Genomic DNA, 144,179 nt, shown 5'->3' on the forward strand with positions numbered 1-144,179 from the left:
ACAAGAAGACCAACTAACTGAATACCACTGGGGCTCACAGAGACTAAACCACCAACCAAGAGCATGCATCAACCTGACCTAGGTCCCCTACACATAGGCAGCAGATAGGCAGCTGATCTTCATGAGGATCCCCTATCAATTAGAGTGGAGGCTGTAACCGGCAGGGCCCCTCTTGTTTTAGATCACTTTTCCCAAGCTGGGTTGCCTCATTTGCCTCAGTGGAGGAGGACATGCGTAGTCCTGATGTGACTTGATGGGGGGCAGGGGTGTCCCCTTTTCTGAGGAGAAGGGGAGGGTAGGAAAAGATGAGGGAGCTGACAGAGATGTAAAGTGAATTTTTTTAAAACCCTGAAAATATCCCCAACATGGTTTAAAATTTCTTTGAATTCAGTTTGAATTTACAGTCACACAAGAAACCTATTCAGGCAGCAGGTGTGAAAGTCCAGGGTGTGAAGCAAGCAACGTCGGAGGGTCATCAGAAGGTGGGAGGCTGAAGAAGTTGGGGATAGGCAAATGAGACATATTTTATTCGTGGACACAGGTTCTAGTCAAGCAGATGCTGGCAAGCACCCAGGCACACACTTGTAAATGTGAACCTCACATTGGTACATATGTAGTCTAGCACGCAGCTTGTGCGTAGTCTCGCAGGCTTCTACAGTCTAGCTGGCAAAGGCAAGAGGTGAGGGCACTGGCCTCTGCTCTCAAGGGCATATTTCTGCAGAACACAAAAGTGGCATTCTGCCAGCAATATTACACATTACATCATTGTTTACTTTAGGTTCCACAATGTCCACTGTCAGCCATCATTAGGTCATAGTCCCCTGAATGTCTGGTGTCAGCTGTTTTAACTGACTCAAACCAGATACCTATATTAGTACCATTTTGTCCAAATCCTAATTGCCCCGAGAGTCTTCTGTTCTCTACTGTAGGGTTAGATTGCCTACGTTCTTGAGATAGTGAAATTATTATAACATTTGAAGAACTTTAAAAATGAAAAGAGTAGCTATAAAGCAATAGAATAATATATTTAATGTTTATCAGCATCAAGAGAATCATTTGCACAAATGCAGCCTTCATGATCCATTCTACTCTTGTGGAGCAATACAGAGTTTCAACTTAGATGGTCCTTTAATCATTGATTGTGAGATCATCTCTGGACTATTTTATAATAATCTTTGGGAAACACCAGAATGTTATCAGTCTACACCTTAGGACTTCCCAAAGCTGTTTTTGAAGCAGCGGGAACCACCGTATACTACACTGACAGTGAGTAGATGCTTGATAGCAACCTCCTGCTGCTGGCTCCCAGTGCCTCCTCAGCCACCCCATCCCAGAGGTGTGAACTCCAACAAGTGACCCACAATCCATGTATCTCATCATCACTATGGGGACAGCAGGTGAGAATTCTAACCAATCCAGTGAGTAAGCCAAGACGCGGTTCTGAAATGTAGCATCATGTAATGGCTTTAGAGTTTATAGGGCAGCACTTTGAGACCTAGGAATGGTCCTGAGGATGTGCGGGGCATAGTGAGAAACAGCAATGCTTTTGAGATGCTGCCTCTGTGGAGCTAAAGGTGGACAGCCTGTCTCAGAAATGCCTCACTTTAGGAGTTAGGCTGAGCCTTAACTAAGCAGATGCAAAGATAGAACTCAACTTTTCTCTACCACCTGAAACCTGAAATGATGCAAGAGGCCGGTGTACTTGCTGGAGGAAGTTTCCTGGCTGCACGGGCTTCTGGTTGCATCCTGGTTTTTTCTAACTTCTGCTGTGAGATAATTTGACCTGGTTTGGTTAAAACGTGAAGACCCAGTAGTCACGTCTGAGTAGATTATTGCTTTTAAAGAGCTGCAGTCTAGACAGCACTCATTTCTGAATTACTTCCATTCTTCCTTAGTGTCCAAAGCTGTCACTTCCATAAGCTAGTGTGTACCCTCAGTCATCTTTTATCCTATCCCTAGGAATTCCCTTCAGGTGTCTCCAAAGGCCAGGGTAATTGTTCCCTTTCTCACACCTTTTACTTCTACTCCATCTTTACTCATTTTGGAAAGATCTTCTTGCTCCTATGGTTTTAACTGTACAATTGAGCCTTAGATCTTTATGTAAGTGGAAAACAACAACCAGCCCAACCAGAGTTCTTGATCAGGAGAGAAGATGGCTGGGAAGCTGTGTGTTTCCGTGTCTATGGGAATTGTGCCTGTCTGTGGATACATTTTTCACTTTCTGCCCGCCGATTTCTCTAGTTCAGTCTACCTAACTGCTAGCCCCAGCCACCATCATCAGATCTCATTGTTCTCTTCACAAACAATGGATGCAGAGAATGGGAAGGCTCCCAGAAGACCAAGCTCTCTTGCCCCTTTCTGCTTCCCACACCCCACACTCCTCCTCCAGTCTCTCCAAGAGGCTCCTCCCTGAGCATCTCACTAGGTACTTGCTTCATCCTCCTACCTTTGGTCAGGAAGCAGATGATGCTCCCATAGTAACTCACCTGGACTTATGTCTTCCAATTCATCACATTAAAATTCAATTTGCAGCTTCATGAAGGAAGTTTTTCTTTTAAAGGCAATCAAAAATTTATTATATTTATTCTATAAGTATCATTTTTCAAACTGTAATGCACTACACTTGAGACTTCCTCATTGTTCCACAGGTCTGGCTATTACACCAAATATGCACTATTGACCTAGGAAAAATTTAATATGTGTGCCAGTGGGTACCAATACAAATCTAAAGGTAGATTTATTACTAGACTATAGCCCCATCCAAATTACTGAATATATGGTCCAATCTTTCTAGCCAGCCAGCCCCAGAAATATAATCAACTTTTATCTCTGGAATGAATACTTAGCAGAGTCTAATTCATCATTCAAATGAACATTTCTAAAGATCCCCATGCATTTGTTTTCTACATGGATACAAGGCACTACATTTCAGTTTTTACCTCCTCCCTAATTCTTTGCTCTAGCCTTTCCCTGAATTCTCTGTGCTTCAGTCTTGATCTTTTATTTCCTCCTCCTCCTCCACTTCCTCTTCCTCCTCCTCTTTCTTCCCATGTCAGTTTTATACACAACTCAGTCTTTTCTGCTAGGTGCCTTTTCATCTTTTCTTCTATTTTTTCCCCCTGATTCAGTTGCTCTAAATATGAATGGTAAGGTCTGGAAGAGAAAAGGAAAAACCAAAACCAAAACAAAACAGCAGCAATGAGTATTCCATAATGAGGACTAGACCTTTCAGATGAAGTGTCATTCCTGTCACCTTGCAATGAAGGAGTAATAGGTTTCAAAGATGCTGCTGTTGCACTGTGCACTGGGGTTTTGCTTACAATTGCCAAACTTCCCCCTCTCTCTGTCTGCCTCTCTGTCTCCATCTCTCTCTGTCTCTGTATCTCTGACTTGTGTCTGTCTGTCTGTCTGTCTGTCTGTCTGTCTGTCTCTCTCTCTCTCTCTCTCTCTCTCTGTGTGTGTGTGTGTGTGTGTGTGTGTGTGTGTGCGCGCGCGCGCGTGTGCGCGTGCACACGTGCCTATGTGTGGGCATGTATATGTGTGTTGGATGAACACATATGTATGGTATCTTCCTCTATTGCTCTCCACCTTATTTTTAGAGACAGAGTCTCTCTTTGAACTTGGAGCTCACCAGTTTCTCTATACTAGGTGGCCAGAGAGCCTTGCCTCTTGTCTCCACTTCCCTACTGCTGGAATAATAGGCACATGGTACCTTTCCTCCCCCCCCCCTTTTTTTTTCCAGTCAGGTCCTTCTGTTTATGTGACAAGGATATTACTGATAGAACCATATCCTCAGATATCAATCTTGACTCTTTTAAATATTTATTTACTTACTTATTTGTGTATGTGCACGTGGCAGGTATGCAGCTGATGGATATGTGGAGGCCAGAGGACAATTTGTAGGAGTCAGTTCTCTCTTTTACCCTATGGGTTCCAGGGACTGAATTCAGTTCAGCAGTCTTGATGGCAAGTGTGTTTAATCGCCCACATGGATGCTTTCTGTGCAGGACCATTCAGTAGGGATTTGTGCAGCCTAGTACAGGAAACTTCTTTGGAGGCTGCTGCCTTCCCAGAAGAGTGTCAATGAAGGGATATGGGGAAAGGCAACAGACATGCATCTCATCAGTAGAACTTGCGTTCCAGGTACCCTTCTATTTGTCTGATTCCAAACATTTTGAGAAGCCAGATTCCTTAACCGAAATTACTTAATATTATTAAATGTTGGGGTTTTTTTCCACTTGTAATGCTGACTTCTGACTGGAAGAATTATAAAAGTACATTTTCTTTCTGGTTAAAATAAATAACAGGACCATGACTTTTAACTCCATCATTTTTACATTTTTTACACTGTTGAGCCTGCCTCTTCATTGAGAAATTGCTTCCTGCATGTGGAAAATGATGCCATCTCCTTTCTGGAAAATGTGGGTATCTATCAATACCGAAATCACATTAACAGACATTTTTCTGTTGCTAAGAGCAGACAGACCAGACTAATTTGTATGATCCTTATCTGTATGACTTCTGGAAAATCCTATTAAGATGAAAGTACTCGGAGCTGTGAGCTGGCCAGTTTCCCAATGTTTAACTGTTGGGCTCTGAGCAGATGAATATGGGGCCTAGGAGGGTAATAAGAAGTAGATGCACATGCAGGCATCCTGAGGACTTAGGAGGAACAAGAGGCGATGCATTGGTTACTGCTTACCATAAGAGTATGTCATAAGTGACATAAGAGACGGAAGGGACAGTTATCATGCATATCACTTGAAAGTCTCCTGGTGTTGATGATATTAATATAATTTTCCCAGCTGTTTTCTGTGGGAAATTTATCATTTTCCCCTAACATGCCAACCTTATCTTTTTTTGTACAACAGGATTCTTGAGCCCCTGTGAATCTTCATTGCAGGAGTGACTCCCTGTGGGGGGCAGAGTTCTGCTTTGAAAAGAGCACAGTTTCATTGGAATGTTGTTTCACACTAACCTGGAAAGCCAGCAACTAAACATCTATTATTTTTCTTTTCACAAAAATGTTTGCTCATCTCTGAAGCTTTAGAGGAAAAAAAAAAAAAAAACAAAATAAAGCAAAACAAAACACAAGAAACAACTCAAAACATTTCTGTTTTGTAGTTCACAGTGAACTGACAGGCCTCACTTGGGGAAATGAAGCCTTCGTTTCCTGATTATAATGACGCTGTAGGCATGAGATAATTTTATAATGACCATTAGAACCCTGGAAAGATTCTGTTGCTTTTTTCTTCCTTCAGAAGGGAGTGCTGAAACAGTGATGGTCTAATTTACTAGACTCAAAGTGTCTTTCCTAGCACTTGACAGACATTAGATCAAATCACATTAGCGCTGCCCTGCCACTCTGTAGGTTAAGGCCTGGCAGCAAAGCTGGTGTCTGGCTCAGAATGTTTCTCTTGTATCCAGATAGTTAAGCAGAACAGAAACTTTCTTCTGTTGGAAATTTAAAAATGACAGTGACCTCAATTGTGATGAGCTATGTCTTTTATCTATTCCCAATCATAGAAACTATGTGGGATTGAGGTCTTCCTTTCTGACTGACTGGTTTTCATATTAGTTTTTGTGTGTGGTGCCCAGGTTTAAAGCTAGGGCCTCGTGCATGCTCTGGCGACACCTGCAGCTTTCGGCATGTAATGTGGAAATGGAATGTTACAAGATGATTTGAGAGGGATTCCATGTTCTACTCTCATGACTGTTAACTTTGGTTAAGCAGCTATTTGGCCTCATTTATGTGTCTTTAGTGATGCTTATATTACAAATTTTAAATTGCGAAAAATCAACACACTATCCTCAATTTTTATTTTTTCTATTAATGCTGAGTGTCAGTCACAGAATACACACACACACACACACACACACACACACACACACACACACACACCTTCCATATATACATTCATACACATGCACACATATGCATACAAACACATACACACATACACATACTCACATGCACACACACTATTACTCATCCCAATATATTTCAGGAAGAATCACCATTTTAAGGGGCCCTAGGATTTTACTTAGTGGGGCTTCCTGTTACCATGTAGGATTTAGATAGCTTTCATTCTCTCTGCTAATGGAAGAGCTCAAAGGCAGGAAAACTTCTTAGAGACAGCAGGCAGCAATAAGGAGCATATTTTATAACAGATTATGAAGCATGTCTAGACACAGACACACATGCATACAAAGACATGCATACACACAGGCACAGAGAGAGAGAGAGAGAGAGAGAGAGAGAGAGAGAGAGAGAGAGAGAGAGAGAGTTAGAGTTCCCTATTCCCTTATTTCTGATTGATACGATTAGACAAATAAAAGGAAGGTCTACAGCTTCCACTGAACATGTTCAGGACTAGCCTTGAACATGCTTGGACATACCAAGCTGAACCAGTAAGCAAGAGGGAGGCCCTGATAGCAGGAGAAAAAAAAATCCCTACAGGTCATCAGGGTAAGAATGAAGGTGGGAGGTTTGCCACCTTTATTATTAATCAGTGTGCCCTTTCCCGATCTGTCTAGCTCCTGGCCCTCACTCCTGTCCCTGGTGCTGTAGATGCTCTGTTATATGATATACTCACCTGACACCTCATTAGCCGGGACTTCCAGCTCATCTGCTTGAGGGTACCTACAATTTCCCATAGAACAGAGCAGCATGGCAGCATGGCAGCAGTGAAGAAAGGAGGTTGTCCTCATTTCTGATTCTGTCACTTCTTATGCCATTTGGATAAAGTGTGGCCACCACAGAAAGTGGCATTTCCAGGTAATGATGTCTTTCATTTTATCCTTAGTCTAACGTGTGTCTGGTTTTGGTTTGTTGAGCTTACAAGTTGAGTTTACATTTCACAGTAATGCCAAATTATATATTAGTAATGATGCATGCTATAGGACAAGGGCACATACAATACACTTGGTGCATGTGCTTATAATGGGAAACTGTGTGTGCTGCAGTTCCCAGGTTGGGCCTGATGGATGGTGATGGACGCTTCCATACTGCTCTATAGTTTGTGTGCCCATGTCCACTGGAAAACCATGTGACATAAACAGAGGATCCCAGCAAAATGGCAGAACCTCAGAACATGGTGGTGGCTGCTTTCTAGGTCTACATAGAAGTTCCCTCAGGTGCTGGCAGGCCTGGCACCTCTCCACAGTGACAGTGGGAAAGTCGGCTACCCCAGAGCTTGTATAAACTTCACAGTGATCCAAAGGCTTTATTTAAAGAAAAAAAGCTTGCTGCTGTGCAACAAAAATAGATCTGTACTCGATGCTGGACTCCAGAGTCTGTTTCCTGGGTGGGTGACTCCATCTCGCACCCCCTCCTGGACCCCAGTTCCCTCAGGAAACAGAGCACTGTCACTGTATAAAGTATTTGCACATTTATCCAGCATTGGGAAGTGCATACAACATTGGGTGATGCACAAGTGAATTTCATTAAAAATTATAAAAAGTATATAAAAGTTCACATAAGTAACACATGCTGAAGTCTCATCCTGAATAATTCAGCACTCATCAAAATGCAGATAAGAACCACAAATTGTGCCTCCCCTCAGTCTTTCAGTAGTAAGTGAAAATGAACAATTTAGCTTTTTAAAATATACTTTGCTTTGTGACGGGCAATCACCTGGGTTACCAGAAAAGATATTTGCGTGAAAATCATTTTACCGATTGTTATAGGGTAGGTTGGATGTTTATTCATCTTGAGCCCTTTCCCAAATCCATTTGCTTTTAATAAAATTGCCTAGTTCCAATACACTTTTTATGTAAAAGTATCCTTTTTAAATTCCCAAGATATTAGAGTTCCAACAATTTCCCAGTTTTCAAGTACATTAAACTTTTTGCTAATTTTTATTTAATCTTTGAAATTTTCACACACACGTACAGTGTATTTTGATCATATCCATCTCCCCCTCTCCCAGGAAGCCGCTATTTCATCTCCCTTGCAACTTTTTTGTTCTCCTTTTGCAATGAACTACTTCCATATTAGTTATTTTAGCTCGTTGTGCCCAATTAGTGCTGCCTACATGCTCAGCAACATGGAGCATCCATTTGGACATGAGACCTACAGGGGCCATTCCCAAGGAAAAGCATGCTGTTGACTCCAGCAACAGGGTCCTACCAAGTTCTGGTGGGCAAACAAGAGCAGCAATAGCCTATACTTTTTGAGGTGCCTCTGGGGCCTCACTGACCAATATAACTTCTGGGAGAGTAACCATGCCCAGCACTGAGACTTTCATTTAATAACATGTCTTCTGAGATCTGCATGGTTCACTAATGTAAGTTTGCTGCCTGAACAGTCACCTAACATTCTCTATAATGTTGGAGCATCATCTTCAGCCTTCTGGCTCAGTATATCTGACAGACATATTTGTGAGGCAGGAAGTATTGAGTATTTGCTTACCCTGTCTTGGCAGAGTTTTGTCATCAACTTTGCCTGTATCCAAGCTTGCCCACTTTTAGGCAGAATTCTGTCTGTGGCAGAAATGAGGACATTTTTGCCCAGTGGCTTGTTTTCCACATTTGAAGCCATCTCCATAAGGAGGTTCTTTGATGCTCATCATCTTCTTTGAGGTAAGCTGGGTGTTGCCCGGAGTTAGCCTGTCTAGAAGGAGGGATTTAGAAATATGTAGGGATGATAGAACAAAAAGTAGGTTATTAAATCTACTCCTCAACTTAAGACCTGAATTGTTACTCACAAATAAGATTATTTTGAATGCATTGGTATAGAATTTTGTATAGATGCAAAATAAGTTTAATTTAGAAACATCAGTATAGGGTTCAAATTTAAGATTATTCTTCATATATATATATAGTATTGTACCCACACTACTCAGTTGTAATACAAGGTTTATTTCCAATACCTTGAAATTGGTATTTCAGGCTATTTAGGATAACTAAGTAACACAATCTAATTGTTAGTTGATCAAATCATGGTCATGTCAATTACTAGTCTATTTTTATCACAAGAATATATGTCCTAGGTTTAACAGATAGATAAGATTCTATAGATATATAAGGTAAAATAGATATGGTCTTCAAAAGCTTCAGAGACCTACAGAATATAGCATTTAAAGATATTTTTATTATTTTAAAGATTCTTGTTTTTCTTAACAGCTGAAAAATATTCCATTTTGTAAATGCACCATATATTCACTGTCTGTTCACCCACTGATGGACATCTTGGCTGTCTCCATTTTCTGTCTATTAGGAATAGAGTAACAGTGAACATGGATGAGCAAGTGTCTCATAGTAAGATGTAAAGTCCTTTGGGTACATGTCCAAGAGTGGTTTAGCTGGATCTTGAAAGAAATTGATTTCTAGTGTCCTGAGGAGCCACCATACTGATTTCCATAGTGGCTGTCTGTCCAAGTTTGTACTCTTACTAATAATGGGTGAGAATTCGTTTCATTCTTTACCCTCACCAACATGAGCTGCCATTTGTTGATTTTGGCCGTTTGACTGGTATAAGACAAAATTTCAAAGTCGTTTTAGTTTGCATCTCCCTAACAGCTCTGGATGTTGAACATTTCTTTGGTCTTTCTCAGTGTTTCATCTTTTGAGAACTCTCTTCTACTGCTTAGTTTTGTTCCCCATTTTTATTGAGTCATCTTGATATTCAAGTGTTTTTTTGCTGTTGGTTTTGGTTTTAGTTCTTTATATATTGTAGCTACTAACCCTCTATCACATGCATAACTGATAAGTATCTTTTCCCATTCTGTAGCCTTTTCCTTTGCCATGCAGAAGATTTTCTGTTTTGAGCTTCCATTTGCTAATTGATGGTCATTGTGGGTGGTTCCACTCCTAAGCCAGTGGTACTAGAGTCGATAAAAAGGCAGGCTGAGCAAGCTGTGAAAAGCAAACCAGGAAGCAGCTCCCCTCCATTGCCTTTGTATCAGCTTCTGCTTCCAAGTTCCTTCCCTGTTTGAGTTCCTGTCCTAACTTCCTTCAGTGATGAACAGTGCTATGGAAGTGTAAGCCAGATAAACTATTTTCTTTCCAAGTTGCTTTGGCCATAGTGTTTTTGCAGCAGTCAGAACCAAAGGTAGGACAGAGAGCATTAATATTAAGAGTTATATTGAAATGTGTGTTGATTTTGTTGTATTTTAGGGAGATGTCTTTTGCATAACTGTCCTTGGAGTGTTTATTTATTCCTCGTGTTTGCTGTCCAGTTTCCACTTCCCTGTCTGGGTAGCCTGGCCCATTGCACACCCAACTGGATGTAGTGCAGGAGCGAAGGGGGAAATGAATAGACCTGGGAACAGCGCCTTGGAGAGGGTCTCTGGGTCAAGGTCTGTGTGGCTGTGTACCATTGGCCGTTTGCCAGAGCAGGGGTGTTAGAAGATGCTTTATCTTCATACTCAGAGACTGCAAGGGCAGGGGAGCGGGGAACAATCTTATAAGGTCAGACAAGGAGTGATGCCTTATAACTGTCAGGGCAGTAAATTCTTACAAGGGTTGATGATCGGGGTTGGGGGGGTGGGGTGGGAGGGCAGCTTTGTAGTGCCCGGTTGGGAGGGGGGAGGTAACCAACTCTTCCTGTCATCATATGAATTTGAAGTGTCTGAGATTGAAGTTCCCTTGACCCTTGACCCATAAAACTCTCTCACCTCTCTCCTCTCTCTCTCCTCTCTCTCTCCTCTGTCTCTCTCTGTCTCTCTCTGTCTCTCTCTCTCTCTCTCTTCCTGTTGTTTCATTCAAGTTGCTTTTCTTTTCTTTTTTTTTCAGTAGAGCTCTTTACCAGGTTCAGGAGAGGACTAAGTCTTAGGGTTGAGATGTGATTTTCTTTATAGCTCTGGTGCAAGAAGCTCCAGATGGTGCAGATGAGTCTAACAGGGAAAGCTGTTAGACCTCTGCCGGATGCAGGAGGCTGCTTGGGCTTTTTTTGTGAATCAAAATTCCCAGGAGCTGTGTGGAGGTGAGCTATAGGAGCCCCAGTGGCCTGGTGCCGGGACTGAGCTCACTGAGCAGTGCTGAGACAGGGAACCAGGGGTTGTGGACTTGATTCAGGAGTCATTGAACATCTGCCATGTGGTATGGATCTTAGTCACTTGGCTGCTACTTCCTGAGAATATGTAAGAGATATGCCATTGATAGTCACTTCTGTCATTGAGAAGAGAACCAGTGCTAGATAATCCCCGCTGAAAGACTGTCCGAACCCACACCTCTCCCTGTAACAGGAGAGACTTGCAGGAGACTCCGTCCTGTGATGCACATGCATGTGAGGTGATTAACTTTTCCATTCTCCTTTGGTGGAGCTCTCTTTCCTATCTAAATCTGGATAATCTTCCTGAAAGAATGAAGTTCTCATTGACATGTATAGAGTCTTTCCTGCTCTCAGAAGATTATAATTTAAACAACACCTTGCAGCTGAAGGCCTCTTGCTTCCGAGTCTGTGAGAATGACATCTTCACTGTCCATCCGCTCTGCCTCTGACTCCAAGAGCCACTCCGCACCAAGATTAGTGTCCTTTAGAGGTTTCTCTCTGATTGTGCTGTAGGGCACTTACAGAGAACATTCCATCTACCGTCTGCTCTCTGTCATCTGTCATTGCCACCTGGGTAATATCTTTGCCTACAAGTAGGAAATATTATCACATAAACTTAAGAGGGTTACTGTGGACTAAATGAGAGGATTATGTACATAAAATGAAATGTTATTTAATGAGGGAAGAAAGATAAGCTACTTAAGAGAGTGATTGTCAGGCAACTAGTTATTTGCTTGTAAAAGTAATTGGATTCCTTTTCTATGCCTTCTGTTGGGAAGACTGCAGTGCACTGTGTGGTTTGGAATGGCAGCTCTGTAGTTGCATTCATATTATGTCTCAGGCCTCTTTGCTGGGGACCATTAACATCAGGCAGGCAAAACAGCCACCGTTAGGACAAAGCTGCAGGCTCTACCAATGAAAAGAGAGATAGGAAAGGTACTGTCTTAGCATTGTTGTGCTCTAGCCCAGTTTAGCACATGCACTAGTAGCTCATAGTCCAGAATTGTTTGTATGGCCCAGAACCAGCTTTGTCTCAACTACAAGAGAGCCAGACATTATTATTTTCTTGAGACTTGAAGGGAGGAGCTGAGCAGATTTGGAGAATCAAATGTTTAGCCCACTTTGTTTACTGAAGCAAAATCGTGACAAGTGCAGTCTGTAGAGGGCAGTCCCAGATGACTGGAAACATGGGCGAATGGCTTTAGGACCTCTGCGGTAGGGTGGTTATTAAAGAGATATTCATTATATTGATGTGTGTATGTGTGTGAGGTCAGAAAAAGGGCTTCAGATCCCTGGGGCTGGAGTTATAAGGCCCTAGTAAGCTGTTCAGTTTGGTTGCTGGAAACCAAACTCAGGTCCTCTATAAGAGAAACGAGTACTCTTAACTGCTGAGCCAACTCTCCAGTCCCATCTCTGGAGGATTATGAAAGTAAGATCAAAGGGCTCAACACATTAGCAATAGGATAGCTTTATTTGAGAATATTAAAAACTAATTACCTTAATTAATTACCCTTAATTACCTGGACTAACCTGACTAAAAAGCCTCTTACTAAACACTTACATATGTGAAATACAATATTGTAAGAATACTTTACAATGTTTTTCTGCAGTAGCAAAAAATTATATATATATTGGCTATTTTTACAAACCAAAGCAGAAACAACAAACTTAAAAGATAGAGGAAAAGCTTCCAGGCAGGTAAATCCCTGAAGAGTCTTCCGTGTGTCTGCTGAGCGCTGAGCAGAAAGCAGGTTGATGTGTGCAGCCCGACAAGTGGGGAGGCAGCATGGAAAATGCCATATGAAGACTGGAGGCCAGAGGACAATGTCTTCAATGAAAGGAAAGTATGTCTTGGGAAACTGCCATGCTCAAATACTGGATGATGGGCCGAGGGAAGGCAAAGCAAAACATTAAGGCCAAAGGCAGGCAAACTCATCCATTTAGGCACCTAAAAAATAATAAGAGCAGGAGAAAAATCTTCCCCAGAGAAGAGCACTCACATCAGTTATCCATTACCAAATGGTCATCCCTGAAAACACTCATAGGAGTAACATTATCCAGACTGAGCAGGACCTATTTATGTATTTCATATATGTATGTATCTATATGTATATATATATATGTAAATAACAACAGCCACTGAAAAGGAAGTCATGGATTTGAAAGGGATCAAGAAGGAGTTTAAGAGAAGGGGCTGGAGAGAGAAGGGGAAATGGAGAAATTATGAAATTATACAAAAATAAAATGATTAAATATATGTTACATGAATGTATGCTCATTGTAAGGAGCCATTTTTTGTATCTTACTTTGAGGATGTGTATAAATATAGATATATATATATATAAAATAAAATGGATAATTTAAAAACAATTTTTAAAAAACCCACACTACCAGAGTGGCCACAACCTAGAACTCAGAAGTTGAACTTCAAGCTCTGTCCTGACCTGTACACACACATCCTCTTTCTCTAGCCCAATTCCCTAGGACAGTTGATGGCTTTTGAAAATTTTTAGTGACATTTTTCAGTCCCAGATTTTTGACCAGTAGTCTCTTTCTTGTATATTTATAAATATATAATGTTTCTGTGAAAATATGTTATCAAATAAAACAGGAAGAAGCACAGAAGAACCAAAAAGAAAAGAAGCCACACCACTCTCTGCAATGACAAAGGTGAACACTCAGTGGTTTCCTCTCAGTGTAGAGCAAGCTCAGGTCAACCGAGCCTCTGTACCCTCCCCCAGGAAACGGCCTACCAAGTCCTGTTGTGGCAGAGGACAAGAGAGAAAACTTTCCCCAGAAGCCTGTAAACATTTGCATGCCCTTTTACCTCAGCCAGGAGTCAGCACCTCATAGGAAAGCAAGGACCTCTTGCTAAAACTTTACCCTAAGACCTTTAAAGGTACAGAAAGTGTGCTACACTGATAGAGGCAAAGTGCCTGTCTATGGTTGGTTGTGACTGAAGATGGGGGCAGCAGAGAGGGAAACTAAAAGAAAGAGAATTAGATGGAGGAGGAGAGGGGAAAGAAAAAAAACTAATATAGAAGGAAGGGAAAGCTGAAAGCAAGGAGGTGGACAGAAATAAAGAAACAATGGATGGAAGAAAAGAAGAGAGGAGGGAAGGGACAGGAGGAAGGGAAGGAATGGGGGCAAAGGGAATGAGGGGGAATGGGCAGCCATGAGCCTGAGCATCGTGAGTTCTCTATTAGGAACATTTGAAGCTGACTTAAGCAGAATTAGGGTGTGAAGGCAAATCGTGAATTTTGTGAAGGGTTGGGGGGTTTCTGCACAACACTCAAGTTCAGTTTCTAGCACTCAGGTCCAGCGGCTGCTCGCTGTAACTCCAGCTCTAGGAGCCAGGCCTTGCCTCTTCTTATGTCTCTAGACACTGTACACGCATATACTCATGCATAAGCACTAACGAATGTGTGTGCGCGCAAACAGTTAAAAGTAATAAAATTTCTTAAGAAACTACAAAAAGAATTTAATGAAAATATACTTCATACATAACAGAAAATGTTCTATATTTTAAAAATGTATAAAGAAAGCCTGTTAGTCAAGTGCAAAAATAATCTTTTATGAAAAATGGCCAAAAGAATTCACGAAGATAGAGAATGAAAAGACAAACACACATAGAAAGAAATGCCGAAGTCATGAGTAGACGCGGAAATGTACTCTGTACCTGTAGTGGACTCGGCCTTCTGCCATCCACAGTGCCTGCCTCAGCTGCCCATAAATGCACCCACGTGAGGAACACCCGAACGCCTAAACTTTCCTTGCCCACGCTCTTTTTTTGGGGGAGGGCGGGGGAGGTTTGAGACAGAGTTTCTCTGTGTAGTGTTGGCTGTTCTAGACTCGCTTTATAGAGCAGGCTGGCCTCGAACTCACATCAATCTGCCTGCCTCTGCCTCCTGAGTGCTGGAACTAAAGTGTGTGCCACCATGCCCGACTCACCCATGCTCTTCTTAAGCACCCTGTTGTGCAGTGCCTCCAGGGAAGTTTACAATCTCTATTGTCTCTGAAAGAGTGTAAAATATTTCCACAGTGTGATAGTCATGAATTAGCAAAAGCCATTTAACTACAATCCCTTTTATTCCTGTCTGTCAAGGGACTGATGCGTAAGGACTACGCATTTCACATTTTACTTTCTAAGACAGCACTCCAAATCCACCAGTGGCCTGCAACAACATTAAAGGAGTGTGGACAGTTTGTTGGTCACTTGGTTTTAAAATTCAAGCCTCCTCTTTTATTCGCTTTCTTTACAAATCTGTGGTTCTCAAGTAGTATTTTGAGTCACAGTCACCACCATGGCTTGGTTCAGCCCAGTTGACTAAAGTGTCTTGTGAGGGGAGGAGTCTGAGGATGCACATGTGTATTTGCCATTCTGGTTCCATAGGCTGCTCCGATTTTGATTCAGGATCATATTTTGAAAATCTCTGGTTCTTACTTCCCATCTTTAGTGTCACTTGGATTTTAACCGCTTAAAGTTTATTAAACAGCACTAAACTGCCTCACCATACTAATTCTGTAAGTTGCAAGGTACAACTAATAATTTTTAACAATTGTTGCAAAGAGTGGGCTATATAAAGAAAAGGTAAGTTGGCCATGGTGGCACAAGGCTGTGATCCCTGCACTTGGGGAGGCAGAGTCAGTCATATCTCTGTGAGTTCAAGGCCAGCCTGGTCTACAAAGTGAATCAGGACAGCCAAGGCTACACAGAGAAACCCATTTAAACAAACAAACAAACAAACAAACAAGAAAGAAAAAAAGAAAGAAACGTGGTTTTGAATCTGTACTGGGAAGTAGCTAAGACTTGCAAAATGATTCTGTTAACTGTCAAACTGGGGCAGTTAAGACTCCTTTGATAACTTTCATAACAATCTTACTGTCAAACTGGGAAAGTTGTCACATTCTTATAGTGATTTTAAAAGGCTGTGATCATATGATGGGGGAGGGGTTCCCCTTCTGTCACAGACCTAGGGGAGAGAAATAGGGTGAAAGAGGGAGGGAGGAAAGAATGAGAAGTGAATACAAGTGAGGGGATTACAATTGAGATGTAATCTGAATAAATTACTTGAATGAAAAATAAAATAAATTAATTAAAAAATAAATTCAACGAATTCCCAAAATTTGTGGATAAATGGATTGAGCTAGAAATGATCATAATGAGTGAGTTAACCCGGAAACAGAAAGACTCAAATGGTATATACTCACTTATATCTGCATATTAGCCCAAGGGGCATGTCCCACGAAAGCCTTCACTTACCAGGAAACTGAGACAGAGAGGAGGACATCCTACTGGGACTCTAGATGAGAGAAGCATGGGAGAACAGCAAAGTAGAAGGATCCAGAGGGTCCTAGAAACCTACAAGTAGAACATTAGGATAGGCAGATTTGGGCCCAGGGGTCCCGCTCAAACTAAGGCACCAGCCAAGGACAATACAGGCCGTAAAACTTTAAACCCCTACCCAGATCTAGCCAATGGTCAGAACATTCTCCACAGTAGAGTGGAGAGTGGGATATGACTTTCTCACATACTCTGGTGCCTCACCTTTGACCATGTCCCCTGGAGGGGGAGACCTAGTGGCACTCAGAGGAAGGACAGCAGGTTACCAAGAAGAGACTTGATACCCTATGAGCATATACAGGGGGAGGTAATCCCCTTCAGGAACAGTCATAGGGGAGGGGAATAAGGGGAAAATGGGAGGGAGGGAAAAATGGGAGGATACAAGGAATGGGATAACCATTGAGATGTAACAAGAATAAATTAATAAAAAAAGAAAAAAAAATTTTAAAATTAAAAAAAAAATTCAACAATTTAAAGTTTTCATGTTGTTTTTATTTTTTGGTGGGGTCATTGCTGGAGACTGAAACCTGCAATCACAGTTTTCATGTTTTGCTTGAACCTCTGGGCAGCATTGGAATATGCCTATGATTAGCTCAGTATCAACCCAAACAGTATGTCATTGATAAACCAAACAAACCTCTTTTGACTCAATCAAAACTCTTTTCCCAAAACAGATTCAAGCTCATATTCATTACTGGTTTCATTTCCATTTTTCTCAGTGTGTCACCATGGAGACATTCTTATGGGCTGCTAGTAGCTTTGTCAGGAGTAGAAGTGGGTGTATCCTCACTGTCTCCTGCTTCTCTTGGAGACCAATATTGTGGAGACTTTTCATGACCACTGACAAGGCTTCGTGTGTCTCCTGTGGTTTCACGTCCAAACTAAGCCATAGATTACACATGAGGTTCTATTAATACATTTTCCCCTTGGATTCTTTCCTGTCTATAAAATATAATTTCTAGGTTCTTTGCCCAGTGTGAACTATTTCGATTCCATATCCCATTCATTCATTGGAGCTTTGTAAAGCATGAGCTAAGGCATTTCTCCAAACAACATGGCTACATAGATCATTGCTGGATGGCGATCCTCAGGAGGAAGTAGAAAATAACTTGAATAAGCAAAGAACTATTCAAAAGGATTGACATGTATACGGAACAGCAACAGCCTCATAGAAGCCAGGGAATCTCATGCACTTTTTTGCACTTTAGATATTCATGTTGATATAATTGAGATTAAGAAATCATCTTTTACAAAACCCCGCTGGTGAAGTAGGAGAAGAGTGTGTATTCAGTACCTACTGTGTTGCTTTCTCATTGCTGTAAAAAGAGCTGATGACACTAACATCTCAAAAGGAGAAGTTGTTTATTCTGCTCCATGGTTTCTTTGCCTCATGCATTTGGGCAGGACATCACAATGACACGTGACAGAGGAGAGCTAATCCCCGTAGGCCGACAGTAAGTAGAGAAGAGAGGACAGATACAAGATACTACCAAGGACCTTTCCTCTATGATTTACCTCTTCCAGTTAGGCCCCTCCTCCTACCATTTCTAAAACCTCCTATACGATCAGCCGGGGAACATTCAACATACAAATACCTCATATTCAAAATTAACTCCATCTGTGTGCTTTATTTTCACCAGTGATACATCCTTTTCATCTCCCCATAGATTTGATATTAGTAAGTCTTAGTTTGGGTTTTGTCAAAAGTGCACTGCCATTCAACAGTTCAGTGGGCATGGATTGCTGGAAAACCCAGCCTGATGTAGCTCTGAGCCAGTGGTGGCTTCAGGCCATTCCCTTAACTTGTGACTCATTGCCTTGTTCCTTCAGTGTGACTGACCCTACTGATTTTTGCTACCTCCCCAGCACTAACTGCGTGTTTCAGGTACATTTGGTGGCTAATCAGCAAAGGAAATGTCAAAGTCTAGGCATACAATGCTTGTTTACTTGATGTAAGCAAGAGAGAATTAAATATGAACTTTGGCAAATGTCTATTAATAATTGACAAATAACAGAATTACCTGGGCATAGAAAGCAATCCATGAAAAATTTCCCGAATATCTAAAGTTGTGTTACCCTGCCACAATGTTGCCCCGGCTGGTCTGCATCAACGATTATGAACAACATGCCCGATCAGTGCTTCAGAAGTCAGTGTATGACTATTACAAGTCTGGGGCAAATGATGAAGAGACCTTGGCTGATAATATTAGAGCATTTTCTAGGTAAGAAACTTTGTTATTTAAAGTTATGTTTTAATACCCCACAGTGATATTGCATAAGAATGAGATGTAGTTTTATGCGGTGGTGTGAAAATGACTGCCTGGATTTGAATTTAGTGAGGAGTAGAAAATTGCTGGCATGTGAGAAATCTTGAGGTCTTAAAATGTTGAAGTATTATAAGTCTGGGGATTGATGGCAAAAGCGAGCCCTACCGTTACCGGAACTATGTTGGTAATAAATTTAACTATGCCTACAAGTTGTCATAAACGCTGATGACTCCATTTACTTTTTATTAGAGTGTGACAGAAAAGGCTTGTGTGGATAGACTAGGGGACAGCTTCACATGTTAAGACAGTCGAACCCGAAAGGATTGTGGCTTCACAGGTTTTCTCTCACCCTGCTGGCTTCCTTGGTTATCGTTCATCATTATCAATGGTTTGTCTACACTGTCACTTTAAATTTCAATTTGCCTGTGTGGCAGTCGTCTTTTCCCCCTTGTTGTCTCACACCTCCTGCAAAGCGCTTCATCTTTCTTCCCAAATTACTTTCCACAGGATGTTATATTTCAGATACAAGATGGCTTATGCTTCCTTTTCAGGGCAAAACCAAAAAACAAAATAGTTTTAAGTGGGTTCTTCTCAGCCTAGTAGCTGGGAGAGGCTTTTCCACAGCTCACGTTCTCTGTGCCATTCTTCTTCCACTGTAGTCCTTAGTGGACCTCAGGGTTCCCCTTTTATGATGCTTCCTTAAAAAGAAAGGGCTAAAAAAAAATATCCAGAGACAGAAAAATCTGCCTTCTTTCTTATTTTTTTATGTGATATAGAGTGAATTTACTAGAACCGCCTTTGTGTTTCTAACTAGGAGAACTTAAGTCATTGTAATCAAGGTAGTCTGTTGTTGGCAGCAGGTATTTTACATGCAAGTTGCTGGAACCTGGCATGTGATGAGACATCTCCGTAACCTCCAATGTCCTTGATAAGGCTTTCTCTGACACCATCCTGAACACACAAATGCTGGGGGAATTCTGGATGGGGAGTTGTTAACAGTGTAGGAGCTCAAAGTTCTGAGGTTAGTCAACTTATTATTTCTTAAAATATTTGAGACTGATTCAACATTTCTTGTCCTTGTAAAATGTCCTTTCTTGGGATCATGCCGTTGTGCTTAACTGGTAAAAGGCTCTCGTGAGTGGTCTCTTCAAATGTCAGCTTAGACTCACTGGGCTGTTATAGCCAAAGATATTTCAGGCCCCTGGCTGATATAGAGGGCTGGTGTACGTGTGCTGTTGCTGCTGCTGCTGCTGCTGCTGCTGCTGCTGCTGCTGCTGCTGCTGCTGCTCACTCATGTCCTTTCTATGCAGCTTTCTCTACCCTATTAAACAGCCCAGCATGTGCAGCCTATTAAATAGCTCTGTGTCATGTCAAACTGTCCATGCATACCAGGCTAGCCTGGGACTTGCAGTCACCTCCCTATCTCTGCTTCCTGAGTGCTACAGAAGTGTGGCAACATGCCTAGACAATTGACTGAAGTGTACTTTGAACTGTTTTCACAGACAAGAGCGCTACAAGTTGAGGACCTAACACTGAAACAAATAGAAAGGAACCTGCATTGCAGCAACTCCACACTGACTGAATTTCCATAATCTAGTGGTTGACAATGAGGTAAAATGTCCCCCAAAGGCTACTTGAGGGAAGGAGTAACAGAGCACAGTGAAGCAGACCACCTTGCTAATCTTAGAAATTCTAGAAACTTTTTGTGCCATAGAGTACTGGTGACTTCCAAGCTATAACCAACCAGAAGAGTCTCTTGGCTTCTGTGAATTCCATAGCACTCTGTCTAGAAATACCGTCCTAAGTATGGACTTATTTATCCCCACGACACAAATAACGCAGCAGTGCTTGCAGTGCCATGTCTTTCATGAAACTTGATAATTCTCTCGCTTCTTTAAAGAAAAGGGTATTGAGGAAATTTTTCAGGAGAACAGCTGATTCTTAGTATTTGTACTACAACAAAAGTCTGTCCTGACCAGCCATCTGACATCTCTAGGCCTCCTTTGCTTTGTGGCTCCCTGCATGACCCACAATCCCTTGGTTTGTGCCACTGAGCAGGAAATAAGAGAATTTCTGCTGGCTTTGGTAGCATTGCCTTGACAGCAGGAAGGAAGTCACCCCTGAGTTTCTTATTCTGTTTCAACTAAAGGCTACAAAATAATTACCCCTCAGATAACTGTGAGCTAAGGCCCAAGTATTCCAAGGGCCTTTGTGGAGTTCATCCTGTCTCTTTCTCACAAGTACAGGGAGCATCCTCACTGGCTCTGTCCATCAGCACTCACATCTGACAAGCACATTTTAGAGTTCTGGAGACCTGGGCCACCTGTGTGACCCAGCAGCCGCTTGGAGATGGTCTTGGTGTGGCCGAGGACCGTCATTATCATGGCCAGAAATCACGTGAAATGATATATAACTTGAACCACCTAGAAGAATGAAATCCCCTGTTGCAAATATATAGGAACAAGGCAAAGGCCAGAATGCCAGGCGGCTTCATTTTGAATAGCCTGAGCGGACTGGGGCTAATCTGAAAAAAGTGTACTTCACTACTTCTTTCACACACGGACATAAAGGAGCCCGCTCACCCAGCATTGTCACACACTCTGTGGCTTTTCCTGAAGGTGTTCCTGATGGAAACTGTTGGCTCTGTTTCTTAACAAACTTTATTATACAACCCAACTAGCTTACACAAAAGGGAAAAAAAGTTAAAGGGAAACAAGAGTGAACCTTGCGGTATCCGTTCCATGTGACGGGTCCCTAGGTGTCTCTGGCCTGCGTGCTGGTCCGGCCTGTTCACTGATCCTTTTCCTTTTTTTTTTTTTTAAATACATTTTTATTAATTTATACATATTACATCTCAGTTGTTAGCCCATCCCATGTATCCTCCCATTCCTCCCTTCCTCCCACTTCCCCCCTACTCCCCTCCCCTCCCCTAAGTCTGTGTCTGAGGGGGACCTCCTCCCCCTGAATATGCTCATACGGTATCAAGTCTCTCCTTGGTGACCTATTATCTTTCCTCTGAGTGCCACCAGGCATCTCCATCCAAGGGACATGTTCAAATATGGGGCACCAGAGTTTGTGTGAAAGTTAGATCTCCTTCTCCACTCAACAGTGGAGAATGTCCATCGGCTAGTCCGGGTAGGGGTTCAAGGTTTTTACTGCCTATTTTTTCCTTGGCTGTTGCCACAGTTTGCGGAGGGCCCCAGGGCCCAGACTCGCCTGTAGTTTTCCAGGACCCTCTGGATCCTTCCATTTCCTCTTTCTCCCAGGCTTCTCACACCTAAAGTTTCAATAGGATGTCCTCCCCTCTTACCCACTATTCTGGTAGGTACAGTTTTTCATGGGGACGTACACCTTGGACTAGTGTCTCGATATAAGTGAGTATATACCATTTAGCTCTTTTTGCTTCTGTGTGAACTCACTCATTATGACAATTTCTAGTTCAATCCATTTGTCCACAAATTTTGGAAATTCCTTGTTTTTAATAGCTGAGTAGTATTCCATAGTGTAAATGTACCACAGTTTCTTTATCCATTCTTCTATAGAGGGACACGTAGGTTGTTTCCAAGTTCTGGCTATTATGAATAAGGCAGCTATGAACATGGTTGAGCATATGTCCCTGTTGTGTAGTAGTACATCCTCTGGGTATATTCCAAGGAGTGGAATAGCTGGGTCTTGAGGAAGCCCTATTCCCATTTTTCTGAGAAAGCACCAGATAGCTTTCCAAAGTGGTTGTACTAGTTTGCATTCCCACCAGCAATGCAGGAGTGTTCCTCTTTCTCCACACCCTCGCCAGCATGAGGTGTCGGTCTAATATCCAAAATATATAAAGAACTTAAGAAATTAAACACCACCAAACCAAATAACCCAATAGAGAAATGGGGTGCAGAGCTAAACAGAGAATTCTCAACAGAGGAATATCAAATGGCTGAGAAACACTTAAAGAAATGCTCGACCTCCTTAGTCATCAGAGAAATGCAAATCAAAACGACACTGAGATTCCATCTTACACTGATCCTTTTCCTGATCCACGTGCGCTCAAGCCTGATCTCCACCTGCTGATGCTCTCTCTCCTTTTGGCTAGCCTGTCTGTCATGTGCAAGAGGTGGTCTCCCTCTCCGGTTGAGGGTCAATTAGAAACACAATAGTCCAGGTGGAGTCCCCAGGTGCACTTCCTGAATTCCAGGCCCAGGATGGCTCCACCCAGTCTATCTCAAGGTTAATCTCAGGGAGTATCCATGGTGTGTCCGAGGGCAAAGCCCGCCAAGATTGCTTTCACCTGTGACAAAGCTTACACCCCCCCTCCCCCCTTCCCACAGGAAACTAACTCCACAGTTTGAGTAGAAAGCAGGATTGTGACATCAGAAGTAGAAGCCGCCTCCCTCCTGCTGTATCCCCATTGGTTGGCGGATCGCTGTGAGTTCAAGGCCAGTCTGGTTTACAAAGTGAGTCCAGGACAGCCAAGGCTACACAGAGAAACCCTGTCTTGAAAAGCCAAAACAAAACAAAACAAGACACTGAGAAGTGGGAGGCTTACTTCAAACTGTCTAGCAAACAAAAGCAACACCAGCCTCACTCACTATTTAAGAAACATCACAAACTCTCTAGTGACGTTTGCTTTCAGTGTTACATAAGTAGAAATGTCACAGCCTCTCTCGGCTAATCCATGAAAGAAGTGAGGAAGGAGCTTTGCCAATCATTTGTCTTAAACTTGTAGAGTGGAAAGTTCAGCTAAAGCCATTGGAATGGCATGTGCTGGTATTTTTGGACTCCAGGAAAGTCAATTCCAGGTGCTTAGTCCTAGATAAGTGGGTGCAAGGTTTCAGTGCAATGGAATTTGTGGATACTTTTAGGGAGTGTGTGTCTCTCTTGAGTTTTTGCTTAGTTAGAGCCTAGGCTTTTGTTCTATGTGAAGTGTAGGCTGAAAGTCTTGTTGTAATGTCTTTTGTTCATTTTGGCCTTAAGTTTTTCCAGCTGTGCTAGCCATCCTCACAGAGACTTCCTAATGTGGATGGAATGGGAATGCAACATAAGGTTATGTAGAGGCATTATTTGTTGTATAATTAGCGTGATAGCCATTTAAATGTGGGGTCAAAGGTCCACTGAAACTATCTGGCGAAGTTATTGTAATTTGGAAAACACTAAAATTTGGAGGACACTTTGGAGATTGTGCCCTTTCCTATTTCCCCGACTTTATTTAATGTTGCCCGGAACTGTAGGTCTTGAAGAGTTCTGTAATACTGTAATATGTGAAAACAGATAATATAGTTAGGGAACACGGGAGCCTGTGATTGTTAGGATGACTGCGCCACCAAGTGGACGAATGTAAGGCTGCTGCTTGTGGAAGAATGAGCCATAATGGTGACACTTTAAAAGGCACCTTTTGCACATGTATCCACTTGCATAGTTTTGTGGGTTCTTCTCATAAAGATTTCCACTCTTCCCTTAGTCACAAGTAAATATTAGTATTAATGCCTTTAAAAGATGGTGCACCTGTCACCACTATTAAAGTCTCTTCTTCTCATTTTAACAGCTTAGAGATGATCCGTAATAAATACTCCCTCCAGGGCTTCTGCCTCTCCCCCTTCAAAATGGAGTCAAATCATCATGATTTAAGTGTGGTGCTGAGGAAAAGATTTCCAGGAACAGACATGTGAGCTAATGGAAAATGATGTCCATTATGACGTTCAAAGAACAGCTCCGGAATCACACACTAAAGCCCCTTTATTACACTGTCCAGGGATGGGATGTTTTTAGTTCACTGTGTGAGAAAGGTTAGACTACAGACCTCTAACTAGTCCTCAAAGGCAAAGCTGCTGCTGCTACTCCTCCTGGGGAAATGAGTTTTACTCAGTTATGGGCTTTCCCCTCACTTCTCCAATATAAAGTCATTCTTTGCTATATTTACAAGAGCAACCTCAACCTCGTTAGAAGTAGAGGAGATAAACCTAGAAAAATACCTGGGACTGTTGGTTAGGTCTGTATGTGTATCTGAACAAGACGTTTATTATAATAACATTCAGACTTAGTTTGCCTGCAACAAGGAGGACAATCAACATAAATCGGAAATGTGCATTCAGCTGATAGAAAAGATAATTTATTCTCGGTAAGATTTATAGATAAAACTTTTGATGGTTGGCTTCATAGTGACTTCTGTTGGCATGTAGAGGAATCGCAGGAAAATCATTTACAACAATTTTCAAGAATTAAAACTTTTCTTTTCTATGAACTATTCTGGGAAAAAGGCTTAACTAACAAAACAATTAACCCCCAAATTTAACTTTTCCCTTATCATTATTCTTGTGGATATGGATTTAGTTAGTAACTTTGAAGAGGATAATATAAATCTAGAAGCAACTGCCATGATCTGATCTTCCTTACAGAAAGAAGATCCAAACCTTCTGAAACCCGAATGTAACCTCTAGGACTTTGCATATCATTATCTAGGTCTGGGCAGAGTACAATAAAAATTCCATTCACCCAAATGCCTGTAAGTGGATGTTCATAGTGATGTTGTTGATCATCAATACAAATGGGAATTTTCTTTTTTCTTTTTTTATGTTTTATTAATTTATTCATATTACATCTCAATGGTTATCCCATCCGTTGTATCCTCCCATTCCTCCCTTCCTCCCATTTTCCCCTTACTCTCCTCCCCTATGACTGTGACTGAGGAGGACTTCCTCCCCCTGTATATGCTCATAGGGTATCAAGTCTGTTCTTGGTAGCCTGCTATCTAAGTGTCCTCCAAGAGTGAATAAACTACTATGGTAGTGTCCATGATGTGAAATGGGGTTCCTCAGCACAAAGGTACAAACTGGTTATGCACACAGCAGCACAAAGGGTTATTAAGGGTTATTAAGTACACTATGTCTGCTGCATGAGTCCACATGTATGCTTTTCTTTAGTGCTCTTTTTTTTTTTTCTTTTTCCGAGACACAGTTTCTCTGTGTAGCCCTGGCTGTCCTGGAATTCTCCTTGTAGACCAGGCTGGCCTCAATCTCACAGAGATCTGCCTGCCTCTGCCTTCCAAGTGTTGAGACTAAAGGCATGTGCCACCACGCCCGGCACTATTCTTGAAAAAGCAAAAATATGAGGATGAAAAATACAGACAAATGCTTGCAGGAAATCTGGAGGATGGAAATGAGAAAAATGAGGAAATCTGGAGGATCGCTGACTGGCTTAGATGTGGCTGTCTAGGCCATTACTTGGCTGCCTGGTTTTGTCAGCTCTCAGATCCGTGTGCTGGCATAGATGGGTTCTGATGTGACAGTTACACTTTAGTATAAATTACATGGGAAGCCATTGTAATCTCCATTTTTATATTTTAAAATTGAAACAAGTTCACAAAAAATAAACTGCACATGCAATAGGATATCAGGTAATGAGGTATTCGTCGTCAGCTTGTTTACTTTCCATGCTAGCAAACATTAAATCTGTCCATTTTTCTTTAGCTTTATAAAAAAGGATTTGGCTTAACAAAAGATATTTTCTCTTTTAAGACATGGTAAAGTTTTGGTTACAGTTTTAAAATTCTAAAATTACATATAAATATTAATATCATTTTAACTTCTAGATGGAAGCTATATCCACGTATGCTCCGGAATGTTGCTGATATCGACATGTCGACCTCTGTTTTAGGACAGACCGTCAGCATGCCTATCTGTGTCGGGGCTACTGCCATGCAGTGCATGGCTCATGTGGATGGGGAGCTGGCCACTGTACGAGGTAGGAAAGAGAGACAAGTAAAGGCTCCCACCTCTAACACCCTTCTGAGGAAGCTTTCATTAAAAAAAATACATTCCTTGGTTTACTATCAGCTTTCTAGCTTGTGGCTCAAGGCAAGATACTCTCTATGTGCTTGGCTTTCCTCTGCACAACAAGGATCAATCTAGTAGTTGTTGCATTGGGTTGCTGTGAGGGTCATAATAACATTATGCATATAAACGCCCAGCACAGAGTAGCACTTTGAAAATGTTAGTTATTTTATGAGTAGAATATCAAGGTCCATAAAAATGATGATCTGGGTAGTAGTCTGCCCAAGGTCATAGGTCTTGAGTGCCAGAGGTGGTTTAGTCCGAACTGAAATGCTTTGTGTTTCAGTGCAAGAATAAACACAGCGACCTAGTTGGTTCTATTTCCTTGCATGGTATTGGAACTTGATACTATTTTATGGGTGGATTCTGTTTCCAGTGGAGTATTTCCCATTGCCTCAGGAAGGAGCAAGGACAGTGAACAGGATGCAAAGAAGTCCCTTTCCGTGGCTAATGTACTAACTTCCTGTTTCCATAGCAACCCGGAACCTGTGACTTCTGCACATTCTGCTTTAGAGACTAAGAAGCCTTGCTAAAGAATCCTAGTTGACATTTTTTGATGCCAAGCATGGCGAGAAATGGGGGCCCAAAGGGCGTGAACTCAATCCTAGTTCATAACATTTTAATTCTGAGAATTAAGGATCACACAGATCTACCTTCTTCGCTGAAATGAGTCCCACAGGTTTCTGCCAAGAACGTCAACATTTTGCTTTGACACGAGAAGGTTGTATGGCATAAGCATAGGTCAGAGGCCAGGATCGTCCTTAATGCTAGGGCCATATGTGTATGAGTGGCCTCAGTTTAATTTTGGCAGTCTGGAAACACACAGCCCCTGAAATAGGGGTGGGGGCTAATAGGTGACTGCGCTAGATGAGTGTAGTAGGGGCTGGTCTATCTAAAGACATTTCAGGCAACAAAACAAAAGTGAAGAGATGGGCATATTAGATTACAACCTGAGTGCACCAAAATTTCCATAAATATCAAAAGAAAATATCCCACAAGATACTGTAATTGGTTTTGAGGAACTGAAAAATAGTTGAGAAAATAAGAGATGCAAATGGACGAATGTCCATTCCATTATACACAAGACAGAGACAAAAGTAAGAAAATCGGACATTCCAAAAAGGAGACGAAAGAGTCAACAAGTGGAACTATTTCATTTACTAATACACAAAGGAATGTAAGCTGTTATCGTACATTTATTTTCTGGATGTAAAGTTATTATTTTAAGATCTTGATGGCTAGTGCGATTTTGGAGAAATGTGCAGTTTCCAAGATGGATAGAAAGACTAAAAAGCAGAGAAATCTGAGAAATAATTTGTATCAAAGATTAAAGATGTGCATTCCATTCTGGAACTTGCTTTGTTTTGTTTTTGAAAAATATTTGTGCCAATTTTTTTTATCATTTTATTTTTTTATCTGGTAGATGTTAGAAGAACTAGCTTCTAATTAGAGATGCAATGAAAAAATGGCGAGTGTGCCAAAAGAAACAAAAGTTTGAAAATAATACAGAAAATGATTATGATCTGTTCCTTTTAAAAATATAACCACCTAGCCGGGCATGGTGGCACACACCTGTAATCCCAGCACTCAGGGAGGCAGAGGCAGGTGGATCTCTGTGAGTTTGAGGCCAGCCTGGTCTACCAAGCAAGTCCAGAGAAGTCAAGACTACCCAGAGAAACCCTTTCTTGAAAAAACAAACAAACAAACAAACAAACAAACACAAATATAACCATCTTTCTTTTTCTTTTTTCATTTTGATAAGAATTCATTGCTGGGGCTGGAGAAATGGCTCAGTGGTTAAGGGCACTGCCTGCTCTTCCAGAGGTCCTGAGTTCAATCCCAGCAACCACATGGTGGCTTTACAACCATCTGTAATGTTATCTGATGCGCTCTTCTGCCGATAATACAATAAATAAATCTTAAAAAAATAAATAAATAAAAGAATTCATTGCATATCTGAGCCTGATCCTACTGCCTCTGCCTCCTGAGTGCTGGGATTATAGACGTGCTAGCATTTTAAAAAGCAGTTACACATGGTAGTAAGGCTCACAATTTTTTGGTTTCTTTTGTTGGTGGTGGTGGGTTTTTTTTGTTTTGTTTTGTTTTGTTTTGTTTTTTAGCAGTCAGAAAACATGTTTTGGAAACCCTGCTGGAAGATGGAGATACTTATTGATTATGATGATAATTTACTAGTTTTTAATGTGGCTGAGTAGGAGATTATTTTTTGTTATTCTGTCTTTTTGGCCCATCTTTTTTTTCCATTTATGACTTCTTTTTATTTATTGTTTTTTTAATTGAAAATAAAATAATTCATATTACATCTCAATTGCTATCCCATCCCATGCATCCCCCCATTCCTCCCTCCCTCCTGCTTTTACTCCATTCCCCTCCCCTATGACTGTGACTGAGGGGGACTTCCTCCCCCTGAATATGATGCTAGGGTATCAAGTCTCTTCTTGGTAGTCTGCTATCCTTCCTCGGAGTGCCACTGGGCCTCCCGATCAAGGGGATATGTTGGGCCATCTTTATAAGCTAATTTTCAAGAAGGAAGCAATGAAAAATAGCTTTAAAATAGGAGACAAAAACCAGAAAATAACTCAGAGGACAGAAACAGAGGGAATTGAGTAGGTCAGTGGGCAGAGATCTCCGGGTAAGTCACTGTGGGGGCAGGGAACTGTTTAGATGCATTCCTTTAGGGGCTGGAATAAAAAAAAGAAAATGCTTATTTAGAAGCTGTTAAGTTATAGGCCAGATAGAAGTATTCATGGAACCTTATGTCCCCGGCACTCACCATGAGCTGACATTATGTGCACATTAGTTCTTACCTTTTTAGATTCTCTTAGCCAAAAATTACCACCTTCCAGGCACTTGCCTAATTATACCACAGCCATCAGGTTACCCTATCCTCAGAAAGCTCAGAGAAGCAACTACATCATTAAGCCTATTTTATGCAGGGGAAACTGAGGCACATATAAGACTAGTCACTTGCCCAGGGCTACACGATTCATAAGTGACAGGAATTGTCCAGACCCCAGCAGTTTGTCTCAGAAACAGTGCTTTGAAAATGCTCAGAAGGAATTATGGCATCAGAAGCCATACATTTATAGCCAAGCAGGACTCTGGACAGTGACACACACACACACACACACACACACACACACACACACACACACACACACACACACACAATCTACATTGAATAAAGTGGAAAAGGAGTAAGGAAGAGGGGTCGGAGATTAAAACACAGTCCTCAAGAATCTAAGATCTTCAATGAGGTTCCCATCTGACCTACAGCATGTCAGGTTATAATACAGATGTAGCCAGGGGCCTCCCTCAAGGGCCTCAGTGTCCCTCAAGCTTCCACTTTGTCCTCCCGAATATTCGTGAAGTGTTGTTCTATTTAATATTGCAGTTAATCTTGTAAGTTAATGGGCATCAACTCAGAGCAAAGGCTATTGCTTGGCTTGTGCATGTGGCTGTGGTCTGTGAAGTGGGCCGTGGTTTGTGAATCTGGGTGTGGGGTAGTGAGTTTCTTTGGCAGGAGAAGGAAGGCCCTCGGGCTGATACCTGAGTGGCCTAGGAGCACGGCCATTGACGAACAGACACCAGCTGTCTCTGACCCAGAGCACACAGCATTTTCTGATACTGTCATTCAGTGAGAGTGAGTCATAGGTGTCCACAGAAATTTTTACTCATTAACACTCTTTTCTTTATCGCTCTTCCTCTTTTTCTCTCCCTGTCCCCCTTACATGAACTGACTTTGGGATTCTTCTTAGCTATAAGTTCTTGAGTTCCGATCCTCCTGCCACTGTTGGCTTCTGGAGAAATGCATTCTGGGATAATAGCTTGGTGCAGTATGTAGTTAGCCACAAGAAAGTTCAAGCAAGAATGGAGCAACATTCAGGCTTAGTAGATTACTCTCCGAGATGCAGGAAGCCGTTACAGAATCAAGAAGGTTTAATTGATTTATTCCAGTATTTGTAAGAAGAATTAAAAAAAAAATCTAAGCCTGATCCTTCAAAATATTGTGAAATCTCTTAAAAGTATTATGGACGATTTTTGTCAACTTTCTAATTATCTGGCCCCTAAATTTTGTATTGCCAGGGAAACAAACTATTTGCAAAGAAAGGAAGTTCCATTCACATCTTGTCATAATGAAAATCACTTATTTTTACTAAATACTTTTGTCTTACTCTTTATGCAAGGACCTCAAAAATTACCTTCAAGGGCTAAGCTCGAAATCTTTAACTTACACAGAGTAGAGGAGGTAACTGAATAATAGTCTATGCTCTTGATGAAGGCAGTGTGATTGCTGATGTATCCCAAAGGGGGCAGCCATGTCCTAGCTTTAAGCTGACTGTTCCTGAGGGAGTCAGGAGAGTCTGGCAGATCTTCAAATATCTTAAAAGAAGCCAGAAATCTCAATTTTTATGTACAATTTCTTGTTTTTATATGTTGGCAAATAAATCAAATTCTCTAAAATGCTATTTGGGGCAACAGCGTGTGGGCCAAAGCAAATACTTTTGTGGGTTACAACTGTCCCCGGGCTGTTCAGCAGCGACATCTGATTTATGTGGAAATTCACCACTAACTGGTTTTGCTTTGTGGCAGGTCATTTTCACTCTCTAGGATTACTGTTCCCTCACTGATAAAGTGAGCTGCTTAAGCAAGGCTAGTGGTTTGCATACTATGTCCCAAAGGGCTTGGGGCTGTTCTGCAGGACCTTAGAAATTTAGCTATCCCTGAGCATGCCCGTGATTCAAAAGGAAGTTCTTTACAAAAGGCTCTCTACTGCTAAACAGCACATGATGGAAACCATGTCAACGAGAAAACTGCAGAACCAAACCAGCTCAGCGTGGTGGCACATGCCTGCAACCTCAGCACCCAGGAGTTCAGAGAAGAAAGGTCAGTAGCAGTTAGCAAAACAGAACAACATCACCACATGGCCCAGGAAACAAAACCAGAGAAAGAAACCAGTGATGACACAGCACAAAGATCCAGAAAATCCCAAGAAGGGTAAATGATCTTTACACTTAAAAACAATGGTTTTGATTATATTTAAATTTTCACTAACTACCTAAGACAGTTCAAAGTATATAGCTGCCCTTGTACATTTTCTTTCTTCTTTTTTAAACATGTGTTTTATAGAAGCCGTTGGAGAGCTTGGGCAGGGAGTCGGTACCTGTATACATTTGCTGTCTTTTCTTACACTGTGCTTCTGGGAATACAGGACTGGAGTGGAAGTGTATTTCTCTTTGGATCTTGCTAAAGACACAAGTAAACATTTGGTAACTATTTCAGAAGTTCAGAAAGTTACATTTGAAAGTCTTGCGGGAAGATGACTAACGTTGATTGAGCATTTGGCATGTTTCAGATTTGAAAATTGATTATCTCATCTATTCTTTGTCACTATCCTAAAACACATTAGCCCAAATCCCTAGGGACTGATCTTGAACCCTGTTAATGTGGAAATGAAGGCTGGATGACATTAAATATTTTGTTCAATGTCATTATTTAACTGGTCAGTGCTGACTACAATAACCCAGTCAACCATTGATATTTCCCAAATATTAATTGTAGCAAGAGACCTTGAGGCAAGCCCTGTGTGATAGTTTAGGAATATTAATCAAAACCATAGCATGTTTTATCCTTCTTATTTTGAGAAGAAAATGAAAGCCATTAGGAAATACTTGAAAGCATATGCAAGGTGTCTTTAATTATATAGCAACAGAAGCTACAGTTCCTAAAACTCTTATGAAGAGGAGGGGTGTGGCTGGAAAACATCGTGGACTTTTTCTGCATTATGCTGTGACTAAAAGATTTGCTGCAGAGTATTATTTAATTAACACCTTAACAACTGGAAATCATTCAAATATTTAGTGAGTTGTAAATGTCTAGAAATAAGAGACTTTACTTGCCCCCACCCCACTTTTTTTTTTTTTTTAGTTCTTGTCTTTCTTGTTCTTTAAAGAAGTCACTTTTGTATTTCACATATTACAGGCATTAACAAGCAATGATAATAAATCTTACTAGCTGATAAAATAAGTGATATAGTTACATTTGGTTTCTGTCTTGCAAGATAGGTAGACCACTCTGAGTTTTCTTGTTCTTTTTGTTCTGAGCCTAGCTGTTAATAGCTGAGCCCTCTCTTTAGTCCCAAGTCTGATTCCTCAAATGCTTGCTGCTATGTCACAGACATTACTAGGGCAGCTCTCTTACCTCATCGTATGCATAGTGACCATAATACAGCTTTACCCCGTCTTCCAGGGAGTTGCACACTTCTACTTATTTATTGCCTTTAAAAATGAGGAATAATAAAGGAAAATATATTTATCCTTCTATTTCTAGCTTGTTATGTAGCTAAAGGCCACATGAGGGAGTGCTAGGACCTCGTAGAGAGAAAGGCATCGCTGTCTAACATGTTCCAGGAATGCTCAGCATATTAGCAAATTCTTATTAAACTGTCCAAAAAAAAAAAAAAAAAAACGTTTTAAAAGAAATCCCAGCCGCTGGATGCAATTAGAGAGTACCACACAGGATTTGATGGGCCATAAAACCATTAAATCTGAACACTTTCTTTCTGAGCCTAAAACATTCCAAAGTGAGGTTTGGGGTTGGCCACCTATTAAGCTGCAGGTGGAGGAGGGTGACACCAAGAGCTGCACGCTGCAGAGAATGGGTCGCCGTGGAGGAGAGCGTTCTACCTGTTGAATTTTCTGGGTTTTCCAAGATTAAGTGATCAGCCTTACCCTTGACGGAAAGCACTCAACAGGAAAACGTTGCCATTTCCTTTGCTTCCAAGTCGAATGATGCCGTTTTGAAAGTTTTATTGATTTATATATCTATGTGTCATTCTAGGTGACCAGGGAGATATCCATTTCAACATTCCTACCAGGAAAAGAACCTCATTGTTCTCAGTCTTACCCAACCCAGGCAAAACAGTGGGCTTGTTCTAAAAGACATCTTTGGCTTTTTCCTAAGGTGGAGGGTATTTGGATTTATAGCTCTGCCATCACTCCTCAAAACGGACCCACAGGATTGTTCTCATTATCATTGGACAGTGGAGGAGGAGGGGACACATGGGCAAGGACTAGCCCTGGTGGACAGAATGGTTCAACCTAGGAAGGTCTCACTCTGAGCTCCGACTTAGCTAGCTGTATTAAAGACCAACATAAAATGGTATGCTATTAAGGACTGTGCACCAAAGTTTAAGCAGCCGAGTGGCCTTGAGGAGAGCATGTGATTGCTTTTGTGACTTCTGAGTGGACGCTGGGTTACGACAGTGAGCAATTAGGGTGTAATGTGTCCCAACACTGAGGGAGTTAAGCTGTGGGACTTGTTTGAAGTCACCTGATATAAGCTTCATGATCACCAGAGTCATTCATCGCTAGGAAGTGCCTGGCTGCAGGATGCTCTCTTCCTCATTATCTGCTAGTTACATCAAGACTGGACCATTCAGTCAACTCAGCTGCATGATAAGCAGGTGAGGGTGATGTTTTCCTGTAGCTCAGCGCTGTGCCCTAGGGAGGGGCTGAAGCAAGGCAGGGAGGTCTAAGGTGTCCCAGGGACTGATGGGTCCTTACGAGCACTTCTGTATGGTGACAAAAACCTCAAAGGACAGTGACAGGCTAGTGTGATCCTTGAGGATGTACTGTTCCAATTCCGAGAATGACTTGTGTTAAAGGAATTGCAAAACTAAGCCTGTTTTCCTCACCTTTGTTGAAAGTACTTAAATTGGCTAAAGTCCTTAAACTGTAAGTTAAGGTCTGTTTGACCATTTCTAAATAGATCGAGCATAATTTACACTTCACTTAGTTAATTTCCTCAGAACTTTATTTTTCTTGAGAAGACTAATATGAGACTTTCAAACACTTTGGCAACAGCGTTGGTCATGTCTTTAGTCCCTACGTGATGAAAGGCTGACACACGCAATGCTTATTAAGGTGTACGTTTATGCAAGTACTTCAACATGTCAGACCATGAATTTAGAACACACGGTGGCTTGGTACTCTGTCACTGCATATTTTCCCCATTACACAAGCACTTCCTGTGCAGATGACAAAATTCGTTTTTCTAAAAAAAAAAATTGTTTTCAGCACAGATGTTTCAGTGACTAAGTCTTGTAGGAGCATTTTAATCAAATGCATCTTAAAAATGTTAGACCTTTTGAACAAATTAAACCTTTTCTTCCTTTCTCTCCTTTTTTCTTTTAAAAACATAACTTTGGAAACTCAAGGCCTTTTTTTCCCAGAGAAAAGAGATAATGTTTGAATAAAACATTTGAAATCAGGATATTTGAAATTGCTCAATTATTGGGCCCCGTCAGAGTATGAGATGGTCTCTTGCGAGTTAATGTTTCAAATAAAAGTCATAACTCCTCTGGTATTGCTGTGGGTAGACATCTTCAGGCCTATCTTATTTTTTCCCTCATGTTAAGCACTGCATGATGTGCTTTTGTTTTACATGATCAATATCCTATTCATAAGAGTCCCAGACTTGGCATTAAACATTTGGAACCTATTTTATAATTGGTAAATTGTAATTTCCCAGCTTTGGGTAACCCCTCTTTTTCTCTTTCCATCCTTGAACATTTAAACTCAGATTCATTTATTAATGTTTCCTTCTAATCTGAAATCTATGAAGCTGAGAAATTTATGGATAAACCTGCTTATAAAATATGTCTGGTGGCAGTTAAATGAACTGAGCATAAGTACTCTAATGCAGTTTAACTCATTGATGCAAACACAGTAAGAGATGGATATGGGAACAAATATAGCATATGGCCTGTGCCTCTCCCTGGTGGTCACCAACAGAAACAGAGAAGTGTCACTAGGGTAACATCAACAACTGTCGAGCAATGTGTGTTAATGAATACTCTGTTACCCTTGGTCAGGTTTCCCCCCATTTTCTGGGAATTCTACCTAGCTACATCTCATGAACTTGGATGGGAACTTGAGAAGGAAAATGCATACAATCTTTTCTCAAGGAATGGTTGTTGGTTACCAGTCTTGACCACACTCAGCAGCTTTGAAGAAATGTGGGTCTCCGGTCTCCTTCCAGGTCTGTTAGACAGAATCCGAAGTTCATCAACTTCTATGCAGCTCCTGTTGACATCAGGCCTTAAACAGATATACAAAAACCTGGAGTGAATGCTTTGTACAGTTCTAAAGTAATGGATTAAGTCCTCTATGATGAGGCTGTTAGACAAATTGTGGAACACATTTCCACTGAAGAGAGCCCAGGTCTTCCGGGAGCCTGTTGACCTCAGGGTGAACATGGGAAATGACAGAACTACTCTAGTCCCTGAGGGACATGCATGTAGAGTCCCCTTTGAAGCCCTGTTGTGGGTGGGCTTGGGACCCAAATTTGTAAAATACATACAAAACAAAGGATACGCATATGTGTGAGGTGTTTTTTTTTTTTTTTTTTTTTTTTTTTTTTAGATTTTCCTTTGGTGGAGCTCTCTTTCCTGCCTAAATCCAGGTAGATGCTCTACCTGAAGAACTGAAAATCTGACTGAAATATAAAATCAAACCTTTGCAACCAGAGGCCTTTCAGTCCTGACACTAATCTCTAAAGTGTGTTGAGAATGACATCTTCATCATTAGTCCAAGGTTTTACACCCACATTACCTGGGTCAGAAGGAAGCATTTTTCATTAAGGCTTGAAATAAAGAAATCTGCCCCCCAATCTGGGGGCACAATCACACTTCCTGGCTGTAAGGTGGCCCTTGCCAGGCATGCTGTTTTGTTGAGCGATAAACTTGAGCTAGTCACGCAAGTCACTCTACATTGGACTTTAGGACTTGCATTTAGGTAGCTCAGGTCTTATGGAGCCAGTTAGAGATTCCACAGGGTGTGGATGTAGTTAAGTCTTCACTGGAAGGTGGCCTCACAGTTGAGCCCTATGGCTTACCTCATGCTTGGGCCTGCCCTGGTGGATGTGGATTTAACTTTAATAAGATACTTTATTTGGGTTTATCTGGGAGGAACTTTCAGCAGAAGTGATCACTGTTACCATTATTCCACAGCTTGCTATGTGGGCTGTTTTCTTGGTAGTGAACTGAGTTTTTCTTCTGCTTTGAATATCAGCCCCTTATCAGATGTATGGTTTGTCCGTGTTCCCTTCCAGGCCACTGTAGTCTCTTCTGTAGTTACCTATTTTCCTTGCTGTAGTGAGACACTGCAGTTCAGTGGAATACCTTAAAAAATGCAAAAGATAAAATTACAATGTGATCCAATAATCCCACTCATAAGTGAAGATTTAAGGGAACTGAAATTAGGTATGCTAAACACGTATAATACTATTTGTATTCTCATGTTCACTTCATCATTATTCACAATCACCAATATGGAAGAACCCGAGACCCCCATAAACGGATGAACAAATAAAGAAAACGTGGCATGGGTGCGCCATGGAATATTATGGAATCAGAGAGTAAAGTGGTAGAAACTAGGAGCTGCGGTTAGGGCCTGAGGATGGATAAAGGAGGATGCCCATTGAAGTCTAGGGTGATGGGGTCGAAATGAGAAGCTGGGGTCCAGGGATGAGAACGAGGAAAGGAAGATGTCAATCAAAGCCCAGTTTAGACTAGAGGAATAGCTTCTAAGAAGCTATTTTCTGTGTGAAACCACACTGAGTACTGATGTATTATACATTTCAAATTTGCTGAAAGAACAGGATTTTTAAAACTTTTTTTCCTTTCTTTCTTTCTTTCCTTTTTTTTAGTGATGTATTATACATTTCAAATTTGCTGAAAGAACAGGATTTTTAGAATTTTTTTCTTTTCTTTTTTTAGTGATGTGGGTTGAACTCAAAGCCCTGTACATACTGTTCAAGTTCTCTACTGAGCTTCATACCCAGCCCTAAAGAACAGAATCTTGATGTTTCCGTCACAAAATTAGTTGCATATGTTATCTAGCATAATTAAATATTTTTTTACAATGTGCAAAACACTCACAGAAATAAAATAAAATAATAAATAAATCTTTAAAATAAAAGTTTAGCTGGGCATGGTGCCACACATCTGAAATGCCAGCACTTAGGAGGTAGTGACAAGAGGGGTCTCTTGTTCAAGGCCAGTTTAAAATACATACCAAATTCCAGGTCAGACTGGACTGCACGAGGAGACCAAGGAAACAAGCAGCTTTGCCCCCAATAGTTTATGGTTCTATTTTTGAGGCTAAACCTTCAGGATGATAAAAGAGGCAGTAAAAATAAGAAAACAAAGTTCCAAAACGTCACATGGAATTCATGTTCACTTGGTACTGTGTTCTCCTGGATATGCTGTTTTAAATTTATTTTTGTTGTTGTTGCTGTTGTGTGTTTACCTGTGCCGTGGTGCATGTGTGTAACTCGCAGGGTAACTTTGTAGAGTTGGTTTTCTCCTTCCACCTTTATGTGGGGTCTGAGGATTGAACTCAGGTCACGAGGCTTGCCCGGCAAGTGTTCTATCCATGAAAGCATCTCGCTGGCCCTGACTATATTATCTTTAGGATGTGTTGACTCTCATGATTCCTCAGTGCTGGAACAGTATCAGAAGGCTTCACCCTTGGGAAAAGACAGGCTGTGCTTTCCTGGCAGCAGTGCCTCGGCTGAGAGCTCCATTCTCCTGGCTTTGTGAAAACTCAAAGTTACCTTGCAGCCCAGTGATGAACAGCCGAACCTGGGAGTAGAGAAAAGCCCTGAAGCCTGTGCTTTGTAGAAATCAAAATCAGTTGGGAATAACAAAGCGAGCCTATCTCTGTATGCAAACCACTAGACGATTTCTCTGACTGGAACTTTGGGAGAAACATGCAAACTTTTAAAAATTGTAACCTTTACATCCAAAACCTCTCAGGGAGCTAGAAGGGGTTACCTTTATCCCTTATGTAAGTTGACATGAATCCAGTACAGCAAAAGGCTTTAACCCGCTAAAAGAGATGCTTAGATGCTGATCTCTTGCACTGCAACAGGTGTGCATGCAGCAAGGTGTTCCAGGTATTAGAGAAGTCATTGGTCGGTACAAACCTCCAAGGAACCATCAGTGGGGGTAGGGCATGATGAAGTACCCTAATACATTTGAAGGAAACTAAGGACAGACCTACCTCAGTTTTCCTGAGTGTTGAATAATACGCATGCGTAATCCCATTTGGGCCTACTCCAGTCTATGGAGGAGTATGAATGTCAAGCCGGGACTCATGGAGCAGCCTTTCTCACCTCTGCTCTTACCTGTATAGACACATTTTCAGTTCTATCTCTAAATGAGCTGTGCAAAATTTCATACTCCTTTAGTTTACGCTAAGGTAAAGATATGTTGAAAAGCAACAGTTATAATCCATCCATGATTTCCTTTGGACACAGCAAGTGACCACCTAAGATTTCTCCCTGTCTTTCTCCTGGTTGCAATAGCTTTACCCCAACACATGGTGATGCATCCTGCTCAGATGTGATATTCCCTCTGCTCCCAGGAGGCTCTTATCAAGTCACCAACGTCTGTTCCATTCCTTCCACCAGGGACAATGGTAACTTTGAGTTTATGACCCTCACTTCCAAATTTCAGCCCTTATGATTTTTAGTTGCTGAAAAATAAAGGCAGTGACTGGGGCCATGGCTCAGTGGCAGCATTCAGGACTAGCATGCCCTGGGCTTGATCCCCAGTGTTGGAGGGAAAGGTAAGTTAGAAAACATAAGAGGAGGATGGGTAGCCCCAGAGCAGGGGACAGTAATGCAGACATGGGCGTCTGTGCTCAAATGGTTGTGTCATGGTGTTTGGGAATACTAATAGCCTGGGCAAATCAGAAAGTCTGCTGTTGGAATGATCTGTGAGTTGTTCTTAACATTGTAACAACCTTTACAGAATGCCTATAGATAACTCTAATATGCTAAGGGAAGTCCTTGGCGATTTCCATATTACAACTGGCAGAGCTGTGACTGAGTACACTGCTAACTTCATGGAAGCTTCCCCATTATCTTAATGTCCCCTTTGCTCAACCATTTGTGAGGAAATATACTTATCTGTGCTTGGTTACCAGAGACTCTTGCATATACCAGTACTAGAAAGATAGACATATAGAATTCTGTTGTCTTACTGTTCAACTCTATATGACCTTAGTTAGGTCACATCTTCAGGACATCAGTGTGTGTGTGTGTGTGTGTGTGTGTGTGTGTGTGTGTGTGTGTGGTAAAGTGATGGCTAGAAGACTCTGACTCAGGCACTCAATGCCCTCTGGTGTTGTTTCCACATTGTTAAACTTAATGAAAATCAGACAAGGATCCAGATGTATTATTACCTAGTAAAATGTGTTTCTTATGGACAGTGATTTGCAAGCCATGAGAACCTATTACATAAATTCTCAAATGAGCTCCTGGGATGAACAGTGTCTTAAAGGCATGGTGCTCTTAAACTTACATATTTTGTTTGAGATGAGGATATAATCAAAGGTGTTGGAAAAGTAATGTGCATGCTTTAAAAACCAAATCCATTTTAAAAGTACTTCTTCTATCAGCTGCTGATGGTGTCTAAGCCGGGTCTAGCATAGTTGGCAGCAGCATTGTCTGGATTAGTCAAATACTTGGAGTTCAAAAGAGACCAATGGAGCAAGAGTCTGCAGGTGAGACCATGAGGTACTCTTTTATAAGCTCATCAGGAAACTTGGCTGTTGGCTGAAGTTTGAACATGGAAGCTCTTGCACCTCTCAGAGAAATTTCATAAACACCGTCTTATCTGATTCCTGTTATCACACTGTGAATGCCACTTGGACAAATGCATTTATTCCTATTTGACACAAGGTGACAACTCAGATGGTAGGAATGACTTGGGGATCCCATAGCCAGCACTAGATATTTGTGCTTTATTTCTTGGAACTTTCTGTACCACATGTAACATCAAGTCAACCTCTCTTCTACTAAAGTCTTACTACCTATGAGGGAGGAAATCCCATCGCCAATGTTCTGGTAAGGCTTCTTAGACCATTTTCCCATTTATTGCTACCTTGCTCAAAATGATGGATCTGCTTTTCACATCTAGTGCACACATTTTTAAAGGTGGGGGGCACAAAGGTAGAATGTGTCTTAGTAAACACTTTTAAAAAGGTATTGAGAAAGGTAAAAAGGAAGGAAAATTTAAAGTCACCATGGTTTCGTGACTTATTAATGTTTAATTTGTTTAGGTGAGTTATGATTTGTACAAATATGGAATCATGGCATATGTGTTGTTTCTTGAACTTTTATCTTTAGTCTGTCTTGATTGTATTTGTATGTCTATAAATGTTTTACAATTTTAACAGCTAGAGTTCTCCAGAGATATGGAATCAATAAGATCTAGCTCCCAATATAGAAGACCCAAGATTATCTCTCTACCTGTCTGTCTGTCTGTTTCTCTGTCTGTCTGTCTGTCTGTCTGTCTGTCTATCTATCTATCTATCTATCTATCTATCTATCTATCTATCTATCCATCCATCCACCCATCTATCTGTCATCTCTCTAATGCTATTTATCATAGAGACTTATTTTTAGGACTTGGGTTACATAATTATGGAGGCACCTAAACCTCAACTCTGTAGACTAAGCAGAAGGCTGGAGACCTGACAGAAGGTGATATTAAAGTTAAGATCAATAACAGTCAGCTTGACGAATTTCCTTTTGTTTCTTGGGAGAGGTTGGTCATACTTTAAGTCTTTGACAGATTAGGTGAGGCCATACAACAGCAAGCTATCTGTTTTGCTCAACTCTATTATTACTTTAAATGCTAATGTCAACTAAAAAATACGTTTATGGTAACGTTGTTTGTCCAAATATCTGGACACCATGGCCTAGAAAAGCTAACATATAAAATTATCCTTCATAATAGTGCTATCCTTAATGGTTATATGTATTTCCTTGTATATATTAATTACATATGCTATAACCAGTACCCTAAAATGGTCATTAAGGTTTCTCTCAGTATTTCTACCTTAAGCTATACCAATCTTTGTTATTTATTTGTTTTTCTTCATATATATATAATATGCATATGTTATACATATTATATACATGTATATAATAAACACAGTTACAATCAATACATGTTTTATGTATTTATTTTTAAAGACTTGAGCTCATGCCAGCTTGCATTTGCTGAAGCCTTTCCCCCTTGAATGAGACACTGGTCCAGGAGGAACAGCTTCTCTAGGCCTGCCTTAGCTTTCCTCTTCCTCTTCCAGCCTGTCAGACCGTGGGAACTGGCATGATGCTGAGCTCCTGGGCCACCTCGTCAATAGAAGAAGTGGCGGAGGCTGGCCCGGAGGCACTTCGCTGGATGCAACTGTACATCTACAAAGACCGCGAGGTCAGCAGGCAGCTAGTGAAGCGAGCTGAGCAGATGGGTTACAAGGCCATATTTGTGACAGTGGACACCCCTTACCTGGGCAACCGCTTTGATGATGTGCGCAACAGGTTCAAGCTGCCGCCACAGCTCAGGTATGATCTCCTAGACTGAAAGGAGGATTTATCTTTCCCTTTCATAAGCCACCTCCAAATGTGGCTTTTTATTTTTATTTTATTTTGCAAGTAGACACCATGGAGAAATAGATCTCCGTAAAGACAACACCTGTGAGACATCTCACCGGAAATGATGGGCTCTTTGTTTTAGAGGAAGCCACTGCAGAATCTCTAGCAAGCGATGTTGCTTGGGGATGTCGTACAGCTGAGCTATTGTAACTATCTATTTGTAAAATTCAAAAGATTTTGTTATCAGAGTGCACTAGGTTTTTGGGAAGTATGAAATAGAATACACATAAGTTTTGTATAGGTCACAATTTTTTTTATTGTGATCCTGGTGCCCTATTACTTCATGGAAATAAAAGACTCACATTCATATTTTAATTTTAGTTGAAGTAGGAGCAGCTAGGGTTAAAAAGATGGAAAAAGGATAAAAACATGGAGGTAAAAGAAGCCAAGCACTTGATCCTTTATCTTCTACTTCATTGTGTTTCTCATTCATGTGGCTCATCATCCATGGAGCAGGGTTCATCAATTCACTCACTCATTCATGTTGACAGAAACCATGCATCAAACACTTAAAATTGAACTATGCTGATTTCATGAGGTCATTCATCCTTTTATTAACTTTGGACTGTTCTTGCCCATGTAGGATGTTAGGAACTTGAGTCAAAGCCAGGACCTCAGTGGAGCTCAGTGAGAAAGGACTGCAGGTTCCTTCAGCTAGAGGCATCTTTCCCCATTGCTTTCTCTTTCCATATTTTATGACAAAAGGTCCTCTTCTGCATTTTTCAAACCAGTTGCGATAGATGTATGACATTCCTTGGAGGTATACATATCTAACCAGACACCTTTGTGTTAGCAGATGCCTTTGATGTTTGGTGACCATGGAAGCCTTCCATGGAGTGTAGAACTTTTCCACAGGAGCCACACTGCTCCCTCTGTCTACATTTTGTGTTTGAAACAGTGAGGGCCTTAAAGACAGAAAAAAGCTGAAAGAATAAAAGCAAAGGAAGTCGCATTTAAGCATCCTCTGTTTATCTTCTGAAAGAATTCAAACTGAACAGATGCAAAGCTCAAGTCAGTTCCAATAAGGGAAACAGATTACTGTAAATGGGACCTCATATGTGTTACAGAAAGAATATCCAGTCTTGTGGAAGACCACAAAATTGTCATTTACTATAGCCGTGAATATACTTAAGAGACTTTCAAATACCACACACAAGACCTTGCTGTTATGCTGTGTGTCAATGTGTGATGTAATTAGTGGGAGTGCTTGTCACTCTCAGGCAGGTTTTGGGCTATTGTTTTTGTATGTGGTACGTCTTATAAGTTAATGAAAGACTTGGTAGTAAAGCTGGGCCATAGTTCTGATGGATAGATGGATAGGCTACCCAGATACCATGTAGGGAGCAAACCACTTCCAACTTCTATAATATGTACTCTTCACTCACCTCTCACCCTTTCTTTATTTTGACATACACACACACGCACGCACACACACACAAACACACACACACACACACACACACACACACACACACACACACACGTTTCTAAAATAATTAGTTTTACACTGTTGCAGTTTCCTACAGGAAACACTCCTTATTTTCCTTTGGTTGTTTGTGAAGAAATGACCCTTTTCCTCTTTTCCTAATGACATCACTCTCAACAACAGTGATGGTAATCAAACCATGGAGTTTGCTTCCTGCTTCCTACTCTGAGTAGCAAACATGTAGGTATCTAGTCTTGTGGGCAGGAGGACACTGTTGTATATCCTGGCTGGGAACCCTTGCTTCTCAACACAGGGTGACTTCATGATGAGCCACAGGCCTGACCCCTCCCCCCTTTTCCTCTGCCCCTGGACTTCTGCCCAGATGATGTGGCTAGCCTTAAAACAAAGACCCCTTTCAGCTGTTAGTGTTCGCTGGAGTGGCCGTGGGTTTCCAGCTTGTCACAGCTCTGTTCTGAAGATGATCAAATCATGAATAATACATTTAGATTATGGGGAACACGGTAACATCCTGCACCTGGCCACACCCCATCCCAATGGGCACACTTCTGAGTAGTCTCTGCTAAGCAGCACTTCAGCGGCCCCCCCACCCCGACACACACACCGCCTCCTAAGCTTCTTCATCTGTGAACACCCCAATATGAAATCAGTTTCTTTTTGCTCTGACCTGACTCATAGAAGGTGAAGCCTGCTTTTCAGAAGTGAGGTTTGGCAAGGGAGGGAGACAGGAAATCCAGGGGAGAATGAGTTGCTAAGCCTGGCTCCTTCCAGCCTTTGCTACTTCCTCTGCCCGGGTGGAGGGGAGGGCCCTGACTGTTGGCACCCGGGAGCAGAGAGAGTTCAGAGGGTTGGTAATGGCCACTTGGTCTATACGCAAAACATATGCGTGTGCGCACGTTACAGAAAGTGTGAAAGTGAGAGGAAAAGGGAAATCCTCCGCTGGAAGAAACAGGAATAAAGCCAGCTCACAATGCGGATTCCCGAGCCCTGACGGGGGGTGGGGGGAGATGGGGGGGGGGTTTTGCCTAGGCCATGCTCCACGGACATGATTCATGTACCTGCGTGAAGAGTAATCTACTTCCCCACACACACCCCATCCACGGTACCAGACTGTTTAAAGAAAAGTGATCGAGGCCAGAGGTGTGTGTTCTTAACACATACACCTGAACCCTGGAACATGACACCTTATGTGGAAAAAAGAGCTTGGCAAACGGAGCTGAGTTAAAGGTCTTGAGAAAGGAGATGGTCCTCTTTTTATCACGGTGGACATTCTATACAAATGAAGAGTTTTTTATTAGGGAAAGACTTAGCCAGAGGAGGAAGTAGAGGTAATAAAAGGAGAGTTGGGTCCATGTGGCCCAGAGCAGGCGTGTCCACTCAAAGAACAGATGGACAATATATTCTTCTCTAGACAGGCAGAGGGACTGGATATCCTTCGACACCTTGAGTTGAGCTCAGTGAAAACCATCTTGGTCTTTCTAACCATTGCAAATGTATTATTAAATTTTTTACATGTCCGGGTGATTTGCTTGCATGTGTATCTGTGCAGCTTTGTGTCCCACTGAGGTCAGAAGAGGGCATTGGGTACTCTGGAGCCAGAGTCGCAGATGGTTATGAGATGGCATGTGGGTACTGGGAATGGAACAAAGGTCTTGGAAGAGCAGCCACTGTTCTTCACAGCTAAGCCATATGTCCAACCCACAAATGTGTGACATAAAGCTCTGCATCTGTGGTCATTTGTTGTAGTAGCAATGACAAAAAAAAAAACTTAACCCTATTGAGTTCATTTTTATAGTAGCATTCCATTGAGGTCTGCCTTGTTGCTCCACGTTGGCTTGCCTCCTGTTCTGCCCCATTGTCCCTCTTCATTCTCCAACATACTTGTTGGTTGTTTCTGGGATGGATGGAGATCTTTCACTCTCTTTTTTCCTAAGGATCTACAACAGGGACAGATAATAAATAGTTGGTGCTTGGAATATAATTATTTATCCAGCATTTAAACCATTTAGTAGTGCGGATGGGATTTTCCCACTACAGTAGGAAAAAGGTGAGCAGGATTGCACCTCCATGTTTACGGCCCCAGTCTGTCTTTAGACCACCTGGACACACCAAGGAGGAAGTGACCAGGGCATGTTCTGAACACGATGCTTTCCTAACCACGAAAGAGAGGCTGACTGCCTGTCCCCTTCTCCTGCAAACTGCGAGCTTCTCTTCTCTGTACTTGATGGACTTGTGAACTTATCTGCTTTTTATTTTGTTCTATTTCAGGAGTGTTCAGTATAGAGATGTGGCTTTTTCCTTCGTATTACATTATCTACATTTACAAATCGTGTGTTATCATCACTGCTCTTTCTTCTTAGTCATATTATTGGTTTTAAAAAGATATTTAACTTTAGACATTACTACCGTCACTTGATGCTAACTTACTAAAATAAAAATCAAGTTCTCTGTTAGATTAAAAAAAACTATACTAAGAGACACTCCACGAATAATAATTTCCTTACAAGGAAGAAATTTTGTCCCTGTGGCATTTATCAGCTCAGGATTCTGAAAATGAAGTTCTGAATAGTTATGTTAATATTTCAGTATTGCCTTTTTCCTTCTTTACAAAATAAATATTAGAAGGTACTTTAAGGATGGTGTGTGTGTGTGTGTGTGTGTGACGCATATATGTCACAATCTGAATAAAAATAGCATTCATGGCAGTTTCTTTCAGAGCCATCAGTAAAGCACGCCATCGTAGCTCTCTGTCAAGATATCTGAAAACTTTTTCTTGGCTTCTGGCTTTGAACAAAGTTTAGAGTAACAACAAGGCTTCATTGTGCCCTGAGATTTCTGTAAGGCAACATTCATTCAAGTGTTGATCTGTATTGCACGGTCCAAGAATAACAACAGTTATTTATATAATTTTATCCATGTTTCTGTTTTTTCCTATCCATTTCACCCTTTCACCCACCCCTGCTGAAGCACTGCAGCCTGTTTGGAGTGGGGGCAGGGACATGTTCAGATGGTTTCCTTTTTTCTCCTGGTCTATTGATGGGATAGAGAGATTGCACTTTTATTTTTTGACAATATTATTTATGTTTGACGTTTAGTATCATTGAATTAATGGGGTAAGTTTGTCCAAGGATACATTGATTGAACAGAAAGCTTAATTCATTTCACATTAAGAGGGTCACATAAGACCTAGGACTGTTAAATGCTGTATAACCCTAAGTGCCTTGACAAATGGAAAAGCTCAGGCATTTTATCGAAATCCAACAACTAGATAAGCACCAACTATTTATGTCTTTATATCCATGAATCTACAGGACTATGTTCAATTCTACTGAGAAAACTGCCATTAATACAATTGCTTGAGTAGGGTTGTTTGAAAGTTCATGTTCATAGGATGGTTCTATGCACTCTAACTTCTCCATCAGTCATTTTATCTAAAATGTTCGGAAGTGGAAGCTAATTATCAACCAGTTTTGTGTGAAAAGAAGGTATAAAAACACTTTGAAAATATAAATACTATATAATATAAATATTACACTTATATCTATCTATATAATATAAATATAAATAATATGAAACACTTTGATAATTCCATCTGCAGACATGCAGTCTTAGTCACTGCTCCAGTATCTTTTCAATGTTCAGTGGCAGAGCTGGTAGATGGGAAAGTGAGCCGGGACTAATCTAGCATCTGTGTAGTCACCCATAAGAAGAATGCCTAGCAGGCCAGTTAAGGTGTGTAGGAAAGCAAGCTGAGTTTCAGCTGTTCAAGAGAAGTCTTTCCTGTGGTTAGTTTCCAAGTAAATCTTGTGATTATAGACTGCTAAGCCACAATGAAGATGCCATTGCATGTCCGCATTGTCAATCATCCATATGGTATGGTCAGAGCAGCAAGCGGAATGAAGTTTGTCTTTAGGTTGGGGCACTGTCCAAATATATCCAAGAATGACATGCAAGAGCAAGGAAAAGGATATCCAGCATGGGGCGATCCAGCAGTAGAGTCTCGGCCATGAGTTAGAGAGCTACTTGGTCAAACTAGATCAACAAGTTGAGCTAGGAGAAGGCCAGGGGTGGTATGTGCAGGCTGTGGCTCCCCGGGAACAAATCTCAGCCACTGGCTAAGTGTGAGTTGACCTTTCAGAAGGTGAAGTTTGTTAGCATATAGAGAAGTGCACAGAACATTGGGATGAGTAATTGCAAGAAGAACTTATAATATATAAATGCCAGTTTATTGGGAGGAGGGGAGGCACAGAAAGAGGGTAAAGAAAAAGAGTAGGGATGCAGAGGGGGGGGAAGAAGAGAAGAGAAGAGAAAGAACGGCACAGAGAGAGTGGCAGAGTAGGAGGTGCAGTATCCCAGCCACACTCTGCACACCAGGTAGGGCACAGGGATGTCTGAAACTAAACAGAAAGGGAACAATTAAACAAAAGGGAGTTTTGTGACGATGGGTAAACTGTGGGCAACTGAAGCACCTAATCCCGCGGGAACACTCTACAGATGCACAGCACATCTCAAAGTGAATCTACCCAGAGGTGCAGGAGATGTGGCTTCCAGTTTGCTGGGTGGTCATGAAAGCTCAGGACTAAGAAAATCCCACAGGAATGAAAGAATGGTGGTTTGTGATCATTTGAAAGCCAGGCCCTTGCCAAGGTTCTCTGGAAGGTCACGGTGTGAACCATTAACCAGGAAACCTGGTTATAGCTGATTGGAGGAGGGAAAAGCAAGACTTCTGTACTGACAGACACTTCCCAATCCCTATCAAAGCCCACAGCACAACACACCTAAGCAAATACTGGATAGTTAGCAGTCAAATGACCTGGGCTAGATCCCAAATAATGTCCTGAGCTAATTTTATTCTTGGTCATCTCATTCTGCACTTGAGTTACGTTACTGTTTTTATATAAAACTGAAATCGTAATGAATCAACGTTACCTTCTAAAAGATTTTCAAGAAAAGAAATGTGCAACTGTGAGTATATAAAAGGCCTTTGTAAACAATAAAACACCATACAAATGTTTTCTATTATGCTAAATTTGCATAGCTGGCTGAAAATAGCATCCAGTCTATTGTCTGTAGCTGCAAACTGGCTTACACAGGAAATGTTTTAACACAGCCATATACTGATCTTCAAAACTGATTTGTCTGAATTAAAACACATATGTAAAGTAAGCTTTAGGTGGCTAGGTGGATGGTCACAGTTAGAACACAGTTCTACACCAAACTCTAGAAAATCTGCAGATAACCAACCTATATATGACTGAGTGATTTATCAAAAAGGGGGACTTTTCTCCCCAAATTTCCCCAAGTCAGGTAAAAGCTGTCTCTAATTCCCATCGTATGTGTCTATTCTAGGATGAAGAACTTTGAAACCAATGATTTGGCATTTTCTCCAAAGGGGAATTTTGGAGACAACAGTGGACTTGCTGAATACGTGGCACAAGCCATAGACCCATCTCTCTGCTGGGATGATATTAAGTGGCTCAGACGATTGACGTCACTGCCTATTGTTGTAAAGGGCATTTTGAGAGGTTTGTCATTTCTCTACTTTGCTACACACTGACTTTACGATCATTTATGGATAAAGTCATGGCAGCTTTTAAGAGAGAGTAATTGAAATTGATGGAAAATGTCATATTAAGATTGAAATGTGTTTCAGCTACCAATTCTCTCTCAAACATTTATGTATATGAATATTCCTTTATGTCTATATATGCATTGTGTGTGCGTGGTGCCTTCAGAGGTCAGAGGAAGGCATCAGATCCTATGGATATATGGATATATGGATCCTATAAACATTTGTAAGCCACTACAGGTGATGGGAACCAAACCTGACTCTTGCAAGAATAGCCAGTGTTCTTGACCACTGAGCTGTCTCTCTGATCTCTCTGGACATCCAAATATCTCTTTGGATTTTAATAAGTCTCTCGGTTGTAGGTAACATTCTGAAACAGAGCTAGATTCTCACTAAAAAGGAAGTAACTTTTTCCAAATTATTGGAATGTCATAGCCTTATTTTGGAGCTGTTACTGAGTCACAGAACTTTTCAAGAACTAAACAGAAAATCACGAGCTCATTGCTTTACCTGAAGGCAACGGTAGTTGATTTGAAGCCAAAGAGAAGCCCGAAGGATGGCATTGTGGCCACCAGACCTAACTCAGGAGGCTTTTGTGTTTTTATTGTGTTCTTTTCCATGACATAGATTAATTTTCAACTCTGTCAGACTCTTCAGAATCTCTCTTTGGGGAATGGGAGAAGATTATAAAATTCCGAGTTATTAAGATGTGGGTATTGAAAAATCTGGCTCTGCATTCAGTATTCACGGGTATTGAAATCCCCCTGGAAACTACAAAAATGACAGTAACTGCTCAGTATAGCATGCTCACTAATGGAAATATCTTCATGCCTTTAAAAATACTTAAAACACCTTTTAAAAAGGTATGAGCTTAGAGAAACTACCAAAATATGTTGTTTGAGTAAGAAACTTTAAAATGAGTGTGTCTACGAAAACCTTAGGATCTAAAGATACAGATTTATCTTGAACACATGGGTGTCATGTAACCTTTATTCTAAAGCTCTGGGTATATTTCCTACTTTGATTCTGTCATCTTATTTATGTAGACATGAAGCTCAAGCTCATAAAAGTCAAAGGAAAAAATGAACCCACTGCGACTCAGGCATAATAGAGAAGTGTTTAAACAGAGCTCAGCCTTAATTTTTGGTTTTGAATCAAAAACAAGTTACAAAACACAGCTTCCCAGTTGAGCGCTGTCCTGACTCAGAATTGCCATGAGTTCTACACCTCAGTGTGTGTCTTGCTTCATACACAGCTTTACGTGACAACTGCACTTAGCTTATCAGTCACAACTATTACTCCTGCTTTCTATAGCTATAACCAACAATGGCTACAGAAGAAGTTCAGCCTGGAGGTGCTATGCCATCCATCCTTCCACTCAACTATTCATTCACATACATTTATTATCTGGCTTTGTGCTAACTTTGGACGTATAGTAACTTGATGGCCTTGGCCAAAATTATACATGTTTTTAACAGGAGACAAGCACTTGGAGCAGAATAAAATATAAACGATGCTGATGGTGAGATAGAAGTCTACTGAGTAAACTCTGGTAGATAGAGGGGTACCAGGCAATCTTAAACACGGGCTAAATCATTCCATTTCAGGGTGAACGCTGATATCCCTAACACCATGTGTAGAAGCCATCTTGAAGGCAGGGAATACAGCTATTACATAGGCTGATTGTGTGTAAACTTAGAATAATGCCCCTGAGAGACGGGGCAAGTGCCCGTGAGTAGAAGGTTAGTGCAACTAATTCTAGAGGAACTGGATCGAAAACATGAGGATGAGTACAATTTTACTTTAGTTCCCAGGTTGGCTCAGTGAAACAGAGGCATGTGAAGTAACAAGGTCATCTTTGAAGTCTTTTCACTTACCTGACCTCACAATTTTGGACTCTCAACTCATATAATTTCATACAACTTTGTCCTGTGGCACATCAGGGAAATGTACTGAATTGCGTTAGGCAGCAAGGGGTCCATTGAAAACTACTTCTACATACGGAGCTATAGCTTACAATTGTACCTAGGACTTTCCCCTTTTCATCACTCAACATCACCACTTCTCTTCTTAGTCACATCTGGCTCATTCCTTCAGGCTTTCACAATGTTCTGCATATAATAGAGAAAGTCTTTGTTAGGTAAGATGCTTAGTGAAAACAATTGGTTGTATCTAATGAGAGGGCTCAGAAAACAAGCTAAATAGAGTGGTGTTTGAACGGAAGTTATTCATACATGTAAAGTTTATCCTAGATGGCATAACAGTTTATTTCACTTTATCAAACAAAAATCATCTCCATGACAACAACTATATCAACCAACACACATGCTCAGCCTGGACTGGAGGAAGAACTAAAGCAGTTGGGATGTCCAGTTGTCATCCGTTCACAAGTTTTCACCCAGAAGTCACATAGGTGGACTGAGAACATCTCTTTTCCTTTCCATTCCTTTTCTTTTCTTTTAGTTTCCTTTTAGCAGAAGAGCAGGGATTAATGTTTTCAGGAATGTGAAACCCCAGGGAGTTGGGTGATTTAGTAAGCATCCACCCTTACGACCATTTTAAGATTTGCATTTTTAATGAATGCAAATTGGAATCTGAGATGTAATCTGTAGCTGTGGTTAAATCTGCCCTGGGAGAACATTAATAGAGTCCCAGAGCATGTGCTTCACAGAGGATTTTGTCTTCACTAGAAATCACGCCAACAAACAAACAAACAGCATGCGTGAGCTAAGGCATAATGCCTCTTAGAGTTTCTTTTTTAAAAACTGTTTATTTTTCACTTTCAATATGAGTTTTTGTTTTTGAAGAAATGCTTCTCTAATTAGATCTTTTCACATATACTAGGTTAAGAAATTCTTAAAGAATATTACTTCATTATCCCTGGATTATTTTCAAAAGTGTTGTCACATATATAAAATACTTTAGCTCCTAAATTTATGCAAGTTACTGTAGCCCTTAATGCTGGAAGTTAGTTCTAGTGGACTTGAATTTGGCTTTGGTAGTTTAAATATGTTTTACCCAATGACCACTGTCTTTCTTAAACACTCAACTTCCTTAAGGGCAAAAGCGCAAATATGGAATGCCACATCATGGTCTCCGAGGATTAGTGAAAATGTCAACGATTTGTAAATATTTTGCCAAGCCAGAATACAACATTGTGATCTTTTAAATAGATTTTTGGTTTCGGTTATAAAATAAATAATTGAATTAAAAACTAAAAACACCAACTCATGGGCAAGTTTCATAAGCAGGTAACAAATAGGGACCCTTTTATCTGATCACGCCTCTTCCTATCTCACAACCTCGTGATCCCATCACGACAAGCCATTCCGTCATTCTCCCAACAGCCCCACAATGCCCAGAGAACACAGAAGCTCATTCTCAATGATCAGAATGACACTTTTTTTTCAAAGTACCACTTCTTCAAATGAAAGAACCTTTTAAATCATATCCTAAGATATAGTTTCCTTGTTTCAAAACATTCAAAACAATGAATCTAGCCCAACTTTATCTACCTGCTCATCTGAGTACCACTTGCTCCTTTGCATCCTAAGAAAATAAAAATAGTTCATGATCTCTCTCATGTGAGAGATCAACATATGTTGAGCACATAACAATCAGCTTCTGCACGCCACAACCCCATATAGTATGCATGACTGTCATCACTGGGTAGATTGGGATGTTGACACACTGAAGGTAAGCAACTCACCTCTGGCATGGCAGCTGAGTTACTTGAAGGCAAATTGAAGACTACATACCTGCTTACTTCTCAATTTATAAAATATTACTTACTTCTTCATATAATTTGGTTTGATAGCTAGATAACCAGAGGCAGCTACAACATATCAAAAATATATTTTTAGCTACACCTAGATTTTAGACATCATCTCCTACTTGCTGCATTGTCAAGAGTGGTAGTATCTGCTGGTCACAGTTGGCTGTGTGAGTTAATAAAGATTAAAGTAAAGTTCCAGTCGCTGAGTAAGAAGGCCATCTTTCAGTTCTCTTTTATTTTAATTTTTAGTTAGCATGCATGGTATTGAATTTCGTTATGGCATTTTAGAATCCAATTTGAACCTGTTGGGCCTCTTCTCCCATTTTCTCCCCAGTGCCCCTGGCCTGCTTTCTACCTTTCTATGCCCACAACTCTCCTTTCTGCTTATATTATATATGTTTTATTTATTTTTTTGTCTTCCTTAGCACCTCCTTTTCATGTTCTCATGCTCTTCTTTCTATTTCTTTTGGCCCAGACCCACATAGACACACACATGTGAACACTGAAGCCAACTCTGCATTTGAGAGAGAAAACACATATGTCTGTCTTTGTAAGTCTAGGTTACCTTGCTTAATTAACATTCTTTGATCCACCCATTTTCATGAAGATGGCCCTTTTCTCTGCAGTTGATTAGAATTCCATGGTGTGTATGGGCCACATTTTCATTATCCATTCATGAGTTGATGAAAAGCTAGGCTGGTTCTATTTCTCAGCTACTGTAAACACAGCAGTAGTCAACATGGTGTGTGCAGGCATCTGTGTGATAGGATATAAAGTCATCTGGGGATGGGCCCAGGAGTGGCTTAGCTGGGTCACCTCATGATGGCTCCATTTGTTCTCTTTTTAGTTTCTGTGATGTCTCCACACTTCAACTCCATAGGTCTGCATTAATTTTCACTCCCTCTAGCAGAGAGTAAGTCTTTCTGTTTCCCTCACATCCTCTTTAGCTATAGTTGTCCTTTATTTTCCTGATGATAGTCTGTTTGACTGAAGTTATACGGACTTACCAAGTAGTATTAATTTGCATTTTCCTGTTGGCTAAAAGTTTCGAACAATTTAAATTACTTATTGGCCATTTGTGTTCTTTTGAGAAAGGTCTCTTTCTTCTATTAGCCTATACTAAGTGGTAGTTTTGTTTGTGTGGCACTTTTTACAAAATATTTATTTACTTATATTTAAAATTGTATTTTATGTGTATGGGTGTTTTGCCTGTATGTATGCTTGGGTAGCACATGCTTACAGTTCCTGCTGAGGCAAGGAGAGGAGTCAGATCTTCTAGAACTGGAGTTATAGACAGTTGTCAGTGGTTGCTGGGAATCCAACCTGGCTCCTCTGGAGGAGCAGCCAGTGCAATCAATTGTTATGCTATTTTTTTCTATCTCATGTTACTTAAATTTTTTCATTAAAAGTATACTAGATATTAACATGCAGTTTAAAATATATTTTCTCCCATTCTATGGGCATTTTCCTTCTCTGTTGGTAGTTTCCTTTGTTGTATAGAAACTTTAAAATTTCCTTTAGTTCCATTTGAAAATTCCTTGGTTTTTTCCCTGTACAATTGAAGTCTGTTCACTAATCTTTATCTGTGCCTCTGGTTTTTCTGTCTTTTGTCATGGCATTTTAGTGTTTATGTTTTAAATTAAGATCTTTTATTCTCTTTGGTTTATTTTCTGCATGTAGGGTAGAATATATGGATCCTATTTTATTCTTCTGGAGAGGGTACCAAGTATCACCAGTACCATTTGCTGGACGGGCTATCTTTCCTTTAAAGTTACATGGCTGTATCTATGTGAACATTTCCATCATCACAGAAAGTACTACTGAACAAGCTACATAGACATTTAGATCCAGCTAGTCTAGGTAGTTTAGCATGAAGACCTTAAGTCCAGATCCTTCCTGGGATTAAGAGTGGGCCACCATGTCCATCTGGAATTTACAGAGGTCCTGAGGACTTGAACTCTTGTCCTCATAGTTGTATGACAAATGCTTTATCTCTTGAGCTATTTGCCCACTCTGACTTCTGAGTTGCTTAAGAGGAAAAATAGAGCATAAAAAAGAGGTATGAAATACTAAAGCTTTGGTACTTAAAAATGAAAATATTGATTAGTTGAACAAAAGTCAATGACATTTTCCCAAATATAATGAACAAATAAGACAAATAGAACATTATAGTTAAGTAGATGAGACACATGCCTATGATTTTAAATGTCAACTATCTAACTGATAAGCTTTTTAGATAGAATATACATAAAAAGAACAGGAAGACATTATTAAAGAGAGACAAGTTCTGAATTTTGGTGATGTAAATTATTAGACTAAGAAAACAAATCATACCTTATTAGAGATGAAATGGCAAAAAAAGAGAGAGATGGATATAAACAGAGAAAAATCAAGAAAATAATTTATTATGAAGGATTATAGGCCAGACTGTGTTCAGGTCACCAGTGGTTTCCATCAAACAAGGAGGAAAGTCTACAAGGTTTTGTGGGAAAATAATTGCCTAATCTTGATTGTGTTACAGTTTACATAGTGAGCACACAAAAATATGCATCAGTCAAGGGCTGACAGTTTGCTTCTCATTGACCTGTGTTTTGGTAGCTGTGCATGAGTGTACTACAAACAAAACCATAACCCAAATAAGAACTTACATCCATCTGTTTGTAAGAGACTGAAAGCAGGGAAAACAGGAGAACGAAAGTACGCAGTGGAGCCAAAGAGTAACTGCTGCAAAGCAAAGCAAGAAGGCAGAGGGTTCTGGGCAGCTGCCTCAAGGGGGGTGGCTAGAATAATGGAAAGGTTTGAGACTTTCATACCCATGTTTCATAATAACTAGAACAAAAGAAAGACAATTAAAACTTTAGGAAAGTCAAGTCACGTACCAAGATGTGTAAGTCCACTTGTAAAGCAACCATAAAATGCAAAGTAAAAATGGCTGATAAAGGAAGCCATCCTGAAGTCTTTTTTTCTTACACAAGTTCAACAAATTTTCTTTTTTTAAAATGAAAACAATATAAAGTAATTAAATTATGAACAGATGAAATTTCTCTTTTTCTATCCAAAAGATTGACAGCTTTCATCAGTTTCAATAATCTGTCATAGTAAGTAATACTTTATTTATACTGTGCAGAATCATCTAATAATGTCAAACAGTTAGAACTCTCAACTTCATCAAAGGAATACATTTAAACCAGCCACTCATATGAAAAGAAATCACAAAGTTTCTCTTTAAAAAACACGTTTGGGGCTGTCAATCATAGAGTATACTTACTAATTTTATTTTATTCTTTTAAAAGCTACAGGATAGAAAAGTAATTCTATTTTTATTATATGTATTTACTTTATTTGCATAATTTCCCCCTTATTCTCCTCTTTCCAAATACCCTGTGAGCCTTTTTTCAAATTCACAACCTACTTTGTTTAAAATTAGTAATGCAACACACACACACACACACACACACACACACACGCACGCGCACACACACACACACACACACGCATGCATGCACACACACACATGCACACGCATGCGCACACACACACACACACACACACACACACACACACACACTTTACAAATACAAGTTGCCACTCCATTTAGCACTGCTCAGATGCATATTCTCTTAGGCTGACCACTTGTTATTTGTTACATGGCTTTATTTTTCTTGATTTCAACCTTGGGGATGATGGTTCTCCAGGTCATAACAATTCTTAAATAGTAATCTCAAATACCCACTACTCATAGTAATAGTCACAATGAAAATAATATTAGGCTAAACACTATATATATATATATGAAAATTTTCTCATGGCTCCAGAGGACAGGAGCCAAAATTAAGCATAGATAGATATAGATAGATAGTTTCTGGTGAGGCCTTTCCTTATTGCTTTCTGCAAAGAGACAAGAAGGCAGAATTTCTTATAAGGGAATATCTCTGTCTCTGTCTCTGTCTCTGTCTCTGTCTCTGTCTCTGTCTCTGTCTCTGTCTCTCTCTCTGTCTCTGTCTCTCTCTCTGTCTCTCTCTGTGTTGATTCTTTGTGAATTGTACATCATGAACCCTAATCTCACTCATATCCCCAGTCCTTGCAACCCATTTCAAAAAGAAAATATAGTAGAAGAGAACACTTTGCTTCACTTTCATGAACATATCCAATTCTAATTGCCTATCAGAGATTCCATCTCAAAATACTATCACATCAGGTACTAAGATTTCAGAAGAAGTTGGAGAGGACAGAGATATGCAGACAATAACATGTTGGTGTAACATCAATAAATACCCATAATTTAAAAAGGATAGTATTACTACCATTAAATATTATTATCATCAAAATGCTTTAGATTTAGTATTCTATGACATATAGTGGAAAGTGGTGTAGCACACTAAAATTCAAACATTCAGAGTTACACATTGTTGAGCATCTTTTGTAATTGTTCTTAGTCAAGGCTGCCTTTGATCTCCGTTATTGAATTGATAGAAAAGTGCATTTTCTGTACCTACTCACTTAGCTCACCAAAGTCTGATTTTTAGGACAACATCAAGTTGGTGTTACTTAATATTGCACTTAAGAGCTAACAAAATGGGGCATCATAGAAATATTAGTTTAGAAAATAAAATTTAACAATCATGTTAACAGTTCAAGAGTTTAATCTATTTTAAAACTGGATTTTCAGAAATCAATGTATTCAAAGCACATTTAGTGAGTTATCTTATAATTTCAACATCATATATTGAGCACATTTTAACTATAACACAAGATAGTTACTGAAATTAAAGCAGGCATGTATTAAATATTGTTTGGAATAGATGTGTTCATTGGTGGCTGCTTTGATATTGCTTGCCACATACATACTATTTTATTTTCCATATTGTAGCGCAATAGTTCTGCTAAATGGGAAATGATACGATTTTATTAATTAAAACTAGCTAAAGGGCTGGAGAGATGGATGGCTCAGCACTTACTGCTCTTTCAGAGGACTTGAATTTCAGGAGAGTCTTTTTAAAATATATTTTATTAATTTATTCATATTACATCTCAATTGTTATCCCATCCCTGTATCTTCCTATTCCTCCCTCCCTCCCATTTTCCCCTTACTCCCGTCTGCTATGACTCTGACTGAGAGGGACCACCTCCCCCTGTATATGCTCATAGAGTATCAAGTCTCTTCTTGGTAGCCTGCTACCCTTCCTCTGAGTGCCACCAGGCCTCCCCACCGAGGGAGAGTCAACAACATTCTCTTCTGACCTCACTGGGTGACCATGTTGATGTGGTGCTCATAAACTCATGTGAGCACACACATACACATAAAAGCCTACTAACCAACCCACAAATAAATCTTTAAAAATACAATTAACAGAGAAAGCAAGTTCTCTTTAATGATGTGATACTTGGTCTACTGACCACATTCCAGAGCAAGACCCTTGCCCAGTAAATAGTCATTAAGTACAAACTGGACTTGATGGAGGGGTAGAGAGGGAGAGAGAAATGGGGAAGCTGGCAGGGAGGAAGGTGAGGAAGAATCTGGGAGGAGTTGGAAGGAGGGGATGAACATGACCAAAATACACCGTATGAAATTCTCAAAGGACCAATAAAACATTATATAATAAATAAAGTTAGCAGGAGTATGTCTTTACAGAAATAAATCATTCATTTATAACACTTTACTGTGTACTCACAGTTCTACCATATAATTAAGTTGTTCTAATTGTTAATTTTGGATGAATAATCTACCACTAATATTCTAAATTCAATGATTTGGTGTGTTTTAATGGTGAAATTACTAAACCAGACAGGTGGGAGTAAGGTCCTTCTCCTTTTACTAGAATACCAGAGATTCAAAGTCAAAGCTTTTGTTTCCAGAGGATGATGTTTTGTTTTTTTTCCAGGGGATGATGCCAGGGAAGCCATTAAACTTGGTGTGGATGGGATCTTGGTGTCCAATCATGGGGCAAGACAACTTGATGGGGTGCCAGCCACTGTGAGTTTCCACTAGGATTTTCCTACGTACTCTTTTTTTAAAATCAGGGCTCTGTACATGTCTAACTCGTGTGTGTGTGTGTGTGTGTGTGTGTGTGTGTGTGTGTGTGTGTGTATGTGTATGTGTGTGTATGTGTGTATTAATTTATGCTAAACTGTGTGGCACTATGTGAGATCTCAGGTTTTCAGTGGTATGTAATTATCTAAATTAGCAAATATGATGATTTTTAACTAGCTCAATGTGTCTATTTATGAACCCAAGAAAGAGGCCTTGCTAGTGAGTAAGGCAGGAATTGGTCTTTTGAGCACAGGTAGACCGTAGGTGTCTTATGAGCAGAAGTAGGAGAGAGAAGACTCAGACATGGCCATCTGAAGAAAAAAAAAAAAAGAGGAAGGAATATACAATCATAGGGATCACAAAAGCCCCTGGGGGAAATAACTTAACTTAGTAGCAGTGAACTGTTGTTTTGTCATACCAGCAGGGTGATTTGGCTAAAAGTCTGCAGACCACTTGAGTTACTTTTATGACAGAGTACGAGCCAGCAGGGAACACTAGTGTGCCCAGGGCACTCACACGCTGAGTGTTTCCCAAAGCACTCAACTGCGCAGCAAACCAAGTCCGTACACAGTGGGATTAGCTGCCCAAGACTTAAAAATCCTAAAGCCGGAGCTTGTCAGCTCCATCTGACATAGCCTTACTTAGTGCCACAGACACAGTATCCTGGCTGATATTAAATGTTGCCTGCAGGTTAAAAAAAAGAAAAAGAAAAGAAAAAAAAAAGAGGTGGAAAGTGAAACTCTCCTTAAAGCAGGGTGGAGAAGTTGGTCACAGCTCAGAGTGTTTGCCCAGATTTATGCCTCACTTACGCATGAAGACACAGACTCAGTGTGCGGGCTAAATGAAGTTTGTTTTCTAAAAATAAAATATAAATCTTCTGAAATCAAATCTAACTAGATTTTAAGGGGAAAAATATCTAAATGGTGTGGTTTCCTTCCTTCTGGCCAAGGAAATATGGAAATTTATCTAAAAGGGCTTTTTGAGTTGTGGTCTCAGAGACTGTTGTAAAAAAAAAAAACAATAACCATCCCCTTTGCGTGCTGTGTTCATGAGAGGATATTCTTGACTAAGTTTTGCCTCATACTTACAGCAAATTTAAGGCCCGTGATGATGAGAGAAATGTAAGAAAGTGCTCACTCAGCCAATAGTAAATGGTGTTTTTCCCCCCTTGGTGTATGGATTTCAGGTGAGCACTCAAAGGCTTAAAAGGAAGCTGTGGTATAAACCTTTACACTGGAGGCATAGAAGGTCTTACTGTCCTGCAGACCTGGTTACGTCATAGACCAGGGCACAGGCACAGTATGAAATCATGGGAGGAGTTTTGAAATAGGACGCTAGAGTTTGAGTTATTTTCTTGTTTCCTGTAGTGTGTGAGAGACCGAGCAGCAAGCCATTCAGACTTACGGCTGGACCTCTCTCGGTACTGTGTTGGTTCTGTAAGACTGTGTCTGGACTGCAGAGCTCTTCTTCTTCTTCACAGCATCTGCTTGTACGGAGAAAGTCTTGCTACTTGAATTTGTAGAACAGAAACAGAAATTTTGTTTATCTTGACATACTATTCTCTGGCTTGTATGAATCCTTAGAACATTCTACTTTTTTTTCAAATTTGCATTTCATTTTGATGCCAGCTAGATGCAAAGTACTTCAGACTTACAGATATGATGTTCTTTTCCACTGTAAAAATTTCACCTACCAAACATTTGTACTGAATAAAGGTTTGTACTGTTAAGTTATTAACTCTCAAATTGAGTCCTTAGGCATGTTCTGTACCATCTAAGAGGTCTTTTTTTTTCTTTAAATGGGGGTCCTTGGGGCTAGGGGTGGAGCTCAGTAGTAGAACGCTTCCTTAGCATGGAGGAGGCTCTAAATTGAATCTCTAGTATCAGAGTGACAAAATCAACTTTATTAGCATACTTTAAATGTCCCATCCTTGAGAGGTACTTGGTATATTAATTGGCTTTTGTGGTGTACAAACAAATCTGAACTCACTGGCTATAATAGCTCCCATTTATTTATTTATGTCCCAGTTTTAGAAATTGGCATTTTGGCCTGAGAACTTCGAGGCTATGGGTTCTGGTCTTGGCCGGGCTGAGTACTGATTGCATAGACTTAAGTTGTTTGGGCAGTAGACCAGCCTGATGTAGGAGAATCTCTCGGTGGTCGCACATCCCCTAGTAGGTCAGGTTGGTTTGTTTTCATGAAGGGGCAACTTTTCTAAAGAGGCATGCCAGTTTGGGAGACTTAGGCTCAGAAGCGACACATTGGTTAAATTTTTCCCGTTCCATCGGTGGCTACTGCCTGCAATTTAGACTCCCTCCCTGCTTTCCCGAGGATGTCCCCACGTTTGTAATTCCCTCCATGACCTGAAGAGGGAAAGGAAAATCATCAGAGCCATTTTGGAGCTTGCTAACCCTCTGGATCAGTGATTTTGAGATTGTCCTGGGTAGAACACGGGTAGAACCCTGGTGAGGTGTGGGGCGTGGTCCCCGAGAGGCTGAGGCTTGACAGCAGCTGCCGGGAGGCGAATCGCCTCTACTCTAACTGCTGCCGCCTGTGTAACTCTCAGTTTCTTTGGTTGGAACATTTGAGTGTCCATCTTCAAGAGAGTAACAGTGAAAGTGTAGGAAAGAAAACAAGGAAATGTCAACAGGGCTGCGCCTAGTGGGCTTGTCTATTCAGCTTATTTTTCAGTCCTCCGGGATCATCTTATTTATTTATTTATTTATCTATTTATTTATTTATTTTTGTAAAGTGTGCCTAGTGACAGTGCAGTTCCGGGAAAAGAAAGAAGTTAAATCTCTTGGTATTGGATGGGACGTACCTGTCCACAGACACAGAGACACAAATGTAGGCACTGTTTTATATTCCAGGATTCATATCTTAAGTACCCTTATTAGTGTACTTTTAGGCCAGGTTAGGCACTGGAAATAACCTAAACAGAGTTGATTTGTGTGACTTTGAAAATGTGTATTGAACCCAAGCTAGCTAATATTTTTCTTTGGTTCTGGTTTCAAATGGGGAAATATGCTTAATTATGGCTTGCATCATGGCTTGGAAATTGTAGCATTTATATGTTGATGTAACTAGCCTGAATGTAAAAGGGGGACTATGTATAGGTAAGGGAACGTATGTAAATGGATCCGAAGCATGTTTGGCAAGGCATGGAAGCCAAAAGGGAAAGGGGAAATTTAAACTACCTGCCAAACATTTAGGGGCCACTTGCCAAGGGTTGCCTCCACTTCCTCCAAATTGTAGCTGTGTTTGGTTTTCAGCCTTTTACATAAAACTCTATTTAAGTTCAGCTACTAAACTTCTAGGAGAGAAGTAGGAAAGCCTTTGAGTGATTTCAGCACAATTATTTCTGGAAAAAAGTGCAGTTTAAGTGTGTGGTGGCTTTCACAGCATATATAAATGGAGTCAGTACTTCATTTCAGATCTAAACGTTTTGGGACAAATGTGGATAATTTCTATAAATTTTCACATACATCTAATGAGCCAGTTACATCACTTACTACTGTAGTTCTAGGGGGAAAACCATGTGATTTAAACTGACAATTGTTCCCTTGAATCATCCCGCTACTGGGGTCTTTTGATCCAGCCTTGGGACTAGCCTGCTGTTTGGGCTGTAAGTTTTAGGTCCAACTGGGCAAGGCTGAGACAGTTTTGCCTCCAGAAGAGTCTCCCTGGGACCCATGTTTTGAGAGAACAAGATCTGGGTACCCCTATCTCATGACAGATAGCAGAAGCACAAATCTAAGCAGAAACACCTGATATAGCTTCAGGTCTATGCCCAGAAATGGCCTTCTACTGCTTCTGCTCTCATGTGATTGGCCAAAGTGGTCATATAGGCAAAGCTCATGTCAAGGAGTGGGTAGGTACACTCTGTTTTAGTGCGGGAATATACATAGCTGTCTTTGGAAAAGCAATGCCTTTGAGGGATCAAGAAGAAAACTATAAGCCTCCACCTCATCCTTGTGAGGCTTTTGTATTCTCTATGATAAACTAAGCACATTGTCAATTGACAATGGCAACAGGGGTCTTCAAGGTTCACGTGGCCATATTCCTATCACAGGGAGTCAAGTGTTTTCAAAGTGATGTGGGTGTAATGTGTGAGAAGACTAAATCAGAGAGGAGCCATGCTTGCATGGTTTATGTACCACTACTTACAATGTCTAATGTCCATTTTAACCATTCATTTCCAGTGGTTAAATGTAATTTAAATACATTTGAAATAATTGATACCAGTAAGACACTTCATTTACTTTTAAAATATATTTTATTAATTTATTCATATTACATCTAAATTGTTAGCCCATCCTTTGTATCTTTCTATTCCTCCCTCCCTCCCATTTTTCCCATACTCCCTTCCTCTATGACTCTGACTGAGGGGGACCACCTCTCCCTGTATATGCTCATAGGGTATCAAGTCTCTTCTTGGTAGCCTGCTATCCTTCCTCTGAGTGCCACCAGGCCTCCTGATCCAGGAGGCACAGTCAAATATGGGGCACCAGAGTTTGTGTGAAAGTCAGACCCCATTCTCCACTCAACTGTGGAGAATGTCCTGTCCATTGGCTAGATCTGGGTAAGAGTTCGAAGTTTACTGCATGTATTGTCCTTGGCTGGTGCCATAGTTTGAACAGGACCCCTGCGCCCAGCTCTGCCCATCATAATATTCTTCTTGTAGGTTTCTAGGACCTTCTGGATCCTTCTATTTCCCCATTCTCCCATGCTTCTCTTACCTAGAGTCCCAATAGGATGTTCTCCCCTCTGTCCCACTTTCCTGGTAAGTGAAGACTTTCATGGGACATGCCCCTTGGACTAGTGTCCAGATACAAGTGAGTATATACCATTTGACTTTTTCTGCTTCTGGGTTAACTCACTCATTATGATAAAAAATTCAAGTGACACCACATGCTGGTGAGGATGTGGAGAGAGAGGAACACCCCTTCATTGCTGGTGGGAATGCAAACTAGTACAGCCACTTTGGAAATCTATCTGGTGCTCTATCAGAAAACTGGGAATAGGGCTTCCTCAAGACCCAGCTATTCCACTCCTTGGAATATACCCAGAAGATGCTCCAGCACACAACAAGAAGATTTGCTCAACCATGTTCATAGCAGCCTTATTCATAATAGCCAGAATCATTTACTTATATAAAAGAGGGAATTATGCAAGGTCGAATGATTTAGAATTGTGTGTGTTAATTTTTTAGACATAATATTTGCATTTGAACATCAGAAATACAAAATTAATGCTGGACTTTGGAAACAAAGAAGCTATTTAATTTTAAATTGTACTTGTTCTTCCTGGAGAGATGACCCCACCACCAACCTCAAACCCACTTATCTCTCTTCTCTCTGAGCCTTAGTTGGGTGCATTTGAAATCATTGGAGGTGAAGATGAACTGATTTTTTTTTACACAGTGTTTTTCTCTCCTTAGATTGATGCCTTGCCAGAAATTGTCGAGGCTGTGGAAGGGAAGGTAGAAGTCTTTCTGGATGGTGGTGTAAGGAAAGGCACGGACGTTCTCAAAGCTCTGGCCCTGGGAGCCAAGGCTGTGTTTGTAGGAAGACCCGTCATCTGGGGCTTGGCTTTCCAGGTAATTGGACAAGAAAATAAATAAATGATCTAGAATTCTTTAATAGCGAAATATATAGAACTCGGCTGGTTTACACAAATACTCTAATATCTTTACTTACTTAGGGAGAGAAAGGTGTTCAAGATGTCCTTGAGCTCCTGAAGGAAGAGTTCCGGCTGGCCATGGCTCTGAGTGGTAAGGCTCGGCACTCTGCATTTGTATCACTGTAACACAATAGCTGACAGAGAAAGCTTACCAGAAGAAGAACTTATTTGAGCTCATGGTTTCAGAGACTTTCAGTCCATCACTATGGTGAAAGCATTTTGGAGCTTGGGGCAGAGGCTGAACTAGGGGCTGTTATAACCCTGGAAGGCCTTACTTGGTGCCTACATTCATCATCTAGTCCCTACATCCTAAAGACTCCGGAGCTTCCAACATGGCACCACCAATGGGAAACAGGCACTGAAAATATGAGCCCATGAAGAGCAACTGAGATTCAAACATAGCAGGATCTAATTTTCATTTATCACTTTTTCTGTTTTCTGTGCGCTTTAAGCCAGGCTCCTAGGAGGAGAGAAGGTTTTAAGGGGAAGACAACAATTTATCTGGGCCGTTGAACTTGCAGTTGGCTTTATTTTTTATGGCTCTGAGGCACAGTGCTCAGACTGGAGTGCTACATATGCATAGGTCTACAGCTGTTTCTTAGCCTTCAGTTTTGACAGTCTCACCAGGGATGTCCTGGTGAGCAAGACCACTTTAAACATAAGTATAGCACCATTCTTTTTCTCACTTCTTCTTGATATCTGAGTGCACGGATCCACCTAGCCAGTCAGTTAGTTCTACCTCTCGACTAAGTGGTAGGTCAGACTCTATTACATGCATTCCACCGACAGCCTCTCCCTCCCTGGTCATGCTCAGGCCAAAGGCTCATTTGCTTTGGCCTCAACTCTCAAGCCTTGCCTGTCCTTTCACAGCTTGGCATCCATAGGGCTTTGCTCAATCACAACACAATTTGAATCTGATCTCCTTCACCACATCTCCTGCCACCACTTGCCTGTCCCATCATTCTTTTCTTCTAGCAGTGGCTATTGGAGGCCGGCCGCTCAAACTTGGTTTACTTGCCTTCCCCTGGTCTCCTTTGATCCCAGAAGCCAAGATAGCCATTTAAAACATTCATTTAGCTCTTGTTCTTCCTGTGATCAGGAACCTGCAACGACTCTTGACTTACTTAGCCTAGATGCCGGAGTCCTTAGAGCAGTTTACAAGGCCCTTGTCCCTGGTTACCCTTTGAGCCACAGCTGTCACTGCTGCTGTTCCTGTTACAGCAGTGAAGCTTCATTTGCATCTTTAGAGTTTCTTGATTATCAGACGAGTCCCAGCCTCGTGGCCTCTGTGCTGGATCGTCTCTCATCCTTTATACTCCCCAGATGTCTGCATGAGAAGGTCCCTCCACCCTCCAAGCCCTCATGCACATTTTGAGTTCACAAAAGGTCCATCTTGACTGTTCATCCTGCTCCACATTCCAGCTTTCTGTCCTAGTTCTTGCATTCCTTTTCCTTAGAAACCATCACTGTTCATAAGTCATCTGTCACAGAACTTATTTTTAAAACAACACGCACTATGTATTTTGTGTTTCCTCTCCAGAATAGAAAATGCATGACCAGTGATCTTTCCATCTTTTATCTCATTGCAGAGCTTGCAGTGTTTAGAGTGGTGTCTGGCACATAAACAATAAATGTTTGTTAAAAAGAATTAGTTAGTGCTGTGTTTACTGAGGACTGCTTAGAGTTTGACTCAAAATGGACCTTTAGCGGTGGGGAGGGAAAGCAGCAAGTGAATTACCGGCTCCTGGCATTCGAAGGTGAAGTGAGATTCATTTTCTGCGATCCACGAAGTCCAAGTCACTCTGATAGCTACAACTCCCAGGATGGATTGTCTCCCTGCTACTGTGCAGCCCAAGCCTGTCAGAACTTTCAGGAGAGGAATTCCATTCTGTGAATCCTCACTACACATTTTAATTTGCTGCAGACATATCCTAAATGAGAGCTTTCAGCTTCTGGCTGTCTATTAAATGTGGCAGAAAGAATACACTCTTTGTGTTAATAAAAATATGTGCCAGTCATTTTGTATTAAGGACTGTTTAGGTAATAAAAATGGTCTCATGCCACATAAGATTTGGCAAGCCTACCTTGAATCATAAACCTTACATTTGTCAAGTTTTACATTCCTTGGGAAAGCGATTACCTGCCTGATTATTATTGCATTCATTTCATATTAAATGTATGCATTATTTTTTTCAGGGTGCCAGAATGTGAAAATCATCGACAAGACATTGGTGAGGAAAAATCCTTTGGCTGTTTCCAAGATCTGACAGTGCACAATATTTTCCCATCTGTATTATTTTTTTCCAGCATGTATTACTTGACAAAGAGACACTGTGCAGAGGGTGACCACAGACTGTAACTCCCCACTTCAATACAAAGGGTGTCGTTCTTCTCCGACAAAATAGCGATCCCTTTTCCTTCATTGCTTTTGACTTTTCAATGGGTGTCCTAGGAACCTTTTTAGAAAGAAATGGACTTGCATCCTGGAAATATATTAACTGTTAAAAAGAAAACATTGAAAATGTGTTTAGACAACGTCATCCCCTGGCAGGCTAAAGTGCTGGGGAACAAAAGATATCCTCTGGTAAAATTGGAGGTAGTGTGCTGAAGTAAAAGATAATGACCTCACTGTTTATTAACCTGTCTTATGTTTAGATTTTCTTAAGACAGTGGTTCTTACAGTTTGTGCTGGGCTTTGAAAGACTGGAAGTACCCAGAGAAACATGAGGTTTGGATTTGCCCTGTTGAGAAAATAGCACTCAGTAGAATGAAATAGATGGTGGTAATTTGTGATTTTCTGAGACTTTTCAGTTTTTAACACCCTATTTCTTTGAAGATGGATTTCTAGCCATATATCGAGTGTCTGAGTAGATCTGAATGCTTTGTGGTAGTCACTGCATTTGAAGGGCATGGGTCTAGTCTACTTGGGACAATATGGAATTATTTTCATTTTTGAACTGTCTCCTCATTCTCATTTTGAAGTGTTGATTTCCTAATCCCCCCTGAACCTTTCTTGATTTTTCCGCCTCTCATTTATAGTCACGTTCTGGGTCAAGTACTTATTTTGTGAGGTCCGTGGTGAATAAAGACTTGGAACTCTTGTTCAGAAGGAAGTAAAAAAATGTGCCTTTTCCTTTCATCACAGTAATTTTATTGATTGTCGGTGTCGTCTTTTTTATTTCTTTCTCTTTTTTTCTATTTAATGCTGTTTTTCCTTGGGCATGGGCAGTGATGACACTACAAATGGAAGACTATAAAGTGACTGTGGTTCTCCCTTGTACCTTGCACATATTGTAACCATGTGCAGGACCTGCACAGAGTGGCCGAGCCAGCATCCAAGAGCCCCTTCCAGGGAGGCATGGAGGGATATCAGAAGGGACAATGTGTCATGTTTGGCTCAGCACAAACTCCACTTGTCTCATTGAATGTCACTTACAAGACTCAATTTCAAAGATAAAATTGTTAATGCTTTAAATGCAACAACCAAAGAGCATCAGACCCCAACCATGAGAATTCCTCTGACAACGGAACCCTAGACACTGTGATATGAACAGCATTGGGCTGACAGGATTCGTCCCAAAGAGGGAATTCTGCAATGGAAGCTGTACTTTGGTTTCTGAAGTCATTATGTTCAACTATTATGGAGTGTTGAGTGAAGTTATATTAAAGGATGATTGCTATATTGCTCTGTTATTACATTTATTGTCTTGTGATCTCTTCTGCAAGCTTCTGAATCTCAGATCATTGCTAAGTGATAGCAATGTAAACATAGATTTTTCCTTTTGAAATTATGTCTGTGTTAGATTAAAAAGAAGCCGTTGTTTACTCTGATAAAAATTTTAGTGTAGTCAGCTTTCATCTTTTCCTCCACATGTGAGGAGGAAATGGTATATTCATACCACATCATGCTGTCATTCCTAGTTAACCAGTGAAGAAGTATTCCCAACTGATTAGTAAATACCTTTGTTGTTAGTGAGTAATACTCACTGTGGCTACATTGTTGGATAATGCCATCTTAATATGTTGGTAGTAGTTCAGACACTCCACAAGAAGGATTTACTCAAATTACTACAGCTGCAGATGTGTTAATTACCTGTAATTTTCACAAGCTCAGAACTATGCTACGCAGATTTCTTTTTATGTCTTCAGAGTTAGAGTATGTCTGAAAACCCCACGTTGGATAATTTTTCTATAACTAAAAAGATATAGTTGTCTCCTCTTCTTAAAAGAGAAAGTTGGATCCACTGGAAACAAATAGGATACAGAAATGGTTGGGGCATGGATGGAGTGCTTTGATTACACATCCCTTCCCAGGAGTTCTGCCATTACACTTTGTGATTGTCTTTTCTGTTTCTGAACTTTAAAAAAAAACACATTTAAGTTAAGCTTATTATTGAACAAGTGCAAAAACCCACAAACACTATACACAATTGTGATATACCCTGGAGGTTTTACACACACACACACACACACACACACACACACACACACACACACACATATATACTGTTTAATGTTCATCTTTTCTCTGAGTTTTTGGAAACCCTGGGGGTGGGGAGAAGAAAAAGATGTTTTTTTTAAGGCTGTACACTCGTCTGCTGTGTCACCTAGAGCACATTGTGGCAAGGTGGTGTGCCTTAAACCAGCACCTGTAACAGAACAACTTTCCAAATGTGTTGGGCCTGTCTGCTGTAGCTTCTTATCCAGCTATCTCAATGAGCCAGCTGCTAGGTACGAGCTGTAGGGAGAGGCCATGCGCCCCTAGAAATGCCAGGCACTCTTTAACAATGGTATCTTCCTGGTTTATTTTATGTCTTACTGAGGCAAAACAAATGCCTACAGGGTGCAGTAAAGACCAAGTGGATGGGTGGATGCACTTGATACAACCATAAAGTTCCCTTGTAGATCCTGATGCAGAAATATTCCAGGATTCCTCACCATGCCCTCTGTTTCAGAAATAAACATCACTATGGACTGCTGATGACTGTTGCTGAATACCATGTGACCCAAACCATATGGCATAGGCCTGCGTGTTTGGGGTATTCAGTTCTCTGCATGAGGAACTCTTCATGCCGAATCTACCAGTAGGTAGTTTCTTTTCTTTCTTTCTTTCTTTCTTTCTTTCTTTCTTTCTTTCTTTATTTTTTTAGGTTTTTAGAGACAGGGTTTCTCTGTGTATCGTTGGCTATCCTGGAGTCACTTTGTAGTCCAGGCTGGCCTGGAACTCACTGAGATCCTCTTGCCTCTGCCTCCCGAGTGCTAGGATTAAAGGTGTGCACCACTGTGCCTGGCTCAGTAAGGAGTTTTCTTTACCAGTCTGTAGTGTATCTTGATCACCCTAAAGCTTTACTACAGTACAGTGATCTTTTCTTCCATTGCTATGTGTCAGGTTATTTTCATGTTTTTTTTTCTCCTGGAAGTAGCTTCTGCTTCTCATGAATTCAAATGCAGTATTAGTTTATGCTTTTTCCAGAAAAAGCTATGCGGTTTGAACACTGAGGCAGTCATGTTTTGTGTAGATATGGCCTATCCCTGGTTCAAGGGCGTTACGTCCTCCATCTCTGTAGCATCTTGTCATCATAGCTGTTTGTTTCTCTCATGGCTGAAATAGTTCTTCTACCCTGACACCGAGTTACACCTGGGGCCTGGATAGTTCGGGATGGCTGCCAACAGAAATCTCCAGAATTTCCTTTGCTTAAGCTTGCTTATATTCTGCTACCTGGAAGAGTGTGGGTGTGAAATAAACTTCCTCTCTGCTATCAGGTTTCGGTACCCAGTTCTCAGGCCTGTACACAGTGGGACAGATGCTTCTTAGCGTGCAGTTTGCAAGCTGCATCTGTATCCTAGCTGTGTTATTCATTTGATTGTTTATCTGGCCCAAACCTTGGTGTTTGTGAAAGAGTTTGAAGAGGCTGTGGGGCATTAGGATAGCATGAAAGGAAGTTGTGGCTTGTTCTGAAAGAAGAAGAAAGGATTTTTTCCCTTCTCTGTAAAATCCATAATTTATTTACAATGCATCGTGTTGCATGTGAGTTGCATAGCAACAAAATAAACTGTGTGTTTGAAAATCTGAAGGTTTCATATTACATAATGGTGGAGGACACTCTCTGACCTTGTTCCCCCTTATAGTGTGCGCTATGTCATTTGCCAATTACAGAAAGACTTCAGGGTGACAATTTATTTTGGTAATATGTTAACCCAAGTGATAGAAAGTCATTATTATATGTTTCTATGGTGGGAAGCTTTTATCCATTTTAAAGGATACAATTTACTGCCCTCATCGGAATCTAACTTGCGCAATAGGGCTTGTCTCCCCTCCTTGATTTGACTGCCCATAGATGGCCGAGGAAAGAGAAAGAAAGGTTCCTTCAAACACTCATTTCCTGTTTGCTTTTCTAAGGATAATCTTCTGAACCTAGAAAATGACAGGGTCTAACTGAAAATTTCTCAGATTCCTCTGAAAGTCAGGAAATGGGGATGCTGGGGTTTCCATAAGCAGCATGCCTGGTTTCACTTTTTCCTTTGATTCAGCGGGGTTGGGAGAAAGGCCTTGGCCCAGCTTCCTACCTGTTTTCCTTATTTGAATCATTTATCTTTAGGGCTAGGTTGTTACCCTTTACAGTTAAGCCTGCACTTCTTTCTAACAGTGGTATCTTCTTATTGGTGGAATAGTGTACAGAAATGGCCTTTACATCATACATCCCTATGTATCAGTAACGCTACTTCTCATCCTGCTCGCTCTCTGGCTCTACTTTGATGCACTTAGTTCCTGGATTCACTAGCTAACTGTTAACTGGAAGAATGGCTACATTCTCTGGGCTACTACATGTTTAAATTATTTTCTCAACACTCTCACATGTAAGTGCTAAGATTCTGGGGTTACTATTTTTTCAAATCTTTTATATTGTCTTCAAACATCTAATTCCGTCAAAAGACATAGACTGGCATTGTTAATGTCTTCTCATCCCCAGAACCTGATATGTAGAATGCCATTTCTGTAACTTTGAATTTCAAAATTTCAGCTAGGACTTCATACTTAAAATGTCACAAGATAAGAGTTTTTTAACAAAGCTTTGCCTATCTCATTTTTATTTTTAATTTAAATATATGAGGAGCAACATGGGTATGTCTCATCTTAATTATGAATGTACATTTTGACCCATTATATAAACAGTACTAAAATTGTTCTTTACAAATTGGTGAGCACTTGTTCCATGATGACAAATGTTTCTAGAAACTTCTGGTGAATAGACCAGCCACATGCTGAAAAATTTCCTGGGAAAATTTCTTCCAAGCACAATAACAGATGTGGCAATTGAACACTTGGAGAAGTATCAATGATGGTATACTTCATTTTATTTTATTTTAGCTCATTTAACTTTAAGTAGCCACCTGTAGCTTGTGGGTCAACAGAAAAAGGGTGTAGGACTAGAGGCTGAGGCCCATGCCAGGTACTGGAGAGAAGGAACTGAACATTTTCAAGATTACTGTAAATGGACTTATTCCGCCGTGTGTCTGTCACCGGCAGTCACATGGAATGGTTTCAGTGTAGCTTTTAGACTTATCACAACAGCTATTTCCCATATCACAGGTCTTTAAACCTACAAGAGTAAATAAAATATGACCTATAAGTTATTTGCACATCAAGTATACTAATTAAAATAATACATGCAATGATATTTTAAAATTATTTGGAAGGGAAGTACTGTGTTGATCTAAAGTAGCTTTGGTATTGTTTGTTTCCTTGTTTAAATTTTCTTATTAAGAATTTTAGTTATGATTCATTGGAGATAAAGCAAAAAATATTGTCTAATATTTTTCACCCAGACACTGGAAGGAAATATCATCTTGAGAAAACAATCCTGAACGTTAGATCTCATTGCCTAGGTGTCTGGTAATATCACCAAACGGCAGGATGTGATGACAAACGGTGAGAAATGATGTGTGGGCAAGTTATTATCAAAGAAGGAGCAAGAGGAGTGTGTGGTGTGATGACAGATCTCAGAAGCCCAAGAAGAGTGAAAATGTATCTTAGACAGAAGAGCAAGATCCTGTATGTCAAACAGCAAGGTAGCATCGGGTATGAAGTGGTCCTCTAAGGAATCCTGGCACCTATGTGGTGTCTACACATTTCTTTTAGTTATCTGTTGCTACGATAAAATACCTGAGATAACCAACTTACAGGGAGGGAAGACGTATTGGCTCCTGGCTTTGGAGATTGATGTCCACAGTTACCTTCATGTTGCTTTGTACCTTTGTGAGGTGGAATGTTTTGGGAGAAATACAGCAAAGAGGCTAGACTCCCAACAGCCTCTTCCAAGACTCCATTACTTTCAATATGTAGCTCCATCTCTTAAATGCTGAATTTACTGATGTTGCCACAAAATAACAACTGAGCCTTTTTTTTTTTTTTACCATATATGATTTTGTGGAGCATTAACATTCAAGCCACAACACAGACAATGTAGTTTAAACATTAAAGTGTAGTATGCGACAGTCTTGAAAAATTTTAAAATATGTTTTTAAATATAATCTGTGTCATGGTTTGAGTACCCCTGTGTTAAGTAGTACTTTTAGAAAGCAGTAACAAGGTGAGAAGAAAGTTTTGGAAAAAAACTCCACAGCCGTTTGCCTGAACACTGTTAAAGTTCACTGTTTTCGACATTTCTGAACATACACCCTCAACAGCAGCAATAACCACAGTAGAGAAATAATCAAGACTCAGTAATAAATACAACCTCAATCTATCAAAGAAAAGAAATAAAATGATTTAGTTCATGCAGCTTTTAAATAGGCACGGTTAGGCCAGGCTAGTGTATACAAAAGCCAGAATTAATACATTTGAAAGGCAGCCATTGGATCAGCTGGTGGATTTGTCCACACGACTGCAAAAAAAACAAGTTAGTTGTCCCCGCTCTGCTAAATATACCCCATGCTTTGTTGTCAAGTAAACACAATTTAAATGAAATCCACAGATCCCCCCCCCCCAACCTCATTTTAGATAAATGTTTCTTGGCTGATCTCAGTCTAAGTCTGCTAACAATTTATTCAGGATTATTTGATTGGTCTTCAAGTCTTTTGCCATCCCTTGTCCATCGTGCACCAGGCAGGCAAATGATGGAGAAAATGATGCATGTGTAAACAGAGAAACACGGCAGGAAAGGCCTCTGGGAAGCCAGGCCCTGCCCAGGGTTATGTGGCTCTTCTCAGGAAGGCCTCAACTGCCTCTGCAGGAGCTCAGGACCGAGAGGCCTCTCCCTCCACTGATCATGCTGCGGCACATCTACCCCGAAAGCTCTTCTCCGCTGCTTTAGCGTAAGTGAACGAAAGAAGAGACATTTGAAAAATACTGACTGAAGGTGATATATGGTGAATTGATCTCAACTGCTTAGTCTCTGATAAGTTCCCCAAACACGCACCTTCTTGATGCTGGAAGTTCACAGTCTTCCTGTGCTTCTCCTCTTGTCTAATAAAAGGAAAATGGAAGGAGTGACAGCTTCAATGAGGAGGGAACAGGACTTTACATCATCCAAGAGGTTAATTGTATTTTATCTAATTTCAGAAAGCATTTTATTACTTTTCGAAGAATTTCTGTTATTACTTTCAATACACTTCATGTTCTTGTGACCCTTGACGTTTATGACTGTTGGTCAAAAATCTAACATAAATCACAGATCTTTAGTAGCCTTCCCCAATGTAAGAGTCGGTAGGTTTCCGATTCTATGTTCATCACAGTTGAGTGTTCCTCAGTCTATGAGTTGGGAACAAAAATTACAGATATTAGGATACTGGAAATGTCCATGTTCAGACCCAGGTCACAATATGGAAGCTGTTCAGTGAAATAAATAATTATGTTAGTCATTGGATATCTGACAATAACAGCTGCCAAAACAATATCCAATTAATAAGAACATTATAACAGTTTTACTGGGAGGAAGCCAGGGAGTCCAAGAGTGGCATAGTTGTGTGCATGGTCTTTGATTTTTCTAGAGGTCACTTTGATGCCCTTATATCTCCTTCTGAACATCAGGATCATGTATAATGAGCAGTGGACCAGGAGCTGTCACCCAGGTTTTAGGGCTCTTGATAGTACCCTAATTATTAGGATGAGCTATTCTTTGTATTGTTCCTTGTTGCTTTACTAGTTATGTTTCTATTTCATTAACTTAGTACTTTAAAATCAGAACAGTTGAAGAAAGAACACTGATTTTACACATGATTCTAAAGTGTTATTGTGAAATTGTTTGATTTACAATAAAAGTAGAAATGATACTATAGAAATATTGAAGAGTATGATTTTCTTAAATAAAGATTCCAACATTTAAAAGTCCTTTGATTCTTTAGTAAACATCAGATTGGATGTGATAAGCAACAGAAACTCAACTAAGTGACAAAATTTTGACACTGCTTGGAGCATGTCAGTTGTGTATCCTTATGTCACTCACATGCATGCCTCATGCTGGTCAGATAAAGAATTCTGCAGCCAGATAAGTAGGGCAAAGGTATGCGCTGCCTGGCAGTCCTGCTGGAGTCATCTGAAGATGAGGTGTATAATTAGTAGCTCTTCAGTCCTTCTGAGAAAATTACTTGTATTTAAGCATGATAGATGATACCCCACTGAGATTTAATAACTCTCAGTGATTTGTTAATAAGTCAAGAAAAAGGAGTTAGTGCCTTTAGAAAACCACAAGAGTAGGCAAACCCCCAAGCTGTAGGAATAGCAAGGGGCAGTGGGGTGTGTGGTGATGAGGCTTAAAAGTAGCAATGACGTCCTCTAGAGTGTTGCTTTTGTGTCACAGCCCCGTTGGTCCCCTCGTAGTGAGATGTTCAGCTGCCTACTGTTCCTTGGGTCCATATATTCTGCACTTATTGCCATGGAGTCTCCACTTATTTTTTTTCCCCATCTCCCAGTCAAGACAATGAGGAAAGAGATCTCACCTGGGTCACTTATTTGTTTCTTGACCTGCCACATGCAGTGAGCTACTAGATGTCTATGCAACACTCTGGGTCCTCGGTATTAGGAAGATGGAGTAGCAGAGTTAATGCTGTTTCCAGTGTATGATGACTTTACTGGCAGCAAAACAGTAAATGCTCTATAGGAACAATGAATTTTGTAGTAAAAGTATATCCCATGCAATGTTTTGGACATGCCTTCAAAATATCACTTGTTATGTGAAATTCAAGTTTAACTTGGCACCCTACACTGGTATATGCGTGTGCTAAGCCTGGCAACCCTATCTTTGTACCATTTTATAAACCAACTCCTGTTTTCTGGATATATTTCCATTTAAAAAAAAAAAGAAATTTTGGAAGCATACAGTCAGCCATCTGTATCCGTAGGTTCCGTACCCATGAATTCAACAAGCATAGGTCAGACAAACTTGTGCCTGCATTGAATGTCTTTTTTCCTTGCCTCCACACTGCAGTATAATGACTATAAAGTCCTTGTATTTTATCATGCATTTAATGATCTAGAGATGAGCTTAACTATATCAAAGCTTAAGTGTAGTTCATATGCAAACCTTGTGCCATGCTATCAAAAGGACTAGGAAATCCCCCTCAGGAACAGTCATAGGGGAGGGGAATAAGAGAACAATGGGAGGGAGGGAAGAATGGGAGGATACAAGGGATGGGATAACCATTGAGATGTAACAAGAATAAATTAATTAAAAAAAAAAAAGGACTTGGACACCTGTGCGGTTTTGCTTCTATGGAGGTTCTAGAATCAATTCCCTATTGATATCAAAGGAGGATGCACTTATTCTTTGATGTTCATCTTGTAGTGCCTTGTGAGTGCATCATCCTGGGACAAGTGTGAGATAATGATGTGCAGGAACTGGCTGACATCTCACTAAGTAGTGTTTTTCTTTGTTTGTTCAACCTCCCATCAGTGACACAGAATGAGGTTGTCAATTTAAGGTCATGGAATGGCGGAAACATAGCAAAGCAAGTTTGCTCATTCTTTCCAGTTTACCTTCTGGTTTGCTTTCTTCTTGGCATGCCCAAATTACTCCGATCAATGTGAGGTTGAGTATTGTGGTTTGATGAGGCCTACCTGCTGCTAAGTTGTTTTAAGAAGTTAATTACTTTGCCCAGCCCGTGTTTTTACTATGAAAGCTTTGAATACAGATACAATATAAGTATGGCCTGGGGTTCTGTGGGCATTAAGAGAACTCCAAACTCTTGCCCATTCATCTGCAGTTTTAGAAACTCAGCTAGAAAAGGCACGACGTACCCAAAGTCGGTCAACTGACAGTAGCAGAACCAGTGATAACTGATAAGCTTTAAGACAATAAAAACAAGATTAAGTTATGAGAAATGCATAATCTATTTATGCAAATCCCTGGTATATCTTCCTTAATCAGTCTAAGTAGAAAAATGCATTTCAGGTAAGTATTATGTAAAAAATTACCAACCTTAAAATGGAGTAATTATGTTTTCTACTTTACAATGATGAAGGTACTATGTGAAGCAAGGAAGATACTGGAAGGAAGGTTCTCAAGATCAGCGGAGAGCAAAAGGAATTCATGGAAGAGCTGGAAATAGCTGGCACAATAGAGCCATCAATTCCCAAGGCTACTCTGATGCTGTAAATGGTACTTGTGGTGTGCCTCAAGAGTCCAGGGACTCTTAAAATAGAATCACGTGTACACAGGTTTTAGAGGTCACTGTTCTATCAAGCCACCTTCTTCCTTGACGCCGTGAACGTAACGGGTATTTCAGTGAGATAGTTCTGACATAGTGACCCTATGTGGCGTGGAAAGAGTTTCATAAGATCAATGACAAGCTCTGTCCTCTGTTACTCTTCTGTCGAAATGTTCAGTGCTGGGCGAAGGGTAGAGGGGGAGGCAATGTGTTCTTTTGTTCTGTTTCGTTTTGTGTTTTGTTTTGTTTTGTTTTGTTTTGTTTTGGCCTTTGCTAACTCAATCGCCTTCCCAGCTGTCTCTGGGTATGCATGACAATCCATCATTGCTGTCTCTGAGTAGTTTTCCTACAGGTCATTGCCTGTGACTCTCTCTCTAATGGCTCTTCATCAGCCTCCTTCTGGTAAGGAGCGGAGCCATGGAGAATACAGTTGAATGCTTGCCTCTGGCTCCCATTCTGCTCTTGGCAAGGCCAGACTCCAGGATGGAGACAGAGGCAGGAATCTGGCTATGAGAGTCTGTTCCAGTCAGGTTTCTTGCCAGCTTAGGATCTGGTCCTCATTTGAACACCTGAGACCCTGTTCTTCATCTCTTCGGTTCTGTGGTCGGATATGGCAAATGGCAAAACCTAGAAAAAAGCCCCACAGGGCCCTGAAAGCAAGAGATGCTGATCTGCACTCATGGTTCAAAGCTCGAAGCTCATAGCACAGAACAGTTCCACTGAGCCTTTTCAATGTGTGATGCTTGGAGTTACACTTCCTATAAATGCTCCTTAAGTTCTAGGCTGACCCACTGAACATGTAATACAGGCATTGTTATCCTAGAGACAAGGAAAGACCAAATGTTGAGTTTTAGTTAAACAGCGAGGAGCAAAGTTGAGAGCACAATGTTGTATGTTGACAAACTTGCCCATGTCTATGGAAACACGTTTGCTACTTGTTTACTCATTACTGAATGGCTGGGTTGCGTCCCTGACTTCAACATAGCCTCTTGTTTCCAAAATTTATACCCAACTTTATACTAAAAATTTTTTTTCTGAGCTAGAAGCTGGAAAATTAAGAGCCTATATTAAAAAGCAGTAACCTGTAGGAAATATGCATTAAAGAAAGACTAATTACATCACAGGCCTCTGTCGGGCAGCGCCATCCATTTCCCTCTCCTCCCACTTTGTCTCAGCACCGAGGACCTGTTTGAAGTGCTGTTATTCAGGAACTTTCAACATCCTTTCTGAACACCTGTCTGGATAATTAGCCAAGCAGCAGACAGAGATCAAAGCCATGGCTATTTTCTCTGCTCTTTGAACAAGAAGTGCCCCAGCTATCTGTCTGGAATTTGATATTAAAAAAAAAAAAAAAGACTTTGCCACCATGCCATAGAAAGACCCTGCCACAGCGGCATCCATCCATAGACCCACTATGGCAAGGCAGTTTAAAACTTGGCAGAGCAATTCTTGTTTTTCTTCTTCTTCTTTTAATATACCTAGAGTAACATTAAACAGACACCATTTCTGCTTAGAGCATTAAAGGGGAAACGGGGCTGAGTCTGAAAAAAAAAAAGCTGTCTAGTACGGCAGGGGGAGTTTGTACTGAGAGCTGCACGGAGAAGCTGCCATACTGGGGATGGAGTCGGAGCGACGCAGTATAAGCTTCATTCATAATTTCACAGCTACTAACGTCAGCTGATGAATATTTATGTTACTCCTGGCTTAGACCAGAAAGACAAACAAGGGGGAAGAAAGTTAGGAAAAGGTCGTCTGAACTCTGTGGGTTTTTAACCAACACTTTCCGTGCACGAGCAGTAGTTCTGAATGAAGTCATTCTGCGCAGGGGCCCAGCCTGGGAGAGCAGCCTGTTCATTAGCGCTCTGCCCTGATTGAACCTTGTGCCTTCGTGAGGTCCAGGAAGGGAAACCCTTTTCCTTAAATCAAACACACGGGGTACACAGCCACATTATTTTTATTATTGGGGAGGGGGATTATTGCAAATTGCTCCTTGCTGTATAATAATTTTAATGGTTCAAAGAAAGAGCGAGTGAGTGAAGGAGATCTTTTAAAAATAACTTTTAAAGGAGCAATTCTAGTCTAGATTAATATTTTACAGAGTTGACAGTTTCAGGAAAAAATACTTTAAGCTTGTACGAAGGCAATGAAATCGCTCTGCTAATTATGATAGTTAAGCAAATTGTTTTCTTAAAATGTTCTGGAGTTTTTACTTCAGGAGAATTGTCCCTGATCCCACCGTGAAGAATCGGTCTCACTTGATAAAGTGCAGTTTGCTCATCCCTCCTTGCATTGTGTCCTTTGGCCATTAGTGCCACTTTTGTGCTTTTCCTTCCCCTGTGTCATCCTTGTCACCTCCAGGCTAACCTTGGGCTGTAGAAAAAAAGAAAAGGAAACCCGCTAAGGTGGGAAACACATTCAAAAAGATCATATTTCTATTACTCTTTTGGTGAGGAGAAGGCCGACATGTTTGGCCACAGTGAAACCTTGGAGTTCAGTCCTGGCTTCTTTGGACATTATTTTCAGCGCCACTGTCTAGCACTCATGGTGAGGCCCGTGTCCATAATGGAGGGGGCGGGGCAGAAGCACTTTATCCAGATGAGCATGGAGCCCATGTCATACACTGAGGAACCACTTTTAAGAGACACCAGATGGTAAGGTAGTAATGAGGGACAGTTTGAATCTAAGCAGAATACTGCAAGGAGCCCCTGGGCCAGAGTTCCACCTGCCAGTTTGTTCTAGATTTGAGATAAGCAGGCCAACATGGGAGCAGGGCAGTGGCTTTAAGGAAAACAGCTACTATTGGCTCCTATATTTGAATTTGTTCCCAAGTGGGTGGAACTGTTTTGGGAAGGATTGAAAGGGGCACGTGGGATTTCAATATTTTATTTATTTTTTATTTTTTCTCCTTTATTAATTTATTCTTGTTACATCTCAATAGTTATCCCATCCCTTGTATCCTCCCATTCTTCCCTCCCTCCCATTTTCCCCTTATTCCCCTCCCCTATGACTGTTCCTGAGGGGGATTACCTCCCCCTGCATATGTTCATAGGGTATCAAGTCTCTTCTTGGTAACCTCCTGTCCTTCCTCTGAGTGCCACCAGGTCTCCCCCTCCAGGGGACATGGTCAAAGGTGAGGGATTTCAACATTTTAAAAGCCCACACCAGGCCCAGCATCTCTCTGCTCCCAACTTGCAGATCAGGATGTAGCTCTTAGCTACTGCTCCAGCACCACGTCTCCTCGTCTAAAAAAAACCAATATTTGTAGAAACACTATCTTAAAAATGAAACAGATCAAAAATATGGTTTGGTGTGTGACATTTTAGCCCTCAACTTATCATTGGATTGGGGACTAAGGAAGCATTTACTTACCTAGGCATTTAAGTTAGTGCCTAAGTAGTTTTACATGGATAAGTTTCAGACTTATATGACTAATGAAAGCAACTACCAAAGTTCATAATATAGAAGAAGATCCTGGGTCATAGTGAATGGCCCTTTCTATGATTAGGAAAGTTCTAGAAGTAACAAGGCGGATGCTCCAGGTACTTCACTAGGTCGTTCTTAGGATGTAAACGATGGCTGTTTCTAAAATGACATCTCTCTGAAGTCAGGATGGTCCAATCCCTCATTGCAAAGCTCACAGAGCCATAGCAAGAGAGAAGATGACATTCTTGGGTTTTTGCCCACTTGAGAACAGTCTAGCAGATTTACTTGTTGGGCACTTTGAGGCTGTAACTAGGAGCACACCAATGATGTCATTTCAGGATGAAGGAGTCTGAGGGCTTCCTCCACCGCTTGTGCTATCTGTATTGATTTAGTGGAATAATCACAGATCAGTTAAATCAAGATCAGAATCCTAAAAAACATCTTCACAGAGTTTTTATATTTCCTAAGTATTTTGAGTAGTAAAGTTGGAATTGCAAGGTCCTAGAAAGCTAAAGAGTGGTAATCTTGGCACTGAAATTCTCTATACCAGGCCTAGGGAAAGGGCCCAGTGACTAAAGTGCTTTTACCAGACTCAAGAGAAGGGACCCTTACAAATGCTGGCTGGGGATGGTCGTCAGCCTGGACTCTCAGGCACAGGAAGCAGAGACAGTATTCCCAGCTGACTGGCCAACAAGACTATTGTGTTAGCACATCATCTTTCCGTGTAGGTGACCTTGCTCTTCTAGGTGGTTCCTTGTTTTTTTTTCTGGTCTCTACAACATGATGCATTTATTTATTTTTATCACATAGGAGACATATAAGAAATAATTATTAATAAGTAAAAAAAATCTTAATAGAAACAGAATAAAATACAAGAATAAAAACAGCTATAAATATATGCCTTGGAGCATTTAGTGATTTTTCTCTTCTTGCCTTAGTTGACCCTCACTCCTGGCATGGTAACTCCAGAGTAATTAATATTCTGCCTGTAGGTGGCGGCATCTGAACTCTTTTCCTCGATGCTGATACTCAGCCAGGCTATAGCCCCAGGCAGGTGAGAATGAAATTTGAAGTTGAAAGAGGAAGCAGCAGGGGCTATAGCTGCACTCCACCATTTCTATGACACACTCTGCAGAAAACATTTCTGGAGGCACAGAACATTCTCAGTGTATCCTCAGGGTAGATGTGGGATGTGAACCTGGTCTACCCTCTAGGACACTTAATCATTATCATATGGCTGAAGGACGTTTGTATTACACCAAAAAAAAAATTGGCTGATTAAGATTATTTTTGTACTATTGATACTATCTGCTGATCAATTTTCTCTTTAATGGCTGCATTTTTGCTGTTACATGTAAAATTTCGTAGCTCTAGCCACAGACCACAAAGAATTTTCCTCTTTCTCTTTTCTTTGTGATGTTTCATAGTCACATTTTCACTTAGATAGATATAAGCTATGTATTTAACTTGTATACATGGTATGAGGTTGATATTAAGTCTTACCTGTTTTGTATAATTGTCAAATGCAATGCTTTGAATACCAATGCTTCTCTGTCTAAATGCCTTTAACTCACTGGGGTAGGGAGGGCTGTATTTGCTGGTTAGTTTCTGGCCTCTTTGTTCCGTTCCATTACCTATATATTTGTTCTTGACTATGACTAGAAGGCTCATTATTTTTTTTAATTTGGGCAATGTGAAAGTGGGTTTTTCTCTAAAGATATCCACGGGTCCTTTGCTCCTTTTGTGAATTTTAGTAGCTGCTCTGAGCTCAGCTTCTGCATCAATAGAATACAGAAATTTATGAAGAGTGGTCTAAATCCATTCCTTCCCCCTCACCCCCAACTCCTGTTTCTCAAGGGCTTTGCTGTTCTTTTCAATTCCACTCCTCACTCACGTCCATTCCATGTCTGGTCAATAGGTGGTGCTGTGTAGCAACATATGCACTTGGTGTCTTTGACCTTTTAAAATACAGGATTATGTCATCTGCCAGTTCCATGACTTCTGTCTACGCTGTGAAAAATGATCACTAAATTGTTACTAGAACAACAGTTTCCAAGCCTCTTGCCCTGAGCATCAGAGTCCAGGCTTGAGTGGGCTGCTTAAGTCTCCATACTGTCAAGATTTAAAGGCTGTTCATTAGCCTTTCATTCATTCATAAAGGAGATTTCAAAAGACAGTATAGGGGAGAGAGGAGGCACAGGGGGTGGAAACGAAGAAGAACAAAGTGAGTATAAAAATTGGCATAATGAAACCCATTCCTTTGTATGCTAATGAAAAGAAAAGATGAGGCAAAGAAGGCAATAGGGGGTAGTGGCCTTGAACCTCCACAGTACAGCTCAATGTGACATTTGAGTTGATGATTATTTATCAAAGAGCAGGACCGGGGATGGCTTGAAGAACACAAGGCGCTAGCTAGCCCTGCTGCTCAAAATAAAATTCAAGGTTAGTTTGTTTGTGAATTACTCAAGCCAGCTGGCTGTCCTGGCCCAGTATGACTTTTGTGGTGACAGCTGTTCCTACCAGGGGTTGATGGCTGGGAGTGGTGAGGACGGAGCTGGTGGTTTTGAGATGAGCTGGAAATGGGAGAAGGGGTTGCAAGAGTGGACTCTGGTTTCCTTAAAGAGGAAATCCACAGGTTTCAGATTTTCTCCGCTGAAATCACAGTCTCTGTGGCCGCTCGGAACGCTTTTGCTTTCTGGGCAAGGAGAGGTAGGCATGAGCGGTCAGTTGTTGCTTTTTGTCCCCTCAGGTTATGATTTAATGATGGGTGGTTCCATTCGCAAGAGCTTAGCAACTGTGAGGGTTTCCAGAAAGGGCACTAGATTAGCCTACAACGAATCTACCCTGTACTTCTTTGGCCAGCAGCCTCCAGCGGGCTGTGGGCTCTTGTTTTCTTTCCCTAGTTCCCCAAAGCCAGAAGAAATGTTCCTCTTGGGCTTGGTGGCATCACGCTGGGGTTTCCACGTGTAAATGTTGACAACACTCCAGCCTCAGAGCTTCATGGTGCCACAGGACGATTTCTGAAGTGTGATTCTCAACTCTTCCCTCACAAGACAGAAACTCAAAATAAGACCTTGGAAGCAAAAGGCAGAGAAGAGAGCAATTCATCAAGAGCTCCCCGCTTTGGCATCTCAGTTAATTCCCAAGCGAAGCCCCCATCTGTCTCTGCTCTGTTCACTTCCCTGGCTGACATCTCAGCAAATGGCATTTCCCCATCTTGTTTGTTCAGCTCCAAACTTTGGAACTCTCTCTCACTTCCCTCTGCTACTTCCCTGATCTAGAAAGAAGTGGGTGCTAAAGTACAAGTTCGCTGGGATCCAAGCACTCGCCCTCACCTTCTGGTCCTAGGTGACGTCCTCTCAAGCGTGAGCTGTGACACAGTTTTCTAAGATTTCTCTGGACAAGGCTTGTCTCCACCTCACTTTAATTTCAACATGCCAGGTATAGTGATGCTTTTAATGGCATCATTAAGAGCTAAGTGAGGGCCTGCTTCTTTGCTACCCAGATTTCCATGGGCTAGCTATCCCACTGGAAGGAAGGGGAAAGAACTTTAATGACAGGGGACATCCTATGTGAAAGGCATGCCCCATCCCAGGCCAACATTGTGTTACCTACTGAGGATGCTCTAAGGTTCGGCCATCCTGGTCCCCTGCTTGCTTCTACACCTGCAAGAAGTCTGCCCACCCTCGGATATGGTGGGAAAGGGATACCTGCTTTTCCCTTCAATCATTTCTTCCTTACCTTTACTCACTGCCCCTCTTTCAACGTAGCCTTCCCTGGATGTTGGATTTGAAATGCAGCCTCTGGGCAGGCTGTCTGGGTGTCTGGGTGGGCTGTCATGATGAACAAAAGACATTTGCTCCTAAACCTGAGGAACTGAGTTCAATCCCTGGGTTCCATAGGCCGGGGAAGAGGACTGATTTTTTTTATAAGTTGTCTCTTGGCTTCTACATGTGAAAACACACACACACACACACACACACACACACACACACACACACACACGCACACACACACAGAGAGAGAGAGAGAGAGAGAGAGAGAGAGAGAGAGAGAGAGAGAGAGAGAGAAACACATTCACATGCACCAAACAGATAAACAATTATAATAAGATAAAATATAACCTCTTTAGCATTTTCACACAGTTTTCTGGTATCAATACTTTATTTTAGCTCATATTACAATCTTTTTTTTTTTTTTTTTTTTTTTTTTTTTTTTTTTTGCAAATAAATTCTCTTGCTTAACTTCCCAGATCACAAACCTCCTAGAGCAGGGATTCGGAACCATTTTCTTTGTTACCCCAGTCCCCAAAACTACACCACTCTTGCCATAGGCCAGGCCTTCAATAACTGCGGCTTGTACGGTGTTCTCCACCTAACTTCTGTACTTTGGAGACCTTGGTAGATCTGCCAGAGGAGAGGATTAACCATTGCTTTGATTCCTGAGATGGCTAAGTTCTCTACTTAGCCTGCAGCATAGAACTCAGCACCCTGCTATCACAAGTCAAAGATGCAGTTTCCTGGCCATACTCCCGGAGAATCACTATTCTTTTTTTTAATTTTAATTTTATTAATTTATTCAGATTACAAATAAATTGTTATCCCATCACTTGTATCCTGCCATTCCTCCCTCCCTCCTGCTTTCACCCTACTCCCTTCCCCTAGGTCTAAGACCGAGGAGGACCTCCTCCCCCACATCAAGTCTCATCTTGGTAGCTTGCTTATTCTTTCCTTAAGTGCCATCAGGCTTCTGCACCAAGGGGAGGTGGTCAAACATGGAACACCAGAATTCATGTCAGAGTCAGTCCCCGTTCTCCACATAACTGTGGAGAATGTCCTGTCCATTGACTAGATCAGAGTAGGGGTTCGATATTTACTACTTGTATTGTCCTTGGTTAGTGCAATAGTTTGAGCAGACCCCCCTGGGCTCTGATCTACCTATAATGATGTTCTTCTTGTAGGTTTCTAGGACCTTCTGTGTCCTTCTATTTCCCCACCTCCTATATTTCTCTTATCTAGAGTCTCAGTAGGATGCCCTCACATCTATCTAAATCTCCTGGTAAGTGAAAACTTTCGTGGGACATGCCTTTTGGGCTAGTGCCCAATTATAAGTGAGTATATACCATGTGAGTCTTTCTGCTTCTGGGTTAACAAACAACCAGACAAAGGATAGAGAATCACTATTCTTTTGTGTTAAGTGATTGTAAGTCTTCACTGGCTTTGGAAACACACTGGCCTGGAAAATAGCTTTCTCATTCATTCCACAAAGATGTAGTGAGCGTATTCCATATTCTAGATATTATTCCAAGGAATGGTCCCCGTCTGGATCATCGTACATAGGGAGGCAGATGTGTGATGTTAAACTTGAGCTGCAGCTTAAAGAGTGCCTCTTGGGCATTTATTGCTTTCAGTGACTGCAGGGCAGACAAAGCAAGATGGATCTTGAATGGTTCTGAAGAGCTCTCAGGGGAAATGACTCACAATCATGAGGCGGCAACAGGCAGGTGGACAGGGGACCTTGTAGACACACAGACATCTTGGCTTCTGTGTCTAAGGCAGAGATGAGGCTCTCAATACCTCTTGGAATATTTCACTGTCGTGCTCTAAGGTCATGAGGGAGTAGTTGGGAATCTTTGCTTTCCCAAGTAGCACCTGGCCTCCTTTGCATAACTCTTTCCTGTAATCCTAAGACAATGGATGTCTGGAAAGAAGACAAATATGTTTTGGGTTTCTTTATCCAGATTTCCTTTTAAAATGGCATAATATAAAGATGTCTTTAGTGTAGAGCAACTAAGGATTTTCTTGAATGTTCACATTTCAATAAAAACAGTGCAGCCTTTAAAAATACAAACAAATGGGCAGGCTAGTGAAAACAGCAGAGGGTGACTCTTCTAGGCTTGGAACTTTAATCTTCCTCAATTCCTATCACATGAGGAGGTCTTCATGGCTGGTTTAGAGCAATCACTTCGCCATTTCTATGTTTTTTTTTTCAAGAAACAGTTTCTTTATGTTCCAGGCTGTTCTGGACTCACTTTGTAGACCAGGCTAGCCTTGTACTCACAGAGATCCACCTGCCTCTGTCTCCCAAGTGCTAGGTTTAAAGGCATGTACCACTGTGCTTGGGACCATCTCTAATTTTTAATGTTAGTCTTAGACACCTTTATATATTTATATAAAGTAGTATGCTTTGCCTATTGTTGTTAGCTGCAACCACTAAGTATAGTTAGTGACAACCACTGCCCACATCTCGGTCCCTCAAAACAATACCATGATGCTTCTTGTCCATATTATGTATATTAAGAGAGTGGGGAAATGGGCCTTTTTGCACAGAAGCACCTATTTTATGGCAGTCATTAGAAACACAAGTTCTGAGCCTTTCTAAGCATACCTTTACTGTTTGTCTGGTCTCTTGCAGATGATCAATAAGAAAGAGAATCAAGCAAAGACTCTGTTTTAACACATCTCAAACAATAGGTCATTTATACCTCAGTAGAAGGGACAGATAATACCTAGTTTAGACTACACAGGCCATCTGTTGCTATCATCTGTTGACTTCACTCTGGGGTTAGCCTGCACTGGACATCCTTGATAATACATGTGTAGGTGGGTGACTATGTTTGAACAGAACTTCATTGGCCCACTATGGCTTGTAGGCTGTAGTTAGATGAATTCTGCATTAAGCCCCATGAGGGCATTTTCATTCATATTCCAGTGGCAAAAAACTGTCCTATATCTGTACCTAAAAGCATGGTCGTGGGCTGTAGTTTGATTATGCGCTCAAGAAAAGTGTAGTGACAATGGACACCCTACTGTCTACCTCCACTTTATTCAAAGTAGACATTTTCCATTGTATGAAATCCTGTTACCAGTGTCCTAAGTTCTTTATTTTTCATTCTGTGGGGAGGAGGGCACAACCAGGGTGATTTGCTCAAAATCACTCTGAAGGACATATATGTAAATCAGGTCAGGTGGGAGGCTGTGCTCTGGGCCATGACAAGTATGATCCCAAGCTAGTGACTTCAGTACCGCATGTTGCCACCGTCAATGAGCAGTTATGAGTGGGGCCAAGGATAAAGATCACTTTGTGTTAATTCAATTTTCAAACCAGGCAGGAACGAAGGCTTTTCTCTGTGTTGTTTATCTGCCCAGTCTCCTTGCACAGTTCCTGCAGATAGGGGAGAATCTTGCTCCTGCAAGTGTCTATCCAAATGTATAATTGTCCCAGAAGTAATTCAGTTTGAGGTGAAGGATTTGGTTCCTTGTATCTTCCAAGCCTTCCCATTAAATCTACTGTGGATTCAGAAATAAAGGGCTCTTTCAGCAGTACTGTAAGTTAATCAGGGCAAACATCGACCTAAAAATAAACGTAGGGAAGTCCACCTATGTAGGACTTACAAATAACCACACAGTCCCAGCCTTCCAGCTCCCACGCTCCAGGGGTGTCGTACTACTATGTAATGTGTGAACAATCCTGACCTCCTGCCTGGATTCTGCCCTGGTGACTTGTTTTGGCTTGCTTACTCTGGGGCAAGGATGGTAGCGAGGCTTTATCTAAAATCTCTGCTGTTCCACATGCACGAGACTGCATGAGACAGGTATTAGATGATGAAACAGAGTGCAGTTGGCACTGGTGGCCCAGACCCTGCTCCATAAGCCTGCACTGCACTACCTCCAGATGTTTAAAGAGGCCAGAAGACTCCCAGCTCGGATGAACATAGCTGTCCAGATGACCTGTAGATCTGTGGTGCAGCTAATTGGCAATGTCAATTATATATGATCTTAGTTGTAAGAAACACTTGATCACAATGGCTTGGAAATCAGGCCTTTATTTGTTTTACGTAATAGGAAGGATAAAAGTAGGTACAGAATTGAGGTAGAACTTTGGAGTGACAGTTGACCTAGTGGTCACATCTCATACAACATGGAGGGAGTGTGGCCTTTGTCTTATCATTACTAACTACTATGTTGGAAGATGGCTGGTTTATCTAAACAGTTATAGGTGCTTAAATGTCCTCAGGAAAAGGGGCATCACGAGAGGACCCTTTAAGAGAGAAGGAAAACACTTTCTTGAATTTCCATTTCCCGACTGTCTGCTTATGTGCGCCATTAGACAAAGCCATGCTGCACAGTGGTTTCTTGTGTGGATGCAGTTTAAGAAAGGGAGGTTAGGCACAGGGAGCAAGCGGGTGGTGCCGGAGATGTGCAGGCTGTGCCCATAGAGACCAGTTTTCAGAGAAGGACTCACAGATACACAGCCTTCAGACATGACGAAGAGCTTCTTAGTCAGAAGAGATGGAGCAGGCAGTCTGCTGGGGATGCCCTGAGTACTAAAGGAATTCTGGAAGGAACTTGCCTATTTTAGAGAGCAACACTCCCCCTTGGGGGACCATAAGTGGACAGATGATTTCTAAAATGAATGAAGCTGAGTGGTGACTGAGCAAGGCACCAGTGCTTATCCTAAGATCTGTAGTTTAGAGTTTTTCTAGGCCTGGAAAAGGCAGTTCCTATGACATCAGTATTTCTTTATATCCCATTGATGGCCATTTATCACATAGTCATCTTTCTAACAGGGATGACTCAAAGGTCCTACTGGGACCAGTTGGGGGAACTTGTACTTACCACTTCTCCTTTGGTTTCAGTTTTCTTCTAAATAATGCTAGAAGCGTCACCCAGTTACTCGGAAAAACCACGTGTCTGATTCACACTGTCTTTGAACATGAGATTTCCTACATCTATTAAGTTGCAAAGGCTGATTATTCTTATCTTGGTAATGGCTCATTTGTTTGTCCCACTGTATGGACAAGGACAAGCTTCACTTATGCCTCAAAGAGCAAGTGCAGGACCTAACATCTTGGTTTTTTGGGGGTGGGTATGCTGACATCCATCTTTCAGTGTGGCTTTTTTGAGAGTGCTCTTCACCAGCCACTGCCCATTGTTGCTCTGTATCTCTTTTTATCACCTTCCCTTAGAGCAGAGGCTCTCAACTAGTGGTTTGCAATTCCTTTCACAAGGGTTGCCTAAAATCACCAGAAAACAGAGATATTTATATTATCATTTGTGACAGTAGCAAAATTACAGTTATGAAGTAGCAACAAAAATAATTTTATGGTTGAGGGTCACTACAACATGACGAACTGTCTTAAGGGGTAGCAACATTAGGGAGGTTGAGAATCCCTACCTCAGGGAGACATCACAGCTAGATCTGGTTGTGAAAGTTGCAATCTGTGTCTCCTGCCCTTTCTTGTTTGTGATCCAAGTTATCATTTGTCTGCCTCTTGTCATTCTTAAAACTCAACAAATTTTTGTGGTTAATTATGTAATCATTTTTTAATTATCTTATTTATTTTCTTTATGTAGCCATTACCATCCTGTGAAAACTGATGGAGTGGCACACTGTAGATTTTCAGTGACTGTTTCCCTTTTATAAAATTTAAGTAAATATGGAATGTAAGGAGAAGAGAGACATTAGCTAGCACTAATGACAGCTTTTATGCTGTTATGTCACTGAGTGAGACAGGTGATAGCTAATGTGTTTGCATTTTCTGATCATCCCAATAATTGACATTTTATTCTCACTTTGCCATCATTGAAAAGAATGGCTTCCTCTTACTAACTCAAAGGTACAGTGAAGATTTACTTGCTTCTTGTGGGAGGTGAGTAAAATAACAAGCTGCTAGAAGCCGTGGGGAGATTTGCACTCCCTAGCCGGCTTTCAGGCAGTCATATCTCAAGGCTTACTTGCCAGTTGCTTTGGGCCATCTGTTTCAACAGGAACTCTCAGTTACCGTTTCTCACTCTTAGAGAGGTGGATCTTGTAACATCTGTCTCAGTTCATACTGCGTGAGAAGCCTGTAAATGGACACTTTTCTGGAGGTCGCTACACTCCCAAGGTTCAAAGCCTGGCTTCTATATGTGGTACCCAGAGTCTTAATGAGCCTCAGTAACATTATGCATCACAGAAGACTACCTATGCTTTACCAATATCCCTGAAATGAAGCTAAGGTACATATTTCCTAGAAGACTCCTGTGCCTACTCAAGTCATGTCCATCCCAGCAGTGGATACTCCAGACAAAGGCACAGCAGGTCCCGAGGGCAGTCCATCTCTGCAAGAAGAGTTCATCCTCACCTGCACATACGCTAGAGACATTTTGAACTACTCCTATGGGACACACTGGAGATGTAGCCAGGAAGAATGATCTCATAGTGTTAAGCTTGAAAATGAACTCAGAGAATTTCACTTAAAACTGAAAACTAGTAAGATGGTCACTGTTGTCTGGGATGAAATTCCTGTTAGTTTTCACTCTTTAAAAAAAGAATTTATTTATTATTATGTATATAGTGTTCTGTCTGCACGAACATTTGCAAGCCAGAAGAGGGCATCAGGTCGCAGTATAGATGGTTGAGCCACCATGTGGTTGCTGGGAATTGAACTCAGGACCTCTGGAAGATCAGGCAGCGCTCTTAACCACTGAGCCATCTCTCCAGCCCCAGTTTTCACTTCTTACATAATTTCTTTGTATGTAAGAGAAAAGACTCAGTAGAGAAACAAAATGGATGCACAGAAAATTGGATTCACCAAAGGCAGCAGAGACTTTTGTAACTTTGAAAAGGTTAGGCAGAAACATGAAAGCTAGAGCTACGCACAGGTCGCCAACCTGCATGGCCTTCCACACTTGGAAAATTCTTATCAAACCAATAGTTTTTAAAGTTTAATATTTCAACCATGACAGGAAACAGAAGCAACCAGTTCTGACCCCAAGATATTATCCTGATCTCTTGGTACCTAGGCAGAATAGGATGAGCTCAGGGCCACTTAGAGTCCCAACTACCTGCTTCCCGGGTTTTGTTAGTCCTTGTTTGACACTAAACATACCTCAGTGTGGACTTCTGGGTGGAAATACATTTTATATTTTTTCACTCGTGAGGAATGCTAGCTAAGAAAGAGAGAAATAGGATATGACTCTACTCACATGTAGTATATTTCTTTATATTTTTATTATATTTATTTTATTCATAATTAATTAATTTATATTCTGTCTTGAACCCAGGTGCTACATGAGAGACTTTGCAGGGTTCTTCTTTTAGAGTGACTCTGAGGTACAGTCTTAGGGAAGGTATACTCCCAGCTTCTAAGAAATCCACAGGTCACAGGAAGCAATCCCCAGGGTTCTGTAGTGCGAGCCTGCACTCGAATGAAAGCTGTGGCTGTTAGTTTCAGGCTTGAGAGACTGAATGTGTGAAGGAGAGATAAACATGATTTTTGTTTAGATCACAAGTGGGGCATGATAAAAAGACTTGTGAGAGAGCAGGTGATGCTTATCACCTTAGAAGTCGAACCACCTTGTGGGGGAGATTGGTTGTTAACCAGATGAAAAACATCCTTGACCAAATTCTGAGAGGAGGTATAAATGTGAACCAAAAACAGGAGGCAGGGCCTTTGGAGATATGGGATAGATTTGGCTGTTCATCGCTCCACTTCGACATGCTCCTATGGAGAGCCGCCTGAGGGAAGGCTTCAGGGATCCGGGCTCCAGCTGAGGTTCTGGGTTCTGGTGGCTCTAAGTTCCAGCAGAAGAAATCCTGCTGATTACACCAGGAGAATTATTCCTCAGAACTGATATCCTTATGGTTTTATTATTGTCTTCTTTAATCTTCTTTTCCTATTATTTATGTTAGTCAGGTTATAAGTGAGGTACTCTTGGTTAATAAGTTTGTAATAAAATATATTTGTTAAGAAAAGTGAGCCTACAAATGTGTGCCATGCCCATCTTAAAGAGTGCCATGAGTGACATGAAAAGAACCCATTCTGACGGGAGAAGGAGGGGGAGCTCACTCGGATGGCTCACTGCTTTGGTAAACTTTTCTCTTGAGCCACAACCATTAGTGGGTCATCATCAGCTAAGTGTGAGTAAGAGGCCATTGGATTTGCAGCCCTTCTGCTTCATGTGGCCAGTGAGCTGCCTTGACTGGGAAAATTTCCCGTTTCCAGCTGAATGAGTGGGGAATGATACACAGGCCTCAGTTACAATGATGGAAAAGCAAATAGCGGCCAAGGGTGAGTAACAGCCATTAAAAGGGCTAAGTAACAGTTAACATTGTTCCCTATGACTGCAAGTGTGATGCGTCCTTGTGACGAAGAAGCAAGGTGGAATTTACTGTGTGAGACATAGATTGGCAATATATCAGTTATGGTTTAGGGATCCAATGTTTATATAATATGTATGATTTTATTGTATACATAATCCTACCTATAATTCCCACAGAAACTTGACTGCCACCTGCTCTAAAGGAGCTTTTTTGTATTACTCTGGTGGCATTTTATTTAGTGCCATTATTTTAACATACATATCTCGCCTCCATATTGTTATACAATTGCTATACAATGTGTAGCTGCTCAACTGAAAACATGCCCCGCATTTTACTGGCACACACCCAACCGATGCAATTTACGAACAATTTGCTAAATGAAGATGTTCCGATACAGTGTCACAGCACAATTTTCAAATATGGAAACGCAAAGCAATGTGTGTGACTTTTATTATTTTTAAGGCGTAGTAAGGGAAAGCAGCACCAGGATCTAAACCGTGATGTAATGTGACAGTCTGCGTTGGTGTAGTTCCCTGTGTGCCATGGCTAGGAGTCACCGCTATTCATTCTCTTCAAATTGACATCCAGCCCTGTAGCATCTGAAGATGGTCAGAAAGCGTTCATTCTGTATTATTCTCAAGATGTGAATAGATTTTCCTGATGGCTTTGTGTCACTTCATTCATTCATTCATTCATTCATTCATTCATTCATTCATTCACCATGCATCCATCCATCCATCCATGAATCCATTCAATGTCTTGGTGGGTTGTTATAAGGTGTTATGAGAGGCGAGCATGTGTAGGTGACTATGAGAGTCCTGTTGACTGTCTGAGATGAGTTCTTAGGTGGGGAATGGAAGGGACTAAAGGAACTTCAGGTCACTTGGAGAATGCCTATAAGATCTGCACAACTCATTCTGTATGAGACCAGAAAGTTTGCCTGGCTTCTTCTTTCTGGCTAAGAAACTCACTAGCAAGCCTAAGGGTGACACTTGGGGATGAAAGGCCAGGTTTCTGTTCTTCCCAGAGAGCACAGAGCACAAAGATTCTCAGAAAGCAGGGAAAACTATTTATGGAATCTGGAAGTGTGAACAAAACCCCAGGGTACCAGGAAGGGTTGAGATTGGGAGATGAAGCTGGAAATAGAAAATGTAGATTTAACTGATAACTCAATGCAAAGAGGAGTGAGGGGCTAGTCCTGAGTTTTAAAGAAAAGAGAGCTAATAACCATTGTGCTTAAGATCATTCTAAATATATATATATATTCTATAATGGGGTTCCATTCAAATGTTGAGACAGCAGATAAGAGTTAGAAGAGAAAGTCAAGCCCTCACCAGCAGTCTATTTTGAATAGTCAATTAGCTTGTTTATGGAAGGTGATGCTTTTTCCTCCTTTATGATTTTCCCAAACACTGCCCCCTTCTCTTCCTTTTCTTTATTTGTATCTTCCTTTTTCTCCAGCTGTGTCTTTTCTTTCCTCCCCACTTTTCTTTTTCTTTATAAGTCCATTTCTATTCAATTTACTGGTCTAGGAAGCACCTGTTGCCTGGATAAGTCCAACGATCCCTTGAGTAGAATCAGAGTGCTCCTGGCCTGTGCTCTCATTCTCATGAGACTGCTGGACAAGCAGTGACACAGTCTTATTCTTTGATTTTTTTCTTATAATCAACTTCCAGAAAACCATGACATCATCTTATGCAAGGTCAAACACAACTGCACAGCTTAGTGCTTCATAACTATGACACCCGAGTCCAATCTTTTTAAATGTCTCTACACTGCAAAGCTTTTGGTCCCATTTTCAAAGCATTTCTAGGGCACCTCCCAGGGTGAATTATTTCCACAGATGGTTAATTTGGTAAATTTATCCCAACCTGTGCTGATTTCATTCTAGGGAATGAATACTTTCTGAACATGCTATGTTTTCCTCAGTGAACTAGAGGAGTCTTTCTATGTCAATTTTAATAATCTTTTTTTTTTTTTGGTTCTACGTATGTGTGCACATGGGCATGCATGGTGGACAGAGGTCTGCATTGACTGCCTTCTTTAATCACTCTCTATCTTCGTTATTTGGGACAGGTCTCTCACTGAACCTGGAACTTACTGGTTTGGCTAGCCTGGCCAGAACACTCCAGGGATCATTTGTCTCCACATCCTGGTGCTGAAATCACAGAGTCACACTGCCTCTCTTGAGCTTTTCCTATGGGTGCTGTGGGTTCGACTCCCATGATTGTACTTGTGTGACTGTCATAGTACCAGATGGCCTTGCCCCCTAGCCTCGATTTTGCTTTCCACAGGCCACTGGAAATACCAGTTCACTTAGACAGGGTAGTCCACCCTATGTGCCTGCAGAAGTGTACGACGATTAAGGCTATTTATATTAATGTGTGGAATGGTTGCTCACTTACCCATCCAGATTTAGTGTTCACTTCAAAGTGGGGGGATTGTCAACCAAAGTGAATCTCAAGTTAGATAACATTAAGGGACAAACACTGGCCACCTTGGCAGGGAGTTGTTAGACCTGTTATACCTGCTATACTTAAAATAAAATCATTGTTATTCTTGCAGTAAGTTGAGAGTAATTCTGGGCTAGTGTAAAGCAGTGGCCTCATGGTATCAAGGCTGCAAAATAGTTGTCCATATCCTAACTAATTTCACTTGCACATCCATGAAATAAGGAGGTAAGGCTAGACTGGAGTTGGGATGAAGGTGAGAGAGGGAAAGCACAAAGCTCCTATTACTATCAGAACATCCCGTTTTAATATAAAGTGAAGGTAAACCCAATTTAATGGGCCAGAAACTGAATATAGATTAAACACATTCATAGTATGTAACAAACACAGGTCAAACTAAGCCAAACCACAGCAACATAGCATTTACACATGCAGAGCAGCATACAGTAATAAAGTGCCTTTCTCGACTTACCTTCAGCACCCACAATCCTCTTTATTTCTTACAGATAATCAGGGCTCACTTCTTGTATAGCTTTCACAAATGTTCTTAGGAAAAAAGGAAGGAAGGAAAGAAGGAAAGAAAGAAAGACTGGAAGATGCTGTGGTTACTTTGCTAATCCAAAGCAGGATTAAAGCCCAGACTCTTTGGAAAGGGGAACTAAAGGATGCTTACCAGGCATCGCAGCATCCTCTCTCAGATGCTGCTGCTAATGTGAGTGGGCTGCAGACTCCAAGCCTCTGCTTTTTGGATTTGACTCCAAATGTGAACAGTCAAGGTAGACAGGTTTAGTGGACTGTAGTGAGTCTGGATGAGGAGGATGCTGGTGATGTGATAAACATATCTCACAGTGTGGAGAAGTGAGTGCATTGTGGCCCAGGATGAATGGTCCCTTGTGTACAGTGATCCCGAGAAGGACGAATTGCACATAAACACATCCCAGTTTAGTCACAGCCAACACACACACACACACACACACACACACACACACACACACACTGCAGGTATTTGATTACGAGCAAAATATCATCCACACTGCAGTCCGTGTGTGTGTGTGTGTGTGTGTGTGTGTGTGTGTGTGTGTGTGTGTGTCATGAAGGTGCAGGTGCCTGAGAAAGTCAGTGGGTTTGGATCCTCTGGGGCTGGGGTTTGTAAGCCACACCAAGTGAGTGCTGAGAACCAAACCCAGGTTCTCTGGAAGAGTAGTGCACGCTCTTAATGGCTGAGTCATTTCTTCAGCCCCAAGGACACATTTTGCAACTGGCGCTGTCTTAGCATTACCTCTAGTTCCAGACACTCAATTTCCTTCTTTTTCTGGGATATAAAATAGTGAGAAATTTAAAGGTTAGGCTTTTGCACTGGTTTGAAGAACAATATTTGTCTCTAGTGAAGAGTCGCTTATGAGGATGCAAAGAAATGAGTCCTCAGCTAACAGTCATGGAAAGGGTCCTCACTACTATGAACAACTAATGAGCTTATTTTAGAAATAAAGTAAAATGCTCATTCCCTGTGTTTTAATAAAATTGGGGTGTTCTGCAAGTCATACATATAGAGTTACACTGTGATGTTTACTCCCCAGCATTCAGAATGGAGAGGATACTATATTCTATGTTCTGTTAATTTGCAGGTATTGTTTAAAACCACCTTCACAGAACTATACACTCTAGGAAAGATCATGCAATGCTTTATATATATGTATACATATATTATATATATATATTTAAATTAACAGGTAACACTGGGTGCTTGTATCCTCTCTAACATGATATTTTGAGGACTATAAACACCCTGGAATGATTCTGTTTAGATAATGAACAAATGCATTACCTCACACTATAATTTTATGGTAAAAGTACATAAAAACACCCTCTAAAAATTTCAAGAATATAACACAGATGTTACTCAATATATAGATAGTGCTGTTTCCAGAGAAACACATCATGAAGTGTGAATGCTTTCCCCAGCTCAACTGAGCCTGTTTAGATGTGCTCAGAGCACTTGCATTAGTCTACAGTGAGGGAAAATCCACCTGTACAACGTTTGGTTCATGTCAGGCACTGAATATTGCATGCGATTCTTACGTATTGCACTGAAAGTGAGAAGCAAACCAATTGTATGGATATTCACTATAAAAACACAACTAATGTGTATTTAAGTTCAGTTTTTACTGAGATTTATAAATGGATTCTGATAGAATTTCATTCTTTTTGTGGATGAAGAGTTTCCTGTTGTGCATACCCACATTTTCTTTGTTTCATTTCTCATTGGAGGGCCCTTAGGCTGGCTTATATTTTAGCTATTCTCTAGAGTGCTGTTGTAAACATGAAAATTTAGGTATCTTTTTGATTTGCTGACTTCTTTTGCTTTGGGTGAATACACATTGCTAGGTAATGTAGTCATTCTACTTGCAATCTGGGGAGCCCCATGCTGCTTGGTTTCAACTTTATATAGGCATGAAGAGTGAGCCAGTGTTCCCTACACTCTACACTTTTGCCAGCTCTTATCTTTTGTCTTTTTGAGTGATAGCTACTCTAGCTGGGGTGTGGTGCTATCTGTAGTGGTTTTGAGTCACCAGTATTTCCCTGGTGACTGGCAACCCAGAGTACTTTCTATATACTTGTTAATCATTTCTTTGCCTCCTTTTGAGTAATGGCCATTCAGGCCCATTTTGGAATCATCTTTCACCATGGAGCTGTTTGGACTCATTGCATAGTCACACCATGAATCCTAGTGTGGTGGGCTGAATCTTTTATCCTGTATGTTTACTATAGGAGGGACACCGATCATCTAAATCCATGGATCTTGAGCAGTTCAATTCGCTAAATACAGCCCATGTTCCTGTTAAGTCTTTAAGAGGTTAAAAGTCTCGTGACTAAAACAGCATGAGAGTCTTTTCTTGTTTGCTTACTTGAAATAATCAACACGAAAAACAAAACAAAACAACATGATGGAAAGAAGAGTTTTAAGACATTAACTATCAGATAACACAAAACGGTGAGAGTAGAGATATAGCAAGTGCAAGTAGAAGAACTGTAATTGTCCAGCTTGCTATGGCATTACAGTTTAAAGGCTGTGGTTGAGGAAAGGAGAGCGTGGTTGGAGGCTGGTGGACACTGAGTAAGGGAGGCCAAAGTGTTCAAAGGGCAGAGTACTGCAGAAGAGAGGCACGTGTCTTTGTCAGACATTCACCTGGATGCATGTGGTACCTTGACTTACATTGAACACCACATAGTTTACTGTGATTCATGAGCATTCAGGACTTTTATCTGAAAAAGCCTTTGGAATGTAACACATTTTTTTCTTCTCATTTTCACATAAGAGTATTCATGACCCTGAAACAGATGCTGAGACTCACAGCCAAACATTGGGCAATGCATAGGGGGTCCTATAGAAAAGTGGGGGGAAGGAGAAAAGGCCCTGGAGGTGACATGAGCCTCACATGAAGACCAACAGAGTCAACTAACTAGGGCCCAGAGGGGCCTGCTTAGATGTAAGCACCAATGAAGGACACTGCCTAGACCCTCCACGAAGCTGTAGCTGATGGGTACCTCAGGATTCACATGGGTCCCCTAATAAGAGGAGCTGAGGGCTCTCTCTCACACGGACTGTCTTGCTAGCTTTTCAATTGCTTCCCACTGGCAAGATCGTCTTGCCAGGCCACAGGAAAAGAGGACACGCTCAGCCTATTTTACAAAATAGAATAAAAAATAAATAAAACTTTTGTGCTCATGCTAAAAAAAAGGTATTTATGAGTTATTACCATGAAAGATGAGTGTGATTCCTTATTGATGCTCAATTTGACAGCTGCTTTAGGATCTGTAGGACTTTGGGCCTTCAGTTCTGCCGTCTCAGAATGGCCTGAGCAGTCCTTTAACCATCCTAATGGAGAAAAAGCATTGTGAGAAGGGCAGGACCTGGAGGCTCAGAGGAAGGCGGGAAAGATTAGGAAATGGTGGACAGTTGTCATATCAAAGTGATGCTGAATGTGAGGCGTGGAGCAAAGACTGGACAATATTCTCCTCCTGTCTTAAAGATGTCTCTTTGGATTGGTTCCCTGTATTTGCCAGTGGAAGAGAACCAAAGAGAAGGTTTTAAACCTTGTACTGAAAATCTGTGCCCTCTTCAACAGCTCAAAAATGGAAATAAAGAATGCATTTTAGTTCTCTTGCAAAGAGCTCCTCATGACGTAGCTCAGGATAGCCTCGCAATCACAATGATCACACTGTCTTTACAGTTCTGGGATTGCAGGCATGCATCACCACATGGTTCTTATTTTTGCATGAACTTTGTTCATGTAGCTCTGCAGCATTTTTATAAGGCTGAATCCAGAGAGCTACATAACAGGATATATAGTCTTCATGAAATGTGGTTTATCTGGTATGGGACTATGGAAAATGCTTAACTCTGCCTTGAGTACCACATTTAGCCAGAGAAGGACTCATGATGAGTACTCAAATTCTCAGGGCTTTCTTTTTTTCCTTTTCCTCCCTCCCTCCCTCCCTCCCTCCCTGCCTCCCTCCCTCCCTCCCTCCCTGCTTCCCTCCCTCCCTGCCTCCCTCCCTCCATCCATCCATCCCTCCACCTCTTCCTTCCCCTCTCTCTTTCCCTAACATTTATTTTATTTTATGTGTATGAGCACTTTGCATGTTATTTTACATGTGTACCTGATGTCTGCAGAGGTCAAAAGAGGGTGTCAGCCTGCTGGAACTGGTGTCACAGATGACTGTGAGCCACGGTGATGAGGGTACTGGGAACCGAACCCATGTGTCGGCGCCGCACCGTCCAGCGGAAATAAGATGCCAACAACCAGACTTCTTCCCGAGACCTTTACTCAGGATTAAGCTCAGTGGGAATGCCCCGAAGAAGGGAAGGGCCAAGCTTAAGTACAACTCAAGGGCCAATCAGCTCATGCCAGGTGCCACCTCCTCATAGGTCCGTGTCAGAGCAGGACTGCTCGTCATCAGATCACCAGTTACTCTTGCACAGCCTTTTGCCATATAAGGACTTGTTTATCTTAGAGAGTGCTTGCTTTTGGGATGGCGGAAGGCAGAAGCCTGCGCCATGTTAAGGCGTGGCACCTCACAGCTCTCCACACCCATGTCCTCTGCAAGAGCCACACACGCTCTTGACTCTCCAGCCCCAGCTATCTCTCTTTCTCTGTGTGTCATATTTCATCAAACTTGTCGCTCTCCGTTCTTTGAGTTCATGATGCTCTCCTTCGGAGTTTCCTATTTCCTAACAGAGCTGGCTACTGAAACATTGATTTCTTCTACCTCTTCACAGTCATAAACCAAATCTGTCAGAGTAGAGCTGTGGGATGCAAACATCGAGACCCAAAGCTTGGCTGTGTTAGTCTAAGGTCATTCCGTCCACAGAAAGCTTGGCATTTGGAAATTTCAGTGGACACGTGGCCTGAGATTGGAGGGTATATCCCTTTTGTACCAACTGCGAAGTGAGGAATGGTGGACTTAATGTAATAAGCGGTTATGAATGTGTTTTCCTCTCTGCCCTGGAAATTTGGATGTAAAATCATCTTATATTAAGGTTGGAATCTATTTTCCAACACCCTTTGCACACAGGTGGGGCACTATTAACCATTATATATATTAATAATTCAGTGTTATCTCTCATAACTAATATTGAGTTGAGGAGCAGATCTATAGCTGCTCATATCTGAAATAAACAAAGAGCCAGTGTCTGTTAAAATAGCTCAATTCATTAAAAACTGTATGCATTTTTAATATGGGAAATACAGCTGCTTTGTAGGGCTCTCTCAGACAGCGAGAGAAGTTATTTTATGCATTGAGCATTGACAAGTTTTAATTTTTTAAGAAGAACCTTTTTCAAATATTTTAGCAGTCTTACTGTTCTCTCTCTCTCTCTCTCTCTCTCTCTCTCTCTCTCTCTCTCTCTCTCTCTCTCTCTCTCTCCCTCTCTTTCTTTTTCCATAAATCAGTTGGTCACAGACTCCCTTCTGGAGGTCAAGCTCTTGATTGGCTGCAGGACCCTGGTCTCAGCAATCACAAGGCACCATGTGATGGCACAGGCAACAAAAACAGAGGGAACCTTGGGTAGGAAACAGGCTAAGGCTCTGGCTGGGGAGGGAGTTGTGCCACATGCTAGAAGTGAAACTGAGGAAGCTGAAGGTGAGGTGGCTGAGAGCCAGTGAGAGGAAAATGATGTTTGGAGATTGTGTCAAAGACAGAACTGAGACACCGAGGAATGTTGGGGTGGGCCCAGGTGAGATAGACATTTTCTGTCGAGCTCTATGTGCAGAGAACCTGCCAAACCTCAGTCCTAAACTTGAGTACCAGGTTGGTTAAAGGAAAATCTATGAAGGAGGTCAGGATCTCTTCCAAGATTCTGCCATGATTTTCAACACTCCAGTCTTTTGGCAGATTTTCTCCATGCAGGTGTTCAGACCCCACATTCCCTTCCCCTGAACTGTAGGGTCACCCACATTGTAGCAATCAGTGAAGAACTGTTGCAAGCCAAACTTTCCTCTCTGAAATCTGGCTCCTCCTCCTGGTTTGCTTGTTCCCTGCTGGAGTTAATTTGACAGCTGATTGGGTGTCAAGGACTGTTGATTTTTGTCCCCCATCTCTCTGGTCACATCTTCGCTCTTCCTAACAAAACCAAGTGGAAATTCTACTGGGTTTAGAGCAAAGAAGCTTTCCCCTGATTCATTCAGATGGAAGCCGTGGGGAAGGGGAACCTTGAGAGTTGCTGTATTTTAGGAATAATACAATAAGGGTGAGTATTGCTAAAGAGAAGTGTCCATTAGACACTGGAAGGAGAATAGGAGCAACTCGTGCCAGGTAGGATGGAAGCTTGACCAGAGATGGCTTAGGTGGATAACACAGAACATTTAAAGGATTTGGTGGATGGCTGAGGCATTTCCGTGGACTGTTTTTCCTAAACCATGGTTTCAGCTAATGCATTTCTCCGGGATGGCTTTTCTTTTTTTCTTCTACTCTGTGACTGCGACCCAGCCTCCATTCTGCCAATGTTACATGTCTGGGATGGAAGAGGTTGCTTAGGTGTCAGCCAAGACACTCCCTCTGCTTGGAGGAGACGGAGCTGCCAGCCTGACTTTCAGTTTCCTGCCAGCTTAAGGCACTTATGACTCAGATTCAAGCAAAACAGTGAACTGAAGCAAGAGGCAAGGGAGGAAACCAAAGCTCTGATGAAGGCTTTAGGGTCAAATAGCATCACTGAGCATCTCACTTAGGGGCACCCAACCCCATCCCATTTGAGGCTGCATGGTCCTGTGTGTGTTCATTGCTTTGGTGGGTTTTTTTTTTTTTTTTGCTTTTCATAGACATATTCTGCTTGAGTTGGAAATCTGAGGCTCACTTACCTTCCTACAGGAAAGCTTCTCTCAGAAGCCAACACCACTCTCGAGCATCTCTTAGGTTCTTTGACAGCAGGAAAGTCCTCACCAGATATTATGACTCAGCGAGGGTGTCCCCTTGTTTCTTGTTTCCATTCCTCACAGAGAGAAGTGTTAGGGGAAGACTATGGACATTTCTTGGGAATAACACTGAAACCCAGATGCTGTGTTTCAAAGTCCTCTGCGGTTTCAGTAGCTTACTGGATATTGCTTTAGTGGCTGAGCTATTGCCAATGTTGACTTGCTGGTCATAGGAAAGCCAAACTCTATCCCTGAGGTAAAGAAGGTATTGGATGAATTAAAGAGCTTGATGGTGTCTTTACTTTCCCTTTTCCATTACTTATGAATAAGCCTTCATTCCCCACCACCTTTCAGTTTTCTTCCTTCCTTCCTTCTTTTCTTTTCTTTCTTTTCTTTCTTTCTTTCTTTCTTTCTTTCTTTCTTTCTTTCTTTCTTTCTTTCTTTCTGTGTTTTTGAGACATGATCTCTCTGTGTAGTCTTGGCTGCCCTGGACTTGCTTTGTAGACCAGGCTGGCCTTGAACTCACAGAGATTAGTTACCTTTCTTTGAGTAAACCTTAGCCACTTCCCTCTCAGAGCCTTTACTTCTGTGAATTGGGGATAAACCCAAACATTTTTGCATGTTTCATTTTAGTTTGGATCTTAGGTGTTGCCAGCCCCTGTGTTAAAAGTTTAGTCCTCTGCTTTGGTACTATTAGAAAGTGGTATAAAGCTGAACAGGAAATGTCCAGTGGGGAAGGACTTCAGGATATTGGGAGAAATTCCTTATAGGGCACTGTGAAACAACAGGTTCTTCTTATATTTTGATCCTGCCTGAAAGATGTGCAGTTTTACTCTATGACATTGTACACCATGATAAGTTTCTTCAACACAGACCTCCTAAAAAAAACTATGAGTCCATATAAACTGTTTTTCTTTACAAGTTGATGTGTCTCAGATGTTTTTCAAAGTAACAGAAAAGTTACAAGCACAGAGCTCAGTCAAAAATGCTTGTATTGTAGATAATTTGTAGTGCGACACCATATCTGAGTACATATGGTATGCACAATCTTTTAATACATGTCAATACATGGCATTAAATTTGAGGAAATATTAAGTGTTTCATCATTATACAGATAAGACCAGCTGTCTCGGTGCCCTTTGGAAGTAGTGTTGCTCTGCATCCAGCTTGAGGTTTTGGTCTTATGTCACCAGGTACATTTCTCTTCATACTAGCTGGATGGCTCTACCTGATCCTCCAAGTCAGCTTAATTGCTCTTCTCTTTTAGACATTTTCCCAAACATCTATCTAGTTCAAAATGTAATTAAAAGCCAAGTCAATATCATCAATCAATAATCTTTATTGCAAGGGGAACAAAGGACAGTAATTAGGAGGAAATGAAAGTGATAAACTATCAAGCAATAAGCTATACAAGAAGAAGAAGAGCTTGGTTATGTGGTAATCCTTTGGAAAGGATGGCCATAGGAGTTCTACATGAGACCAATCCTACTATTTGGAGAGGCTCAAAATACAGACTCAGTGTACTCTGCAGCCAGGAAACTCTATTTCCTTCCTTCTGGGGTTGGATCATATTTTCATTCTTAGCAGTGACAGACACACAAGAAGTCAAGTTTCGACAGATGCAGTGAAAGTAGAATAACTCAGAGGAACTAAATGATAGCTCCAGTTTATCTCCACTGTTCTAGATTTTCTGTGCGTGTGGCCTTTCCTCACTGGTGCCCATAATCTAAACTGCTTGAGGCAGGTTCTCAAGGTTAAGTCTCCAGTGATAGAAGGCTGCCCATCATTTTTGTCAGACATGTTTGCCTGTCCTTTCAAATCTTTACATGGCACTTTGAACAATGATTAGAAGGTAGCCTCTTCTGCCTCTTTAAAATAACACTGCACACCTCAAATGGATGATCTGCAAGCTTGAAGGAAGTCCCCCACTAGCCTATAATGAACTTTCTGCAAGATGCTGAAAATCAATATTGTATACTGTTCTGTCACTATCAGCTTGTCAGTAAATATTGTTGGCTAATAATCAATCTATGACATTTGTGGACTATTTGAATTTCCTTTGTCCAGGATATGTAATCTGCAGCTTCACTAGTGTTTCAGAATGACTGGTAGAAATTTCCCAGAAACCTTCACAACAAGAAAAAAGATTGTGAGACAAAGGCTAGAAAATTGAAGAGGGACACAGGGTTTTCATTTACTTAAAAAAATACAAGTTAATAATTTATATACTGTTATGATGTAAAGTACTTCAGACATATTGATACAAAACAGGTCTTGTGTTTCATAGATTAAATTAAGGGTTGAGAATTTTGATTATTTTATTCAAACTCAAACAGAGGGTGACCAAACAGGACAAGAATCTACATCTTTTAATTTCCAGGCAAATGGAAACCACTCTGTTAAACCATCGTGTAATTCTAGAGTGTAATTGAAGACATAGTTTCTGAATTTTTGTACCTTACGATGGGTTTCCAGGATCTAACAGAACAATAGACACTACCATTAGGCAATTTCATTTTTGTTGGCAAACAATTATGTCAGGAGTTCTTTGTGTTCATTATAATGGTGAGTGCTGAAATGGACTTTGTCGTGGTTGCCATGGAGCTAGACAAAAATTTCAACATAAGCTGCATGAAGCCATCGGCGTAACCACTCCAGATGCTCTTTCCAAGGTAAAGCATGTGGCGATGGTGACTCCTGGGAAGGATTCATCACTTTGAACTTTGAGCATCCAAGTTATAATGCCATTCTTTCTTTCTTTCTTTATCTATCTATCTATTTATTTATTTACTTTATTTTTTTATTCTGGGCTGGGCATGGTTTGGAAACAGTGTATGGTTAATTGGTTGATACTATGAAGGCAAAAGATACAGTCTTATTTTACATTTTCCATCATCCATATAGTTCCTCTGCCTCTCCCATCTCTCTTCTTTCTGTTGAAATGAAACTCGGGTCCACTGGAAACATATATGTTTCCTCTGTGTGCCATACTCTAGCCCTTCAAATCACTTTCACAGCAACTGAAGAATATATTTTCTTTGTGTTTAACTATGAATTAACTAAAGAAATACCAGTTTTAAATATTTTGGGAAAATACTAAAATACGTTTAAGAATAAGCGTCAGGACCTGGAGAGATGGCTCAATGATTAAGAGCACTGGCTGTTCTTCCAGCAGACCTGAATTAGATTCCCAGCACACACAAAGTTGCTCACATCAGACTTTACCTCCACTTCCATGGGATCTGATTCCATATTCTGGACTCTTGAAACACCAGGCACACATGTGGTACATAGATATAAACACAGGCAAGAAACTTATACACATTAATAAGTAATAATAAGAACAATAATATTAATTACAAAAAGAATCACAGAGTTTATTTCATGATCATACAAAGTTGGTCCATTTTAGGTACTTGAATGACTTTTGTAATAAAATTTTAATTTTGAAAAAGTAAGTTTGGTTAGCAATGAGCCACATTATAAGTATCCTCTTGTAGATATTTTGTGTCCTTTGAATTGTTTTCAGTATTTTGCTTTTTCCCCCCGGTGAACACTTTTCTTAATAATTATAAGCAGTTGAGTAAATAACTTTATTCATTGTCTTGTTACTAACCTGGGAACAATACTAGTCAAAACATCTCAGTGATTTTTACCTTAAGCAGGTGCTACCTCATGGAAGTCAGGAAGATCCTTCAGTTGCTTTAAGTGACAGGTGAGAATTCCACGTACTCACCGAGCTGCGCACACTCCAGAGAACTAGAACCTCGAGGGAAGATCTACTCCCAGGCAGCTAATTAGACTACAGATAGAATTTCATGCTCTAAGCACATTTGATTTCTTGTGTCCCAAAGACCTGAATAACAGAGTTAATTGAAGAATCATAGCTCTGTAAACTACCAACATGTAAACAGAATTCCACCAGGCATGAGTCATTTAAGTACTACAAGCATTATGTCCTGTGTGTTTTGTAACAATTCTAAAAGACTACCAATTTGAGCAATATTTAGTCTGGTTGGTAAGGTTTAACTGTATTTTGTGGTATTTAGAATTTGGGGTTGATATAACTCACTGCGCGCATGCGCACGCACACGCGCGTGTACACACACACATACACACTGCTTGCTTAAAATAAATGCCCTTTAATATATTATGAATTTTTTCCTTTCAGTGTTTTTCTTTCTCTCCATGGAACCACCTTATAATCTAAAATAGTTTGGAGGAGGGCTTTCCATCATGAAAGCAAATGAAATGGAAAGAATAAGAACAATAGAATTCTCTGATTATTATAAACTATTAGAGAAAACTAATTTAGTCCTTCAAATAAGCACAAGATTAAAGGGGAGAGATGAAAAGTGCTTGGCGGTCTTTCTTATTTTCCTATACACGTCTGTATCCTGGATACCCATGGACTGGCAACAGGGTCATCTACTGGGAGCCTGTTAGAAACGCAGAATCTCTGTTCCCACACAGAGCTCAGAATTTGCATTTAACAAGATCCCCAGGTAACTCCAGTGCATGTTGAATGTTGAGCACCGAGCATATGCAGAGCTTGCTTTCCTTTCAGTGCCCGTGGAGCTATAGACTTTTCCTGACTACGTGAATAAATCAAGATGCTCCTCCCCTACCTATGGGAGCAGAAATAGGGGATCTGAAGGCATCCATCCAGATGGCTAAGAAAAGTGGCTCCTGAACATCCGCCAAGTCTTCCAGGGGTCAGATGTGCATTAACACCCCATGCTAAGGTTATTTATTAATTTGTTTTTCACAAGAGGCAAGGTCAGGGTCATTATAAACAGAGGGAAATTATTTGCTCATGTCAAATTACACTCGTTTCTGGTGAAAATTAATTTTCCCTTTGAAGAAGTGTGTTCGCTTCCCAGGGAATCATAGAAAGGATGAAAAGCCTCACTCCAGTTAACAGTCCAAGATCGATTAAAATATTATATCTTCCTGCCTGGTCTTTGAATGGAGTTGATGCCTATGCTTTGCGGGCTGTGTCCGAGCCTGATGCCTTTCTATTTATGGCATGGTCACTAAAATTAATTCTTCCTGTTTAATAATTTTACATTTTGGTGACCATGTTAATTGAAGAGTACCGACCACATACTTTCTGGGAATAACAAATAGATAACAGTGGCATTTGCCTTCAGTTTTTAAGATGTGGGCTGTGAATGTGTCGAAATACCAGGGAAAGGAAGTGGCTTACCTCCTGTGTCTTCAACTGACTTGACTCACACTTGAGGTTGGGGTGGTCCCCAGGATTTCCACAAAAAAAGAGGAAGGAGAGGCTTTATCATGAACACACAGTCTCTTGAGAGGGCACTTGTTCAGTGAACACTGAGATGATCAGGTCAAGCAGAAGGACCACTCAGGAGCTGACCAAGGAAGAGAAGTCAGAAAACACCACCTGGGTGGGTCTTCCTTGGATTCTTGGCTTTCATCCTTTCTGCATGATAGACTGCCCTGAGAAGATTTTCAAATACCTGGTTCTCATGTTATCGCTCATTAATGGGCACTAAAGAAAAAGGCTCACAAAGATGACAGCAAGTGTACGGGGGAAGGTTGATCAGGAGAGGGCAGATCATGGGTACCAAAACACAAGTGGGCAGTAATTCATTCTGTGACATAGGAACACCAGACAGATGTGGTGGAGAACAGTTAATTATACATTTCAAGCTGACTAGAAGAGTAGGGTTCCAAGGTTCACAGCACAGAGAAACAATTCTACTTTAGGAGGCAGGGATGGTAATTTTCCTTATTAAATCCTCACATACTGTACCCGTATACTCAGTTACAACATTACCCACAAATAAGTAAAGGTAAATGTAACTGAAAAATAAAGTGAAAGAAATCCTGCACTGTCGATGCCGCCCCCGACCAGCAGGAAAGACACCAACACCGGGAACTCTTCTTGCCGCAGTTTATTCAGGAACCTGGTCTACCGGAGTGACCCCAGGAAAAGCTCCCACAGAACATTTATAGTGTGCCTGGTCCTATCAGAGACTGCCACGTTGTCGCTCTTGGTTGGTGCGTTCGGATCACGCCACCTCACGCTATGCCTTGTTCGGATCATGCCACCTCACGCTATGCCTTCAGGCATGCGCATAAGGGGCTTGTTCAAAGGCGCACTGCGCATGCGCATTAAGGGGAGCATTGCGCATGCGCATAAGGGGCACATTGCGCATGCGCATAAGGGGTGCATTGCGCCGGGGAAGCAGCAGGGGGCGCTGCTATCTGTGGCTCTCCACACTGCACCACACTCAACATTTCTTTAGAGTAGCTGCAAGCCCTGGGCTCTGTTATAGGTACTGTAAGAACATCTTCAAGACAGTGGGCAGGGTCGACAATACAACCTGGGATAAACAGAAGGCTTCAAACAGAATAACCAGTTAAGGGGTTCCATGGAGATGTTTAGATAAGGAGAAAATAAAACAAAATAATGTAATAACTCAAGCCCTTTCACTCATTAAATATATATATATATATATATATATATATATATATATGTATATGTATTATTACTAGTAAAGTGGTTACACTCTATAAGAAATACCAGAAAACAAAATTTATTCTACAAGTCTGAGCTATGAAAATGATGTGTGGTCTTTCAATATAACAGTGAAACCTTAAAATGGTGTCCTTATTTTAAGGTTTTAGGATTATATTTTGATATTTTAAAAGTATACAATAAAGTCATTATTATATATGTTAAAAAGCACTGATTTTTGTCTGAAGATAAAGTTGTTCATTTTTTAAAAATGTAATACAACATTTTAGGATGTGTTATTGTACATGTGACTTAAAGCCTTTGGAAGATAATTTACATATTCTAGGAGTTAGCCTACCTCCATACAAATTTATGATTTCTCATATTTATAAATTCTAAAGCATGCAACATCTCATGGATTAAAATGCTTCTTAATTATTTTACTTTTATCTGTGCATCTGATGACATTTTGGCAAGAATGTCATGCTTAGTGGATTGGACATTGAGGCTATTTATACTTGTGGCCTTAAACGCTCGCCTGCTGTAAGGAACTCTGTAGCCTTCTAATGGGACTGGGATAATAGAACTTTAGAGTTGAGGGTGCATAGATGGTGTTCACATTCACGTGTTCAAATAGTATGAAAATTATTATTTTATGATCTTACTTAACTATACATGTATGTATGCATGTGTGTGTGCATGCATTTGTGTGTGTGTTTCTGGAGTTAGGTCACACTGGGTGGTGATACTCCCCCAAGAGTCATGAACTATCAAAGAAAACTTGTAGTTCCAGACATGGGAAATCTCCCTTTAAATTGTTGGTTAGGGGAAAGTAAGAATCTCCCAAAGCAAGATGATCTGTTACCATTGCCTTGGGCTGCCTTCTGGAATACGAACTTGCCTATTGCTGAAGACACCAAACACTTCAGACATAGGATGTGGAGGAATCTAGCTGGGACTGACCTGGAAGCCTTCTCCACAAGGCCTGGCTCTCACAGTATCTGGAAGTGCTAAGCAAGTAGTAAAGCCTATGAACCACAATGACCAGTCAAAAAAGTTACAATCAATGGCTCAATAGTGTCCATTGTATCTTGGGAGTAACTAACATGTGTCCACTGGATTTAAGTAGCACTCAATGGAAGGAAATTCATGGTACTGTAAACCTAGACAAGTACCCTTGATTAGAGAAAATATAGACTCTAGATAAGGACCTAATATTACCATTTCCTAAACCAATGTAAGTTTTAACAGAATTCTAAATATGTATTCTTATACCGGCAGATTAGTGTAACTTTCATCTGTCACCAATATGGCTTCTTTATGCAACAGATAGAGGCTATTACAGAGAGCAGCACTTGATTAAATCTACAGAATACCTGACCACAGGGTGTCCAGACCCAATTCATATATCTACAACATAATGTCTACACCCAAGACTACATGAACATCATGGAAGAAGGGGAGAGCTCAGGAAGATTGTAAAAATCACAGGACCAGGATTCTTCCTGGAGATAAAGTGCCTTAGACACTACAGGAAAAATATATCTATGATGTATCAACAATATGGCTGTCTGAATAAGGCAGAATAATGACATTGGCATGCTGACATGGTTAGGGAAATTATGCAAAGTTTTGCTTTTGAGCTAAAGACCTGAAGGTTGTTAGTGGCTGCTAACAGAGGAAGAATAAGTTCAAGTATAGGTTTTAAAACCCCAAGTGGTTAGCTCTAGATATAGGAACATATGAGCAATGCTAAATAGACTCAGTAAGATATATCTATATCTATATATCTCCACATGTATGTGTATGACAGTAGTATGTCAACAGTATAGTAATAAAAGATGTCAGGCATTTGGAAGGGAGGAGTTGGAGAGGAGGGTGGGAAAGTGATGTGGCTGCAATAGTTATGTATGCAGCACACAAAAATAAAATAAAATTTAAAAGCCAAACAACAAAAAATCTTGACATGACAAACCCAAGAATAAAGATGATCTCAACTACCAGAGACACACTGGGCAGAAACCAATGAAATGACATAAACCAGAACCAAATTTCAGGTTCTGCTTAGGTTCAGAAGTCAGCTGCATGAGAGTGAGCTGGCTTGGCCACACCACAGATGGCAAAACTCTGGGATTTCCATTTGATAGAAGCCATAACATTAGTCAATAGCATAATGTGGCTGTTAGAAAAGTAGCCTAGTATAGTCTTAGGTTGCATTTATGAAATGGACATTTATGAAAAGCACAGTGGAAACAATGGAAAAGACAAATTAGCTGAATCCTACGTTAGGGAAATGACCTTGAGAATGATGCTGTAAATTTCTTGTATTTGTGTGTCAGCCCTTCTCTAACTTTCTGAGGATTCTCAGAGGAAGGACCATTGAATTCCCAATACTATCTTTTGTGGAAAATTGGGAGGCACAGAGTAAAAGCCTTCCTGTGAGAAATGGCGAGGGGTGAACTTGCAGAGGGCTCCTCTCTGATTACAATTCAGACAATGCTACCTAGAATGTTGATTTGAAGGCAGAGAGTGAGAAATTTACTCTGACATGAAGAACATAATAGCATATTAAGCCCTTTGCATGCGTATATGTGTATTCATGCCCACATGTGTGCATACATGCGTGCATATGTGAGCATGCTTGCAGGAGATCATTTATTTAGAAATCTAAATGATCACCTCAAAATGAAAACATGAATTGGAAAATATTTCAGTTACCCACATGGAATAACAAAATGTTCAAAATGTGCGAGGTTAAAATACTGTTGTTTTTCTCATAGTTTAAAGTGTCAGGAATTCAGAGAGGCTGCCTGGAAGAGTCCCACTTGGAATGCATGCCACCTCACGCTTACAGACTGTAGCCCTGTTAAGGCCCCACTGGGTTGGATGTTCAAGGTGGCTCTTTCACCTGGCTGTAGGCTTTGCTGACCATTGGCTTGGAGCTGCCAATCACAGCAAGGTCATATGATCTTCTTCTGCGCTGTCAGCTTCCCCATAACATGATAGTATCCAAGCAGTTGGGCTTTTAGCCCAGGGATATGAAAGCATATTGGAGAGGTCCTGTTAGCCCCATGATGCAGCCTCAGAGACATATTGGTCCTCTCCCCCGTAACAGTCTTTTGCAAAGGAGCCAGATGCTCCAGAAGATGCATAGACGGCATAGACTCCAATTTTGATGGAATGGACGTCCAACATTTCTAGACGTTACACAAGAAGGTAATTCACTGAAATCTACAAAGACAAAGAATGTCATGGCGAGGAGTCAGATCTTTAAATGTACCCAGTAAACTATAGAAAAGGAGGATTAAACATAACCAAATTTCTAAAGACAATGCTTTAAATCTAAAGTAGCACACTTTCCTTAATCACTGAAGTACAAGTCATCTAACTTTAACCATTTTATCCATGCATATAACGCCACACAACACGCAGTTACTTTAGAAGAGGACGTAGGATGTAACTATAGCATCAGGCCCTTCTGATTATAGCCCAAGAGCTATCTTAGCAAGTGCTTCTGGGAAGGTTTAGGTTTCTTGTGATCTGGGCAAAGTGACAGGCACCTGTAATCCCAGGGAGCTGAGGCGAGAGATTGATTGAGAGCTCCCTCCCTCTCTCCCTCCGTCTCTCTCTCTCCTCCTTTTATTACAGTATAATTAACACCTATTACTATTTAATAAATACTTGTGTTCTCTTGGTGAAAACTATTATTTTGGTCTCTTTGGATAATTTATTTTAAAGACTAAAACCTTTATATACCAAGAAAATATTCAATTAATGCTTGGAAATGAAAACACATCAGCAACAAAATTTCTAGCACAGATACCTCCTGAAATATCCTCAAATGTGGGCATCCTGATTTTGTAAATTGTACTGGATGATAGCAACATTTTTAAATGAAATTGAGAATGTTAATATCTCGCTCTGTATATTTTGGACCAACGGCAGGATTTTCTTGAAATTATTATCTGGCCTGTGATATAAAAGCATTTTACTTTGACTTAAGCACATCATTTATATTAGGGTTAGGGATATGGTTAGGGCCAGGGTTAGTGTTAGGATTAGGGATAGGGTTAGGGTTAGGGTTAGGGGTAGGGGTAGAGGTAGGGGTAGGGGTAGGGGTAGAGGTAGGGGTAGAGGTAGGGGTAGAGGTAGGGGTAGGGATAGGGTTAGAGTTAGGGCTAAGGTCAGGGCTAAGGTTAGGATTAGGGTTAGGGTTAGGCTTAGGGATAATTTTAGAGTTAGGGCCAGGGTTAATGTTAGGCTTAGGGTTAGTTTTAGGTCCAGGCATGGTGTTAGGGTTAGGATGATTGTCTGAAGATGTTGGAAGTTATAAATCTGTGAGGCTCTGAACCAGACAGAGTGATTACTCAAGGACACTGAGCTTCTGTGGCCATGTGTTGAGGCATGCATACATGTGAGCAGTACAGTTGTTTTAGGGCTTCTATGCAGTGCTTTGGGTATAACTAGATACTGAAAATGAAATGAAACTGATTTATTCACTAAGCATGGAAATATTGGAATGTTGTTTTTTCTCATCTAGGGATTTATGCATCTTCACACAGAAAAATGATCAAAAATTATCAGAGTCTCAGTCTCAGGAACCATCAGAGGGCATAAGCAACTGCATTGTTTCCTGTCTGTACATTCTAAAAGCCTCAGTTCAGACCTAAGTACCATTCTTGTTTTCTGTTATATTTTGAAGTGCTCTTTGGATTCTCCTGATGATAACTCATTCTGCATAAAGCTTAGCTTAATGATTCTCAGCGTTCCTAATGCTGCGACCTTTGGAAGTTTGTCAAATTGTGGTGACCTTAAACTATAAAATTATTTTTGTTGCTACTTCATAACTGTAATGTTGTTAATATTATGAATTGCGATGTATATACTCATATATAGGATATTTTATATGGGATGCCTGTGAATGAGCCATTTGATCCCTCACGGGGCCACGACCCACCGGCTGAGAATGACTGCCTTAGCTATTTCTGTTATGGTGACTGGACTTTAGCCTTTTATTTTCTGCTCGTGGTAGTATCTGGTTTCTGACCCAGCAGCCTGGTCAGTGTTGAGTCCTTGTAAGGTGCCTGTCTACCCTCTCCCAAGCTCATTGCAGTTCTACTGAAACTTAAGTGAGGGCTATGGCTTCCCATAGCTTATTCTTCCTCACTTGAGAAAGAATAACAGTGTTTTTAAACAGTATTTCCTGAGAATTTATATTAATTTTTGTTTGCTATGAGAAAATGCTCAAGATTATTTAACTCAAATAGCTCATAAGGAGGAAAATGCTTTAGCTCATAGTTTTGGGTCCGTGGTCACTTGATGCCGTAGCTTTTGGGCCTGTGATTAGGCAGAACATTGCCTGGTAGAAGCAGGTCACAGAGGAAAGCTGCTGACTTCATGGTGCCTGGAAAGCAAGAGAACTGGAGGACTGGAATTCCAAAAATCCCTTTTAGGGATCACCCGAAATGGCCCAACTTCCTGCCACTAGGCCTCAGTGCCTTAAAAGTTTATCCCGTCAAGTATGGGGCAGAAGACCTGTGAGACCAGGAAAGCTGACCTGGAGCAAGAGTGAGGTTGAGATGTGTCTAAACTCTGAAAATCTTATCTAGAGACCAGCAGGACTAAGGGCCACCCCCTTCTTGTTCTGGGCCTGCACGCATGTGGCCTTACAACCACCAGCTCTGCAGCCCTGGGGGTAGTGATGTAGCGTGGTAGCCAGGTTTCCGGTTAAAGCTTTCTATTTCTTTATAAGGACATGTCCAGCTAACACCTGGAATTTCTCTTTATGCAAATGAGGTATTCCAAGCACCTCAGGCCCTGCCAATGATGTGCACTCACCCTGAAAACCCCTAGCCAATCCCCAAAGTTTATATACCCCTTATTCATCTTAAAAAAGAGAGCTGTTTCACTGAAAATTGTTCTAGAGAAGGCTGTTTCTCTTAGCACCCGCTGCCTGGCTAAGCTTCATTCCTTACAGTCCAGCCTGATATGCAAAGGCATCTGGACACGCCCAGGGCAGAAGCTGACCAGGCTGGCACTCAAATAATACCACAAGGGGTAAACAGCTCTTAGCATATAGTCCAAACTATAACAGCAATTAAGGGTTTGTTTGAACTAATCAGATTTCAGTTTTCCCCATTTCCATGACAACTTGCCATTTCCTTTATTTGTTCTGCACTGACTCCAAGTGTCAGTTCTGTTCAAGTTGATTAGTGCTTTCTGGGAGTCATTACAGAATATCGTACAGAATTCCTGGACGTCGCTTTCGTGATGCAGGACAACTAACGGTCTACTGATGTCTCCTAAGAGGAGGCAATGTATCAAAAAAGCCTTCTAGTGAAGAAGATAATCAACTATTTGACGAATAGCCTTCAAGTTTTCTCATTTCTTATTTTGCATGCATACATGTAGATATCTGTGTGGGGGTTGGCATATATACTCATGAATATGGAGACCAGATGAAGATATTGGGTATTCTCTTTGCCTTATCCCCTTTAAACACGGTCTTTCCCTGTCCCCAAGCTTTACCTTCCCCCCCATCACCCAGCTAACAAGCCCCTGAGGTCCCATCCTTCCTATCTCAGCTCAACAGTGATGGGGTTACAGGTGTGTGTGTGTGTGTGTGTGTGTGTGTGTGTGTGTGTGTGTGTGTGTGTGTGCATTTGGCTTTTTAAAATGGTCACTGAGAATCTGTACCTAGGACCTCATGTTTGTCAAACAAGCTCTTTTACCCTCTTAGACATCGCCCCGGGGCTGTTCTTATATATTTTTAGTTTAATTTTATATCAGATACTACTTCAATTGATTAGATTCATTTATAGTTTGAAATTAAACAGCCAAAAATAAGAATTCTTTTTGTCACAAAAGTTATGCTGTCAGAACTGTCTCCTGGAGTCTAAAGTGTTGTGACAAGTCATGAAAATTAAAATGGAAGCCAATTAGAGCTCCAGGGGTGGGCATTCATAAATAATAATTCTGATAAGCAAAATGATGCCTGTTGGGTTTTCTAAGGAGACTCTTTTCTCATTATTTAACCTTCTTCTTTTAAAATAAGAAAACCAAACTTAATTCTAACAAGCCTTGTGTAATAAACCTTGCACGGTACACAGGACCCCCTCCTTCACTGACAGGGAGTGAGGCTGAGTTTGGGGTAACCTAATTATGTCAGATATGTCAAGCCATCCAGGTATAGTTTGGACCAGGGATTGCCATCGTTGGCAAGGTCCAGTCAAACAGATTGTTGTTGTTGTTGTTGGAAGCTGAGAGTTGGCCAGAGTCTTTGTGCCAAGTGTTTTCCAGACAAGTCAGACAAGTTTCTAGATTTCCAGTGATGAAGACAGTTGAGCTCGGAAGCCTGTTTTCAAGGCTTCATGCCGTCTTACTGTGACATCAGTGACATTTTTGTTGCATTACCCCCATCTTTTCCTGGCAGTTATCGCTTTTCTATGAGCACAGCCAGAAGGATGTCAAAAGGAGGATGCAGTGCAGATTCTCATGATGTCATTCCCGCTTCATGAGTTTGGGTATTTGTGTGGACTCTAGAATTTCTATGTGGAACATACTTGGCTTCTTCAGGTGGGGAACTTGCTATATCTTTGCCCCTGGAAAGCATGCTACGGATCCAGACCCAGAGCTGTGAGGCAGCTCAAGGCTAGCGTCATCAAAAGATGACAACCAATGTTTAACCTGTTCTTAGCAGTTAATGGAAGTGGGAACACAGTAGTTAGAACGTTCCAGTGATGTGAAGTAATAATTTCAAGAAAACCATGCCAATAGTATTTTTTTTATTATTTTTAGAACATCATTGTCCACTCCCTCCAACTTCTTCAATGCCCCTGCTGTCTTTATTTTTTCTTTGATATTTCTCTCTCTCTCTCTCTCTCTCTCACACACACACACACACACACACACAAACACACACACACAGACAGACAGACAGACACACATACATACAGCCAAATTCATAAATACAGTTTGCTGTGTCCACTCAGTGTTGCTCCTGTGTGTGTATTTAAGGCTGAGCACTTGGCATTGGATAGCTAATTAGGAGCCCATTCCTGGGACAGGCTGATGCTCACTCTCTCAGTAATCGTTAATGATAATATATCTTCATCTAGGAGCAAAGACTTGTGAGATTTCTTTCCCTGTACACATTGTCATGTCAATTGATTCAGTGTTGTTTTGGTAGCCATGTTGTTGAGGTTTCATGGCTAGAACATCCATGTCTTATATGTTGGGCACAATCTAGCAATAGTCACCCTGGTCCTCTGGCTTTTAAAATATTTTTGCCCCATTGTTAATAATATTCTCTGAGCATAGGTTTAGGGATTATTCTGTAGATGAACCAATTAGGTCTGGTCAGTTCTTTATTTTTTGAATGTTTATGCCTTTCAATAACGGTCTCTATTTGTTGCAAAGCAACAACAACAGCAACAACAAAAACAACAACTTTTTAAGGAGAGATAAGACCTACCTTTGTTAGACTGGACCTGAACCCAGAATCAAACCCTAAGGTGAGGCCTTGGAGGTAGAATGTGGCACAGTGGGCTTTAAGTCAATTGAATAGACAGGACTAGCTCACAGAATGTGCAGCCACGACTGAGCCTGCGGGTGGGGAATGGTGAGGGAAGGATGGATCAGGCTTCCTTGTTTATATATTACTTCTAAAGATTCAGAAAATACTTTTTGAGATAGAAACTATTGTTAAATAATTATATTCTTCTACCATTTAAAAGTTAATAAGCACTTCTTAGGTAAACATCTTGTGGGTTAATCTACATAGAAGTACATTGCTTATAGGCTAAAGATAGATTGTTTCTAACAAGTCTCTCTCTACTCAGCCACATTAGACATGAAGTTAGTTTGTTTAATAAATATCTCAGCCATCTAACATCAGGACATCTTGAAGAGTGTCTGCCATGATTGTTTTTAAAGTCATATGACTAATTTTAACCTTTTGGCATTTGTCCTTATGATAGTGATAATATTCTATACAAAGACTGCTTCCAGAGCTGTATGGAATAGCCCCAGCTCACGGGGGTATGAGGAGAAAAAGATATGTTCTGGTTTAAGCTATGGTGGTGTTACAGTTACTTGCTGTCACAGCGTGGCCTCTGCTAGCCTGACTGATTTCCTCTGTTGCACTCTGTATTCCTTTGGTTTCCTTGGGTAACTGTAGAAACCATGATGTTTGGCCTTTTTACATCTTTCACAGATAAACATTTGGTTAGTTCTCATTCTTTTTCTCCCACTCTCTTTCCCTCTTTGCTTCCTTCCCCAGCATGCTCACCATGACAAGGTCTCATGCGTAACTCACACTGGCCTGATTCTACTGTTTCAGCCTCCTGAGAGCTGACTTTCAGCACAAGCTGCGAACTTTACGGCTCACAGTAACTCAGGAAAATGTGTCACAATTCTGCATCTTCTCAGCTTATCCTTATTGTTGGCATCTTTCCCTGCCTTTGAATAATTTTTGGCTCTTGTCATAACTTCAGCATTACTTTATTGACTTAACTGTAACAGCTATTACATAAAAAATCCAGACTATCTTGAAGCTCACAAGGGTTGAATGCAAGGCATTTCTGCAGATGTTTCATATATGGTAGTCACTCAGTAAATTATTTAGTGATTAAATAAGTAAGGAGGCATGTTTTTTACTACTACTTTGATAAACTGATCTCTTGTGAGCTCTAGTGCTACATAGCATCAAACTGACCTTCCTCTGCCTTTTGTCAACAACCTCTCCACATTAGAGGCAAAGTAGTCTTGGTCCATCCTTTCTTTTTCTTTTCAAAGGATAAATTATGTGTCTACCTGAATTGACCACTTACATAGCAGGCCACACATGTTCTCTTTTCACTTTGAGTTGGATTTCTGTCACAGTTGGAAGACAATGAGCTTTCTTCTCTACATCTGCATGTGCCCATCCTGCCCCATGACATTGTCAGGCAGCTAAGATCATTGAAGTTGTGAATATTAAATCCACTCATCAGATAGCATTAAGGTGCCCTTTTGATTGCCATTCTACTGATTGTTGTCCTATTGAAAGGACTGGCATTGCATAGGACACACCAAGACCAAGTTCTTAGCACAAAGGAGATTTATTTGCTCTCAGGAAATAAGACATGAAGACTGGACATAGAGGATGAGAGGGAGGGAAAAATGGGAAATGGAGAATGGGAAAGGGATATTTGTACTAGAGGGACAAAGGAAATTCTCTGCATAGAGAGGAGACAGACATGCCCCATTGACAGATGGAAGTTTCTAAAGGGAAAAGGGGAAAGCCCTTTGTTAGGATGAGTTGTTTAATTTTGATTGGGCATGTTAATTTGGGCAGCCAAAAGGGGTGGGGTTTAATTGCTGGACTTCAGGACTTTCATAGCTGGACCTTGGTGGTCAGCCCCAGGAGGAAGAGGTGGCCAATTAAGGGAATAGACCTTGGTGCCGAGCTTCAGGAATGTAATCTAACAGTTTCTAGCAAGGAAGAGGGAATGGGGGAAGGACAAGACCTGCCAGCGCCATGTTTGTCATGCTCCCGCCTGCTAGAGCTCTTCACTTACAGAAATGTTTAAAGGGTCATTGAGGATATTCAGGTACCTGGTAGGAAAATGTTTGGACATTATGTAGTTTAGGTTATGAAACCTCAACACCACCAACCCTTTAGAGCCTTGGTACAAACATCTGTGGGTTAACTACATTAACTGAATGCAGCCATGTGAGCACAAACCAAAGCCGCAGATATAGCAGTAGCTTAAGATCTGCTGGGATAAGATGCTCTAAGAACTGATTTTAAATGAATTGTTCTTCATCCTCTGATTCAGATAATTCAGTGTGAAGAAGCACATATAAAATACAATGAATTTATCCATGCTTCACGGACCCTGCTCCTTGTGAAGTTGCATCCTTTCTCTAAGGGTTCTCTGTAAACCTCACCAAGACAATCTTTCTAAGGCTTTACATTTTCAGTCTTGATATATATAATAATTCAACATCTATCTATCTATCTATCTATCTATCTATCTATCTATCTATCTATCATCTATCATAAGTAATGTAGCCATGGTTATATTTGAATTATAAAAACTAAACTTTTTATACATTTTATTTTTCAATGAAAATGCTATTATTTTTTCTTTTTATTGGTCATAGATGTATGCACCTATATCTCTACTTTGACCCAGACCATCTGCTTGGAAACTTCAGTACATCCTCCTCCTTCAGACTGTGATATTAGTGGATGCTTTTCTCTAACACTGGAGTTTCTTTAACTAGCTATCCTGTCCGGTTAAGTAAACTGCGTTCTCAAAGGCACACAGCACAGTCTGTTATAAAGGTAATGGAAAGAGTTGTCAACCAACATCTCATGCCTACTGTGTATTGTATTGGAAGCATGTCACCTGCACTGCGGACGGTGCAGGTACCCAGTTGATTCGTTTTGCTGTCATGGTGTGAGTGAGTTGAGCACTCTGTCACCATCGTAATATTCTTAGCTTCAGGTCAGGCTTGCCCACAATATGTTACTGTTCTCCATACCACACACATGTGCCACAGATGGTCATTTTTAAACTCAGAACTCAACTGCAATAAATTATGCACATTAGTATTTGGCTGAGAATAAGTGCCAGGAGGCTATCACAGAAAACCCATAGGTCAAGTTCATCTCTGACCAGACAGCATAGCTCCCGTGGCTACAACTCAAACCTTTTGTTATGCCCTCTCCTGGGATGCTGGACCCTTTCTCTCTGTGGAAAAGATGTAAATCTAGTCCACTGCTTTACATTTAGGCACAAGCTGTGCAAAAGAACTCAGGGCCTACCTTTCCTCTTTCCTTCCCTTCCTTTCTTTCACCTAGCACATAACCCAGGCTGGCCTCACATTTATAATCCTCCTGTCTCAGTCTCCAGAGTATTGCACCACCATTCCTGGCTTCTGGAGCCTAGATACTTTATTTGCTTATAAGCTATAGTACATTGTGATTTGATGGTAGAGACAGTATTCCTGACATATAACAGCAACTTAATAAATATTTGTTAGATGAATCTGTAAGGGAATGAATGATTAAACACTATGAGACTTGGTTGTCTAAATATCTATATAGATGCATCTTTTAGAAAGTATTAATATCTGATCAGAAGCATGTGTAATTTTTTTGAATAATCAAACATCAGAGAAGTGTTAATAAGAGCTATAGCAGCGTATCTCCACAAACATTTAGATATAACACTAATAAAACGATGATCAGAAAGCTCTCAGGCAAGGATATGGAAGAGTTATAGTCTTTAGACACAATTTCAGTTTTTATGCTGACTTTAAGCACTTAAAGATGCCTTGGTGAAAATGGAGACTGTGCTTCACTGTTTATCTCCTATTTTCACCATAGTACACACGGTATGTAACTTTATCCATAAAACACCATAAAGCTGGGCACAAGCTAGAGTTTCCATACAACCCATGATCATTACTCAGCAGTACCAATTGGGAACCTGTTAAAATCACAAAATTGTAGCTACTTCCTAAACTGAAGAAGCCAAGTTTGCACTTGAGCAAGACACTGCATCCACCCATCCATAAGTCAGGAATACTGCTTTGGGCCACTTTGTATTCTTTTCCTTTTCATCTTTCCTTCCCTTTTTTCTTTCTGTTTATCTGGAAAGAATATCACTCAAAATAAAATACGTGTGTATATGCTGTTAAAAATATCTCATTTTTAGCTGGGCGGTGGTGGCTCACGCCTTTAATCCCAGCACTCGGGAGGCAGAGGCAGGCGGATCGCTGTAAGTTCGAGGCCAGCCTGGTCTACAAAGCGAGTCCAGGACAGCCAAGGCTACACAGAGAAACCCTGTCTCAAAAGACAAAAAAAACAAAACAAAACAAAAATATCTCATTTTTATCATTAATCTTGTAAGTTCAAAATAAAATAATTTCCTTCAAAATAATAAGAAATCATGTGTTTCTTGCCTATAATCCCTTCACTTGGGAGGCTGAGGTAGAAAAATTACTCTGATTTTGAAGCCAGCCTGGACTGTAGTGTGAAACCTTGTCTCAAAACCAAGCCAAACCAAAACAACAACAATAACAACAACAAAAACAAATCAAAACAAAACAAAAAATCAAAGCCAGTTCAGTTGAAGTAATCATAGGGTTGTAATGACACATGCAGTATTTGCTGCTGGCTTTTATGATTAGCAGTTACAGGATTCCTTTTATGAAATCTTGTCACACAACTTATTTATATTTTAAGTTTTGCTGAATAGTATAAGGCTAATTCCATCATTTAAAATAATATGGACATTCAGTTTGGTGACTTTGCTAAATAGTATCAGGACTTTGTTCAGCTGAACAAGCACTCTGGAATTGTGAGGAGGACGCTGTTTTTAAACCAGAAGCAACATTCTTACATCCTCATTATAACTTTTAAAGGTTGAGAGTTCAGGCCCCAAACTTAACACATATATGGTAATATAGTTAAATGCAACTGTTGAAAAATGATGGCTGGAAGGTTTGAACTCACTACTGATGATCTGCTACTCCCAAAGCTTCCTTTTTATGATCCTCCTACATCTTGACTAATGCTGGTTTACAACAGTGGGATATGAAGAGGGAAAGACAAAAAACCAGCAGTGGCTTTCACTGGAGAGATGTCAGAGAGGACAAAGCAGGAGAGCTATGTAATACTACAGATATTTGAAAAATCTATACAGAACCATTATTTATTAACCTAAAAGCACATATAATACTTACACACACACACACACACACACACACACACACACACACACACACACACATTTAAATGATCTGATGACACTTGAGATAATAATGCTCCTACCAAGAGTTATAAACTATGTAACAAAAACTCCAGCACCGGGCATGAGAAACCTCCTTTCAAGTTGTTGGTTAGGGAAATCCAAGAGACTCCACAGCCATACAAGCTAGTGTAGTTGTCCTCAGTTACCTTCTAGAATTTGAAGTAGGTCCATATCTCTGACGACACTGTGTACTTCAGAAACAGGACTCAGAGAACCACAGCTGGCTCTGAGCAGAATGGCTCCTCCATGAAGACTAGCTTGCGTAGTACAGGAAGGTGCTATGTAAGCTGCCGAGGGAGGGGAGCAATAAAGAGTCCTATCCAGCTGTAACATCCATGAACTTATAACAATGTGCAGCGCAGAAAGATATCCCTAAAGATGCAGCAGTGGGACAGTTGTCTTGGCAATATCCAATCAGGAAAGATTCCTGGTCTTGGAAACCTAGGCGACTACTTGTGGCTATGATTGGCAGATCTGGGCCCAGGGGTCCTGCTCAAACTATGGTACCAGCCAAGGACAATATGTGCAGTAAACTTCGAATCCCTACCCAGATCTAGCCAATGGACAGGACATTCTTCACAATTGAATGGAGAGTGGGGTCTGACTTTCACACAAACTCTGTTGCCCCGTATTTGACCACATCCCCTGGATGGGGAGGCCTAGTGGCACTCAGAAGAAGGATAGCAGGCTACTAAGAAGACACTTGATACCCTAGGAGCATATACAGGGGGGAGGAGGTCCCCCTCAGTCACAGTCATAGCAGAGAGGAGCAAGGAGAAAATAAGAGGGAGGGAGGAATGGGAGGAACAAGGGATGAGCTAACAATTGAGATGTAATATGAATAAATTAATAAAATATATTTTAAAAAATCTTAGAGGAGAACCTATTACTGTGACTGAACCAGAATAATTCCTAACTGTATTCTCAATACCCACACACACACACAGATAAACATAGCTTTGATATCGTCATCAGCATTACTACGTAGGAGCTACAAATGGAGACTGTCATTTCCTACCTAGAGACAGCAGGATCAAAATCTCTGGGGATAGGGTCAGTAGAATTCTAGGAAGTCAGTTCAAATTTGGGTGGTGTGGGGAAGAAAAGTTCTTGCTGTTGACAAAGCAAAATGTAAAACCTGAATATGGCACAAGTCCTATTGAATGACTTCTTAGTAAATATTTCAAACACCTCTGGAGAGAGCATTAGATATATTTCTCTTCTGGTATGAAGGAATATATTTCCTTGATTATGAATGGCCATTCCAATGCATCTTCTTTTTGTAATGTGGGATCAATTGTTTTGAACTTTATTCTTTTTTTATGCAGGTCTAAGTATGTTACAAACAGAAATCTGGATCCAAATTTTAGAAATGCTGACAGAAAACTTGCCACCTGTTTTTAGCCAGTCACCACGGGAGAGAGAAAAGTCAAGAAGTGGAGTAGTTAAACCTGAGGGGCTGAAGAGTGGGGGACCCGTTACACTGGGTCCTACACTGCAGGCAAGCAGGGTAGCAGGCACAGGGAGAGGCAGCAAGGAGTGTTGGTGCTGGGAGCTCCAAAGTTTTCCTCAGGCTGTTAGATTTTTGGTTCTGATCACCATTTCTTTTGAATAATTTAAAAATCATTTAATGAGATTTAATCCATAAAACATGAACAACGTAATCTGGTTGGATATGAGTATATTTGCAGGCTAATCAACTATTTAAAAATACTTCTATTATTCTATAAGGAACCATCTATATCCATTATCACTAGCAGATACTTTCCCACACCCCCATCCTCCCACAATTTGAGCACCATCCTATGTTTAAAAAATCTCTCTGTATTAGTTTGCTCTAGAATTTTCATGTATATGGGACCTGGTATACACATCATTTATGTCTATTTTTTCTTGTATCTTCAAAGTTCAGGCACTTTGCAGAATCTGTTAGTAGCTCATTACTTTTCTTTTTTTTTTGGTTTTTCGAGACAGGGTCTCTCTGTGTAGCCTTGGCTGTCCTGGACTCACTTTGTAGACCGGGCTGGCCTCGAACTCACAGCGATCCGCCTGCCTCTGCCTCCCGAGTGCTGGGATTAAAGGCGTGCGCCACCACGCCCGGGTAGCTCATTACTTTTCAATTGCTGAATAATGTGAGATTATAGAGATATAAAATTTTATTAGTCCATTCACTGGTTGAGGCACACTTAAGTAATTTCTAACTTATGGGTACTATGAATAATACTTACTGTGAATATTTATAAAAATGGTTTCATTGTGGATATATTAATTTCTTCTAGGTGTATGGAATGGAATTTCTGTATCACATGGTAACTATGTTTAAATTGTGAGAAACCACTGGGCTATTTACACATCTGCTGTGTGTGGCAGTTACAATGCCTCGACCTTCTTCTTTCTGTTTTGTGTGTACACATTTCTGTGTGTGTGTAGGCAAAATACTCTTGTTAGTACATAGTCTCATGTGAGACTTTGTTGACTTTCCCTGAATCTGAAGATTGTCTTTATTTTACTTTTTCTGGCTTTTACATCCCTAGTCTTGGGGTTAAATGTATGTGCCACCACACTGGGCTGCAAATGTGTTTTATATGTAAGTACCTCAAATATCTTTGTTTAATCCAGACTGTTTAGGAGTTAGAGACCTTGTATATAACTGCCCACTTGAACATCCAAGTAACACCTTATATACACATCATGATTAAAATAATTCTTGGTGTTTCCATCACCCAGCAATCCTCTGTTGTGTTGCCTCCCATTAATGGCACTCCTTTTTACTTGAGTAGGTGATGCGGGCATCGGATGTTTGGTGTATTTATGAAGGGGCTGTCCAGAGATGCTTCAGCCTGTGCTAGCACGTAAAAACCTGCCTTCTCCAAGTTTGTTTCATACCATTATGATCCAAGTTGACTGCTGAACTGACAACCCCACAGACATGGTAGGAAAGTTTTGGAAAGAAAAAGGAAGACCTTGATTTCACCCCCTTTTGGGAAACATCTAAGAACAATCTAAGCCTTTCCTTTTTAGTTGGCTATATTTTGGTGATATATCTATGAAAATATTGCTGAAAAATATTAAAAATTAAAAGGAAAGTATCTAAATATCTCTCTCTGTATAGAAAATAAATTTAGGGTTCATTTGTTAAGAAGGAAAATGGGGTAAATGGAAGAAATTAACAATCCATAGACTACCAGTTCCAGTAGTGTGAGAAAGAATGATTTTGAAAATGCCATTTACATTTCAATTCACTTCTCCTCCTAACCCTCAACACTGGATCACTCTGTGTCTCAAATGCTATATATATATGTTTTCATACTTTAGAAGCAATAACTCTAGTTATCTCTCCATTTTCCCTTAATGATCTCATATCTTCCTAACATTTATTAGCCTGGCATCTTATCAAACATTACTCTGATCTTTTTATTTAGTTTAACTTCTTTTCATGGTTGTCAGTTTCCTTACTATCTTTGGAGGCGCCTATGAGGTCTTGGATAGATTGGCCATTAGCTGTACCTTGATTTAACACATACCTGTTTTCACTCACTTATTTGTATGTGCCTTTCTTCAGCCTCTTATACACAGTGTGATCTCTTCAAATGTCAACTGTCTCCATAAGAGTTCAAAGCCTCTTTTGATTACTTAAAATTTGTGTGTTTAATTCTCCAATCCTCCCTGTGAAAGGACTGTTAGCCATTCGGCATCACTTATCGCTTCTACTATTACGAACTATTGTGACTTGCCTTCTGAGAACTACACAGCATGCAGAGATTTCACGTTTACGTAGTAATTAATTTCCTTCTTGTCTCCATCTAGTAAGCTCCAAAAACACAGATTCTTTTGTTTTCTAATTGATGAACTCTTAGGAAAACATAAGGTATTTGGCACAGTCAAGAAATGCTGGTTTAACATGATCATCTCTTTAGACACAGAGAAAGCATTTGATAAAATCCAATACCCATTCATGTTTAAAGTTTTAGAGAGATCGGGAATACAAGGCACTTTCCTCAACATAATAAAGGCTATATATAGGAAACCAATAGCCAAAATCAAAGTAAACGGTGAGATACTCAAGGAAATTCCTCTAAAATCAGGAACAAGGCAAGGCTGCCCACTTTCTCCATATCTCTTCAATATAGTTCGAAGTTCTAGCCAGAGCAATAAGACAACAAAAGGAGATCAAGGGTATTCAAATGGGAAAGGAGGAAGTCAAATTATCCCTATTTGCAGATGATATGATAGTCTACATAAGTGACCCTCAAAATTCCACCAGAGAACTCCTACAGCTGATAAACACCTTCAGCAAATTGGCTGGATACAAAATTAACTCCAAAAAGTCTGTAGCCTTCCTATACACAAATGATAAGCTTGCAGAGGAAGAAATTAGGAAAACTACACCCTTCACTTTAGCCACAAGCAATATAAAGTACTTAGGAGTTACTCTTACTAAGCAAGTGAAGGACTGGTTTGAAAAAAATTTCAAAACTCTAAAGAAAGAGATTGAAGATGACATGAGAAGATGGAATGATCTTCCTTGCTCATGGATCGGGAGAATTAACATAATAAAAATGGCCATCCTACGAAAAGCAATCTATAGATTCAATGCAATCCCTATCAAAATACCTACACAATTTTTTAAAGACATTGAAAGTTCAATTCTGAACTTCATATGGAAAAACAAAAAACCCAGAATAGCTAAAACAATCTTGTACAATAAAAGGTGCTCCGGAGGAGTCTCCATACCTGATCTCAAACTGTACTATAAAGCAATAGTAATTAAAACAGCATGGTACTGGCACAGCAACAGGCTGGTTGATCAGTTGAATCGAATCGAAGACCCAGATATGAATCCACACACATATGGTCACTTGATTTTCGACAAAGAAGCCAAATCCATTCGATGAAAAAGGGATAGCATCTTCAACAAATGGTGCTGGTCTAACTAGATGTCTATGTGTAAAAAAATGCAACTGGACCCATATTTGTCACCTTGTACAAAACTCAAATCCAAGTGGATTAAAGACCTCAACATAAAACCAGAGACACTAAGTCACTTAGAAGAAAAAGTGGGGAAGAGTCTGGAACATATTGGCACAGGAGACAACTTCCTGAACAGAACACCAACAGCCCAGACATTAATGTCAACAATTAATAAATGGGACCTCATGAGGCTGAGAAGCTTCAGTAAGGCAGGAGACACTGTCAAGAGAACAAAGCGACAGCCTACAAACTGGGAAAAGATCTTCACCAACCTTACATCTGACAAAGGTCTAATATCCAAAATATATAAAGAACTCAAGAAATTAAACACCACCAAACCAAATAACCCAATTGAGAAATGGGGCTTGGAACTAAACAGAGAATTCTCAACAGAGGAATATCAAATGGCTGAGAAACACTTAAAGAAATGCTCAACCTCCTTAATCATCAGGGAAATGCAAATCAAAACAACTCTGAGATTCCATCTTATACCCATCAGAATGGCTAAGATCAAAAATTCAAGCGACACCATATGCTGGCGAGGATGTGGGGAGAGAGGAACACTCCTTCATTGCTGGTGGGAATGCAAACTAGTACAACCACTTTGGAAATCTATCTGGTGCTATCTCAGAAAAATGGGAATAGGGCTTCCTCAAGACCCAGCTATTCCACTCCTTGGAATATACCCAGAAGATACTCCAGCACACAGCAAGAAAATTTGCTCAACCATGTTCATAGCAGCCTTATTCATAATAGCCAGAACATGGAAACAGCCTAAGTGTCCCTCAATAGAAGAATGAATAAAGAAACTGTGGTACATATACACTATGGAATACTATTCAGCTATTAAAAACAAGGAATTCCCGAAATTTGTGAATAAATGGATTGAGCTAGAAATGATCATAATGAGTGAGTTATCCCAGAAGCAGAAAGACTCAAATGGTATATACTCACTTATATCTGCATATTAGCCCAAGGGGCATGTCCCACGAAAGCCTTCACTTACCAGGAAACCGAGACAGAGGGGAGGACATTCTATTGGGACTCTAGATGAGAGAAGCATGGGAGAATGGCAAAGTAGAAGGATCCACAGGGTCCTAGAAGCCTACAAGTAGAACATTATGATAGGCAGATTTGGGCCCAGGGGTCCCGCTCAAACTAAGGCACCAGCCAAGGACAATACAGACGGTAAGCCTTAAACCCCTACCCAGATCTAGCCAATGGACAGAACACTCTCCACAATAGAGTGGAGAGTGGGATATTACTTTCTCACATACTCTGGTGCCTCACCTTTGACCATGTCCCCTGGAGGGGGAGACCTGGTGGCACTCAGAGGAAGGACAGCAGGTTACCAAGAAGAGACTTGATACCCTATGAGCATATACAGGGGGAGGTAATCCCCCTCAGGAACAGTCATAGGGGAGGGGAATAAGGGGAAAATGGGAGGGAGGGAAGAATGGGAGGATACAAGGGATGGGATAACTATTGAGATGTAACAAGAATAAATTAATAAAGTAAAAAAAAAAGAAATGCTGGTTTAATGGGTGAATAAAATAATGAATTGGGATTTGCATAATCATTTTGAGCCTCAGTTATAAAGGTTGATATTAAGTTTGAAAGTAGGCTATATAACTTTTTTAAAAAGTAAAGAAAGTAAGTTTTTAAGCAACATATGGGCAACTATCTTCTAGATACATAATCTTATCCATCCCATCCATCCACTCTTCCATCCATCCATCTGTAAAGTATTTGTTGAGACTCATATGTAGCTATGCATATGAATATTATATATCTATATCCATGTCTATATCTTCCCACATTTTTATTATTTATTCACTTTACATCCCAGTCATATCTCACTCCCTCCTCTCTTTCCAGTCCCACCCTCCCTTCCACATACCCGTCCTCTATTCCTTAGAAAAGGGGAGCTTTCCTACCCACGCACCCCAGCTCATCAAGTTGTATCAGGACTGAGGTTGTCCACGTCCCTGTCAGGGGGAATTGTTTGAAAGCAGGCAATAGAGTGCATGCCAAAGACAGTCCCTACTCCCCTTATTAGTGGACCCACATGAAGCCTGAGCTGCCCATTGGCTACATCTATGTAGAGGAGATAGGTCCAGTCTATGCATGGTCTTTGGTGTGTCAGACTCCACAGGCCTCTCTGAGCCCTGGTTAGTTGGCTCTGTTGGCCTTCTTGTGGAGCTTTTGTCACCTCTCAGTCATTTTATCCTATCTTCCACTTTTCCACTAGACTCCTTATGCTTTCCTCAATGTTTGGCTGTGAATCTCAACATCTGTTTCAAACAGATGGTGGGTGGAGCTCCTCAGAGTGCAACTTTAATAGGCTTCTGTCTGCAAACATAGTATCTTCAGTTGTGTCAGAGGTTGGCTCTCTTACATGGGGTGGGTCTTGGGTTGGGTCAGGTATTGGTTACACAGTCCCTCAATTTCTGCTCTATCTGTTCTCTCTTTAACCCTGCATGTCTTCTGGAGAGGGTAAGTTTTGGATCAAAGTTTTAGTGGGTGGGTTGGTGTTCTCCTCTGTCCACTGAGAGTCTTCTATAGTTATGACAAGTTATTCAGCTCCAGTTTTGTTAGTTCTTAAGTTAATGTTTTAATTTTCCAAGACTCTTTTAGAGAGTCTACTGATGTTTTCACTGATAGTTCTGCTTTTCATAACTCCATATTTTATCATAAGTGCATCTGAGATAAGTAAGCTGCCTTTTTCATATTTCACAGAACTAGAGTCCTGAAAAGTGGATGGATTTCTTTGAATTGATTAGTTACTGTGATTCTAAGGATATTCTGTGTTTTGTAGGATAGAGCCTTGAAAAAATCTGATTTGGTCTCGACTTTCATTGAGATCATGGTTAGTGGACTCCCAGGAAGTAAAAATAACACAGAAATCTTCAATATTCAGCTGGAATAGACATTGTGAGGAGCAGTTAGGAAATGTGTCTCACACATAAAGAGGGGCAATTTAGGTCTATGGGTGATGCAAGAAAATGATACTTAGCCAACAGCCAAGAAACCGAATAAAGAACCAAGTAATGAATAGGAGTAACAGAGAGGAGTGTGAGGACTTCAAGGTAGATTACGTCAGGGCAATGCCATGGGCTGAGGCTCTTAAGAGCATTGGGCATCACTTACTGCAATTTTCTCTGCTTACATGACATACTTGATTCTTATCCATCAGGGCAGAGTCCTCCTGTATTCTAACAGGACGCAAGTTTCCTCAGTACTTGGTGATAAATGCAGAGCATGTTGAGGAAGTATCATAGCTAGCTCAAATTGCTATGGTAAGAGAGCACAGACTCCATGGTTCATTTCAAATATTTCATAATTATTTGAATGCCAAATTTAGTCTAATTTGGTTATTGTATATAAATGTCTGTATGTTCTTCAAACAACAGCAAGAAGAGGAATAAAAATACAACCTAAGTTTTTAATCATTTAAGTGTTTAAATAGTGAATTGCTTCCAGGGAGTGTGGGGCCTATTGTGTGTTATATCTTGAAGGTTCTCTCCAGATGACATGTAAGCATTTCCAGCATTCCCATGTACACTGGGAATATGAATAGGCAGGAACATACCATCGGTCTGGACAATGCTTAGAACCGGTCACAATCTTGGCCTAAATGGTATTCCTGTGAGGTACATTCAGGACACATCATTAAAGTTTTCCATGTCCAGGGACCAGTATTTGCTTCATTGAAACAGACTCTGGAGTTATTCAATACTAGTGAATCCATGCTTTCTACCACAGAGCCAGACTACATCTAATTGGCCAACCACAGACACATGAGAATCAAGCTTATTCTGAGAGTTCTCTGGGGGATATTTCACAAGTTCAGGTATTCATCCTGTGTCATGTAATTCCACATTAAAAAGTTCTTCCTTGTACTTTATTTCTGAATTCTGAGGCTCCATCTACTTTCACTAAATTTCAGTAGAGATGAGAAAACCTTACTTCCTATTCAATCAGAACCATTAAGTCCCCTTTACCTTTGCAGTGCTCAGTTTACAAAATAATTTCAGCTTCTTTCAATTCTCTGATTAAACTACACTCACCTTGATACTACTTTTAGAGATCATAGTGATCACCACACCAATTTCAATTGGTACTGGGAAATGTTTTTTCCTTTTAATGGAAATAGAGTCTTAACCTACATAATATATTCTACTCATCCAGTAGAGATTATTAAAAAAAATCTCATAAGAAAGTGGGCTTGCCGGGCAATAGTGGCATACGCCTTTAATCCCAGCACTCGGGAGGCAGAGGCAGGCGGATCAGTGTGAGTTTGAGGGCAGCCTGGTCTGCAAAGTTAGTCCAGGACAGCCAAGCCAAGGCTACATACACAGAGGAACCCTTTCTCGAAAAATCAAAAACAAAAAACAAAAAACAAAAAACAAAAAAAGGGGAGGGGCTTCTACAAGCATTAGGTAGAGCTCTGACATTAGGTAGAGCTCTGAGGGTCCTGTGGAAGAGTGAGAGGGAACAATAGAAGGTCCCGGAGAGGACAAGAAGGCCAACAGAGTCCACTAACATAGACCGTTGGGTGCCTACAGAGATGGAAGCACCAGCCAAAGAGCATGCCTGGACTTGACCTAGGCCCCCTACACATATGTAACTAACTGATGGACAGTTTGATCTCCATGTGGGCCCACTAGTAAATTGAGCAGGTGCTGTGTATGACGTGGATTCTGTTGCCTGCTTTCAATCCCTTTGCCCTAACCAGGCTGTCTTGTCTGGCCTCAGAGGATGAAGAGGAGCTCAGCCCTGATGCACTTGATGTCCTGGGATAGGTTGGTGTTAGCGGCTCCCTTTTTCTGAGGATGAGGACGTGGGGGATATGGGAAAAAGAGTGGGAAGGAGAGAACAGGAGGAGAGGAGGGAGGGGGCTATGATCAGGATATAAAGTGAATATATAAATTAAAAATAAGTTAAAAAAAAGAAAGTGGACTCTTTTTCTTTTACAAACTAATGTTCTTTCTTCCTCTACTAAATGAACTTCCCCTCAAGTAATTAAAACAATACTCAGCTTTCCAAAATACACAGTTGAGAAAGTAAGGACTCATAAAAGTATGACTATTTGGAAGAATATGGTAATTGTTAAGAGGAAAATGAATTGTTATTATTTAAAATCTAAAGAAGGAGAATGAAGACATCTGAGACTTCCCATTCCTGTTGAGCATTCTGGTTCTACACTCCCTGCAATTCTGACAGCAGAAGTGAACACAGCGGAGCTTGTGCTCTTTCCTGGTCTTGGTTCAGGGTTTCTGGTGATGCAGTTAAATTTTAATTAAACTATATTTTTAAACAGAAAAATAACATAGAAAGTCTTCAGAGGTATTACTGACTTGGGGCTTATAGTATGTTAGGCATTTTGTTAACGGGTCTTATACAGAGTATGTAGCTTCTTCAGCAACATTGTCAGATGTATAGGCTTCTCCTATAAGCTTTACTTACAAGACAACATAGACATAGAATTTTAGCAGACTTTCCTAATATTCATAGCTAAAATTTCACAAAATAACTTAATTTTATTGTATTAATATACTGCTGATGATTAATGTGTGTGCGTGTGTGTCTGTGTGTCTGTGTGTCTGTGTATGAATGTGACTTACATCCCATGGTGCATGCATGGAGGCCAGAGGACAATTTGGAGGAGAAGATCTGAGGTTCAAACTCAGGTCTCTAGTCTTGGTAACAAGTGCCTTTATGTGCCGAGTTAAGCCATTGGGCCATGTAGGTAATTTCGCTGTTTCCTAAGCCATGAAAGAAAGTAGTTTGCCTTCAGTTTTAGTCTGCTCACTGACCTTCCTGTTCGAGGTAGGTTGGCTATGATAGATGGTCCCAATGTGTGATATGCATAATAATTTCATCCTGTGAACTGCTGTGCTATAGCTTTTCCCAGAAGATGAGGTCCAGTTCCCTACTGTCCTGGCTTTGTGACTGGATTTTGTCCAGTGCAATGGAGGAAAACAAGCAATGAAGCCCTTGCAAACCCAGGGACTTGAAACACCTTGGGCTACTCCATTATTTTCCCAGGAGCCTGGCAAATCCATGACAGAGACTCACAACTGGTGGGAAAAATCAAGGCTATGCCAGCTACAGGAGAGAGTTTGACTTAGATCAGTGAATGAAAACTGCAAAACTGGACTTTAAAAGAACACACAATTTAGAGTCTGAATACCAAGGAAGATCAATTTAGAATCCGTGAGTTTATCAAATTGTGTTGATTCTGAGTAGCAGAATCTGATTCCTATAAATTTATAGTGTTTTTTGTGTATGTTGCTCAATTATAAGGTTTTGAAATGTATGTTCTGTTATCAGTACATCCTGATATCCTAAGTCATTAAATTATTCTTGTTTTATTATACTGAATTGCTGGTGAGCAGCAGCCTGTATGTCAGATGTTTGTGTCATGTATAAATTTAGGTAAATCTAGAAGACAGCTTGGTTCTAACTTAATGACAATATTAAATGTATCAGTCATACATGATATTTTGGCTGTTATGTTCAATAAAAGAATACAGTCTAATATTTGTTATCAGTGAATTTTTTTCTAGGCTTGCAGAGTACCTCCTAATAACCACTAAGAAAAGCACTGGTTTAATTTTGTTTCTGAAAAGTAAAACCTAAAATGCAAATACTTTGAAAGAAATGTGTTGAGGAAAAGCTATTATGAGTAGATGGGTGAGAGAAGCATCCTAAGGCAGGAGAAGCTGAGCAAACAGTATCAGTCTGGATGCAAGTTAGCAAATTCCTACGGGGAGCCCAGCCCAGGGTCATGACCTGTTCCATAGAGCTGGTGCCACTTTAATGCAGGTGGCTCCAGAAGCAACAAAGCCTCCTAGTGATCATGTGCTTGTAGGTGTGTGGCTCTCAGACATTAACAGCGCTGTAGAGAAGGGGGATGCTGAGTCATTAAGTCTCAAAGCATGTGGAGGACGGATCTGATGGTCCAGTGATGGGAACTTGGCAGGAAATGTTTAGCTTCCTTGTTTGTACTTTACTTGGGAAGATAAATAATATCACAGCAACGCCAAATTTTAGGAATCACAAGGTGAAGATTTTCAACTGGATTCATGTTTGTTAAGATATAGGAGAAAGAAAAGTCAATTCGATTATGAGGCTACATATGTGTATATCAATGTACATAATTTATGGGCATAATGCCTGGCAAAAGCAACTTAACTGGGAAAGGCTTGGTTATGGCTCACAGTTCAGACATTCATTCAGCCTACAAAGATGGGGAAGGCACAGTGTCAAGAGCTTTGGATAGCTCATCTCAGTGTATTTCCAGTCAAGAAATAGATTGATGAATGCTACTGCTCAGTTACATCTCTCCATTTTGTTTAGTTCAAGTCCCCAATGCAAAAATGGTGCTGTTGGCTATTAGAGTGGGTCTTACCCGCATTAACCATATAAAAGAAATCCCTTGCAGGCATGGGCAGAGTCTAACCTAAGCTAACCTAGATGATTCCTCATATACTTACCCAGAGGCTTGCCTCCTAAGTGTCCCTAGATATGTCAGTTTAACAATATTAACCACCACAACCCATTATGTAAAAGCCATAACAGGTCAATTCTTGCCTCCATAGGTTCAAGGCTATCACATAATGAAAAATTCTGCCACCAAGTTTCACAAAATGCCCTCAGAATCTTTAGCAACTAAGAAAAGGTTTTAACATACAAAGGCTCAGAGCAAGCATTTCCTTTCCAAAATGGAAGCTTCGGGGAATAAGAAAGAATGACCAAAGCAAGACTGAAACACATCAGGGCAAACACCAAGGTCTGAAGCTCCATCATCAGCCTCTTGGACTTACAATGAAGTCATCTGGGCTCCAAAGCGTTTGCATAGCCCCACCCCTCCATTTCTGCCACCCTTGTCTCTGAAGCAAGCTCTACTCCATGTCTGCAGACCTCCTCTGTGGACGTTTTATGATCTTGGCACCTCTAATATCCTGTGGCTTCTATCTACCTCATGTTTTACTTCCACAGCCTCATGCGACGTCCTACATGTCTCCTTATGGAGATTCCAACCCTACCTTGCTTTGCCAGGCTTCTCAAACCATAGAACAAGAACTGATGACCCTTCAGTCTTGCATGTTCCATACCTGCAAAACCAGTATATAACGTTGCAAAATTCTGGTGACAGCTCCCTCTGTAGCCTAGCTTTAATGGTCCATAGTTGTATCCATTCCTGTACAATGAACCAGGGAAAATACGTTCCTAGGCAATTTGTTTTGGGGATCAGGGGTCCTATCTAGTTGTATCTTCAACTCAGGTGCTATCCTTTCATACAAGTTTACATGGTCACATGCTGAAGCTTTGATGGGAGGTCTGATGACCGCAATACGTGCTTCTTCTAACTCTATAGGAGGACACTTTTCTTTACCAATTACAAGCTCTTGTTGACACATACATTGCCTGCAACTTGATTTGTGTCATTCTTTTTCACTTTGATGCACCACACACATTTTAAAATATCCTTCTGCCCAACTTTTTACTCCTTTTTCTGTAGATCTGAATAGGTACAGACAGTAGTAGCTGTGCTACTGTCTTAATGCACTCTTGCCTGGAAATTACCTCTGCCAAGGAAATTGGTCTGTTATCTTTAAATCCAATTTACTCAAGTTATCAGGACATGGGCATGATGTAGCCAGATCCTTTTCCACTTCCCATATATGGTCACTAGCCCAGTTCCTGAGAGAGTCCTGTTTTTTTCTGAAAACTCAGAAGCTAGGTTTCCAGTGTCCAAACTTCCCTTAGCATTCTTGTCTTCCAAGCACCTACCAAAATGGCTCACTAAGCTCTGCTGGAAACATTCAAAGTCATTTCTAGTTCAAAGTTCTGTACTCTTCCATATTCTTGCTGAGAACCACACCATCAGTTTCGGGCATCAATGGTGGCATTCTTTAGCCTGAGCTTCCTGTATTAGTCATCTTGAACATGACTGAGACAAAACACATGGCAAAAGTAACTCAAGAGGGGAAGGGTTCAGAGGTTTACCTGTTGAGCTGGAGCAGTCACAGCATCAGGAGCTTGAGGCAGCTGGCTGCAGTGCATCTGTACTTAGGAAACAGAGACCAGTGGATGCTGCTACTGAGCTAGACTTCTCCTTCTGGTTCAGTCCCAGACCTCCACCCATAAAACTGTTCACTCACATTTAAGACCAAGGAGTTGATCATCCTCTCTCAAATAATTTAAATAAGGAGGAAATGCTTCAGAGGAAATGCTCAAAGACTAACTTAACCTGGATAGTTCCTCTCAGCTATGTCTGAATGCTTCTTTCCTACATCTTGTCAACAATCAACATTATCCATCACAGATACATATGTGGAAATATAAGCAAATATTTACAAATATCTATATGCATCTATACCTATATAGAAATAGACAGAAAAGAAGATGGGTCCTCTTTATATAAAACTGAGAAACAAAAAACACCAAAATATAAAATATTATCAAAATTTTATGTGATTCAAGATATTTTTTCTTCATATTATTTATTACTTTAGAAATGTTTTTACATGTGTATATGTAAATTTAGTAATCACAAGGAATAATAAAAATGTTGGAAAAATAATGCAGATTATTTAAATTTTGTTTCCTCATTTGTTATATGAATATGTTGTACAAGTGTTAGGAGATTTAATCAGATCTCAGTTTTTGAGGTTTTTATTTTTATTTATTTTTAAAAATAATTTATTCTGATTACATCTGATTTTTATCCACTCACTTGTATGTTCCCTTTCCCCCTCCCTCTTCTGCCCTATTCCCTTCCCCTAGACCTCTGACAGAAGGAGACTTCCTCTACCACCATATGATGACAGCTTATCAGGTCTCTTCTGGATAGCCTGTTTCCCTTTCCTCTGAGTGCTGCCAAATTGAGGGCACCAGAGTTCATATCAGAGGTAGTCCCTACTCTCTCCACAAGCAGTCAACATTAACCCAGTGAGTAAAGCTCTCTCATAATACTCAAGAGGTGACAGTTACTAACCACTAACGGGAACAAATAAAAACTTTTCTATTAAATGCCAAGAGACAAACCAGGAACCAGACATCTTCAGGACTGTTCCACTTAGTAAAAAACCATCTTAGTTTTTTACTAAAAATTATTTACAGTGAAGTTTTCCCAGTGTAGTTAGAAGCACTTAGAATGAGAAGAAAATATTTTCTGGTACTCTGGAAGGGAAAAGTGGATATTTTCTCAGAGTTCAGATATGTAGGGGAGGGGTTCCCAGAAGCTAAGGCAGCTTCCTGATCACGCTGTGCAGAGAGGCCAAAGATCCAAATGTATAGACTCTGAAGACAAAGAGAAAGCTGTGTGTAGAATTAACATTGGGAGGCTCTGTCTACTCTGGAAACTAAAGCAGAAAGACATCTACAGGTGTGGAGTATTAAACCTTGTACCCCCAGGCCACCACTTTCCATTAAGTTGAGACTCCAAATCTCACTATTGCTTTAGTATTTTTGTTTGGTTGCCTTACAGGTATGTTTAGCTCAACATGGGCCAAAACAGAGCACTTCCTCTCTCTCCCTCATGCCTGGCTCTCCTCAGCATTTTCCATCTCTATAAACAGTGCTACCAAGGACCCAACTACCTAAGCCAGAACCCTGCATGCCATTCTTCACCTCTCCTTTTCCATCATCTTCCACATCTAATTAATCAGCAAGTCCTGCCAGTTCTCCCTCCAAAATACACCTCATGCCCATCCATCTCTCTCTTGAGAACTCACATGCGCTTGAAGCCTCCATCATCTTCTACCCAGTGAGCTGCAACAGCCGGAAGAATGAAGAATGGTTTCTTAAATTTCCACTCTTATATAAATAATTCTGTCCTCATCACAGGGATGGAGGAGCTTTAAAACACTCTAAAAATAATCAAATTAGAACAGCACTTTTACTTAAATCCACTTTTTACAAAGAATGCTGTGGCTTGGATGGGTGTTACCCAAAAAAACCAATTCATCAAAGTCTTGACTACAGTCCTTGGAGCTCCTGGAAAATGGCGGAGACTTGAAGAGATCATGCCTAGGAATAAGTTTTCTCATGGTGTAGCTGGTGCTGTTCTGAGGGCACATTTAGTGTCATGTTCTTGCCTTCTACTCAAATGATGAGGGAACAGGCGTCTTCTGTTAAGATGCTAGGACACTGGGATCATACTTCCCAGACTCCATAACTAGAAGCCAGCAAGTTTGAAGGAGATGTTGGGACTTTAGCTCCTTCTGCTTCTTCCTGTTTTGGCTTCTCAGTTCCATGAAGGAAGCACCATAGTCTACCAATACTTCCACTGTCATGTACTGCCTTGACAAAGGATTAAAAGCAAAACAACCAAGTGCCCACAACCAGGAGTCACAAAAGAATGAATGAAGCAATTTTTTCTTTTTTATAAGTTTATTGTATCAGCTATTTTTATAGCCATGGAAATATGACTAATGTGCAAAAATGACAATCTTTGCTCGTAGGATCATTTCCATGGTTCACAAATGTGTGTACGATCTGGATTTCTTTCCCTGTCTCCAACTACATTCCTTGCTCTTCTAGTGAAGAGAAGTTCATTGCTCTTTTACTACTCCTTTATGTATATAAAATCTTCTTATTGCAGCGAGCTCTAGATTAGAGGTTGCAATCAATATTCTTCTGGTATTTGGTACATATTAAAGATATAGAACTTTTAAAAAATATTTATTTATTTATATGAATGATCTGTCTGCATGTATACATGAAAGTATAAGGCATCAGACCCCATTTCAGATGGTTGTGAGCCGACATGTAGTTGATGGGAATTGAACTCAGGACTTCTGGGAGAGGAGCCAGCGTTCTTAACCACTGAGCCATCTCTCCAGTTCACAGAGATAGAACTTTTGGAAGGTGTTTAAATCACAAATATCTTTTTGCATGGTGTAACTAGTGCTGTTCTGAGGGCAGGTTTAATTTCCTCCTGTTTACTGCCATCATCTGGCTTTCTACTCAAATGATGACGGAACAGGAGTCTTCTGTTGAGATGCTAGAATACTGGTGCTATACTTCTCAACCTCCATAAGTAGAAGTCAGCAAACTCTTGTTCAGCATTAATTATCCAGTTTCCACCACTGTGTTATAGCAACACAAAATGGGCTAAGACAGATCATGATTATATTTGAAATTGAAATTAAAATATTAGGTTAGGGATATATCTCAGTTTGTAATGGGTCACTGGGATTGGGCCCCAGCACTGTATAAACTGGCATAAGTAGCACCTGCATGAAATCCAAGCACTTGGAAAGAAAAGGAAGGAGTAGGAGTTCAAGGCCATTGTAGAATAGATAGTGAATTTGAGACAAGCCTAGGCCACACAAAACCTTTTCTCAAGTATAATTTTAAATTAAATTATTAAAATTAAGTGGAAATTATTTATAATTATAATTATAGTTTTGCCTTCAACCCCTGGTATAATAGACAATTATATCATAGACGTCACAGACCTGGGCTTCAAATACCTAGTTATAAAATCACAGCTTTTTCAAGAACTGAAGAAAGTTTTACTTTTTTTCTTGTTAATTTGTTTTTTTTTGTAGTAGAAAAATTAATTCCCTGAACTCTTATCTCCCACTCCCCTAAAAAACCCACCAGAAGTTTGCAACTTGAAAATTGTTAAACATTTGCAAATAACCAAGGAATAATTAAAAACTTTAACGTGAAGAGACAACACCGTGACTTTTAACTGTCCCATTGTCACATGGCTACCTATGTGAAACCCATTAAAGCTGTTAATACTGTGGCTGTATGTGTCATATTTAATGATAAGTTGAATGTTTGCGAATGTACACACACACTAGACATATGACCTTTTTTCAGTGCTATGCTTCATTGTTGACTAAATAATTTTCTCTCTCTTATAATTATAATGCAAACAAGCCTGACTACCAAGGCTTTTACTACAATACAATTATGTGTCAGTTAAAGACAGGGGTATATTCTAAGAAAAGTGTCATTAGGCAAATTCATCCTTGTGCATGCATCATAGTCTATTTTGAAATAAACTAATATGACTCTGAAACCACTCTGTGATCTCTGTGATGTCATCTAATGTGTGCAATCTGTCACTGACTATTTGACCACATAGCCATGCAGTTAGTGGCCTAACTCTCAAAGGTGTTCATTCAACTTGCGGCTGAGTAAATGAACTGAAACGAGCTACAGATTCTATATGAAGCATCATCTGGATTTCTAACTGCATATTGATAAATCCTCTCCAATTTTCATCCAATGCAATTCTTTACTGAACCAGCATTGTTAATGCTTCTAGTAATAATGTAGGATGTGAGGATACAAGGAAAAGTCCTAACTTTATTTTATAATTTCAGACCTAGAGATGAGTTATGGTGTCAGACTTCTAGTGAGCCTACAAGGTACAGGGGACTTTATCATGGAAGTTGTTTCCCCCAGACTAACAAATAAGCACTCCCCCCAACACATAGAAAAAGCACCTCTCTTCCCTTTATCCATTTCTTTCTCATTTCTGGCAGCAAGCTAGTGTCTAATTGCCAAGATGTTGGCCCTGTGAGTATTTTCTGTCTGGTACCTTACATTCATCAGAGTCAACAGAATGCAAAATTAACCTAAATGACTTCTCAAGAAAAACAGCTCCTGGCAATTAAAAAAGGCAATAATTTATAATCATCCTATATTAACTAAGTTTGGCCATAATATTTATAAATAACCATAGAAACACATGACTAACCACATCTACACAATTGTTTCCAAACCTCATTCCTGGACCAATGGAGTCACACAACATAATCTAAATTGCCAGGTGATGGTGACTATTTCTCCCACCAAGATAGATAAACTACATTGCCACAGTGATGCCTTGATGACCCATGTTGCCAGCAGACTAGCCACATCCTCATAGTGTCCCAATGACTGATGATTGGTGGAAGCCTCATCCAGCTATTCTGAGATGACGTCAGAATGGGAGTCTCAGGAGCCGTGGACATGTTCTCAATATAATTGTTTTATATTCTATCCTCCACACTATAATAGAAACCATTTATCAGGGTGAAAATGAAAACAGTATTATTTCAGATTATGATTTCAGCCAATATAATGAATGTGTGCTGCCAGGCATCTGTGGAACCAAGTGTTGAGGGACCAACCCTCTGTGAGGTTCATGTCTAATAAGGTCTGACCTATGAAACCACACAGGAAAGGCTTGTATCACGTAGTCACTGAGACTTCAAGAGAATGGAAACAGCCCATGTGGCACTAGAATGACATGAACACAAATAGCTTTTCCATAATCATTAACATTAAGCCTCACTTCAGTTTGATACATTGACGGGACCTGATTTACTCCAATACACAATTATTCAAGAGATTTTAAACAAGTTTCAGGTATTCAGTCACTGTAGTTGTTAGGGCATTGCAGTGAGCACAAAGGAAAGTCCTGGTTTGAATATAGGATCATATCTATAAATTAAGTAATTGGCTATAAAGACAACATTGTAAGCTTCATTCTTGACTTTAGTCTAATAGTTAATTGAAAATATTTTAGTTATAAATAAATTGGTGTCATGAATAACCTCTGCTAGGTCCTTATTTTTGTCTTTTAAAACAAGGTGATTCTATTTGAGATTTATAGAATTTTAGCTTTAGGCAAACCCTCTTAATGTCAACCTATTTAATTAAGTTTAAGTCTATGAGAGAGAGAGAGAGAGAAGTTCTAAATTCTCAGGTTTTCTGAATCTTTTTACTTTCAATATAATGTTGAGAAGACACCAAATAAACATTAAAAGCAATAAACAGAAATTCTTTCCCTTTACACTAGGGATGGCTTCCCAAGTTTTTAAGTTGCTACATTCAAGTATTGTCATTTGAAGACCAAATTGCCATTTCCTTTTCTTTTAGGATCTTCTGAAAAGGGTAGATGTGAGGGCAGTGTGTGCCCAGATGCATGTGTGTTCCCTCACACACTTGTACTCTGTAGAGAAGCCTTTCCTGTCCAGGGGAGTGTATGTTCCCCAAAGATGAAGGGAATCTGGGCGTGGTGGCTCACATTGTTTATTGACACACTGAGTAGGAAGAGGCAAGTGGCCCTCTGTGTGCTCCAGGCCACCCAGGGCCAGTCCAAGGCCCAGTATTACCACGTCCCCTATGGCAATGTATTTGTTACTGAGGTTATTTCTGGTCTTTTGTGACCCCCAACTTCTCTGAAATGTCTTCCATTCTTGAGCACACACGCAGAATCAGGCAGACTCCTGGCAGGGGGCCACAGGTTAGGCCAAGTTCCTCACGAGGCATCATATTGGGATAACAAGCTCTGCAGCTAGAAACCATAAATATCAGTCAGTGTGACCCAAACAAAGTTCTACAGCTCAACCCTGAAAACCTTGAGTTTCCTCGTTTCCAAAAAGGGACTATTAATATAAACATCATACTATCGCCGAAAAATATTGTAAGTTGTTTTGTTCAATATTTTGTGTATAGTTGCTATTGCCTTTACCTTAAAGCTGGGTATGGAGGGACCCTCGGTACAGGCGAACTGTAGCTGAGCTCCCAAGAGCCTCATCAAGAAAGTAGCGGAATCCTTGAGATTTGTTGTTAGTTTTGGCAAAATCCTTGGGAGGAGGAAGAGGTGGCTGCAATGCCTGTTTCATGGGAGGGGTCAGGATGAACTGAGTCATTCAGTTCAGCAGACTAATCCTGTCCACAATAACTCATGGAAAACTGAGCTTCGAGCCCTATTCCAGCCATACAGCTCATGAAAATTATTTCCTATGCAGAATCAGCAAGGCTAGTTTCGATTAGAGGAAAAATGACAAGACTGTCACATTGAAAGGAGGCTCTACAGGGGCTTATTTGAGGGAACGGATAGCTGAAAGATACGTGGTACCTAATTACACCTGTTTCATCTAGTGGAAGATGAGGTTTGAAGAGTTGAATTGTATCTTGAGTAATGACTGTTCTCAGTCAATTTCTCTCTTTGTGACCTGCGCTCAAGGCGTCTGAGGTTTAGAATGTTGAACCTCAGTAGAAAATAGATGGGGTGAAGATGAGGCAGCTGTATAGGTTCATCTGTAGTAAACGTGCCACTCTGGGTAGGATTCTGGTAATGTGGAGAGGTTATACACATGTGGAGGAGAGAGAGAGAGACGACAGCAATCTATGTACCTTCCATTCAGCATTCTAAATCTCAGACACTTTGAGTCCATGTCACAGAAACAAACTTTGACAGGTGCGTAACTGCTGTTTCTGCTATGAGTGTATCCTGCAGAATAATTTAATTGTCCTAAACATTCCTTGTATATTAATATTTTCAGTCTCTGGCAAATATTGCCATTTTTATTATTTCTATAGATATTCCTATTCCAGAATGTCCTATAGCTGGGATCATACCATATGTGACCTTTTCACTTTAGGTACTTTCCCTTAGGTTCTTTCCCTTTCCTG

General features: G+C 40.7%; 1 protein-coding gene across 3 annotated transcripts; it reads left to right on the forward strand.

Annotated features, from left to right (window-relative positions):
- The first annotated feature begins 18,241 nt into the window (after positions 1 to 18,241).
- HAO1 (hydroxyacid oxidase 1) lies at positions 18,242 to 68,113 on the forward strand. 3 transcript variants are annotated; one of them, XM_084774573.1, is made up of 8 exons: positions 18,242 to 18,562; positions 26,181 to 26,332; positions 41,604 to 41,859; positions 48,743 to 48,918; positions 58,620 to 58,711; positions 64,209 to 64,367; positions 64,472 to 64,541; positions 66,647 to 68,113. In XM_084774573.1, the coding sequence occupies exons 1-8, from the start codon at positions 18,426 to 18,428 to the stop codon at positions 66,715 to 66,717; spliced, it is 1,113 nt and encodes a 370-aa protein (XP_084630699.1). In that variant the 5' UTR covers positions 18,242 to 18,425; the 3' UTR covers positions 66,718 to 68,113. The 3 variants fall into 3 exon arrangements, with proteins under 3 accessions (XP_084630699.1, XP_084630700.1, XP_084630701.1); XM_084774574.1 differs by having other exon boundaries at positions 18,243 to 18,562; positions 26,246 to 26,332; XM_084774575.1 differs by lacking the exons at positions 18,242 to 18,562; positions 26,181 to 26,332 and adding an exon at positions 31,200 to 31,326.
- Positions 68,114 to 144,179: the final 76,066 nt, after the last annotated feature.

The sequence above is a fragment of the Acomys minous genome (genome assembly GCF_964271855.1).
Source record: "Acomys minous genome assembly, chromosome: 3".
Taxonomy (NCBI): domain Eukaryota; kingdom Metazoa; phylum Chordata; class Mammalia; order Rodentia; family Muridae; genus Acomys; species Acomys minous.

Bases quoted from the DNA above. Each gene is read 5' to 3' on its own strand.
- HAO1 (XM_084774573.1), top strand. From the start codon at position 18,426: ATGTTGCCCCGGCTGGTCTGCATCAACGATTATGAACAACATGCCCGA. The intron at 41,860-48,742 runs GTATGATCTCCT...TGTCTATTCTAG, and splicing joins AAGCTGCCGCCACAGCTCAG to GATGAAGAACTTTGAAACCA. The intron at 64,368-64,471 runs GTAATTGGACAA...TTACTTACTTAG, and splicing joins TCTGGGGCTTGGCTTTCCAG to GGAGAGAAAGGTGTTCAAGA.